Below are 144,179 nucleotides of genomic sequence, written 5' to 3' on the forward strand. Positions count from 1 at the left end.
CTACATTTGGGGAGAACATTTTATCTTTCTTGAAGTCGGTGATCGACTCCTTCTTCCCATAATTGGTGATACTCAGCTCCATGTCGTGGGATCGAGTTGCCAGCTCCTCAAATGTTCTCGGTTTTATACCTTGGAGGATGTAATGTAACCCCCAGTGCATACCTTGAATGCACATCGCAATGGCAGATGTTTCAGAAAGCCGAGCTTTGCAATCCAGACTTAATGAGCACCATCTATTGATGTAGTCGACGACAGGTTCATCCTTCCACTGTTTCGTACAGGTTAGCTCCAACATGATTACGGTGCGGCGAGTGCTGTAGAAGCAGTTAAGGAATTCCCTTTCTAACTGATCTCAACTGTTGACAGACTCGGGCTCAAGGTTGGTGTACCAGTCAAAGGCATTGCCTTTCAACGAGCGTACGAACTGCTTGATGAGGTAGCCTCCCTCCATTCCAGCATTGTTGCAGGTTTCAATGAAATGGGCAACATGTTGCTTTGGGTTTCCCTTTCCATCGAACTGCATGAAATTTGGCGGCTGATAACCTCTTGGCATCTTCAAAGCGTCAATCTTCTTGGAGTAGGGTTTTAAGTATAGTACGAAATCATGCGAGCTTCTTTCATACTGCGCCTTGATGGTGCTGGCGATCATCTCCTACAACTGCTGGATAGAAAGAGATCCCATGAATGGCATTGCTTGGTCTGGCTCCGGCTTCTCTTCGACTTTTTTCGCTAGAGGCTCCTCTTCTTCATCAACTTCTTTCTTTAATGGATTAACCATTGGGTCGACTTTCACGTCAAGCTTTGCATCTAGTTGGTTGACAAATGCTGTGATTTGCAAGTCTTTTTCCTCCACAGTCCGTGTAAGTTTTGCGATCACTTCATTCATTTGAGCCAGCTGCTCATCAATTGAAGTTGCTCCAGTAGCCATGACTTGCATGGTTGTGCTGTCACTCAAGTTGGCGTTGGAAAGTAAGGACTCGGAGTACTTCCTCAGGCTTTCCTCCCTTAGCACCTTTAGCAAGGCCAAGGTGATCACGGGCTCGTGCCTCGGGTGTTTTTGTTCCTTCGGCAGAGTTGATGCAGGGGTGGAAGAGACGGCAGAAAGAGCTCTTGCCTTGCTTCGAGTTATGATGCCCGAAGTGACACCGTCTGGGCAAGGACGCCCTTATTCTTCGCATTGGTTACGGGAACAGCTTGAGCCTTCCTTGATGCCATTCATGCTTTTTATGGATTTGCAGATAGAGATGAGAGGTACAGATAGTCCCACCGGGCGTGCCAAATCTGTAAACACTGAAATTCCTGCAATGAATGAGACAAGAACACGTGTACAAAATAATATTTTTATTAATGATTTAGGGGTTACAATCTCTTCTACAAATTTAGCCTCTGATTTGATCTTCGTAATGTGTAGATTTATGGATTGTGTTGCTGATCCAAGGGCCATTGGGGCTTGATCTTGAAGGTTGACGAACGGATTTTCAAGGGGCTTTTGGGCTTGATCTTGAAGAAACGGTTGTGCGGATTTCTTCAAGGGGCTTTTGGGCTTAATCCTGAAGGTTGATGGGTGAATAGATCTTCAAGGGTTTTTGGGCTTGATCTTGAAGAACGGTTGGATGGGTGGATTTGTTGATGTTGTTGATCCAAAGGGCCGTTGGGGCTTGATCTTAGGATGAACGGACGATGAACGATGAACACTTTCTTCAAGGGGCCGTCAGGGCTTGATCTTGAATTGGTGGAAGTTCTTTAAGGGGCGTCGGGGCTTGATCTTGAAAGAGGATTTGACGAAAAACGAAGAGAGCTTTCTTGATCCTTCGGGATTCGTTTGGGAGCTTTAGAGTTTCAAAGCTTCAAGGTTTTGGAGTAATGTGAATTGGTTATCAATTGGTCCCCCTAAAATGAATGAAATGGCCTTGTATTTATAGAAATTTTCAAGGCCTAATTTTGAATATAATATTCAGATTAAATAAATCATTTATGCTAGGTGTTGACATGTGTCCTTATTTGATGACTTTTCTGATTTATTTTGATTTTTTCGTTTAGTCACACGCTACGTGTAAAATTTATGTGACACGTGAGCGTTGAAATTGTAATTATTGGTCAACATTTATTTCACCGAAATTTCGATGTCTACAGGGTTACCTAGCTTTTCTAGTTGACCGATACTTGGTGGGTTCAAGATCAGTATAATATGATACAAACAATGTTCTAAAAGGCTCTGCATAAGCGGTAGGCGGGTGACCATCACCACAATTAATCCCTAGGGATTTAAAAACCAATAAGAAAATGCGTCTAGACCTGCTTAGACGCAGATCTAAACCCACATAGTCGTGACTCTCACTGAAACAGAAAATAGATAACTTCCATATTACATCTCTTTTAAATAAATTGTAAGAGACTTATTCCCCATGTGTTCAATATGTTCTAGTACTTTATGATTTACGTGTCATTCTATTTTACAATTTTAGGTATCCAGCATAATTTTTTTTTTTTTTTAAGTATAAGTTGCCATTTATTTATATGTTCTATAACAGATTCAATTAAAATTAGAAAAACCGCCTAGGCCCCACCTAGATCTCACCTTGATGCCTTATCCCAAAGTACCTACTCATACCTCAATTAGCACTTAAAGCCTTTTGAAACCTTGGGTACAAACAATCCCACCATGTATCGCTATGCTTCAAAACTTGAAGTTTCGTTATTAGTTTTCACTCGGGTTTTCCAAGTCCCCAACAAAGAAGTTCTTCTTCACTCGGAAACTTATTCACTCTCGTTCTACTCGCGATTCTCTTCAAAAACGACATATTATACGCCCAATTCTGACACTAGAATATTTCTTGTTATCTTATGTCGCCATGTCGATTGAATCCAATATTTTGCAACTTTAATTCGTCTTTTTCAGAATTTGAAATATTTTATTTTCTTTATACTTCGTCGTCGGAATTGACCAATATCTTGTCCTACATCAATCTGTAATCATTCATGTATCCTACTGAGGCACGAACAACAAACACAATTTGTAGCAGCAATATCAACATATGAAGACTAGTTAAGAAAGTAATAACACGTATGATTTGTGCCCGGAAAAACCCCTAATTGTGTTAAAAAAACCCTGGAGTCCCCCGGTCCACTATTGAAAATAAAGGTTCATACAAAGTATACTACACAAGCTCAAATTCCTATAACTAATCTAAGGAACAGTTTCTACCTTTGTACAACCTTCAATCACATTAAATGCATATATGAGTTCAGTCTACACAATATTAGCAGCTTCAATCGTTCAACTCATCATCTTGTCGAACCAAAATCAATCAATGAACTACGCGTGGCACCGAAATAAATCAATGAACTAAGCATATGATATGAAGATATGAAATGCAAGTTTTGGATTCAAAATAGCAAAGCCAATTTCTTCAAATAAACATTTAGAGTGAAGAAACTAGATGAGAATCCACTCTTAAAAATCTATATGAAGATTTAAAGTGTGTTTGCGACCTAGAGTTTATGCAAGCTTTTTCATGAAAATTTTGTGCAAGTTTTAGAATTAAAAAAATGTTTGCATGCCAAAACATAAGCAGCCTGGGGTTTCCAAGAGTAAAACCAGATAGGAGGCCAAGCCAAAAAATACTGTAGATTTTTTTTTTTTATAATGTTTCAACCCTAAGGGTGCGTAAGTTGCACTAGACTAAGCTGGACTGAACTAGTTTTAGGGACTAAGCTGGACTGGCTTGCACTACTAAGCTAGACTGAATTAGCATTAGGGACTAAGCTGGACTGGCTTGCACTAGACTAAGCTAAACTATCTTAGTGAAGCGTTTGATGCAGTGTCAGACTAACAAACTGAATAATATTGTTCTTTTCTTTTTTTTCCTTTTTCTTTTTCTTTTTCTTCTTCTTTTTCCTTTTCCTTTTCCTTTTTCTGGAACACTCTTCCCTCTCCTTTCTCTTAGTTTTTATCGCATGAACACTCTCTTCCTCTATTGAAAATAGGCTAGTTTTTCATAAATCTCTCTCTCTAGGATTTGCAATTAGCGATTCGAATCTAGGTTTCACGATTCGAAGATTACTTTTGCACTTCCACCAAATCTGGGTTTTTTATTCCATCGAATTTGTGCAGATGTGCAAATGACTAAGATGAAGTTGTGGTTGCAGATGGAAGTGGACGTCGGCCATGGCAGAGAGAGCGTGACGTGATTCGGGGTTCTTCGAGTTTCAAAACGAGCAGACGAAGAGTTGGAGATTCTGGGTTCTCTGCAATTTGAAAAGAACAGACAAAGAGGTGGTGATTTTGGGTTCTCCGCGATTCAAAACGAGTGGACGAAGAGTTGGCAATTCTAGGTTCTCCACAATTCGAAATGAGATGACTTGATTCTGGATTCTAGGTTCTTTGCGGTTCTGGGTTGGCTAGTGTAGGTGATGTTGGCGAAGCAAGCAGACGAGGTCTTAGCAATCGCATGGTGTTCGGGTGGTCTCTAAGACCTCCTAGTGAAGGAGATAGTCCGCACAAGTCCTGCTTTATCCCATTAAACTTAGTCCGTGTAAGTAACAAACACAGAAAATCAAGGGTGAGAAACTCACTTTCGTATGAAAGGAATCAGACAAGGTCAAATCAATTTTCTTAAAATGTGCTAGACTCACGTGCAAACCAGACGCATATAAGCTAGTCAGAATGCATATAAACTAGTCAATGCATAGGAATTGACTAGGCAAATACATATCAACTTTAATCGTGAAATGCAAATGCGTGAATCAAATCTGCCAATTAAGCTACAACTTGAGATCATCACACTTCAATTTGAACTTCTCAGATTGCAAGATCACTAAGCACTAAATCAACCTTATTGAGATCTGAGCTTGAGTGATTTAGAAATACATGAAGATTACAATTTTTGATAAGGAAAGCCAAACAAGTTCTAAGTCTAGACTTTACAAGGAGACTTGTTCCCCCGTATGGACATGATAACATCAGTTTAGTAGTTTCCTTAAAATACTAAATATGCAGTAATGTGGTGACAACATATCTCTATGTAAAAAGATAATAAAAAGATGAAATTTTTTGTGAAAAGTTAAATTAATTTGGTTCCAATTTGTTGGAAGGGAGAAAAAATTAAACATTAGATGCAAATTGTAACAATGAACTGATAATGGCAGCAGGAAAAACTTAAAATATTAGATGCAACAATGATGTAAATTCGTTGACAGTATGATTATAAGGTCTAAACAACTCACAATCAAATGGATGCTTGAAGCTCTCCCAAATGGTTCTCGAGCTTGTATCAATAATCACATCGTCATGACGCACTCTGCCGAAATCAGGCACAACTGCAACAATACTCATTCCCCTAGCTCTGCGCTTCCTTTTCCTCATCGACTCATGATACTGCCCAGAAGTACTACTCCAGAGAGCGGAGCATCTGCATCAACAAGAACATTAACATTCCTCTTCCAGCCTCTATTCTTTTCCGCCTTGTTTGTTTCAGTAGCCACTTCGTCACCAAGAACAATATTCGCAAGAGAGAATATTGCTCCTAGTAATGAAGAGATTGCTGAAACAAGCAAGGCGAGGAAGAAGAGAGGGTGGAAATGGAAGCGGCAAAACAAGTCTTAGACTCAATTATATGCACTATGAGAATTGAGCGAGCACACAAGGTAAATGACTTGAATAGTTGATATTTTTATTCAAGTTAGCTTTCGCCTTATTGTGTTATATAGGTAGGTTGGGATTCATTATCTTTCCGCAGCGTACGATGGTATTTCACTAGTCTTACCACGGTGAATAAGGATCGGACTAACGAAATTTTCAAAAGATGGGAGGGCCGCATTATGTTTCGATAAGACTGAATCAGTGCACTTTGATTCATAAGAAAAAAGAAAAAAAAAGTAACTGAAAAATTAAAATTTAACGCCATTATGCTTTAATATGACCCAATATGTGCGTTTTGAGTTCATAAGAAAACAGAGTAATTGAAAAACTGAAGCCCGATAAAAAAAAAAATTTGATAAGATTGAATGTGTGTTTTGAGTTCATAAGGAAACAAAATAACTGAGAAGGTGGGAGAACATTATGTTTCAATAAGACCGAATATATGGGTTTTGAGTTCATTAGGAAAAAACAGAAATTGAAAAATTAAAATTCAAGATCATTATGTTTCAATAAGACTGAATATGTGTGTTTTGAGTTCTTAAGAAAAAAAAGTAACTGAAAAATAAAGTCTCAGACTTATATTTTAATAAGACCAAATATGTGTGTTTAACAAAAAATAGTAATTGAAAAATTCAAGTCTGAGGCTATTATGTTTCAATAATATCGAATCTGTCTGTTTTAAGTTCATAAGAAAACAAAGTAGCTGAAAAGTTCAAGTCCGAGGCTATTATGTTTTGATGAGACTGATTATGTGTGTATTGGGTTTATAAGAAAACAAAGTAACCGAAAAACTAAAGTCCAAGGTGATTATGTAGGACAATGTTTTATAATGTTGGTATGCAATTAACGTTAAATTGTGAGATGAGTCTTCCTAGCATTTCTCTTTGATAGGATATGTTTGATAGGATATGTGTGTTATGAGATATGAAAGTTTGACACTTTGAATTGAGGTATGAGATTAGTTTTATAATGTTTGATACGCAATTAACGTTAAACTATAAGGTGATAGAAAAACCATAAAGAGTCTTACTTTAAGAGAGTCTCCCTAACATTTCTTTTTGATAGGATATGTGTGTTATGAGATATGAAAGTTTGACACTTTGAATTGAGGTATGAGATTAAATTTTATTTATATATTTATTTTAAGTATTTTATCTAAACTTTAATGAAAAATTTTAATACAATTTCCATATTTTTATGGGGAGTGAAAAGCTCAGTTATGAGATGTTTTAGGAGACTTTGGATCATGTTCCGAGTCACTAACATTATTTGATTAAAACCTTAATGGTATTTAATTTTTGTTCAAAGTCCCTTAACTTTGTATATCTCATTATTGCTATTAATATGTATTTTCAATGTTTGATATTAATTAATTGACATGTTATGGAGATTTAAAATCTCATATTAAATGACATATAAATTAAAAACAATTACAATAAAAAAGAAGGCACTCAAAAATTTTGATTGAATAAATAGATAAAAAGGTAACAATACAACTTTGAAATAATAAATGTTAAACGAATGTGCCCATAGTGTTGAAAAAAATTGAAAAAGGAGTATATTTTTTTTGATAAATTAAAAAATATATATTTTACATTAAAAGTTGGGTACATTTTACAAAAAAAAAAAAGGTACATTTATATAGAAAAATGGTACATTATAAATAAATTATGAGTATAAATAAAAATTTTAAAAATATGGGCACAAAATGAAATTAATATATGGGTACAAAATTAAAATTAAAAAGAAAATTGGTACAAATTAAAAAACGATTGCAAATTAAAAACAGTACAAACCTATAATAGAAATATATAAAGTTTAACCATAAATATAAATATACCAAATGTAACGTTTCCAATATTAAATGAATATATTTTAGAAATTTAATTATATTGATATGTAAATACTTTATAACTGAAATAATGACGTTCATTAAAAACTAGGGATCTTGATAAAAAAAATTAAAAAGAAATAAGGTTTTAATCGCCACTCAGTACTACAGTCTGGTGGTATTCCTTTTCACTTGGAAGTGAGAGGTCTTACACTTGAATATCATGGATGGCGAATTTGATACCAAATTAGGTTGGCCATTGTGTGGCTTAGCCGAACTTCCCCTCCCCTCAGTATAAAAATATCGATGTACTCAAAATAAGGTCTTAATCAATGCAATAGAAGAAATAGGGATGGGAACCTAATTTCTCCTTATAATTTAAATCCTCAATTTAAGAGTCTGATGCTGAATAGTTACTTAAGGAAACTTTTATTTGAACCCATATAAACTTGTCCCCAAAATTACAATCTCAAATAAATAAGTACGGATAATGACTCCTTATCAATTCTTCCGTTTCCCACGTCACTTCCTCGGCTGCATGGTTCCTCCACAACACCTTTACTAACGGAATGACTTTGTTCCTCAGAGTTTTATCCTGTCGGTCAATGATCACCACTGGTTCCTCAACATAACTCGCGCCCTAACTCACCCTTAACGGTTCCGACTGAATAACGTGAGAAGGATCCGATACATACTTCCGAAGCATGAAAACATGAAATACGTCATGAATCTGCAACAACTTTAGTGGTAGTTCCAATCTATAAGCAACCGCAGCAATTCTCTCTGTGATTTGGTAGAGGCCGACATATCAAGGACTTAACTTTCCCTGCTTACCAAAACGAACTACACCTTTCCAGGGCGAAAACTTCAGAAAGACAAAGTCACCAATCCTATACTCACGATCCCTGGAATGTCGGTCCGCAATGCTCTTCTGCTGATCTTGCATCGACTTCAAATTCCTCTTAATCAACTAGATGTTAGTATTAGTGGTGTCAACAATTTATATCCTTACTAACACTCGTTCACCGACCTTAGTCCAACACAAAGGTGTCTGGTTTGTCTTCCCATACAATGCCTCAAACGATGCCATGCCAATACTGAAGTGGTAGCTATTGTTGTAGGCAAACTCAATCAAAGGCAAATAGTTATCCCAACTACCCTTCCACTGGAGAACAAACACTCTCAACATGTCCTTCAAAGTTTGAATCGTCCTCTCAAATTGACCATTGGTCTTTGGATGATAGGTAGTGATGTACAACAGCTGAGTATTCATGGCGTCATGGAATGCTCTCCTAAACAATGGTGATTTGTACACCGTGAAGTTTAACAATATTATCAATGAACAACTATGCCAACTTCTCCAGTGTGTAGGTCTGTCGAACAGGTAAGAAATAAGCAGTCTTGGTGACTCGATCCACAATCACCCAAATGCCATTAAACCTCGACCGTGTGCTTGGCAAACCATACACGAAATCCATGGTGATGTCTTCCCACTTCCACGCTGGTATAGGGAGATTCTGCATTAGCCCTTCAAGTCTCTGTTAGTCCGCCTTCACTTGTTGGCAAATAATACATCTCTTCACATACTTTGCCACATCCTATTTCATCCCATACCAGTAGTATAACGTACAGATAGTGTGATACAATTTGGTACTCCCCGAATGCATGGCATACGTCGAAATATGGGCTTCATCAAGAATTTCCTTATTCACCACTTCATTGTCCTTAGGCACAAACAACCCATTTCCCATCACCAAGACTTCATCTCTTTGGATTTTCAAATCTCACCTAGAACCATTGCACACCTGTTCCGTTAGATCTGCACACTGTTGGTCGAGCTCCTGAGCTTCCCTAACCAAATCCACCAAAATAGGCCTAATTTGGAAGTGTGCCAACAATGCTTCTTACGAATCTGGTGTCATGGCTACGCAGGTTTCTCAAAGAGAAAACAATAGCGAAACATGGATAGCTCAAAGGGAGGCAAGATGTTCATAGGATTTCTAGCTAAGTGTGTCCACTAAAACATTCACGTGACCTGGATGATACTCAATAATGCAATCATAGTCACTAATGAGTTCCATCCACCTTCTCTACCTCAAATTCAACTCTTTCTGGGTCAAGACATACTTCAAACTCTTATGATCGGTAAAGATGCAACATTTCTCGCCGTACAAGTAATGTTACCAAACTTTTAGAGCAAAGACTACTGCTTCGAGTTCCAGATCATGAATGAGGTAGTTTCTCTCGTGAGTTTTAAGTTGCCTAGAAGCATAGGCAATGACTTTCACATGTTGCATCATAACATAACCCAATCCCGACAAGGATGCATCACTGTAGATCTTAAACTCACCGCCATCATCTGAAAATGCAAAGACAGGGGCATGAGTAAGACGTTGTTTAAGTTCCTTAAATCTCCGTTGACAATTCTCATCCCATTCGAATTTGACCCCCTTCCGGGTCAACGTAATGAAAGGCAGGGCAATCATCGAGAAGTTTGACACAAAACATCAGTAATAACCAGTCAGTCCCAGAAAACTCCTCACTTCGGTAACATTCCTCGATTGTTCTCACATAGACACTGCAGAAATCTTTTGTGTGTCCACACTAATTCCCTCAACGGAAACCACATCCCCGAGGAAACTGATCTGATATAGCCAAAACTAACACTTACTAAACTTCACATATAGCTGATTCTTCCTCAATATCTCCAACACCAACTTTAAATGTTTCATGTGCTCAACATTACTCTTGGAGTAGATCAAGATGTCATCAATGTATACAATCACGAACCGATCAAGATATGATTTGAAAACTCTATTCATCAAATTCATGAAGGCTGCAAGTGCATTCGTCAACCCAAAAGGCATGACACGGAACTCATAGTGTCCATACCTAGTGTGGAAGGCAGTCTTCAGTACATCTTCATTCCAGATCAACAGCTAATGGTAACCCGAATGAAGATCGATCTTAGAGAACACATGAGCACCCCTTAGTTGGTCAAACAGATCATCAATCTAAGGCAGGGGATAACGATTCTTCATTGTCACCCGATTCAGTTAGTCGATGCAAAGTCTCATCGACCCATCATTCTTTCTGACAAACAGTACAGAAGCGCCCCAATGAGACATGCTGGGCTGAATATAACCTTTATCCACAAGCTCCTGAAGTTGAATTTTCAATTCTCTCAACTCAGCTGGTACTATTCGATATGGTGCTAAGGAAATGAGGTTGGTACCTGGAAGTAAATCAATGGTGAATCGATTTCCCTCGCAGGTGGTAACCCCGCGCAAATCCTCAGGAAATACATCAGTGAATTCATTCACCACTAGCACATATCTAGCACACAGGGAAGGTTCATCGTCCTGATGGTGGAAATAATACTATTCTGGAGGATCTGTCGCTTGCCTTGAAACGTGATCACTGGTCGTCTAGGCCGATCAAAAGTCACCAGTTTCTCTCTACATCCGACATAAGCATTATGCTTAGATAGCCAATCCATTCCCAGAATGATATCGAACTCCACAAGTTTGAAGGGAATCAAATTGGCCTCCATGATTCCCTATTCAACAATAGCCGGGCAATCCTTAAACTCCCACTATGCACAGAATAGATCTTAGGTGGCAATTGTATGAACATATCAAAACAGAGCGATGTCGGTTGCGGGTTAACAACCCGTGCAAATTGTGGAGATATGAAACAATAAGTGGCACCTAGATCAATTAGAACATGAGCCCAATTACCAAAAACAAGTAACGTACCAGTAATAACTCTAGGATCTTGCTCTGCCTCCTGCTGAGTCATGGAGTTGATACGCCCATGGGCCTGATACCCTGAACCATTGTTACGGCCGTCTCGAGTTCTAGCACCATGTCTATTGCGGCCGCCTTGATTTCTAGCCTACCGTCAATCTGATTGTCGCCTACTCTTTTTATCTAACTCATGTGAAAATTCTAGATTATGGAAGCATCCTTGAAGAGATGAATCCATCTCTCGAGAATCGTGAGATTTCGGTCCATTATGCTAGCTTGGATGATGTTTGGTGTAGAAATGAGATGATCGTCGACAATGCATTAGCATATGCAGTAGCTATTGAGATCATGTTAAGCAATGACATTGAACCCTGTTCCGTTGATGAATGTCGACGTAAAACTGATTGGTTAAACTGGAAACAAGCAATCCAAGTTGAACTCGATTCGCTTGCGAAACGTAAGGTGTTTGGACTTGTAGCTCATACTTCTCCACATGTGAAGCCTGTTGGCTACAAGTGGGTTTTCGTTCGGAAGCATAATGAGAAGAACGAAATTGTGTGTTACAAAGCTCGTCTTGTTGCGTAAGGCTTCTCACAACGCTCCGGGGATTGACTACGACAAAACTTATTCACCCATTATGGATGTGATTACTTTTCGCTACCTTATCAGTTTGATAGTTTTTGAAAAACTGAGTATGCACCTAATGGACATAGTAACTGCGTATCTTTATAGGGATCTTGGTACGAAAATTTATATGAAAGTTCTCAAATGACTTACATTGACTGGATCAAATATTTCCAAACCTCGGAATATGTTCTTAATTCAGCTTTCGTGTGAAAGTTCTCGAATGACTTACTAGTCAAGGATATGTGAACAAAGAACTATGCCTTTGTGTGTTCATTAAAAAGTCACATTTCGGTTTTACGATTGTTGCAGTATATGTCGATAACATGAACCTCATCGGAATTCTTAAACAGCTCGAAAGAACTGATGCGCATCTTAAGTTGGAATTTGAGATGAAAGATCTAGGAAAGATTCGATACTGTCTCGGTCCCGAGATAGAGCATTGTTCAGATGGAATCTTAGTACATCAATTGAACTACACCTAGAAAATGTTGCTCTGCTTTAGCCAGGATAAATCGAACCCTTCGAATACCCCTATGGTCGTTCGATCACTAGATGCAAAACGAGATCTTTTCCATCTGAAGGAGGATGATGAAAAGATTTTGGAGCCTAAAGTTCTTTATCTAAGTGCGATAGGCACTTTATTATGCTTAGCTCAATGCACTAGACCCGACATCTCCTTCGTTGTTAATCTTTTGGCAAGATACAGTAATGCACCAACACATAGACATTGGACTGATGTTAAAGACATTTTTTGTTATCTTAAAGGTACCATGGATTTATGCTTGTTCTATCCCTACGGATCCTCGAGTGATGTTGCACTCCCCTTATCTCGAGTCAATTCTTGCATTGTTGGTTATGCCAACGCAGAATACTTATCTAATCTGCACAAGGCGCGTTCTCAGACAGGTTATGTTTTTACCATTGGAGGCACCGCAATCTCTTGGAGGTCAACTAAATAGACCTTAGTTGCCACTTCGTCTAACCATGTTGAAATTCTCGCCCTACACGAAGTAACTTAAGAATGCTTCTGGCTGAGAGCAGTTATGGGCCATATTCGAAACTCTTACGATCTTTACCCCGTCATTGATGTCCCAACGACAATCTATGAAGACAACGCAACATGCATCGAACAACTCAAGAAAGGCTACATCAAAGGAGACAACACCAAACACATTGCGTCAAAACTTTTCTTCTCACATCAACAACAAAAGCATAAGAAGATTGAAGTCACGTAAATCTGTTCACAAGACAATTTGGCCGACCTTTTCACCAAATCACTATTGAAGGCGACATTTCAGAAGCTTGTTCAAGGAATAGGTATGCATAAACTTTCTAAGTTGTAACATTGCTAGTTCTCTTTGGAATTATGTCAAACTCAAGGGGTGTATCCTGAAGTATACTTTCTTGATCTTAATGTACTCTTTTTCCCTACGATTAGGAGCATTTTTCTCATTGGGTTTTTGCTACCTAACGAGGTTTTGACTAGGCACCCACCTTGGTTGATCATATCCCTGATGATGTCCCGTAGACGTTTCATTTGACCTTGCATTTCTCACGCATTTTTCCTTGGACTATGGATTTTGTCCCTACTCAGGTTTTTACCATAACCATAGGTTTTTGTGAGACTTAGTTCCATATGAAAGTTCCTACCTTAGTTGAGAATAGCTTGTTCCTAGAATCAGTGCCGACGAGTCAACTTCGTCAACTCTACATGATGCCGAATCTACTTGAGTATTTACACACTCAAGAGGGAGTGTTATAAACTTCTTATTTAAGAGTGACTGTGTAAATTCTAGAGTAGATTTAATTCTAGTTATTCTTCCCTATTATGACTTGTATTCCTTAGAGGGAAAAGATTTCTCCCTTCCCTTAGTACTATAAATAAAGGCACTGCGTAGGAGGAATAACACATCCTCTACACAACCCTACAAACACATATTTCTCTATATTTTCTTTGTGATGCCGGTCCCCTCTCCCTATCAGTTAAATATAGACCACAACATAAATTTTATTTGGGTTTTTATCACAAATTGTCCCTGACATTGATCAAACACATCATTTTGGTCCCTGACATTCAAAATCAATAGAAATGGTCCCTGACATTGATCAAACACATAACAAATGGTTTTTCCGTTAAAAACTCTTTGGGCAATTTTCAAAGCTTCGTAACTCAATCGTTTCTTAACCAAATTTGACCCAGGATATATCAAAATGAAGATAGGAAAGTGTAGAACAAGATTATACCTATTTGGAAGCCCAATGGTTACCGAAGATGCCAGAAAATAGCCTCAAATGTGACTGGTTTGCGGAAAAATTGGAAAACTCGCCGGAAATTGGGTAAACTTTAAACATTCATAACTTCTTCAATACTCAACAAAATTGAGTGATTAAAAAATGAAAATCATAGTTATCAACGAGACAAAGAGAATGGTGCCTTTATTGACTGCTAATTCACCGTAGTTTGACCGGAAAATGGCTAGAAATTGGATAACCATTTTCGAGTTAGTCAATTCCGAGCCATTTTTCGGCCAAACTACGGCGAGTTAGCCATCAAGAAAGATATCATTCTCTTCCTCTCGTCGAGAAGTATGATTTTCATTTTTGAATCACTCGATTTTGTTAATTATTAAAGAAGTTATGAACGTTTAAAGTTTACCCAGTTTCCAGCGAGTTTTCTAGTTTTTCTACGGATCAGTCACATTTGAGGCTATTTTCCGGCCATCTCCGGCAATCATTGGGCTTCAAAATAGATATAATCTTGTTCTACATTTTCCTATCTTCATTTTTATATATTATGGGTCGAATTTGGTTAAGAGACGATTGAGTTACGAAGCTTTGAAAATTGCTCAGAGAGTTTTTAACGGAAAGACCATTTGTGATGTGTTTGATCAATTTCAGGGACCATTTCTATTGATTTTCAATGTCAGGGACCAAAATAATGTGTTTGATCAATGTCAGGGACCATTTGTGATAAAAACCCATTTTATTTTCTAAAATTGTGAATTTTCTTATTTAGTAGGGTCCCAAGAGACATTCTTTGGAGGATTTTAGAGAAGAAAGGAGTACGAGTAGCATATATCCAAGCTATACAGGATATGTATGAAGGAGCAAAGACTGCCGTAAGAACTCATGAAGGACAAACCGAAAGCTTTCCCATAACTGTAGGATTACATCAAGGCTCATCCTTAAGTCCTTACCTCTTTGCGTTGGTAATGGATGAGTTAACAGGACATATTCAAGATGATATTCCTTGGTGTATGCTTTTCGCAGACGATATAGTGTTGATAGATGAAACTCAAGAAAGGGTAAATGCAAAGCTTAACCTTTGGAGAGAAGTGTTGGAATCTAAAGGTCTTCGCCTAAGCCGATCAAAGACAGAATATATGGAGTGCAAGTTCAGTGCAAATGGAGGCCAAAACGAGTTAGGGGTGAGGATCGGAGATCAAGAAATACCAAAGAGCGACCGTTTTCGTTACCTAGGATCTATCTTGCAAAAGAACGGAGAATTAGATGGAGATCTCAACCATAGAATACAAGCTGGATGGATGAAGTGGAAGAGTGCATCCGGCGTGTTGTGTGACCGCCGTATGCCACTGAAGCTCAAGGGAAAATTTTATAGGACGGCAATAAGGCCGGCGATGCTGTATGGCACAGAATGTTGGGCGGTGAAGCATCAACACGTACACAAAATGGGTGTAGCGGAGATGAGGATGCTTCGTTGGATGTGTGGGCACACGAGAAAGGATAAGATTAGGAATGAGGATATCCGGGGTAAAGTAGGAGTAGCCGAAATTGAAGGAAAGATGAGAGAAAATCGGTTACGGTGGTTTGGACATGTGCAAAGAAGGCCTACTGACGCTCCGATTAGAAGATGCGACTATGGGACAGAGGTTCAGGGCCGAAGGGGTAGAGGAAGACCCAGGAAAACTTTGAGAGAGACCCTAAGAAAAGACTTAGAGTACTTGGATCTAACGGAGGACATGACACAGGACAGAACACAATGGCGTTCTAAGATTCATATAGCCGATCCCACTCAGTGACTTGGATTTTCCAAGTCTCCAACCGAGAAGTTGTCCTCGTTCGGGAAATTAAGGGAACACTACCTCAACCTACATGCTCCACTCACAAAGCTCCAACATACAAGCTTCAACAAAAGAAAATTCAAAGAACTTAGCGAAGAAGGCTTTGGTGATTTAACACAATACGTTGAAATGAAGGAAAGCTTATTTATTGATATCTTGATAAATTACAAATATGTACATATACTTGAGTCAAAATAAACAAACAAGAGGGAGCCTTCACAAAGGTTGCTTAGGAGAAGTCTCGGCAGTCGGTAGAGCCCCAGAAAGAGAAAGCACCGGAGGGGGATCATTCGGAGCCTCAGTACTGGACAGAACCCTAGAAGGAGGAGGCATCAGAGGTTGATCATTTGGAGCTTCATTACGCGGTACAGCCCCAGAAGACGAAGGCAATAAATGCCTTTGGAACAAACCCACAAATCTCTGATGATCAAGTAAAACCTGACCATCAGATTCCTTCATCTGGTCAAGCTTCCTCTTCATGTTTGTAGCATAGTCATGTGCGAGCCGGTGCAACTGTTTATTCTCATGCTTGAGCCCTCTAATCTCCTGTTTGAGACTCATCACTTCAGCCGCCAATGATTCAACTTGGCGGGTTCGAGCAAATAGGCGTTGTGCCATATTAGACACAGAACCTGCACACTGAACACTAAGAGCCAGAGAATCCTTAACAGCCAACTCATCAGACCGTTTGGAAAGTAGTCTGTTATCTTTGGGAGTGAGAAGGTTCCTGGCCACTACCGCAGCGGTCATATCATTCTTCATCACGGAATCCCCAACGGTAAGAGGACCAGTAGGGGAGACGAAGGATGGGCGCCATATGTTGTCTGGAGAAGGCGGGGCTGCCTCTTCAACAAGGTTCAAGTCAAAACGACGGTCGGAGGGGCCAGACATTTTCAAAGGTGTAGAAGAGAGAAGAGGTCGGACAAATCAAGTTCTTAGAAGTACAAGAATGGAGCTTCTACAGGTGGATATTCAAGTGTGCTTTGGAACTTAATGTTAGCCTCTATAAAAATCTGCACTCGACGAAGCTTCAGAAATCGAAGAGGCGTTTGCTTTCTCAAAAGCTGGGCTGCTCAGAGACCACGAGGGTCGATCTCAGAAATCGAAGAGGCGTTTGCTTTCTCAAAAGCTGGGCTGCTCAAAGACCACGAAGGCCGATCTCAGAAATCGAAGAGGTTTGCTTTCTCAAAAGCTGGGCTGCTCAGAGACCACGAGGGCCGATCTCAGAAATCGAAGAGGTTTGCTTTCTCAAAAGCTGGGCTGCTCAGAGACCACGAGGGCCGATCTCAGAAATCGAAGAGGTTTGCTTTCTCAAAAGCTGGGCTGCTCAGAGACCACGAGGGTCGATCTCAGAAATCGAAGAGGCACCTACTTTTCCAGCCTTGTCAGCACCTGTCACACGCACACTCAGCTTTGTGGAAATTATGGGCATTCTGTCGAAGATTTCTGGCGAAGTAGAAAGCACATGAATCGTACTGTTCAATCACCCACTTCCCACACGCAACAGTAGCTCATGGGTACCACATATAACTTTGCCAAAGTTCTCTGACAAAGTTGAGACTACTTTTCCAGCCTTGTCAGCACCTGTCACACGCACACTCAGCTTTGCGGAAATTATGGGCATTCTGTCGAAGATTTCTGGCGAAGTAGAAAGCACATGAATCGTACTGTTCAATCACCCACTTCCCACACGCAACAGTAGCTCATGGGTACCACATATAACTTTGCCAAAGTTCTCTGACAAAGTCGAGACACGTGAAGCTTGCAACTCTCACTACATCGCTCTGACCAAGAAGGGTAAAAGAATAGCAAAGAAACAACACTAACAAAGTTTAGACACATAAATTTTGACGGCCTAGCTACCATATTATTACCCACAAGGGTAAAGGAACAGTACCACTGCTGGATAATTGGAAAGTCCCGGTGTGTCAACCTCTGTGCTTCATGGCAAGGTAGACTAGCAAACATGCCCAACCTTTACTCACATTCGAGAAAACACTCCCAACAAGATTGCTTGCCCCAAAATCGAAGAGGCATCGCCCTCCGAATCTCGAGAGCCAGACTCCCAACATGATTACTTTCTCAAAAATCGAATAGAGGGTAAAGGAACAGTACCACTGCTGGATAATTTGAAAGTCCCTGTGTGTCATCCTCTGTGCTTCGTGGCAAGGTAGACTAGCAAACATGCCCAACCTTTACTCATATTCGAGAAAACACCCCCAACAAGATTGCTTGCTCCAAAATCGAAGAGGCACCGCCCTCCGAATCTCGAGAGCCAGACTCCTAACATGATTACTTTCTCAAAAATCGAAGAGAGGGTAAAGGAACAGTACCACTGCTGGATAATTGGAAAGTCCCTGTGTGTCAACCTCTGTGCTTCGTGGCAAGGTAGACTAGCAAACATGCCCAACCTTTACTCATATTCGAGAAAACACTCCCAACTCCCAACATGATTACTTTCTCAAAAATCGAAGACACCGCTCTCCGAATCTCGAGAGCCAGACCCCCAGCATGATTGCTTTCTCAAAAATCGAAGACACCGCTCTCCGAATCTCGAGAGCCAGACCCCCAGCATGATTGCTTTCTCAAAAATCGAAGAGGCATCGTTCTCCGAATCTCGAGAGCCAGATCCCCGACAGGATTGCTTGTTCGAAAACCGAAGAGGCACCACTTTCCCAACTTCAAGAGCCGGATCTCCTTGGATAAAGCTTGTCTGTAATCTTCACACGCAACATCAGCTTTCCAGATACCACAGACCACTTTTTCAAAGTGCTCTGACAGAGTTAAAACTTGTGAAGCTGGCAGCTCCCACTACCGTGCTATGACCAAGCAGGGTAAAGGAATAGCATTATTACTTGATGTTAGGGAGACTCCTATATATGGCGACCTCCATCCCCAACGGACAGGCAGACCTGCAAAAATGCTCAACCCTTCCTCTTATCTGAGAGGGCACTCCCAACGAAGCCTTTCAAAATATTCAGCTTTCTTTCCCCCCGATAATACCTCTGTAAACAAGCTATACTAGAGCAAGAATATCTCATATCATCAGGGTTAAAAGCAAGAGTATCCCATATCATGCTTTTTCCCTGTCTTTTCCTTTGGCCTTGTTCTTACCTGCAAGACAAGGAGAAAGAGAGCAATCAGTCAGCACTTGGAATCAAGCTTCCAGCCAGGAACTGACTGCCTGGAACCCCTTACCCTGGCATTGCTCTCGAGTACTCATCTTCAACATCTTATGCTTCCAAGGAAGATACCGCATCTGCCTGAAGATAGGGCAAGTGAGAAGGATACAAGGAAGCATGTGGAGACAAGCGTAACAGCACACGTGCCGATATATCCACTACTCTGTCAAAAGCAAAAGTATCCCATATCAGCAGGGTCGAACGTACTCTAGATTTGATGGACTTGTTTGACCCTCAAATTCTTCAGTCGGCCTTATACTTTGGAGGAAACCAGAAAACCCTCCAGCCCAGTTCAAGAATAAGCCTGTGGAAAGTTACTTCTTCAAAAGCAAAAGTATCCCATATCATCTCTTCTCATTTTCTTCTCTTTATCCTTCATGCTGCCTGCAAGATAGGGAGAATGTGAACAATCAGCCGGAGCTCTGATTGCTTACCTTGTCTGTTACCTCTTTCAGCAGATCCCCTAGCTCGGCGACTTGGGGGACTCCTACTACATGGTTTGTATCGCGCTTGACCAAGCCTGAAACTACAAGTAAGCTTCAAGTGACATTGATACATTACCTTGTGCATCTCCACCAGTTACAGATACCACCCTTGGATGGAGGAAGAGTACTTCCAGAGAAGATTCCACATCTACCTATGAGACAGATAAGGAAAGTCAAGCCGATACCACACTCCGGGACTTAGAAGTTTCGTGGTTACGAGATCATTCTCCCACAATATTTCCTAATGTCATTTGTACTAAATCATTCACTTGTACTCCCTAAAGGAGAGCTTGAACCTATGTACTTGTGTAAACCCTTCACAATTAATGAGAACTCCTCTATTCCGTGGACGTAGCCAATCTGGGTGAATCACGTACATCTTGTGTTTGCTTTCCTATCTCTATCCATTTATATACTTATCCACACTAATGACCGGAGCAATCTAGCGAAGATCACAAAAAGTTACCGTTTTCGCTACCTAGGATCTATCTTGCAAGAGAACGAAGAATTAGATGGAGAGCTCAACCATAGAATACAAGCTGGATGGATGAAGTGTAAGAGTGTATCCGGCGTGTTGTGTGATCGTCGTAGGCCACTGAAGCTCAAGGGAAAATTTTATAGGACGGCAATAAGGCCAACGATGTTGTATGGCACAGAATGTTGGGCGGTGAAGCATCAACATGTACACAAAATGGGTGTAGCGGAGATGAGGATGCTTCGTGGGATGTATGGGCACACGAGAAAGGATAAGATTGGGAATGAGGATATCCAAGGTAAAGTAGGAATAGCCAAAATTGAAGGAAATATGAGAGAAAATTGGTTCCGGTGGTTTGGACATGTGCAAAGAAGGCCTACTGACGCTCCGGTTCGAAAATGTGACTACGGGACAGAAGTTCAGGGCCGAAGGGGTAGAGGAAGACCTAGGAAAACTTTGGAAGAGACCCTAAGAAAAGACTTGATTACTTGGATCTAACGGAGGACATGACACAAAACCGAGCGCAATGGCGTTCTAGGATTCATATAGCCGACCCCACTTAGTGGGAAAAGGCTTTGTTGTTGTTGTTGTTGTTGTAGTTATTACAAGCGCATCTTGGAATAATCCAAAGTGCTTTGGTGCTCATTCTGCACAGTTGCTCCATACTGTCGGGAACAACATCTAATAGCCCCCATCTCCCATTTTTGTTAGTTCATGTTTTATGTAGTGATGGTCTTCTTTGTCCTCATTAACCGTTTGTGGTGGGTTTGGGGTGACACTTTTACTAAGTGCAAGTGTCTGTGGTTTGTATCCCCGCTCACTGCTTTGCTTTGTGTTTAGTTTCATTGTGTTTGCCTCGGCGTAGGCTTTCTTGCTTCTGTTTGGCTTCTTAGCCTTGGGTTCTTCAAAAAAAAAAAAAAAAAAAAATAGCCCCCATCTTCTTTATCTTCTTGACTGCCCATGGCTTACCCGTCAACCAGAATTAGTGTCATGGACCATGCCATTCCCTGCAATCCCTGCATTTCCCTTTCTATCCACCTGAAACCGCCACCCTTCCGCCAAATCAGTTGGCCAAACACCGTCACCCACCACTCCAACATAACCAAATGGCGTCGCAACACGACTTCCGAGCTCCAAACTCCGGTGGCTGTCACCGACCGAACCGGTGACTGCTCTCCTTCAGTTCCCACACACAAAGTCACCGTTCACGACAGACAACGAGGAGTCTCCCACCAGTTCCTCGTCCCCGAGGTAACTGTCCGAGTCTTAACTTTCTTTTTCTTTCTTTGTTTGGTTGCTGAGAATTTCGCTTAGAAAATTCTATCTATTTTCTCCAGAAAATTAAGTGAATGTGTTGAAATTGAAATTTCAGGACCAGTACATATTGCACACAGCAGAGTCGCAGGACATCACGCTTCCATTCGCTTGCAGGCACGGTACTGTTCGTTCAATCATTTTCTAGTAATAATTTTCTTCAAGAGGATTAAAATTCGGGACTGGCTAAGGTTCATGTAATCAACACAATTACTGTATCGGTCATTTATAGTCATGTATGATATTCTCTCTTTTCCGTTGTATATCTGATTTAGGGTTAATGGTGAATGGATTAAGTAAATGCATGTAATCGTAGCCAAATTCATCCCGCGATATGTTATAAAGTGATGTGGAGATTTTCCAATTCAATCTCTAGAGCATAATTTGATGTAGGTTGGGTTTTCCTTTTTTCCTTTTTTCTTTTTCCAGTTCATTCTATGATAGAATCTCGATTGTTTTTACTTGGCAGGTTGTTGTACCAGTTGTGCAGTACGCGTAAAATCTGGAGAACTTAGACAGCCTGAGGCACTAGGAATTTCTACCGAATTGAAATCAAAGGCATGTAGTTGTGTGGCTTTTTTAGTAGTTTATTCAATGTGTTTTGCATCAAAGATTTGTTATTTGATAATCAACTTACGTTTTCGAGTTTACTTGAAGGTTGGGTTTGTTCTGTGAAGAAATTATAGAAAACAAGAAATGAATTTCAGAACTACTAGTTCATTATCGTCTTAAGTTAATGTATTGAAATTGGAAACAATAATATTGCAAAACAGCATTCCGAATTGCTGACAAAATGTGAAACTTATGGGGTCTTTGATCTTTCAAAACATTTTGGGAACTAGTCCTTTTGTGCTTGGAAGATGTTGATGCATCTGCCCCCTACAATGTCATTAAAATGAGTATTGAGTCCAGACAGCCACAAACTGATTATATTTCCCGACAATGTGGAAATTATGTTAAACTAATAATAATGAATAAAGTAGTCTTGAATTGTTGTAATTTTGTCTGAAATGCAGGGCTATGCACTTCTCTGTGTGGGTTATCCATCATCTGATCTTGAAGTAGAAACGCAAGAGGAGGATGAGGTAATCTACTGAGATCTACCTTTCTCTCTCTGGAAATGTAAAGATCCTATTTGGAAGTCAAAAAGTTCGAATCTATTTCATTGAGATGTAAATAGCATATAAAGTTTACTCTGCCTTTAATGAAAATTGTGGAGTCATTTTTCTGTCATCATATGTGATTTAGTACTAGAACTCTTGTAGCTTTATCTGTTGCAACTACTGTTTGTTCTCTTTTCTTTTTTTATGGATTTATTTGGTATATGATGGTGTTTTGCACTGTGTGATTGATCATGAAAGAAATTGTATCATCCACCTGAATTGTTCATGGATTATTTGTTCCGTCTGTCTTTCCATTCATCTGGTTATAGAAATCTGAAATATTTTCAACTACAGGTATATTGGCTTCAGTTTGGCAGATATTTTGCTCGGGGACCAATTGTGAGTTCCTCCTCATTCTCCAGAATTTTTCAAATTTCTAATAACAAGTTTAAGACTGATATCATGGGGTATTTGAAAAAAATTAAGATTGATATCATGGGGAAACCTCGGACTGAAAACAGATCTCGTGTGGGGAACAGAAGAACAATGATTAAGGCAATGCCAAGAAACAAGTGTATCTTAATAGTACAATATATTCATGATGCAGGAAAGAGATGACTATGCATTGGAGTTAGCTATGGGGGATGAATAAGCAATGTAGAGTATTGGCTTTGGAGTTGCGACCTACTGATTAATCATGGATGTCGTATTTTGTTTGCTTGCCCAGAACGGTATCTTTCCATCTTCATGGACCTTGGTTTATGTACCATCTTTTCCACTGAGTGTACATCCAATGCTAAGTATGGTCGTTGCCTAGGTAATGTTCTCTTATACTTGCTTTGCTGTTGTCATTGTTTTTTAGCTTGGATTGAACAAGGCCATGTGTGGCTTGAGTCAATTATCTAGGATGTTCTCTATGTAATCAATTGTTATGCAATACAAATTATTTCTTTGCTCGATGACAAGAATGAATGATAGGAGATCACTTGTCAATGTATCTATCAAAAATGCTATTCTGAAAATGATCACTTGCTCGATCGCTCATGCCAATAATAACCTGTGCGTGTTACTAATTTGGTTGTGAGCAATGAATATGTGTCGATGCCCCATTTGCTCCTTGTTTTGTACTTTCGTCACTTGTTACTATTTTGTCACCAGGTTAGAATACGCTTGTAGTGGGCAAAATGTATATTGGAAAGTTGTTGCCATTAATACTTTCATTACCTGTTAGAAATGACCATCTTTAGTTCGAATGAAGCAGGACTTCTTTGTTTGTCTTAGTAGTTTTCTTTTGTAGCATCTCTCTCTCTCTCTCTCTCTCTCTCTCTCTCTAGATTCCTAGTTGTATAAAAGAACTGGGAATTCTGTTTTTTCTTTACATTCTAAACATAATCTGTGGCGCGTCTTAAGTTTATAGTCATTTATCTTGTATTGTTTGGATAAGAACCAGATATCAGTTAGTCGGATCTCTTTTTGGACGCCATGAGAGGTAATACTGCTAACCAAGGGAGGAGTAGATCCCTGTCGTCCCCTTGAGGACTGCCATCTGATCATATCCATCACTTAAATAGGAACAAAACGAAATCGGTCATTAAATTTGATCGATAGTGATAATGGGTTTGGTTCGCAAAGTTAGTGCGTCAGCAAGCACTGGCTCACTCTCCTCTCCCATCCTTATTTCGTTGGCCGAATTCTGTGTCTTCAAATTGATAATCAAATGCCGGTTGACAGCACACTGATAAACCTCAAAGGCCAGAAAATCTTTCCAGATTGTCGCTGCTGTCTGTAAAAGGCGCTAACTCCGGTCTTCAAGATACTTATGAGGTTCAATGGTTTGAAAGACGAGCTGGTTGTGGTAGGGATGCATAATGACCTAGTTTTGTGCTGTGCGAGCCATCGATAAATTAAGGACGGCACCGGGCGGGATTATGATCATCCATGTTGTATTTGAGGGTATTTCCGGGCTTAAAAGGAACTCTTGGTTCAGATATATCGCCCTCTCAGTTCCCCTCCACCAAGAGAACGTCCTTATACCAATCCTTGTCCTAACCAGGACAGTCGGTGATGTAAGCAAGCCACCGAAAAGTAGATCGAGACTGAAACAAGTAACGAGTATTAATGCTTTTTCGGATGTGTAGAGAAGGTGAAATTCGGATAAGCCCACTCTGGCATGATACCACTCCTTTAAGCATTCGAAGCAGAAGATAATACGGACGAAAGTAGGAGTAAGGTTGCAAAGACCAATTTGTAAGCTGCGACAAGGGAAATCTCAACCCCAAATCAAGGTAACGAGGATGGATCCTTGTATAAGGACCAAGGGGATCAAAGGTTGGGGAAGATTGGAGGTCACATTATTGGTGTCTTCCCACTAGACACGACACCCGTTGAAGAGATGACTACGACCCGCGAGAAAGGCTTCTTCCTCACCCTTATTACGAACCCTGACCATGTTTGGGGTTATCTAGAACAGCGGGTTGAGTAGGTAAGGAGGAACTGGCGGCCATGATTTTGTTTGAATACAAGTAGGGTAACAACGACAAATGTAAAATTGAAGTGCTTTTTGGGTGAGAGGAAGATTTGGGAATTTAGGAAGAGGAGTGAAAGCAGTGGTACGACATATCGTTAAAGAAGATATTTCAGATCATCCTATTGTTAAATACGGATTGGTTCGTCTCGAGAAATTATTAGATAGTATAGTATTACCACCTGGCACTGACAGCTGGTAGTACCCACCAATAAATGCATGACATGTGGCAAGTTACTTATTAAATAAAAATTAATGGCTGGGTTTTACAAGATCCTAACACCGTTAGGTCTCTGCCAAAAAACTGTTGTGACTGTCTGCCTCTCCTCCTTCCCGATGCCTTTCTCCTCCTTTTCCGCCAAAACTGATTCCTCGTATCCCACCTTTTGGTTTTTCGCCAAAACCAAAAGCTTTTGTTGCGCTCCCAATCGAATCCGTCCTTTTCTCAAGAAAAGGAAAGCTCTGCAACGTTCAAAAAAAAAAAAAAAAAAAAAAAAGAACCTCATCCCAGTTTACTTGAATCAAAACCCAGAAATCTCATACTACAGGTACTGGAAATTTTTGCTTGAATCTTTCTGCAATTTGGTATTTTTTGCTTGAATCTGACTACGAAAACCAAAAATATGTGTTTCTGTTATTATTTTCTTCTTAAACCTGCAACTGCAGGCAGTGATGTAAAACCCAGGCAGTGTTATATGTCATTTGGTGTTGAATTTGATAAGCTAGTATGTGTTTGTATTGATCATAAAGAAAAGTAGGACAAGAGATAACGTATACATGCAAAGGAGAGAAGGAACAGACTCCTTCAATGATTTTCAAGAAATTGTTGCTTGAATCTTAATGCAATTTGGAATTTTTTGCTTGAATCTTACTGCAATTTCTTGCTTGAATTTTGTTTTACCCTTTTCGATTCCAGCTTGTTTAAATTCTGGGACCATTCTCAAAAAGTAGGCTCCGCACCATTCACAAAAAAGCAAAGCTTCACCAAGGAAGAATATGGATACTGGTAAAATATTTAACCTATCAGCCTATTTGGTTTGTCCTTTTTATTAACAATGTATGGGGTATTTGAGTCTTTTCTTATGTATCTGTACACATCAGCTAAATGAAGGATATTAGATTACTTAGTCATTAAGTTTGGACAGCTGCTATATATAAGGCTGGATAAGGTTGTAATTGTTCAGTTTTTGTTCGGTTAATACAACAGCTTCTTTTGCAAGTTTCCTTTCTTTCTCTTTTTCTCTTCCTCTCTTTTTCTCTGCCATTTCCATATTTTCTTGCGTTTAAGCTTTTCTGAATGTTTCAATGGCTGAACATGCCATTGTTATGATGGTATCAAGAGCTTAGGTTTGGTGAATCTGTGAAGAGGATCCTGACGGGCTCATCAAGCTTTGGAGTTTGTTTTTTTTTTCGACGGATCTGAGAGGCGGTGGTTTCTGATTTTGTCGAGGCGGTGGTTTCTGATTTTGTCGACGAAGTTTTGGTTTCGGTTCGTCGGTGCTGACTCAGGTTATATCCGCTTGATTCTGGTGGTTTCTAGTCAATATTTTCTGGACTTTGTGTTTAATTTCATGGTATAGCTATGAATCTATGATTTGTTGATGTGATAAATGTTAGGGCACGAAGCCTATTGTGGTTTGCTTCCTTGATGAGTCTTTTAGCACGAAGCTCCTTACAGTTTGGGCACGAAGCCTTGATTCTTTCTGACTTGCTGATTGTTTGGGCACGAAGCCTTGATTCTTTCTGAATTGCTGATTGTTTGCACACGCAGCTACTTCTTGTGTGGGCACGAAGCCTATTGTGATTTGCTTCTGTTTGTTTTCTTTCTTGGTTCTTGTTGAAGTCTCGATATGAATACACTCAAAGTGGAAAGTCTTCTTGGTATGTTCACCATTCGGCTGCAAGATGATAATTTTGTCAAGTGGTCTTTTCAATTTCGATCGGTGCTTTAGGGATATGATTTGTTTGATCACTTTGATGGCACATCGGTTTGTCCACCGAAGTTTGTGTTCACTGAAGCTAATGGTATCACTACTGAGATTACAGCAGCATACAAGGAATGGATTAAACAAGATAGAGCTCTTGTTAGTCTTCTTCTTGCTACATTAGGTGATGAGGCTGTGGAATATGTTGTAGGTTGTAAAACTGCACATGAAGCTTGGATGAATTTGCAGGACAGATATGCTACTGTTTCCAGAGCAAGGGTGAATCATCTCAAAACTGAATTGTTGACTATCAAGAAAGGGTCTGATAGTGTTGAAAAATATATGTTGAGGCTTAAGGCTCTTAAAGATCAGCTTATGGCAGCAGGTGAAGTAGTGTCTGAGAATGACTTTATTGTTGCTGCTCTTGCGGGTTTACCGGCTGAGTTTAATATGATTCGTACTGTGATTGTGGCTCGTGAAACTCCTATTTCTTTAAAATAATTTCGAGCACAATTGTTGGCTGCTGAGCGAACAGCTGAAGACTCACAGTCTACTTTGCATTTTCCTATGTCAGCTATGTATTGTCAAGGAGAATCCTCTAATGCTCATTCCTCACAAGATCAAGGAGCTTCTCAGTACTTCTCTGGTGGCTATGGTTTTGTCACTGAAGCTACTAATTCCTCTCAAAGTACTGCTCACAGACCCACTGGTGGCATTGTTTCTCAGGCTTCTCTGCCTCATTTTCATCAACAAGGAAATGGGAATTTTCAGAATAATAGAGGATATCAGCATAATGGCGGAAACAATGGAAGATTTAACAATAGGTCCAGATACAATGGGAATAATAATGGCAGATTCTCAGGCAATTCCAATGGTTTTCCTGGAGGATCAAACAGCAATGGTTTTTTCTGGAGGATCAAACAGCAATGGTTTTCCTGGAGGATCAAACAGTAATGGTTTTTCTGGTAGTTCTAAAGGAGGTTCAAATTGGCAGAATTGGAATGGAAATAGTGGTTTTAAGCCAACATTGATTCCTGAATGTCAAATATGTCATAAAAGAGGCCACACAGCTACTAATTGCTATTCAAGGTATGATGCCAACTCAAGCTCTGTTCCTCCAATTCTGGAGTGTCAAATCTGTGGGAAGAAAGGTCATTCTGCTCTCAATTGTTATCATCGAGGAAATTATGCATATCAAGGTGCTCAACCTCCTTCTTCTTTCAATGCTTTCATTGCACAAGCTCAGCCAAACCTTTCTTCTTCTTCACAACAAAATTAGGTGCTCGACACAGGGGCTACACACCATATGACAGCTGATCTGGATCATTTGACACTTATTACTCCTTTTGAAGGCACTGACAGGATCACAGTGGGCAATGGAGAAGGTTTACCTGTAGCCAATACTGGTTCGGGTTCTCTTTTAACTTCTTCCAAACCTTTAACTCTTCAAATGGTTTTACATGTTCCTCAATTAGCAGCTAGTTTATTATTTGTGTATAGACTATGCAAAGATAATCATTGCTATGTTATACTTGATGAATTTGGTTTCTGGGTGCAGGACAAGGCAACAAAGAAAATTCTACTGAGAGGAAGGAGTAGTAGTAGTGGCTTGTATTACATTCCTCAGCAGCAGTTTTTCAACTATTCTCAGCTAGTAAATAATACACCTCAAGCTCTTTTGGGACAGCTTGTGAAGACTTCAATTTGGCATCAACGACTTGGGCATCCTACTAATGAAGTTCAGTTGAAAATGTTGAAGGAGTCTCAGATATCTGTCTCTTTAGATAAAAGTCCACAGTTATGTTCAGCTTGTATTAGGGGTAAGATGACTAGACAACCATTTCCTTCTAAATGTAATAAGTCTAGTGTTCATTTTGAGAAAGTGCATACTGATGTATGGGGACCTTCACCCACTGTATCTCTTGAAGGTTACAGATATTATGTAATTTTCGTAGATGAATGCACAAGGTTCACTTGGATCTTTCCTCTTGTTAATAAATCTGATGTCTATACTGTGCTTGTTAAGTTTCATGCATTTGTTATGAATCATTTCAAATGCAGTATTAAGACACTGCAATCTGATGACGGAGGAGAGTATATGAGTAGGTTGTTTAAACAATTTCTGGATACAAATGGGATTTTACATCTTGTCTCTTGTCCTTATACCCCTCAACAGAATGGGTTGGCAGAACGGAAACACAGGCATATTATTGAGACTACTGTGACATTATTGAGTGCTGCAGGGTTACCTCAACAGTTTTGGTTTCATGCTTGTAGTCATGCAGTGTTTTTAATCAATAGAATGCCTTGCCAAAACTTAGAAATGGTGTCTCCCTATGTTAAATTGTTTGCCCAATCTCCATCTTTGAGTTCCTTAAAGATTTTTGGTACTGCAGTCTATCCCTACTTAAGACCTTATAATGTCAATAAGTTACAAGCTAGAAGTGATGAATGTGTGTTTGTGGGCTACTCTATTGGATATAAGGGAGTGTTGTGCTATAATCGGAATACACAAAGGTTACTGTTATCAAGGCATGTCATCCATGATGAGAATGTGTTTCCTTTTAAGAAGTCTCCTTCTTCTTCTGTCAATATTTCTTCACTGGCTGTATCCTCACAGCAAGAGTTACCAAGAATGAGATATATTGTGGTTCTTAATTCATCTGCCCAAACAAGAGAAGAAATTGGTGGGAATGGTCAATCTGTGGATATACATTCTATGGCATCTCAACCTTCAAGTCTCTCTTCCAGTCCAGTTCTGCATTCTTCATCAGATATACAAGCTACTACACTACATCACTCTCCTTCTTCCTCTCAAGTGTTGCCTGTCCCTGACCTTGACCAAAATCAGGTATCTCCATCTCCTGTTATACATACTTCTTCTGAGCATAATATGGTTACACGTTTAAAAAGTGGAGTCCTGCAGCGAAAAAACTACTCTACTTATTATGCTTCTGCATCAAATACTTCAGTTTTTCCTTCTTCTCATGATGATGATGTGATGTTTTGTGGATTCACTGCGATTCTTGACATTCATGATTCACTAGAACCTTCTCATTATAAACAAGCTGTTCTTTCTGAGGATTGGAGGAATGCTATGAAGGAAGAATTTGTGTCTTTACAAAAACAAGGTACTTGGGAGCTAGTACCACCTCCGGTTGACAGAAATGTGATAGGGAGCAAATGGGTGTACAAGATCAAGAAGGATCAAGATGGCAAAGTGTCCAGATATAAGGCACGTTTAGTTGCTCAGGGTTATAGTCAGGAACAAGGATTGGACTATGATGAGACTTTTAGTCCGGTGGTAAGACATACAACCGTGAGGCTGGTTTTGTCTCTTGCTGCTATGAAAGGATGGGAATTGCGGCAGTTGGATGTAAATAACGCTTTTCTTCATGGTGAATTACAAGAAGAAGTTTTTATGAAACAACCTCAGGGTTTTCAAGATCCTCAGCATCCTAATCATGTGTGCAAGCTTCTCAAGTCATTATATGGTCTTAAACAGGCTCCAAGGGCTTGGAATGCCAAGTTTACAAGTTATTTACCCTCCTTAGACTTTCAGTCATCTCATTCAGATCCTAGTTTGTTTGTGAAAGTGTGTGGGACTGATGTAGTGATCTTGTTGTTATATGTGGATGATATCATCATCACAGGTTCTTCATCCTCCCTTATTCAACAAGTGATTGCTGAATTGAGTAGTGCTTTTGATATGAAGGACATGGGCAAGCTTACTTATTTTTTGGGACTTCAAATCACGTACAAAGACAATGGTGATATATTCATTAATCAATCCAAGTATGTGAATGATCTACTCAATAAGGCCGGCATGATAAATTGTAGACCTTGTTCCACTCCAAGTAAACCTCATACTCAATTGCTCAAAGATGAATGAGAACCATTAGCTGATCCCACAGTTTACAGAAGTTTAGTTGGTGCATTGCAATATCTCACCTTTACACGGCCTGATATTGCATATGCTGTCAACTATGCTTGCCAATTCATGACAACTCCAACTGAAGCTCATTTCTGTCTCGTTAAAAGAATCCTCCGGTATTTGAAGGGTACATGGCAATGTGGATTAACTTACTCTGCTCAAGACAATATAGATTTATTTGCTTATAGTGATGCTGATTGGGCAGCGGATATAAATACAAGGAGGTCGACTACTGGTTACATTGTTTTTCTGGGCTCAAATCCTGTGTCCTGGCAGTCTAAGAAACAAGGCAGTGTTTCTCGAAGCTCAACGGAGGCTGAATATAAAGCCTTAGCTAATGCAGCAGCGGATGTGGCTTGGATCCGATTAGTTCTTAAGGATCTCCATATGTTTCTTCCTTCAGTACCATTGGTACATTGTGATAATATTTCTACATTGGCATTGTGTTCTAATCCAGTTTTTCATACTAGGATTAAACACTTAGATACTGATTTTCATTTTTTTCGTGAACGGGTGCAAAAAGGTGATCTGCAGGTACAGTATATTCCCACTGAGGCTCAGATTGCAGATGTATTAACTAAAGGATTACATAGTCCTTTGTTTGTTCATCATTGTTCCAATCTCAGACTGGGATATCCCAGCTGAGATTGAGGGGGAGTATTAACAATGTATGGGGTATTTGAGTCTTTTCTTATGTATCTGTACACATCAGCTAAATGAAGGATATTAGATTACTTAGTCATTAAGTTTGGACAGCTGCTATATATAAGGCTGGATAAGGTTGTAATTGTTCAGTTTTTGTTCGGTTAATACAACAGCTTCTTTTGCAAGTTTCCTTTCTTTCTCTTTTTCTCTTCCTCTCTTTTCCTCTGCCATTTCCATATTTTCTTGCGTTTAAGCTTTTCTGAATGTTTCAATGGCTGAACATGCCATTGTTATGACTTTTAGCAATTTCTCTTTTCATTTTTAACTTGTTATTCGACTGCTATCATATGTCTGTTATTTTTGCATCCATTATTTAACCGTTCAATTACGAACAAATTTTTCATTCACGTACAAATTTTTCTTGTACAGTATTCATTGATACCGATAGTGATGAAGAAAGCAATTCTTGTAAACTAGAGACAAGAACAGGATGCAAATTTGGAATTCGATTTGCAGTACAAACGGATGGTACGTTGAAAGTTGCTCGATTTTTTTCTCAACACAATCACGAGCTTGCTAAACCAGAAAAGAGGCAGTTTTTGAGATCAAATAGAAAAGTTTCTGAAGCCCAGTTGGGTGTGATTAAAACCATGGCAGCTGCAGGAATAAGAACTACAAATACATATTCTTATTTAGCAGAAGAAGCTGGTGGGTCTCAGAATGTAGGTTTTACACAAAGAGATTGCTACAATGTTATGAATAAGGAAAAAATGGTCATGTTTGAAGCAGGGGATGCTCAAAGTTTGATCAACCTTTTCAAGCACAAGCAAGCAGAAGATCATATGTTCTTTTACACTATGCAAGTGGATCAAGAAAATCGAATGACAAACTTTTTTTGGAGAGATGGAAGGTCGCGACTTGACTATGAGTGCTTTGGGGATGTTGTAGTATTTGATACTACATATCGTACCAATAGGTATAACATGATTTGTGCTCCTTTTGTCGGCGTTAATCACCATTGGAAAAATGTATTGTTTGGTTGTGCATTTTTACTGGATGAGAAAACAGAAACGTTTACTTGGTTATTTGATACTTTTTTGGAATCAATGGGAGGTCAAAAGCCAAAGACAATTTTTATTGATCAGTGTCAAGCTATGGCAAATGGCATTGAAAAAGTTTTTTCTGGGGTATGTCATCGTTTATGCTCGTGGCACATTTCTCAGAATTGTGCAAAAAATATGTCAAGTCTCTATGCGAACCCTGATTTTAGACGTTTGTTCAATAAATGTCTTAAATATTGTGAGACGGAATTGGAATTCCAGTCGACTTGGGATGAGCTAGTTGCAGAAGTCAACCTTACAGGGTGCTCACGGATGTGCTCACGGATGAATATGTTGTATGCGCTTCGTGCCAAATGGTGTCCGGCATTTAGCCATGATACTTTCACATGTCGGATACAATCTTCACAAAGAAGTGAGAGCACGAATAATGTTTTCCACCAAATTTCTACCAAGACAATGAGACTTATTGAATTTGTGCATCATTATGATAAACAAGCAGCAAAAATGCGTACAAGTGAATCAGAAGAGTCTTATCGTTGCAATCAGGGTCTCCCTTCTAGAGTTGCCCAAAAGAGTGGAATTTTGAAGCATGCTGCTACTGTCTACACTAGGAAAATGTTTAAAATATTTGAAAAAGAGTTTTTGAATAGCTTAGCAGTGACAATGCATGAATATGAGAGTTGTGGTACAATACACTCTTTTGAACTTAATGAGGAGGGTCACACAAGAGTTTACCTTATCCAACTTAACTCATCAGATGGCACGGTTTCTTGTAGCTGCAAAATGTATGAGTCCATGGGTTTGTTGTGTCGTCATGCTCTAAGGGTACTAAACGTCAAATCTTGGACTGAAATACCTTCACAACATATATTGAAGCGTTGGACAAAAGATGCAAAGAAAGGATTGCATGCAAATGAGCATAGTCAATTATTGCAGGTAAAAGGTGAACCATCTGTTACATTGCGTCGAAATGCTTTGATGCGAATGGCTTATAATATAGAGTAAGGGAGCAGAGTCCGAAAGTGCTACTAGAGTTACCATGAAAAAATTGGGAGAGATGGAGGAATTGATTGAAAAGGATATGATCAAGTCAAAGGGTGAAGTTAATAAAGAGAGCAATGATAACAATGATGATGATTGTAATGCAAATGGTTGCTCAATTGATGAGCCACCAATATTGAATCCTCCGTTGGTAAGGCCGAAAGGAGTAAGCAATGCCAGATTAAAAAGTGCTATGGAGAAACGAAAAAAAAAGGCATCTAAAGATACTGTCTCATCTGGTAAGTAAAATTTTATATTTTTATTGACTATTAGATGTAATTCTAATATTCTTTTTTACTTAAAAATTTTAAATTTGTTTTGTAGGGAAAACCAAGAAGCCAAGCAATATAGGCCCTTCACATAGTTCAACACCATATGATTCAAATTTTCTTCAACAACTCAGTGTACCCACTAGTACAAATGTTACGCAGGTTTACCCAACTATGAGCTTGTTAACAACAAATAGTCATGCATTGCCTCCATCAAACCAAGTAAACTAATTTGTTAGTTTACAGTGATGTATGTTTTAAGACCTTGAATGCTCTTATCTTCTCTAAATTCGACTAATTGCATATCATCTTATAAATGTTACACAGGTCTTCCCAGCTGTGAGCTTGTTAACAACAAACAATCATGCATTGCCTCCATATAACCAAGTAATCCAACCTAGTTTTTCATTTACAACTATGCAAAAAGATAGTCAATTTATGGCGAGTCAAGTATTGATCGATTTACTTTGAGAAGGCGGAATTTATGAATACACATGGCAATTCTTGTTTGTTTTATACATTTGTTATATACATGTGGCAGAATTCATCCTCAAGTTTTATCGCACACGAACCCTTTGGACTAAATCCTCAACTCAGCCAGGTTTGATTTGTTTATCACACAAGGCATATTTGTTTTTTTAGCATTTAGTTAATGTGAAGCCATATGTAATGCAGGACTCACATCCATATGTTTATGGGCGACAACATAATCCAGAGGAGTAATTTCTACAATACATTAAGAGTAAATCACTTTTAAATGCTTTTAAGTTACCCTAAGATTTTTCTTGTTTTTCACTACTAAACTTGATTTATTATTTTTGGGTGCAGGTGGAAGATGATATGTTTTGGGTTGGAAACCTTTAAATCTTTTTTTTTTTTAATTAGAAGCCTTTACTTATTTTGATTTTGAACCGGATGTATACTGTGGTGAATATTTGTTCGACAACTTTGTTATTTTGGAGGGAAGGAAGCATTGAGATTACAGTAACTGGAAACAATAACTTTGCTCTTAATTTTTTTCCATATCTTTCTCGTTTTAAGATAGAGTGCGCATGTCATTTGAGTAATGTACTGTCATGCTATATATCATAGTGAATAAAGCATATAAGGAGCAAAGCGCCAAGGCATAAGAAATCATGGCAACCATACATTGAGTTGTATAAGATACCATTTTGTCTCATTACAATTTACAACCACATGCTCACTTGTACTTACAATAGCAAAAGCCTATTAACACTTTGTATGTCACTACAAAATTGTAGCATTTGATACAACAAATCCAATTCTATACATCTAACCCAAAATGAACGGTAGCTATAGCTGAAAGTAGTAATCTGAAGCAACCCAAAATCCAATTCAAGCTGTCTTTCATTCTTGCAATCTGAGACCTCCCCCCCCCCCCCAACAAAAAAAACAGTAGAGAGAAAAGCTTAATCAAATGAAAAAAAATCCCATAGAAGTTCTCTTTTAATCCATGGGCATTATACCCAAAGGACATAGGGCATTGCCTGGAGTTTCATCAGATCTTGATAGACATTCTTTTAATTCCTGGTACATACCAAAATCCCACTTAATCAAATACAATGAATTAGTAAGAACACAGACACTTTATGAGTTTAGTTAAACAAATTGGCAATTCATAAGATTTTGTCTCTTGTCCTTCTTTTCTTTAAGAAGAAAATAATAACAGAAACACATATTTTTGGTTTTCGCAGTCATATTCAAGAAAAAAAATACCAAATTGCAGTAAGATTCAAGCAAAAATTTCCAGTACCTGTGGCATGAGATTTCTGGGTTTTGATTCAAGTAAACATGGATAAGATTTTTTTTTTTTTTTTTTTTTGAACGGTGCAGAGCTTTCATTTCCTTGAGAAAGGAGGGATTGGATTGGGAGCGCAACAAAAGCTTTTGGTTTTGGCGAAAAAGGAGGAGGTGGGATACAAGGAATCAATTGCGGAGGAAAAGGAGGAGAAGGCGTGGGGAAGGAGAAGAGGCAGACATCAGTTTTTTGGCAGAGACCTAACGGCGTTAGGTTCTTGTAAAATCCAGCCATTAATTTTTATTTAATAATTAACTTGCCACATGTCATGCATTTATTGGTGGGTACTACCAGCTGTCAGTGCCAGGTGATAATATTGTACCATCTAATAATTTCTCCTTGTGTCTTTAGGGGTACGATATCCAAGGCAATTTCTTGTTTGTTGTGCATACGCAACAGGCGCAATACACCATCATTACGGGGTTTGAGGTATGGAGTTCAAGGCAACCCATTCAAAACTAAAAACGCCGCCGCTTCAAATCCAAAAGTTGCATCGTTTGCAAAAATTTGAAGACCAAATGGTACGTATTCTAGCTTACTCCGAAAGACGAGGTCTTCAATTAACAATCCATTGTCAAGGTATACAGGTTGCTTCTCAACCGGATCGTTAGGGGCAACTGTGGGACCATGATTTTCTAGGGCCGGAGTAAGTTTGATCCAAGTGCAATTACCTCAGAAGTCCAATGATGGACTCACCAGCTCTTAGCAAAGCTGTATCAAACAGAGTAGCGGTGCCACCATCACTCTACTCTGGGACACTAGGCAAAGTCTAGATGACCATGTTTGTCTTGCAAGACACGCGATCTAATCCAAATATGGACACATTAGATCCTATAAGTCATGGAGTTCCTACAATCTAGGGATTGGCTTGCACCGCAAGTAATCATGAGACGCCCCGACCCTGATATTCCCCGACTACCAGGATAGACATGTGTTGGCCGACACCCGAGGGTGACGAAAGCCATTAATTGATACAAAAGCTAAGAATAAGAAGTAAATAAGGGTTATGAATTTAAAATACAATGAATTAATAATTTAGGAACGTGTTCAGAGCATACAACTAACTAGAGTTCTAAAAGAATTAATGTAAAATTTAATAAATAAAAGGATGTGAGTCCTACATCGAGAGGACTCGAATATGTCAATGTGAAAGCGTTGACGTCGGGATCGTATACCTCGATTCTAAATCCTGAAAGGGGGTGCAAAACAAGGGTGAGTGGACCAGGTTTATATATATATACACATAATACGAAAACAGTTATGAACATACTAACCCCCAGGTTTATAAATAATGAAAACTACTAGCATAATAAGTGATAGGTTTTTTGAAACTCTAGCATGCCATAAAACATCTCAACAGGTATAACGCGGAAAAACATCATATAAATCATCGTGTGTATCATCTCGTAGATCGTCTCATAAGCGCGGTGTGCTGTTAGTAAAATCACTGAATAATAATACTCCCGGCCCAATGCCTGCACCTAAGTCTCTGTGCCCGTAGCCAGAGATAACTCCCTCCCGGCCCAATGCCTGTCTCTATGTCCCTTAGCCTTTCGCTAGGATTATTTCTCTCGGCCTAACTGCCAACACCAGATCCTCGCCCTAGGCAGCATAGTGTCCACTAGGTACGCACAAATAGTTACGCCTCTAAAAAATAACCACTTCATAGTATAAAGTCATCCATCGTTTATATTATAAAGAGGGGTTTCGAAAACATGTTCTAGCATCCTATCGTCATCCATCGGATAGTCTACCAGTTCATGGTTTTTATAGAAAATACTATATATTAAAAAATATAAGGAAAACTAATGAAAAGAGCTTGAAAACTTTAATTTTTAACGATAAGGACAAAATAAAGGGTAAAATAAATAGTACCAGGTTTGACTTTTTAGTGTAAAAATGTGGTTTTTCGTTAAAGTGAATAGTACCACAGTCTTTTCGTTAAAACTCCCAAAACTATAGCTCAAAATAGTCCATCAATTAATTCCTCATCAAAAACACGAGACGAAAATCAACATATTCAATAAACATGCTTAACATAAAATCGAAACATAAATTCGTAAGGCATGCTATTCATTTATGCAATTGAACTATAAAATCATGTAATTTTAGAAGGGGTCCACTCACAGTACTTCGCAATCGAAAAGGTGAGCAGCTAGCAAATATGCAAAAGCCACAATAATTGCCCCTAAGCACAAAAATGGTATATTTCGTCAAACTCTACTCAAATGATTTAATTTGAGAAAACGGACATCGAAAACGGGTCCAGGACGTCGAAATTAGCCTAGGAGAGGTCCCAGACAAAATCCCGAAAAGTCAACCCTAAAAATCAACGTTGACCGTTGACCGGTCAAAGTCAACGTTGCCCGTTGACTGAGTCAACTATCAGAGTCAACGGTCAAAGGTCAGACTGGGCTTGGATTTGGGTTGGGCCAATTAGGCCATAAGTGTTTGGATTTATATTTAAGGTTAATGGGTTTTAGGAAATTGGTTTTGGGAAAAGGGCTTTGGGTTGGATAGGTTTAGGGTTGTCTGGGCTTGGGCCCAAACCCACACATACACACACACGGCCCGAAGGCCTTATTGCAAAGGGGGTTGGGCTTTAAGCACTTTAATTGAAACCAGCCTTAAAGGCCCTTTGGGACTTAAGAACAAATAACAAAAAGAAAAATGAACGGGTTAGGTTGGGTTTGGATAGTTTAGGAACAAAGGGGGTGGTTTGGGCTTGAACCCAAACCCACACAACACACATACACACACACACTCACATGGCACAATGCACACACACGTAACACACCACACACGTGCACACACATGCGCCACACACACAAACCACACACTCACACGCACTCACCATACACGCACACACTCATACACACGCACGGCACACACACACGCACACGCACACACACAGAGCCCACGAACTCGCCGGAGTTAAACTGGTATGGGTTCCCTGGTTTCTAGAACTAATTAGAGAGAATGAACAAAGGTAAAACACCTCGGTTCCACATGACTTTGGACTAGAACTTCACTAGAAATTGAGGTAATTCATCAGAGCATCAACATAGACGAAAACGAGTCAAATCCTCTTCAGACTCGACAAGACTTCGCCAAATTTTCTTGCTGGAGTTAGGGAAATGCACAGAGAGTTTCTTAGGGTTAAAACCTTCAAATCTCAACTCAAATCTAACATGCAAAGCATAAGAACATTACCCTAGGTTTGCTGGATACCCAGACGAGCTTGCAGGACCCCAAATTCGACGATTCCATTACCGGAATTCATGATGTTCACCATTCAGTTTCTCAGATGAGAAATTCCAAAGTTTTGGATAGGTTTGATTTAGAACTTGTCGGAGTTCCACCGGAGAAGCTTGCCGAGAATTGGAGATTCGAAGAACACAAGCATGCATGGATAAAAAGTCCCAAACTCAACCCCAATTCATCATAAACCAGAAAGAGAAGTCCCGAGGCTTACCTTGATTTCTAAAAAATGGAGAATCTCGCCGGAGGGTTTTTTTGGGCTTCTTCACGCCTCACAGCGACAAGAGAAAGAGAGACGGCAGGATGATGATGACGATGATGACGCCGTTGACGTTGGGGGAGGGTGGTGTGGTGCTCTCGGGTGTGGGTCGAGGGGTGAGAGATCGGGGAGTGAGGAAGAGAGACGGGAGTGAGTGCAGAGAAATTCGGGGAGAAAGAAGGGAAAAGAGAAGAGAAAGGGAGGAGAGAGAGAGAGAGAGAGAGATGAGGTTTTTTAGAGTGCTGCCACGTGGTAGTTTGAGGGAGTTTAGGAATCTGGATAAAGGGTCTAGATTTAGTCAAGTTAGGGGACCAAAATGATAAATTCAATAAAACTTTGGGAAAATAAAATAAAATTACATATAAGTTCAGGGGTGGGCTTTAACAAATCACATCTCCTAAGAGGGTGCAATATCTACTTCGAGATTTCCTTTAGGATTCTCCCAGCTTAGAATGAGGATTCTATCCTTAAAAAGTCTCTCTCCCCACAATATGAATACACCCACCTAAGGTTCATCTATGGTAACGCAATGCTTGATTCTAAAATCATTCACTAACTTGACCGTCAAAGAGCCTTTGGCCAACACATCCACTCCCCCTCCCCCTAGTTCTTAGGCTTGCTCATGGTTGTGTACTGTTTTGCAAGTTGCTCAGATTTACTCAGATTCGTGCTCAACTACCACTCACGGAGGTGCGCAAATTTCGTTTCAACACACATCATGCTACACTTGTATAAATAGGCTTCTCACACTTAGTTGCCGTAACCATTAACCCCATAGCATAAGAAAGGCATTCCACTTCTCAGATAGCCAAAAACAATTCACAACACATACATGTCCAAGTTAAGGCATGCAACTGAGGGTTTTAACACTGAGTTCTATGAGTGGTACAAAGTGGAACCTCCTCCACTTTCGAGGTCACCCAAGGCAAATCCTACATCATCGTTTAGCTCTGTCGACTCGGAGATGCCGCAGAAAAATATAAGTAAGGTCTATGGAAGACTCGATGAGACGGTGTCATCGAGTAGTGGAAGCAAAAGCTGATGAAGGCAGAAAAAAAGCTTGTGGACCTCAACGGTAAAGCCAACGAAGCTCTCTATTGTGCAAGCAAGCAAAAAACGAAGGCTACCACATCTGGAGAAAGGATCCCATTCTTAAATTTTGAATTGTCGCAGAAGCATCGCGACCATATTGAGTGTTATAAGCATTTCGAGGAGGGAAATGCCAAAATGAAGGAAGAACGCAACAAAGGGTTTGAAGATTTTCGTCAGGTAGTGAAGGGAAATGAACCAAATCAGCCACAATTGGATTCTATGACAATGTAGAAGGTCAAATCTTTTAATAAAATTTGGTATCGGTGATCGTTTGGTGAGGGCTATGCTTAATAGCTACGGTAGAATAAATTTGAAAACGCAACCTAGCCTGTGGTTGACTTGAAATGTTTAATTATATGTTAAGCAATATAATATAGTTGTACAATGTATTTGCTTGTTATTATATGATAATAAACATGAGAACTATGTATCCTTGTTATCTTGGGCACCTACCATGTCCTAAACTACCTTAATGCGAGAACTATCAAATATGTGAATACGCACTATATACATTGTATGTAAACGATATGCATATTGTATGCATACAATATGCACATGATATGTACACTATAAGCAGATGCTAAGCACAAAACTGGAGATCGGGTAAGGAGCTACTTTTGGCATTTATAAGACAATTTAAAGGCATGTTATTGGTATAGTGCATACAATTATAACATAATCCATAACGATCACATTTATAAGGTTACGGTAACATATAGTGGATACAATTACAGCATAATCCATAACGATCACATATATAAGGTTACAGTGAGAATTTGCAAGTCTTGTTCCATATATCAACCACCACTTAACTGGGCACATGGAAAACATGAAACTTGTTGTCACTTATATTATGGACACGCATGACCCTTAACGTCCTCTAACCTTTTTCTTAATTTTGTTTTTCACAGAGGTCGGGCCACAACTAGGTTGTGGTCATACTTGATAAATTTCGAGGCAGAACATATGTGCATCATAACTAGTGAACATTCCCGCTTCTCATATTAAGTTACAGCCTTGCACACCATGCACACCATATGAACATTACGGGAAAATTTTCTCAAATTTCACAAATTTCTGCAATTGGACACTTAAAACAAAAATTGGAACATACCCAGTATTCTAGCACGTCAAAAATAAAGTCTTTTCCACAACCCATAGCCCCCAACATGAAACACAAACCTTAATTGAACTTCTAAATATAAATTCATCTTACAAACAACCTATATATTCCATAAATCATTGATATAGGAACTTGGAATTAAATACCCTACCTTACTAGCCTCCAAATCGAGCAGATGTCTGAGGTGCCCAAATATACCTGCCGAAGCTTTAGTCGTCGGAAAAAATGAAACTTTCTAGCCAAAACGGAAAATATGGTACAAACGTCCTATCCTTAAGAGAGGAAGAATTTGGTGTGTTTGGTTATGGAAGAATAACACACATAGCTCAGAGATCTGACCTCAAACCCGAAAATCCCGACCTTACTTTTCTCACCTCTCTCTCGACATCCTTGTGTTTGAGACTATAGCTCTGAGCTCAACCCAAAACCCAGGGCTCACTCTTCTCACCTCTCTCTCGACTTCCCTCTCTTCGAAATCAAAGCTGACACATCTGAGCTCAATATGTGGTGAATTGCCCTGATAAATATGGTCTTCATCTTCTATCCACTAAAATCTAAAGTTCAAACTTTCTTTCTCCTTTTAATGTAGTTTACTGTAGTAATATCGCTTGCAATAAAAAAATATTTATTATATAAAAAATCTTGAATGGATTGGAACATAATTAACTAAAAAAACTATATTTTTTACCAAATATCGGTTAAATTGTGCTCCTTGCTACAATCTTCCCCTTTTTTCTTTTTATCTTAATTTTTTAATAATAAGAGGGTATGCCGCCACACATTGATGGTAGACTCATGCAACCCCAAAACAAAATGAGGGCGGCAATACTTTTGGTCTCCACGTCAAATGGTATGCCAAAGCAGAGCCGTTTGCCCTCAAGTAATGCATCCATATAAGTTCAAACTCGAGTTAGAAGTTCTAAACCTTGCTTGCTTTTTGCTAGACCAACTCCTTAAAGAGTACAAAAAATACAGGGAGAATATATAAAACGAGCAACCAGCAGCTCTGATAGGCCGGCACCAAGACCCACAGTTGGACAAGGAAGGAAGGTGCCAAGTGGTGAAAGCTAAGCTTCATATTGAGAAGTTGAGATGCACGGGAGCACGAGTGATGTTATTTCACACAAAAGATCAAGCAAAACAGCTGTTTGAGAACAACAGCTATATATGCCCAAATGCCAAATTTCCCATGCAACAAAGTGGTTCATAATTCATGGTGTTAGGTTAACAACAAGCTTTACTTCCTTTTCTAGCAAGTTTTGATATTTCGTCCATCAAAAGTTGGCTCTGTAATAACTTGTAATCCGTGAGCCTGAAGAGAACTGCTGCTAGTTACACTTTTTAATGCCACATATTTGTTTCCACACAAGTTTTGTGGACCCTCAGTTGCATTATTTGCAATCTCCGGTCAACTCACGTTGCACCGTTGACCCAACCAAAAATTTCTTTCATTTCTTGTATGTCAACATTGGTACGGTGCTTGCGATCTTTGTACCTGTTTTTTGATGAAGACAGAAGAACTGAAATAATTTTTAGTTTTGTTCTTCGCTAATTTAGTCAAGGATTATTTTGATTAAATTCCATTTTAGTTTTAGGTTTTATTATTCGTGTTAAGGATAGAGGGAAAGCATACAGGGAAAAATAGAGATGGGGAAGAATGGAGGGAGGGTGATGGAAAGGAAGTGGGAGAAACATAGTATAATGTATGAAACAAATACCATATTTACTTAATATCCATGAGATAAGGAAGAAATTGGAGAACTTAAATAAACCAAGTAAGAAAAGAGAATATGATTACTTAATATCTATTTGATATCATACTATAAAGAGATATCCACACTTTTTCGATTTCATATGTTTTAATAGATATCACAGAAGTTAGGAATGAAAATTGTTTCTAATGTAAATCAAATGGTGGAATGAATTGAAGATCAAATTGAATGATGCAAATCGGGCAACAAGAAAAAGGGTTTGCATATTTAGGCTCCGAGTATGATTTGGGCCCATGACCCCCCGTTTAGAAGAGAACGAAGTCGCATCAAACACACTACTTTGTTGTGACATATGCGCTTTTGGGTCAAATTCCATCATTTGCAGTGTTTTAAGTCTTTAAGGTATTTTTTGTATTTTGTTAATCGTTTAATTCTAAATATAAGACTCCTAGGGCTTCAAGGGTTAAGAGACATTATAAATAAAATGTTTAGACATTATGTTTGTTATCTATTAATTATCCCTAATTAAATTTTGAAGTTTTGTACTACTTTATGGTAGATTTATTCTTTTTCGCGTTGCACTAATAATCATATTTTAGTAAACCCTTGTAACTTAAAATTCAGATTGATTTGATTTTAATTCTCATTTCTTTTGCTTTTTCTTTTCTCCTTTTATAACTCTTCCCCTTTTCCTCTAGCCTTGATATTGGATAAATCAAACATATCAAGTTTGATATTCAAGTACACAATTTTGGATTAGGATAAAGTTTCCGCTAATGGAAATTTGAGATCTCAAATATTGGCATTGTTAATCTTAACATATATGAATATGATCTTAATTTATAGTTGAGAATCTCTACATGATGGACAATTTCTTTATTTTTAAGTATTTGAGATCTGAGAACACATGGTGCAATACAAATTTTAAATTTGGCTGATGTTCAGTGGCCGGTTTGTGTGAGTCATTGACCTCCCTCCCATGCCATAAAGTGAAAATAAATACTTGTCAAATATTACTAGTAGTAAATTATGGAAACCACTAATCAAGGTTGAGTAAATAAACAAAACAGTTTTGAGTGATGAAATCAATATTGATTCTCACTACTTGTGAAAGCAACCCATATTTAATACGACACCCCACTTTTGTGCTAGGCATGTGAAATGTAGCAACAGTCACCAATCTCATTTTCTCACTCCATATAAAGTAACCCTAAGCTATGTCAGAGAGAGAGCTGGGGTTTCCTGTATACAACAAAGACTCCCAGCCAGCCAGCCAACCAAGCACATCATAATACTCAGCACTATTTTAATACTACCCCTAGTATGGCTGCATGGTGTTGTTCCTCAAACTGATTTAACTGAATATTTATATAACCACACATACATATACATGTATATACCAAACTTCTAGTGATCAGAACTCTAATGATCTGATCATCCCTCCACCAGTTTCAGTTTGTGGGTGTCCTTTTTTTCTTTTTTTTCTTTTTTTTTTCTGTGGTGGGGAGGAGGGGTGTCCCTATATGTTTCCCAAAGTTCATGCAGGTATGGAAATGGACATGGTCAAGGATTGTGGTAAAAATGAAGGGAATGCATTGAAGCGTTTGCAGATTTTTGCCGAAAGAATGAAACGATTTCCGGGTTTGGTTTGGAGCACGGTGTGGACCGTCGCACGGGATGACCCGAGAAGGGTGATCCATGCTTTGAAAGTTGGCTTGTCTTTGACACTGGTTTCCTTGTTGTATCTGATACAGCCGCTGTTTGTTGGGATTGGACAGAATGCCATTTGGGCTGTCATGACTGTGGTTGTTGTGCTTGAGTTCACTGCAGGTAATTGATTAGCCTATGATTTGTTTAAATAATAAGTACGTGTATATTATACGCATATGTGATGAACAAAAGTTGTTTCATATTTTTATTGTTGTTTGTAAATAGGGGCAACTTTGTGCAAGGGACTGAACCGTGGATTGGGGACATTGTTAGCTGGATCATTGGCCTTTTTCATAGAGTATATTGCAACTGAATCCGGTCGGACTTTCCGAGCAGTTTTCATCGGAGCGGCAGTCTTTCTGATTGGTAATCTCATCTGTGTTCACCAAACAATCTTTGATGACATTTTCTAGTGCAAGAAAAGACCAAGATTATTTTTTCATGTTAACTTAAAGTTAGTTCTTTAGCCTAATTTGTCAATTTTCTCCACTACAATTTTTACTAATATTTTGCTATGTTGTCACTTTTTGATTTGGCAGGAGCTGCAGCCACATACATGAGGTTTTTTCCTTATATTAGGAAGAACTATGACTATGGAATCGTGATATTTCTCTTGACCTTCAACCTAATAACCGTGTCAAGCTACCGCGTTGAAAATGTCTTGAAGATTGCGCATGAGAGATTCTACACCATTGCCATAGGCTGTGGTATCTGCCTAATGATGAGTCTACTGGTATTTCCTAATTGGTCAGGAGAAGAGCTCCATAATTCCACAGTGTTCAAGCTTGAAGGCCTAGCTAGAGCTATTGAAGGTATATGCAAAGTTGCTTATCATCATGATCATATTTTTGACCTCTGCATCCAAGTTTTAATCTCCCTGCCCGTATTTTAGATTAGATTAGAATATTGTTCAAATAAAAATAATAATAATATCAATAACTAAACCTGCCATGATTCAAAGTATTTTGGGATTTTTGATGTTGCAGCTTGTGTGAATGAGTACTTTAGGGAAGAAACAGAACTAAACCAAGACAAATCAACAGAGGATCCCATATATGAAGGTTATAAGGCTGTTTTGGACTCCAAGTCTCTGGATGAAACCATGGTAATTGTGTTTCTTGGAAATGTTTGGTTTCGTTTATATTTGATATTCAACTTGACGGATACGTGAAATCTTTGGTGTTGCAATTTGAGCAGGCCTTACATGCAAGTTGGGAACCAAGGCATTCAAGACACTGTCACAGATTTCCATGGCAGCGATACGTGAAATTGGGAAACGTTCTTCGACATTTTGGATACACCATTGTAGCTCTACATGGATGTCTAGGAACTGAAATTCAGGTAAAATATGTATCCTAATACAGTTGCCCTATTTGTTAATATTCATTAGAAGAGAAGAGAGAGAAAACATATAAAGTACGATGATTGTCACGAGAGTTATGATTATGTGCCAGAGAACCCTCATAATCTGCTCATAGTGAACAAGAATATAGGTCACATGTTTCGTGTTGTGATAGATCGCAGATTTGGAAAATAATTTCACAAAAGGGGATCTAATTTTGGCTTTGGTTTTTCTTAATAATTGAGGTACTTTTTTCTACTAAATTTCTGTTGCAGACCCCAAGATCTGTTAGGTTACTCTTCAAGGACCCATGCATTCGCCTTGCAGGAGAAGTATCGAAAGCACTAATGGAACTTTCCAACAGCATGAGAAATCGCCGCCATTGCTCTCCCGAAATACTATCCGATCACCTCCATGAAGCTCTCCAAGACCTAAACACAGCCATAAAATCACAACCAAGACTGTTCCTAGGCTCCAACAGCAACCAGGCTACCAACATGCTTGCCCTAGCAGCGGCACACGCCACACAACAAAAGCAAGGAGTCTCGTTATCAAGCGTGAAAACCGACAGTTCAGCGCTACTCGAGTGGAAAACAAAGAGGGCTAATGAGCAGGCAAAGGAGCCGGAGAGAAAGTTCTTGAGGCCACAGCTGAGTAAAATTGCCATCACCAGCCTCGAGTTCTCGGAAGCGCTTCCGTTTGCCGCTTTTGCATCTCTGCTGGTGGAGACGGTGGCAAAGTTGGATCATGTGATCGAGGAAGTTGAAGAGTTGGGGAGGATTGCATGCTTCAAAGAGTACGAGCATGGGGATGAGAATATTGTTGTAACTTATGAGAGGCCACCGGTGAATCCTATCCAAAACCATTTGCCTTCCCATGGGGCTGATTAATTATTAAGACTTAATCTGTACAAGGAAGGAAGGATGTCATAATCTGAATATTATTGGCAGTGGTTAGCTAATTATTGTTAATTTAAACTATTTGTCATATATCTTTAGCTTGCTTGTCTCTACAGAACAAATGTTCATTGGATTAGAGAATAATCGGCTCCGAAAGATAGAAACCGCAATAGCCATTCTTAATATTTTTGTTTCCATGAAATTTGACAAGGAATCTGTTATGGTTATTGTTAAAACATATTTTTATTTGATTATTCAGTTCAAACTCAGGTGCAGCTAAACGATTTGGAAAAATGTTAACTTCAAAAAACATGAACGATAAAAAATATAAAAGGGCCCAACCGGGTTCGAACCGGTGACCTCTTGATCTGCAGTCAAATGCTCTACCACTGAGCTATGGACCCACTTGCCGTTAACGTCTTAAATTAAATATCTATTGCCATAAAAATAAAGGGAAAAAATATAGACGGAGGAATGCATGATGATTATTATTATTTTTTTTTTCAGATTATCAATAATAACTCTCCTTTTAGTTTAAACATGTATATGTCTAAATAAAATATATAATTGGTATTTGAATTTAGGTAAAAAAAACAAAAAACATTTTATGCTTTAGTAAAAGGGTTTTTCTTTTTTTTTTAATTGAAAGGATGATAAGGAATTAGGTGAGTTGAACTACAAATAAGGTTTGCTCGTTGGATTACAATAGTAGCCTTAGTCTCTAATAAACTCACACAAGGCCGTTTGAAAGAACCAAGACTACAAATTCCTCTTCATTCTGTTGTGCTCGGTGAAGGAACTGCCTATAGCACACTTTTGCAGATCCAAACTTCTTTATTCTAAGTCTTCTTCTCCGGGATTAACCATCAACTACAAAGTATGGTACTTCTTTTCCGCTCAGAGCGATTTAACTCCCCAATAGAACGATCCCCCATCCCCTATCTCCAAAATTTATTACATAATGAAAGCGAAAGTAAAGGAATGCAAGCTGGGTTCTAGGCCTAAACTGGTGACTGGGGAAATTTTGGCGAATAGTAGTAATGTGAAGTGAAGATGAATCTTCCTTTTATTGACCTATATTAAAAAAAAAAAAAAAATCAAGCATCCATTGACCTAGGGTGAAATATGAAAATTTTCTGGACTGAAATCAAAATTTTCTTGTAGTGGAATTATAAGTCTTAACAAGCTTGAACCCTGGGCACATTAATGACAAAGCCAATAATTGCATGACACATTTCATTTTAAGGGTAGAGAATGTATATGGATAATATATTACAAGCTTTTGCCAATATTTTGTGAGGATAGTAGTGAATGAGATAGTACTGTTGGGTGTGGATTAATTAGTCCGTAATGATATGCGGCACACACACAAATGGCTTACTGCTTCTCAAACACTGTCTCTTAGTTATGGCTTGAAACTGAAAAGAAGCAGCCCATATAACCAGGGCCGGCCCAGGCCCAGTGCAGGAGGGGCGACCGTCCAGGGCCCAAAATAATTAGGGGCACCAAAATTATTAGGGCGGTATGTTTATATATGTTTTTATAAGAGTATAAATTTATAAAATTTGATTCAAAGACATAGAAATTTAACTAGAAGTGGTGGTTTGTCATTTGAAAATAATAAGGAGGTCTTGGGTTCAAAACACCATGTGTGCTTATTTACTTTCCTTTTTTTTACAAATTTCTTTTTATAAGAGTATAAATTTAGAAAATTTGGTTAAAGGATCAAGAAGTTTAATTAGAAATAATGATTTTTGTTGTTTAAAATTAACAAGAGGTCCTAAGTTCGAAATGCTATGTGCATGTTTATTCTTTTCAATTTTTACAAATTTTTGTTTGGTTGGTAATTTATTTTTAGTTACTATCTAGTAGCTATGTGGGTTGTTATTTTTAAATATTCGTTTTAATTCAAGTCTAATCTTCAACAAAGAATAATACGTAGACCAAATTTGCAAATTATATGACGTGTCATCAAAATGTTAAATTTAGTGCCCATTCATTAATAATACATATCAATTAAAGACTCGAAAACATCATTATTTTTAGTCCCATATTGACAATGTTAGTAAATAAGAAAAAAACACCTCACGATTTATTCAAAAACACATTCAAAGTTCAAATGGAAAACAAAACTCATCATCTATCTACTTGTAAGCCCGAAGTTTTTTTGTTTCCCTCTCTCAATACAAAATAAATTAGTCTTTCTGTGTTTCTAAATTATTGAGTTTGAAGTGTTTTTCTAAGTATAATTTTTTCGATATCTTATGTGTGAAAATAAATAATTTTCTTACATAAAGTTAGGGCACTTCTTTTTACGTCGCCCCGGGCCTCAAAAATCTCTGGACCGGCCTTGCATATAACCTGTTTGGCTGGAATATATAGGCAAGACCAAATATGATGAAATGCCACAGACCAAGTACTATGACACTGATCTCCTATTCCCATCTTCACTGGTTGACAAAGCATTCTTAAGTGATAATTTTACTGTTCGGATATTGTGTTTATTTTTAAAAAACTTAAGGGGAGGTGTATTCAATTGAGAATTGGAGAGATTTTAATGGATTTATAAATCCATGAATTTTAATGGAGTTTAATTGATTTGTAGAGATTCTATTTAAATTTTGATTCAATTCCCTCAAAATCTCATGATGAGAGGTGAGATTTGTGGATGCTTAAAATACACTACAAAATCTCTCCAATTCCCTCTAATTCCTCATCTTTTTGAAATTCTTTAAAATCAAATTCTAATTGAATACACCTAGAATGTTATAAACTTATTTAAAATCTTAATTGAATACAATCAGATTTCTAAGGATTTTAATAAACTATCTTAAAATCTCGATTGAATACACATTGAATTTCAAAGAATTACTTAAAATCTTGATTGAATACCCCTAGATTCATTAAAAGAATTAAAATCCTTTAAAATCCCAATTGAATACATCCCTCCAAGTTTTAATATTTTGAGTTTTGGAGGAAGATGTTGGCTTCCTATTTTTTGGGAAGCTGTTTTTGGTCAACAAAACTGAGTTTGTTTTCAAGTGAGAGACCTATTCTTCTTCAACTAGTTGATTAGTTCCTAATTTGTTGGCCTGATTCTTTGGCCACTTTTCCCTCAACTTTCTAATGTTAAACTCCAAGCTTTTGTCATAATTATTAGGGTTTTTTCATCAGTCAACAGATAAGAAAAAATTGAGAAACAAAAGCTATAAAAACTCGAGTGGGGGTCTAGACAAAGGGAATTCTGGGCTTTTTATCTTGAGGACGACATGACATTAAGACTACTTGGCGACATTGTCCGCGACTCAACCCAAGACACTTTTGCATCCATCAGTTTTTTGTTCACTGGTAACATTGTTCTTATTTTGGTTATATTAAGATGACATTATTTCTGCCATGGATATTGAAACTAACTCTTTCGTTAATGATTTGAACAAACCCACCAAGTTTGAAGGACTCCACTTCAAACGTCGGAGACAAAAGAAGCTATTTTTCTTAATCACCAAGAAATTTGCCTCTAACTATACCTATGAAATGTCGTCACTCCCTGATCAACCCACTATTGAACAATCCAAGTTATTTCAAACATGGACTGACAATTATTTCTCTGCAAAAATTATATCTTAAATGGTTTATTATGCGGTGACTTATATGACAACTATTCTTCCTACAAGACTGCTAAGGAACTTTGGGATGCACTCCATAAGAAATATGATACAGAGAAAGCAGGTGCAAAGAAGTTTGCAAGTAGCCGGTATCTATAGTTTCAAATAGTTGATGACAAGTCAGTGGAGGTGCAGTCACACGAGCTGCAGAAGAATGCTCATGAAATCATCTTTGAAGGAATGAATCTGGATGAACAATTTCAAGTTGCTGTGATCATTGACAAGCTACCACCGAGTTGGAAGGAGTTCAAGGACCTGTGACTGTTGGAAGCTAACCAGCCCCTGGAGTCGGGGAGTCGAAGGCAGCAAGATACTCCCGAGCAAAAGGATGTCATCTGCATCGAAGAAGAAGAAAGAGAATGAAGGGTTCTAGTCTCCAACGGCTAGTTTTGTTTTTAAATGTTTGTGTAAGTGTGTGAGTGACAAGTGTACACTCTAGATTAAATCACTTAACCCCAAATGAAGGGTTAGGATGTAATCTGGAGTAGTAAGGCTTAATGGTTGTTAAAGCCTATTGTCAATCACCTTTTTAGATAAGTATGGGTGATGGAAATGCACCATACTCTTGTGTAATGTTCACACTACTTATTCAATCAAGTCTGCTGCATTATTAGCACAGCAGAAATCAATCTCCAAGTTCTTTTTCAATTCTCTACTATCCTACCCAAGAAACCGATTCAAACACTCAATCAAAAACACAAAATAAACAAATTTTATCATGGCCTCAGAGCTTTGTTACTGATCTTACAACTTTCGGGGCGTAATCTGTGCAAGATAAGATCTTTGGGAGCACCAACGTAGTGTCTTCTATAACAACAATCAACAAACAATTCTGGAAATGAAAGGATCCAGCAGTAGCAGTGAGCTAAAAGCTCCAGTCTTTGATGGGGAGAATTATGATTTTTGGAGAATAAGAATGACAACCATTTTCAAATCCTATGATCTATGGGATATGGTTCAACATGGGTATGAACTACCTGAGATGGAGATCGATGCTCTAGAGGAGGATCTCACAGAAACACAACTCAAAACACTGAAGCAGAATCGGATGGATGATGCTAGAGCACTTGGAATCATTCAAGGTGCTGTCTCAGACACCATTTTTCCAAGGATAGCAAATGAAGAGACTGCAAAGGGAGCTTGGGAAGTTTTACAGCAAGAATACAGAGGAGACACCAAAGTTAGAAAGGTAAAACTTCAGTCCCTTAGAAGAGATTTTGAGTATACAAGAATGAGGGAAAATGAGCTGTTAAAAGACTACTTCACTAGGCTGTTTGATGTTGTAAACAAGATGAAAACATATGGTGAGGAACTGCCTAATGAAAGAATTGTCCAAAAACTGTTGATTAGTTTGACTAAACCCTATGATTCAATAGTGAGTGTTATAGAAGAAACCAAAGACACTGAAACTCTCAGTGTACAAGATGTGATGGCATCCTTAAGAGCTTTTGATCAAAGGCTCGAGAGGCATGCTGACTCTGCACCTGAGAAAGCCTTTCAAACACTCAATGTTGGATCTAGTAGTCAAGCCAGTGCAAGCAATCAGAAACCACAGTGGAAGGGCAAAAGCAAGAAATGGGAAGGAAAAGGGTATCACAACTCAAGACCTAACCAAGGCAGCAACACCAATGTAGGTCCAAGAACCAAGCAACAATGCAAGCACTGTGATAAATTCCACCTTGGAGAGTGTTGGTTCAAGGACAAGCCTAGATGCCACAAATGCAACAGGTTTGGGCACATTATGAAGGACTGCAGATCAAAGAATGTGCAACAAGTAAACTGTGCAAATCAAGTGGAAGAAGAAGCAAATGTGTTCTGTGCTTTCAATGCAAAAATGGAGAGAAACAATGAAGTGTGGTACATTGACAGTGGTTGCAGCAACCACATGACTGCACATGAGTCTTTACTTATTGACATTGACACAAACTTCATTGGAAAAGTGAAAATGGGAGATGGAAACATTGTCAAAGCCACTGGAAGAGGAACTCTGGTTATCAACACCAAGAAAGGAAGTATAAGGGAGGTGATGCTAGTGCCTGGATTGGATGAGAATCTACTTAGTGTGGGTCAAATGATGGAGCATGGCTATTTCCTACTCTTTGGGGGAACTGTGGTTGAGATCTATATTGACAGATCCCTATCAAACTTGGTGACCAAAGTGGAAGTGAAAAACAGAAGCTTTCCACTTGTACTGAAGTACTTAGAAGAAATGGCAAAGAAAGCAAGTGTGACAAGTTCTATGAAACTATGGCACAAGAGACTTGGTCATTTAAACATGACAAGCTTACAAAATCTACAAAAGGATGAAATGGTGCAAGGTATACCAAAAATGGATCAATGCAATGAAATCTGTGAAGGGTGTGTGTTTGGCAAGCATCACAGAGATTCATTTGAAGCTGGAAAGGCTTGGAGGGCAACAAAGCCACTCGAATTGATTCACTCAGATGTGTGTGGACCAATGAGAACAACAACAATCAGTGGAAACAGGTATTTCCTAACTTAGTTGATGGATCTGAGGAGTGGTGGATGGAATTGGAGCTGCACGCCATGTTTACTATGATCGTGGACTTTTCAAGTCCTATTCTAAGGCTAAAAACATGAGGGTTATGATGGGTTATTTTCACTCAACAATGTCACGAAAATTGGTGAAGTTAAGGTAAAAGTCACCTCAAGAAAGGCTGTGATTCTAAAGGAAGTGTTGCATGTTCCAGAGATTAGGAAGAATTTGGTATCTGGTTACCTCATCAATAAAGCTGGGTTTGGTGGAACTATTGGGGCTGATATGTATAATCTCACAAAGAATGGTGCCTTTGTGGGAAAGGGGTATGCCATTAATGGAATCTTTAAGTTGAATGTTGATGTTATGAATAAAATTTCTTCTTATGCTACATGTTGTGTTCATTTAATGTTGGCCTAATCGGATAAAATGTCCCCGTGGTCATAAGGTATTCGGATGATAGCCCCTGTTGTAAAAAAAATCGGATTTAAACCACTGTGGTCATAGTCTGTTAGGATTTAAACCCCTGTGGTCTAAGTCTGTTACGATTTATGTCATTCTGTCATTCCTCCATTAGGTTTAGGTTGTCAAAATCAGATAAATGGTCCCCGTGGTCATAAGGTATTCGGAAGATAGTCCCTGTGGTAAAAAAAATTCGGATTTAAACCCCTGTAGTCTAAATTTGTTAGGATTTATGCCCGAAACTAGAAGTTCTGTCATTTCTCTGCTAAGCTTACAGGTGGAACTAATAAATCACATAAAATGTCGTACCCAGTGCACAAGGCTCCCGCTTTACGCAGGGTCTAGGAGAGGTGAATGTCGGCTAGCCTTACCCCCATTTATGGAGAGGCTGCTCCCAAGTCTTGAACCCGAGACCTACCGCTCATGGGCGAAGGCACTTGCCATCGCACCAAGTGCGACCTCTGGAACTAATAAATCACATAATTCATTAAAATTCAAGATCTAATAAATCAAATAATTCAAAATGCCTTTATAAAATTAACGAGTTTTTGACTCCCGAATGTCCTACCAATTAATTAATTCTTTATATATATTCTATTTTTCTTTGACAAATAAGACAGTAATCCTTGGCGTTTTCCCAGAATTTTATGTAAACCTCTCTGAGATAAATAGTTTTTTTGTGTAATTGTAAATGTGAAGTAAGTCTTCGTATCCTATTGGTGAAACTAACTATTTGAAATTCAACAAATCCTTTGTTTTCGTCTTTTTCTTCTTGTGAAATAACTAAGATGAATGAATTTTTTTACCATAAACTGAAATCTTCTCTCCCCCCCCCCTTTTTATTGTAAGATATTTTTTTTTGATAGATACTCAGAGAAACTCTGCTCCACCTGTAAGCTTAACGAAGGAATGACATCACCTCTAATTTCAGGCATAAATCCTAATAGACTTAGACCACAGGGGTTTAAATCCGAATTTGTTCTACCACAGGGGCTATCTTCCGAATTCCTTATGACCATGGGGACCATTTATCTGATTTGGCCAACCTAAACCTAATGGAGGAATGACAGAAGGGCATAAATCCTAACAGACTTAGACCACAAGGGTTTAAATCCTAACAGACTGTGACCACAGGGGTTTAAATCCGAATTTTTTTACCACAAGGGCTATCATCCGAATACCTTATGATCACGGGGACCATTTATCCGATTAGGCCTTTAATGTTTGGCATGCAAGACTGTGTCATGTAAACAAAAAACCAAACAAATGAGTAGCTTAGGGGTTTTACCTGAACTATCACTAAATGATTATGTGAGTTTTGTAGTCAAGCCAAGATCACGAGATCATCTCATAAATTAGTACATAGAGAAATTGAACTACTTGATTTAATCCACTATTATATTTGTGAATTTGATGTTGTGTGAATTAAAAATGGAAAACATGACTTTATCACTTTTATAGATGATTGTTTAAATTATTGTTATGTCTACTATATGAAAAATAAAAGTGAAGCACTTGACATGTTTAAACTATTCATAACTGAAGTAGAAAATCAGTTTAATCGAAGGATTAAAAGGCTACGAAGTGATATGCGACTAGAGTATGAATATGGAGATTACAATTAAAACCTAGGTATTCTACATGATCCCATTGCACCTTACTCCCAAAAAAATGAATGGTAAAGCTGAAAGGAAAAATAGGACACTGTGAATTAACTGTGGTTGTGCTTCTCAACTTGAGTAGTGCTTCATTTTGGTGAAGTGAAATGTTGTTAATTGTTCGCTATGTACTTAATAGAGTCCCATCTTTAAAACCAAAAATACCACCCTATGAAACATGGAAAAACAAGAAGCCAAATGTTTCTTAAGAAATTGGGGTTGTTTGGCTTTTGTGCGTAAACATGACCCTAAAAGGTCAAAACTAGCTAGTAGAGCTTTTGAATGTGTTTTCATTGGCTATGCATACAATAGTAAAGCATATAGATTCTATGATTTAAAGAACCATGTTATTACTGAATCAAATGATGTTGATTTCTTTGAGAATAAGTTTCCTTTCAAGTCAAGAAATAGTGGGGCCTCAACCTCCATTGGAACCCACCTGGGACAAGTGAACCAACATTCACTGTTTTGGTCGAAATTGATTCCAAACCAAGGAAAAGTAATAGAACTAAAGCAGCCAAGGACTTTGGAACTGACTTTCATGCTTATGCACCGGAAGATCCCAAAACGCTCCAAGAAGCTTTGACTTCCTTGGATGCAGACTTATGGCAAGAAGCCATAAATGATGAGATGGATTCACTTGAATCAAACAGAACTTGACACTTGGTTGATCTTCCTCCAAGTTGCAAGACAAGTGGATGCAAATGGGTGCTTAAAAAGAAGCTAAAGTCTAACGGTACAGTTGACAAATTCAAGGCCAAGTTAGTGTAGCTAAAGGTTTTAGTTTGACACATTTTGAAAATTGCATGTGTGTTACATCTGAAAATAATTTGTGTGCCGTGACATGTTTCTACATTGATGACATGCTTATACTTGGGTCTAACATTCATGTAGTGAATAATGTCAAAAAATTTCTATGTCACAATTTTGCTATGAAAGATTTAGGAGAATCAAGTGTTATCCTTGGTATACATACTACCAAGACCGAGAAAGGGTTGTCTCTTTATCGGTACATTACATAGACAAGATTCTAAAGAAATTCAATTACTTTGATTGTAGACTAGCATGTACTCCATATGATCCTAGTGTAAAGTTGTTCAAGAACACTAGTGGCAGTGTTAGGAAAACTGAGTATTCGAGCCTTCGATAAACTACTGATTGCTCTAGGTCAGACATAGTTTACGCAGTTGGAGTACTATGCAAGTTTACAAGCATGACCATCAATTATGGTCTATTTTATAAGAAGTTTCATGTTGTCCTTGAAGGATACATTGATGTTGATTGGAATACACTTTCAGAAGACTTTAAAACCACAAGTGGTTGTATTTTTAATATAGCTGGAGCTGTAGTATCATGGAAATCTAAGAAATAGACCATACTTGCTTAATCAACAATGGAGTCTGAAATGATTGCTCTAGCAACAGCTAGTGAAGAAGCAAGATGGTTAAGAGATCAGTTGCCTAACACTCCTCTATGGGAGAAGCCTATCCTTGCTGTTCTCATCAAAGTGATTGCACAACAGCCATTGCAAAGGTTCAGAATTGGTATTACAGTGGTAAGAGACGACAAATTGTCGTAACCAGAGCACAATCAGAGGGTTTTTCTCTATTGGAGCTGGTAGAGTGAATCAGAGGGTTTTTCGCTATAGGGATATTCTTGATAGTTTCACCTCTGTGATGGTGAAGATTAGGCCGCCTCCAATGAAGTTTTTAGGGCAAACATCTACCACTGTCACTAAACTGGGATATAAGCACATGCGCAAATTGTGTTGGCTTCGAACATCACCCAAGAAGAGTTGTGTGTGCATTGTTGTCAGAGGTAGAGTTCAAAACTAAGTGTTGCTCTGGTTGATCTAAAGCAATGTCACTATGTAATGGTTCAAGTTGTAACAACACCTTTACTTATGCATAGCTTTATAATGTTTTACTCAATGACAAGTTTTTAAATAATCAAGTCGGGGATTGTTGGGTTATTGTGTTTATTTCAAAAACTTAGTTTAATATTTTGAGTTTCGGAGGAAGACGTTGGCTTCCTATTTTTAGGGAAGTCGTTTCTGTTCAACAGAAAAAATTTTGTTTTCAAGTGGGAAACCTGTTTTTCTTCAACTAGTTGATTTAGTTCCTCATTTGTTGGCCTAATTCTTTGGCCACTTTTCCCTCAACTTTCCAATGTAAACTCCAAGATTATTTTTTTATAAATATTAGGGTTTTTTCATTAGTAAATAGATAAGGGAAAGTTGAGAAACAGAAGCTACCAAAACTTGAGTTTTCTAAGTAACTAAGAGGGGTGATTGTTTTCGGATCTTTCTTTTTGCAAGTGAGGGTCTAGACAGAGGGAATTTTTGGGTTGTTTTATCCTGGGAACTGCATGGCATTGAGACTGCTTGCACAACTTGAGCGGTGCCGCGAAACGTCTTAAAGAAAGTCTCTCTCTCTCTCTCTCTCTCTCTCTCTCTCTCTCTCTCTCTCTCTCTCTCTCTCTCTCTCTCTCTCTCTCTCTCTCTCAATTGCATTTTACATGTAACACTAGTGATTAAGAAAATTACATAATTGTAAGTGGTAGGTTGCCTTGATGATTAGGGTTTTCATCTTTAACTCACTACGCCTTGAATTCAAACATTTTCCCCTCACCTTAGTGTAGACTAGTATAGAATATCGTTTGTATTAAAATATAAACAAAACTATTTAGTTAATGTATATAATTGAGTTCAAACCATATAATACAGGTCTATAATTCTTTTCCAATGCATCTCTAATGTATAATTGAGTCCAAATGGTACAATGAAATTCCATAATAATTCTCGTGCATATCTAATGTATTATGTATAATCCCTCTAGCAATTACGTCTCTCACGAAAAGATACAAACACAAACAGAACGATGGTTTAATTGTACATATCACAGTGAGAGGCATAAAATATGAAAACACATCTAGTTCAGGGTATTTAATTTGTGATTTGTGCGTATTAGCATATATTATAGTACAAATGGAATCCTAAGTCACATTAATAATAACAAGAAATCAAATTCTTACCTTCTTTGTTTCCACTGACCATTTAGTCTAACAAAATCTATCATCTACTTTGTTATAGAAATTCTAAGTTCAAATCTTATGGACAATTATGACCCAAATTTTTTTTAGTAACATTGACCCTTAAGTCATATGATGATTTTGAGCAGGGTAGGGAACTCAAGTGTTGCTATAAGGCCACAATTGACGCATTTAGTGCCATCTAATTTCCACAAACTCTGTGACTTCAAGGGGCAATCTGCCATAATTGGCTACACAAACAAGTCCTTCAAGTTTGGTGCATTCAACCCTGAAGGCCTACAGAAGCACAAACGACAACTTCCGCTTCTACTGAACAAACAATGCCATAACTGATCCAATTTTTCTGCCCAAAGTAGGAGGCAGTGGTGCAGCCCTTTTCGATTATGCTCGGGCAGGCTGCAATTTCGGTCCAATGGGCTGCTTATCGGGCCACCCTAGCGCCGCCTGCCTAGATACTAATTTAGAAAAACTAATGAAAAGAGCTTGAAAACTTTGGATTTTAACCAAAAACCATGTTACAACTTTATTTAATGGTTAGTACAAAGCCCAATACTAAAGCAGTCCAACTACAATGGCCCAACCAAAATAATATCATTACTTGTCGATTTTGCCCCTAACGTTTTAGGTTAAGTCAGTTTCGTTTTATTCCGTCAGTTTACTTTTGCCCCTGTTAGAGAGCTGAAAAAGTCACGATTCTTTATATTCACCCCCAACAACCCATAAATCCCACGAGCTCCCTCTCGCGCTCCCCAACTCTCTTTCTCACTTTCTCTCTCTAACTTTCTATCTGTAACTCCACTTCGATTTTTCAAGTTGATGATGGGAAACTGATTTAGTGCGCAAATAAAGAGAGGAGAGAGAGAAGAACACACATAAATTCTGGGTTTTATTCATCTGTCATTTGATTTTCTAATCCCGGATTGCTTCTCGTTTGCTTCCAAATCCTGAATCCTTTCTTGAGGTCAACGGGGGTGTTGAATTTGATTAGTCTGAGGTTGGTGAGTCATCACAGAAGAGGGTTTGTATTTCAATTCGGAGGGAGGGAAGTTGATTCAGTGGAACTGGATTTGTCAAAGTGGGTGACTCCGCTGATGGATTCACAATGGCAACATAAACTGATTCGCTGGCAAGCTGATGTGGAGTTAAAGGGCACTCAATGCACTAAAACTGATGTGGGTTTACAATGTCAGCATGTAAAACTCTTAACAAATTTTGCTAAAATTGTTCTTGTGACTCTCTCAAACTCGCATCTCGGTGGGTTTACAAGGGGTGGGCTAGGTTCAATTTGGTCTGGGTTGTGGGCGACCAAAACTGATGTGGGTATTTTTGTATGCGTAAATGGAGAGAGAAGCTCAGTTTGTGTGGAAAAAAAAATTGAAGGAAAGTCAAATAAATTGATTGAGAGAAACGTCAAATAACAAACACGAATATGATAGTTCTAGTTACGAAATAGTGATAGTATTAGTGTTCGGTTTTAAAAATAGTCAGTGTTTAGTTTACAAACTAGTGATAGTACTAGTGTTCCGTTTGTGAAATAATCAGTGTTTAGTTTACGAAACAGTGATAGTACTAGTGTTCCGTTTAATAAATAGTCAGTGTTTAGTTTACGGAAACAGTAATAGTACTAGTGTTCCGTTTAAGAAATAGTCAGTGTTTAGTTTACCAATAGTACTAGTGTTCCGTTTAAGAAATAGTCAGTGTTTAGTTTACCAATAGTACTAGTGTTCCGTTTAAGAAATAGTCAGTGTTTAGTTTACGAAACAGTGATAGTACTAGTGTTCGTTTGATAAATAGTTAGTGTTTAGTTTACGAAATAGTGACAGTACTTGTATTCAATTTATGAAATAGTGATAGTACTAATGTTCAGTTTAAGATATAGTCAGTGTTTAATTTGAGAAATAGTGTTCATCTTAAGAAGTAGTCAATGTTCAGTTAAGAAATAGTGATAGTACTAGTGTTCTGTTTAATAAATAATCAGTGTTTAGTTTATGAAACAGTGAAAGTACTAGTGTTCGTTTGATAAATAGTCAATGTTTAGTTTACGAAACAGTGATGGTACTAGTGTTCCGTTTAAGAAATAGTTAGTGTTTAGTTTACGAAACAGTGATAGTACTAGTGTTCGTTTGATAAATAGTCAATGTTTAGTTTACGAAACAGTGATAGTACTAGTGTTCCGTTTAAGAAATAGTTAGTGTTTAGTTTATGAAATAGTGATAGTACTAGTGTTCGTTTGATAAATAGTCAGTGTTTAGTTTTCGAAATAGTGACAATACTTGTGTTCAGTTTATGAAATATTAATAGTACTAATGTTCGGTTTAAGATATACTCAATGTTTAATTTAAGAAATAATGTTCATTTTAAGAAGTAGTCAATGTTCAGTTAAGAAATAGTGGTAGTACTCGTTTTCCGTTTGAGAAATAATCAGTGTTTAGTTTACGAAACAGTGATAGTACTAGTGTTCCATTTAATAAATAGTCAGTGTTTAGTTACGAAACAATGATAGTACTAGTGTTCGTTTGATAAATAATCAATGTTTAGTTTACGAAACAGTGATAGTACTAGTGTTCGTTTGATAAATAGTCAGTGTTTAGTTTTCGAAATAGTGACAGTACTTGTGTTCAATTTATGAAATAGTGATAGTACTAATGTTCGGTTTGAGATATAGTTAGTGTTTAATTTAAGAAATAGTGTTCATTTTAAGAAGTAGTCAATGTTCAGTTAAGAAATAATGATAGTACTAATGTTCCGTTTGAGAAATAATCATTGTTTAGTTTTCGAAACAGTGATAGTACTAATGTTCCATTTAATAAATAGTCAGTGTTTAGTTTACGAAACAGTGATAGTACTAGTGTTCGTTTGATAAATAGTCAGTGTTTAGTTTACGAAATAGTGACAGTACTTGTGTTCAGTTTATGAAATTAGAGGCCAATACAAACCTTGTATAATCTATTTATGAAACTGAACATGGGTACTATTTATGAAACTGAACACGATTACTATTTATGAAATAGGACACGAAAACTATTTATGAAACTAAACACGGGTACTATTTATGAAACTGAACACCGATACTATTTATGAAACAGGAACACGAAAACTATTTATGAAACTGAACACGGGTACTATTTATGAAACTGAACACGATTACTATTTATGAAACTAAACAAGGAAACTATTATGAAACTGAACATGAAAACTATTTATGAAACTGAACACGAGTACTATTTATGAAACTAAACACGAAAACTATTTATGAAACTGAATACATATACTATTTATAAAACTAAATACGAGTACTATTTATGAAACTTCAAATATACCAAATACAACAATGTACAATTTTTTTCCTTGGTGAGAATAAAGTAGAAACATACAACATGTTGAGTAAATCAAGAAAGCATATGCCACCACCAGACTTATATTAAAAATCGTAACTTTTAATTTGAACACATCACAATATCCAACACAATAATCCAAAATTAACTAAACTAATCAGTAAAGTAGAAATCAGGAGTGCAGATCTTCTACACCGAAAATTATATGTGGCCTCTCATTGGCTTCCCTCAAAATTTACACTTGTCCCTCAATTGATTCAATATAACACTGTTAACTATCCAAATAAAAACTCTGAAAAAAAAAGAAAGGAAAATAGCAGCCCATTACCCAGTCTTCACCTACCAACGCCACTAGCGCACAATCCACATCAACCCCACCGCGTCCAAAATTGCAAAACCAAAAAACAAGGGGATTTTTTTCGAGTGAGGAAGGTGAAAGGTATGCGACTCTCTGTTCGAGAAAAAAACAACAAGGGGCTTTGATTCCGTCTGCATCAAAGTAATTTTTTTGTCCTCATGGGAGGAAAAGAAAAAAAAAAGAAGGATAGGAAGTTTTATTTGATCGAGGGGATGGCTAAAAAGGGGAATTAGTTTCTGTTGCCATTGCGAATCCATCGGCGGAGCCCCCAATCATCCAGTTTGACAAATCCAGTTCCACCGAATCAACCTCCCTCCCTCCAAATTGAAATACAAACCCTCTCTTGTGATGACGCACCAACCTTGGACTAATCAAATTCAAGACCCCCGTTGACCTCAAGAATGATTGAGGATTGAAGTTTAATTCTAACAAATTGGCTGACAGAATGGGATTTCTGTTAGGGGCAGTGGTTGGAAAAAAAAATTATTTTGTTTTGGGCTTTTAATTCATCCCATGTGGGTTTGATGGTTGTGAGCTTGAAATAGATTAGTTTTATCCTTATAATTAAATATAAAGCCCTTTTGATTAAATAATAGTATATGGTGGTTTTTGGTTAAATTAAACTTTGTCCAAGCCCTTTTCATTAAAGCTCCCTACTAATGTAGGTATTGGTGATTTAAGGCAAGCCTAATCTCGACTAGGATTGCCACATTCAAAGAGAAAGGATGGAAAGGAGTCACTTTTTGGTGATGAGTCTAAAGCGACGGCAGCCCTTGCAGAAGTTGGAAGTATATTGTAGTCCTCAAATTGCAAGCTTGTACTAAACTTAAAGGGTACATATATATACACACACATACTGATCAAAGTTCTATATACTCTCTGCTTATATATGTATATGTAACCACGTGCATACATCCTCATTCTCTATAAATGCGGCGACGCTACTCGGTTATACATAAGAGTTTCTAGTATACGTGCGCCCTCTTCATTGACATGGCTGACTTCATGACTTTCCTGATGGAGCTACTTCCTCATTTCATTTTCAACCAAAACAAGTGGAGAATAGTCATTATTTTTCTTGGACGACAAAGGAAAAGTCGCAGGCGCGTATTCGATACTTTAGACGAAGCAGTAGGTACTGATCTACTGATAGTGAAACGAAATGTATAGTAGTAGGGGGCGGGAGAATCTGTTTTAAAAAACAATGGTGGGTCTTGGTCTCTTTGATAGGAAAGAGTAAATTATAGGCCTTTTAGGATGGTAAAGCAATAGCTTTCCTAAAGTGAAGTGACATATGCGTATAGTCTCTTATCTTTAACAAGATGCTTAACAAAGTGAACAACTGGAAAACTTGAGCTGAGGGAAATGTACATTTTTATTGGGTGTGGGTGGCACCTTTTAATTTTATGGCCTTTTCAAGGCATCATGCTCATATTTAAATCTATGAATTTTAATTGTCTCAAAAATAAAGTTACAATTTGTTTCTTTTGGTGGAATGTTCACACTACTAACTGTCCAAAAATGAAGTGGCTGCACTTTTCATAAGAAACTCTTGTGTTTGGGGTTGTCAAAAAAAGCACCTCAAAGGTTGAAGAATGAATGGAATTCTGATGGGTAACTTCAGTTCAACCCCATATGATTAAACCAGAGCAACTTCAAACTTAGGTAGAAAACTGGAAGCTCCAATTTAAACACTGCTATAACTTCTCGGAGTATCGGAGGATGAGATTCTAAGTTTGAATCCGCACGACCGCATGCATAACTCAAATTTTCAGAACAATGGTCTAACTATAAAAGTTTGAATGATCACTCAACTCCATTGTCCCACTGAACAACAAACAAAGCAATTTACTGTTATAGCTTTTGAACAGATAAGTGGTGGAAGTCTATCAAGTATCAAGGGGCCCTCAGGCTTAGAGCTTTTCCACTGTAAGCTCTCAAAGTTATATAATGTAATTTTTTGGATTCGAAGCAGCCAAAATAAAAGATCAAGTTTAACAGAAAAGTGAATCTTTAATCTTCAAAAGATGTGGGGAATCCTAGCAAGTGAAACTCTTTTAGCTAGTTACCCACCAAAACCCTAGTTAATTAACCCCACCAAATTGAGTTGATTACAAACCAACAAAAAGCATAAAAAATGTGTCTAAACTCTAACTTCCTAATGAGATTATGGGATGGCTTATCAATACATTAAAAAGTTCACCTTCTCACTAGCTTTAAATCTCAAGAGAATATTTTGCAAAAAATTCAATAATTTGAAGGAGCATGATGATTGAAGGTGGTTGAAAGTTTAAAACACAAGTACTACTGCCTTCGGTTCACATGCTCAACCTCATCTCTCTTTTTGTTACTCTCTTTAGTATTTAACTGGCATACTTACAAACTAATTATCCTTTGCCTTATAAAAAGTTGAACATAGGTCAATTGGTTAAGGTAGTGTGCCCACACTCTTCCACACGAGCTCCAGTCCCCCTCTCAATACATTAGGGTTGTACTGCCTTGTTAAAGAAATGATAAAAAGTAGAACATAGGCAGACGTGAATTAGGTTGGTTAAGGTAGTGTGCCTACCCTCTTGCACTCGAGCTCCAATTCCCCTCTCATTAGATTAGGGTTGTATTGCCTTGTTAAAGAAATGATAAAAAGTAGAAAATAGGCAGACGTGAGTTAGATCAGTTAAGATAGTGTGTCGATTCCCTTGCACTTGACCTGCAATCCCCCTTCTAGTTTATTAGGGTTGCATCGCTTTGTTAATAAAGAAAATATAAAAATTAGAAGATAGTTAAAAGAGATCAACATTAGAAGATAAGAAGTAAAAGCACCAAGTATAACAAGTTCATAAGTTCTAGTATCATATAAAAGGAATCAAATAAATAAAAGATGCTTCCACATACATGCACAAGGCATGGAAAATACACTGTATAGATAATAACCACAAGGTAGCATACATATTTAACAATCAGACTTTTTAAAACCATACAAGTAAATAGAAAAACCAACACCAAGTGCAATCGATAAAAGTGATTCACCCGGAAAAACTAACAGATTGTAAAGTAAAACAAAGTGGGAAGTTTAGAAGTGGCTTCTAAAACAACTCCAAACAACAGATGAAGGACACACTAGTCCTGAAAAGAAAACAAGCCACTCGTTATATGTAAAAGACGAGTGATCATAGTTATCTTATACTACCAAGAACCAACGTTAAAAGGTGTTGTCTTGGATATCGACTGTGGATGACACAATACATTGTACTCGGTTGATCAATCCTGCACCGGGCCGACCCCTACATCACAATGACCATATTGTCTTCCTGTAACCAAAGTCCTCCTAATTCCCCCAAACTTCCATCTGCACTTACTTGCCTGCAAATTAGAGCTTGGCTATCCCCTGTTTCAGACCCTGCATTAGAAAAAAGAGAGCGATAAAATGATCTTTCGGTTCATCTTTTCAGAAGGGGTTTTGATATCTCAGTGAACTGGTTTCGTCAAGACCTTCAAATTGCATTTCCTCATTCCCATAGTAACCCACGTAGTATGGTGACATGCCACCTATTTGATGCACATCATCGGCCATTTTAAGGTCCCCTGTGAAATTTGAGTATGATGAGCTAGGTGATTCTCTGGGTTCATATGACTGCAACGGCATCATTGTGCTTGGAAACTTGTACTGCTGAAAGTAATCAGGCATAGCTTCTTGTAACTGTGGGTAGTCCTACAGTAAACCCAACGAAAAATGTTTGAGAAAGTTGTAATAATATGAACAAATATCATTAGTCCTCCAGAATTTCATGGTTTTCTTTTTCTCTTATCAATACCTTAGAAGAATCAAGAATTAAATCAGGTGAGACCCAAAAGTCTGCAGGGTTGGTCTCTCCCAAAGCTGGCTCAAACTCTGCCATTGGATTAACTTCATATGGAGAAGTAGCGCGGCTTGAATAATGACTTTCGTTATTCAGGCAATTCGCATGTAATATATCAGCAGAGATGCTCAAGGGCTCGGTTGAGATTCTTATTGAGGTCATATCCTCCTTATTGCTCAAAGCGCTTCCAAACCTCTTGGCCTTTGGCCCTTCATGGGAATCATGCGTCTTCTGTGCATGCTCATTCTTTTTAACAACACGGCACAAAGCAAAAACTCCCTGCAGACATGATCAAATCCCCGAATTTAACTTAAGCTTTTCGAAATGTGTTGTGCTAGGATAGCACCAAACCTTTTAGAACCAACTCTTTGTAACCCACAGAAAATATATCAAATGAAATGCAAGAACAATATAGAAAAGACACCAAGATTTTAACGAGGTTCCTCCACAGTCAGTGTAACTGGAGTACGTCATCGGAGCAGTAGGAGCTCACCCAATAATCCAATATCAACCAAATGGGAGTTTACAAAGTGTTGGCAATCTCACAACCCAAATAACCCAATACATCCAATAGCTCTCACACACCACAGAAACAAATAGAGAAAGAAATATAATGAATAATTTCTTCTCTATACATGTAGCTCAAAGCTATTACAACAATAACTATGATGGATGATTGCTAACAAATTGAAGAGGAGGACTTTCTTCTTCCCTTCAAAGAGGAGATACAACACCCTTTATTTTCTGATGCTCTCTATCTCTCTCTTCAAAACCGAAATGAGCTGCTTCTCTTTCTCACAAATTACTCCCAAAGGCAACCAACCTCATGATTATGAAGAATCAAAGTCACGGGTGGTAAAAGAGAAAAGCAACCATTTTTTTCTTCCCCAAAACATGGAAGGGACATAATTATTTTGTCTTTTTTTCTTTTGAATTGTTTAATAGCCACTTGGCCACTTGGCCACTTACTCCAACAAAATGTACGTAGTAGCATCAAAAGCTCTCTAAAATGAACAACTCCAGCTATAATTAGCATTTGATGGCATTGTAGGATGGATGTACCTGATGACCTGATGGCCCCGGAGCAAGATCATCGGTGAGGCGGTACTCATGCATGATCCAGTCTGTTCTATCTCCTAGAGGAGCACGTCCACGATAGAACACAAGGGTCTTGCGATACCCAGTCACATCAGATTGACAAACAACCTTGCGGTCTTTTCCAGTGGCCTTCCAGTAGCCTGCCTTAGTAGCTCTATTTGTTCTTGAACCGTTTGGATACTTTCGATCCCGAGGACAGAAGAAGAACCATTCCATGTCACGTCTTGGGAGGAAGGATTTTTCTGCAATCAAAATTCAAAGATAAATAAAAAAGGAATTTAGGAAGAAAACAACTTTCATTGTTCTTGTACTTATAGGGGAATATATAAAGCCAATTAGCTCGGCTTTTTGGAAGTAAAGTAACCTACATGCCCTATCAAAAAAGGAAGATGATTCACAGGTTGAATTCATAAAAAATAACAAGAGAAGAAGCCAAAGTAAACAAAATTGTATAACTTTCTTTATGGTATCAATCAAAACATTGATTAATTACTTAATCCAATACAGTCACAGAAGTACAATTTTAACAATAAAATTGAAGATGCATAACTTTAGTGCCATTAAAAACAGTGACATGCATGCCTGAGCGTAGCCAAGTTGGCCAGTGTTATCCCCTTGCATTCAAGTTCAAGTTCCTCGTAGTTTAGACTAAAATATTTCACCTTCCTATTGCAGAACCAACTGGTTGCAATTCATTCAATCTCTCAGAAAGCATAACAATGGACAAGTATGTACAGAAATTGTCACTAGTAAAAGAGTTGCAAGCATTGAATTACTAATTACCTGGCAACTCCCAGGGATCGAATTTGTACAAATCGATCACCGGAATAACTTCAAGCTCAAATTCGAGCCCTTCCACCTTTCTATGAAGGTAATATCCAACTAATTCCTCATCAGTTGGGTGGAACCTGAAACCTGGTGGCAGTGATGCTCCTCCCATATCTCCAATATCCCAATTTAAATGAAAAATAATAAAAATGAAAACAGAGAGCCAGGAAGATTATTTATGTAATGTTATGATGAAGAAGGCTAGAAAGTTATAGCTAAGTGCCCAAACTGTATCTATTAAAGATGTGGAAATTCCAGAAGTAAATTTTTTTATCAAAAATTGATTTCTTTATCAAGAAGTGAGTAAAATTTCTACTGAGTGTACCCGTTGTCTAGCAGAATCATTGTCCTCGAAAACATTTATCTTATGATCGATGTGCCACCCCCACCAACCCCCTCACAGCTTATTTCTTTAAATTCCCAAAACCATATGAAAATGAACGAAACTTGATCCTTTGAAGCAATACCAGAAGCTGATATTGCTCAAATTTCACAACTAGGGTGCCAAGTCCTTGTACCGAAACCGAAAATGTCCAAGAGAGAGATTGCTCTAGAAGTAGAAACTCTAGTTACGACTTCCGAAATCGGAACGTAGAACCTATAGCAATACACAGAATTTACACTGATTCAAAATTTGTTAAAAATTGAATTTTATTTTTTGTTTTTTTGGTGAATGGGTGGCAGCGGCGGTTAGAAAAATGTGGCTAAGAAAGGGATGTTGGTAGAACAAGAGTAAGGGTCAAGGAAACAAAATGGGAGAAGAGAGGGAGGGAGGGAAGAAACGTAGAGTAAAAGGAGTGGGTGTGCTTATATATAGGTATTTTGGGGGAACCAACAGTCCAAAAATGCACACAGGAAAACACCGAAAGTTTAAAAAGATTGCTTGTTGACGCATGCATAAAATTCCAAATGGAACTGGCCCACGTCCACATAACTCGAACTCAGTTTACACCCTACAGTTACTTCTTATGTCCCTCTCAAACTGAATTTCGACCTTTTGATGACTCAAACTAATTAGGGTACATTGAACTCAATACAATTATACATTGACAGTTAGATATAGATATAGTCGTTGAATATGTCATTAGATCATATTTGACCGGTAAATCGGTGATTGTACCAAATATACGAATGTATTGTATTTGTAGCCAAGTTTGAAATTTACATGCAACCAGAACATCATGGTCATTGTATTCTAGTTTGTGTGTGTGTCAATGTTTTAAAAAGCGAAGGCGTGGGAGAGGCGTTTCATGGATAGCCTCGCCTAGGCGAATGCCTTGAGGCGTGAGGCTTCGAGACCTAAATTTTTTAATATATATATATTATATGAGTTATATTAATTGTCATTCAAAAGTGCACAAGTCACTGACAAGTTTAACTCTCAAAAACAAATTTTACCAAGCAATCAAATTAATCAACAATCAAACAAATAGTCATACAGTTAGAGCCTTAGGTAGAGTCTTAAGTAAGTCCCTATTTATATGTATATGAGAGTTTTGAGCAATATTTGGGTAGGATATGTAGTCTTAAAAAAAGAAATTAGAATAATATAATGTTTCTTTACGAAAAGAATAATATTAATGTAAAGAATAATATTAATGTAAAAAATAATAAAAACAGAACAATGTTTATCCTTTTTTCTTGGGTTGTTATGAGAATATCTAATAAAAGATACTTATCTATTTTAAAAATAAATAAAAACAAAAAAAGATGCTTATCCATCTATCTTGCACTTGAGGAAAAAATAATGTAAAAATTAAAAGAAGAACAGAAAAACATAGTGGGATAATAAATGTTAGTAAAGTGGGTCCGTTTATATTTTAAAGAGAAAAAATTATAAAAAAAAATAACCAAAAGTCACAAAGAAAACCCTCATCGTCGTCTTCTTCTTCTTCTTTGCAATTTCATCTTCGCTGGGCACCCCAGCTCTACAACTCAAAAAATTACGGATTCTTCAACTTCAAAAAGGAAAAAAAAACGCCATTAAAACGCCTAGACGCGCGCCTCAGCAGCCTAGGTGCGCCTCGACCACGTCTAGGTGTGTTTTCGCTCACTCCTACTGGGTAGAGGCGATTTCATGGCCGCCCCACCTCCAAAGCCGCCTAGGTGCACCTCAGGGCGAGTTTTTTAATACATTGGTGTGTGTGTGTGTGTGCGCTCGCGTGTGTGTATTTATATATAATTTGTTTGAATACAATTTAAGTTCCCAATGCAGATCATCATGTACTTAATTGTGACGACCCGTCCCTAATTTTCCTATGTAATTTCTTCCCTAGTATGTGTTGACGGTTGTGCCCTTAGTGGCAAGTGATGTGGACGCATTTATTTCCCTTAAATTATTTATTTCCTCGTATCACATTTAAATTGTACATGCTAATACGAGTCGGCGTAGATTTTAAAGTATAAAAATATGTACCTTGGATAGATTTTGATTTCCTTTACAGTAGAAAATCTGACACCTTATCCCTTCCACCCTTATATCTAACCCGTGCATCCCCTCCATTATTCATTCAACCAATCCCATCTATCCCTACACTCTAGTAACCAATCACATCCCATCCTCTCCCTCATTTTTGTCCACCAATCAAAATCCAAGAGAAAGAAAAAAAATGAAACTCTCTCTCTTCTCTCTCCCCCTCCTGTAGACTCCCTCTTCTCTACAACACCATGAACGAGCTTCAAAGCTCGTAGATCGAACTAACAAACTACACCATTGTGCTCATCTCAGTCCCATGATCACAACCATGTCCTTGAAATATGGTTTAGACGAGTTTTGACTCACCAACTTGGTGAGTCTCTGTTCTACGATTTTCAGGCCATTCACTGCTTAGGTAAGCCTCGACAAACCCTTAGAACCTTCATTTCAATTCTATGGGTTGATATTGATCTCTTGTTTGTGTTTTGAACGTATGGTTTTACACAAAAAACTCGAGAAGAGAAAACTGCATGTTTTTCAGTCAAGGACTGTGACCATTTGGAATGGTCACCTTCAACCCATTTGTCCGGTCAACCTCGACCACAGCTGGACTCCTATTAGGTACAAACTTGTTCTCTACATTCCTAACTTCAAAATGGCTTTTGAATCACTGAGTTTGGTTAAGAGTTAGAAATCAACTCTGGAAGTTAGGAAGAAATTTCCAGTTTTCTGGAAATCTACAACTGTGGTCATTTGACCACTTTCAGGCCAAATTCCTGAACAACTCAGACCGTATTCGAACTTTCTGTGAATTGAGATCGATCCATCACATTCCTAGCTTTAATTTGGCTTTTGTATAAGTGTTTTTGGTTGAGAATCGAGCTCGTTAAGAGATGTGAAAGTTGGCCCAAAAATCTGCAAAACTGTAGAAATTCGCGAGGAAGGCAAGTACGCTTGTACTCGCAGGCTCATGACCAATTTGTGCAGCCCTTGTGGCGGCGCGTGACAGTGCGTCCGGCCTCTGGCCAGCGTGTGGTCGACACATGTGTGTCCGTGATGTCGAGTAGATCGATTTTATATATTTAAACCCTAGGTTTGAGCTAACTATGGGGGTTTTATTTAGGTTTCCGTTATGTGCTTTAATTAATTTTATTTTAGTTATTTCACATATAGGGGAAACTTATCCCGAGGATTTACTAGGCCAAGCTAGGTTCAGGGGCTACGACCCTGCAACGTACTTGTTTAGGTTTCCGTTATGTGCTTTAATTAATTTTATTTTAGTTATTTCACATATAGGGGAAACTTATCCCGAGGATTTACGAGGCCAAGCTAGGTTCAGGGGCTACGACCCTGCAACGTACTTGTGAGTAGGCAATTTATTTTTATATCTGTACATAATTATAGTTTCCAAACTTTCATAAATGCATCACTTTGCATATATATTGCCAAATAATTGACAACTGCGATATAATTGTGATAAATGCTGCTATATGGTTGAGATATTACTGTCATGGCATTCATACATATTTGTATATGCTCATCTTGCTGCACCCCGGTGTTAGTACTCGCCCTATGGCTAGGGCCAATCCTTCACGTGTATGTTCACATCGCACCATTCGCTTGCCTTGGATCCAAGTTAGGTGCCAATCATGTCGGGTAGATTGCATTAGGCAATCCGACTGGTATGTGACCATGCTTCTGCACTAGCCTTCATGTGATCTTAGTACTAGAGCATATTGATTACACCCAATCATGTTCGTGTCAGAAATTATCTGTTCAAACTTGTGTGTGTCAGCTTAGATGGATGAGCACTTAGCTATACTTGATTATCACATGATTATATTATTGTGGCATTTGATACATCATAACTTGGCATATATTTGGTCATAACTCAGTTATAGTATTGTTGATTTATTGTTTACATACCTATGTAGTATGTTTTAAGGAAACTATACTTGTTTTACGGCGAGGGGTTAGTATATTCAAAGATAGAGGTTTTCTTATAAGCATTGTTTTGCTGACTCACTCAACTTTGTTTTTCGCCCCTCCAGGACCTAGATAGTTGTACTATTTATGGCACTCGAGGAATCTCGGCAGTTCTGACATTTCCTTCTGTTTAAATGTACGAACTTATCATTGTTATGTAATAAGTGTACTTTAGTTATTTTGACTACTTTTCTTTAATCTCACTGTCTATTACGCTCTGAATAATTGTAGTGGGTTCACCCCATGATTGCGCACTCTTTCACTGTTTAGTTCTAATTAGTTTTAATTTTATTCACTTACCCTTATGGTTATGTCACCTCTCGATGATGGTCAGCATGCTTCGACCTTTCCAGGTCGGGGTGTGTCAGTTTGGTATCAAAGCATAGGTTTAGACAGTCCTGCACTTCCTAGTGTGTTTTAACTCTTGTTTTCTTATGTCAGAACCATGCCTCCTCGTAGAGAGCTACGTTCTCCAGCTAAGAATAACTTTCCGGACTTTAGGCAGTTTGGTGAGGCTATCGCTAATGCTATTTAGTCTTCACTCCATCCTACCCCAAGGAATACTCTGGATATTGTATCTCGCCTGAAGATTAATGATTTCTTCGGTAATGAAGGATTGGAGAAGTCAGAGATATGGTTCGATCATGTGGAGAAGATCTTTCGAGTTATGCATAGGCAGGGTAATCTTCCTCTATAGAGATGGGTCGAGACAGTGACCTGGTTCTTTCTGTTAGGAGCAGAATCTTGGGGGGATCATGAAAGGAAATCATTATCTGATGAGGATTTTATAAAATGGGATGTTTTCAAGTGGATATTTCAAACTAGATTTGTTCATTCGGAGTATTTGGGTAGTAAGAAGAATGAGTTCACAGACCTGAGGCAGGGCAAAATGTCAACCACTGAGTATCATCAAAGGTTTACAGACTTATCTCATTATTGCCTCGAGATTACTGTTAATCCCCGAAAGATGCTTCGTTTGTTTAAAAGGGGAACTTGCAAGAAATGGCGTACTATAGCAACCTCTACTCCCTGTGCTACTTACTAGGAATTCTTCGAGGTCTTGCTTTGGATTGAAGATTCGGAGAATGCTCCTGACGATAAGGATGAAGATGTTGGCAGGAATGTCCAGAGGTACAGTAACATGGGGCAATCGTCACTTGGCCCGAGAATGGCTCAGAATTTTAAAAGGAGTGGAAATAGCTCTGGATCTTCAAGCGGGGGTTCTAACTCCGGTACACCTCAGAGATGAGGTAGATCCGCTGGTGGTTCTCGTTTTCAGAATCAAGGAAACTCCAGCAGTTCAGGTGTTTAGTTTTGTCGCTAGTGTCATACATGTCACTATGACGAGTGTAAGAGATGAGGTAGAGGATGTTTCACTTGCGGAAAAACAGGGCATATGGCCTATAGTTGTCCTTAGAATAAGAAGAATCAGCCTACTAGTCTACCACTTGCAATTCCCCTACAGCAGCTTCCAGCACCTGGTAACCGTCAGCAGATAGGCCACGGTGGAGCTTTCCACTACCAAGGGGGTGTAGCCCCGAGTTAGGGAGGACTATACCAGTATACACATGAGGTTCCCTACTATCAGGGAGGCTATCAACAGACTCAAGGAGGTTATCCGCAGTTTTAGGGAGACTATACGCCGTATCAAGGTGGTGGAGCACAAATGTATATAGGAGGACAATATTAAAATTTACACGTAACGTCTAGCAGTGGAGGTTCAGCAGACAAGCTAATCTACCCCAGCAGGGCCGAGGTAATAAGGGTTAAGGTAATCAAACCCAAGCAAACAGGAGTCGTGGAGATAGGCAACAAGTTCAGGGAAGAGTTAAGAACATCACCCTACAGGATGCTCAGGCTAATTCGGACTTGATCATGGGTACGTTGAATTTTCTAGGCCATTTTGCTGAAGTTTTAATTGATTCTGGTGCTACAAATTCAGTTATTTCCCATAAGTTTGCTCAAACGACTCAACCACATTCTACTTCACTCGACTACGAGTTGGAGTTCTCTATGCCTAGGGGTGAAATTTGTTATGTTAGTTGGGAATATTAAGGATGTCCTATCCTTGTTGAAGATGTAGTCAGGTAGGCTAATCTGTTTCCTTTGGATATCGTTGATTTTGACGTTATCTTAGGCATAGATTGGTTACACAATAATCGTGCCAGGTTGGACTATTATTAGAAGATTGTTACTTTTCACCGACCGGGCATGCTTACTGTGACGTTTCTTGGTGAACGTAGTGGTCTAAAGCATGGAGTTATTACTGCCATGAGGGCAAGACGACTGTTGAATAAAGGTTGTCAAGGTTACTTAGCTCATGTTGTGTTATTGAAAGAGACTACTACATCTGTAGAGGATGTTGGAGTAGTTAGGCACTTTCCCGATGTTTTTCCCGAGGAATTACCTGGTTTACCCCCAGATCGTGAAGTGGAGTTCACCATCGATCTACTTCCGGGTACTAATCCTATTTCCCTTACACCTTACCGTATGGCTCTTGCAGAGTTAAGGGAACTTAAAACTCAGTTGCAAGAGTTGGTTGATAAGGGTTTCATTTAGCCAAGCACTTCCTCGTGGGGAGCTCATGTTCTGTTTGTAAGGAAGAAAGATGGAACTTTAAGGTTATGCATCGATTACAGGCAGTTGAATCGAGTGACGATTAAAAACCGTTATCCGTTACCTCATATTGATGATCTCTTTGACCAGCTTAAAGGTGCTTATGTGTTCTCGAAGATTGATCTGAGGTCAAGTTACTACCAATTGAAGATTAGAAGTGACGACGTTTCAAAGACACCTTTTAGAACTCAATATGGTCATTACGAGTTTCTTGTGATGTCATTTGGATTGACTAATGCACCAGCAGCTTTCATGAACCTGATGAATCGAGTAATTCATCCATACCTCGGAAGTTCGTCACTGTTTTCATAGATGACAATTTGGTGTATTCGACGAATGAAACTGATCATCCCAAGCATCTGCGTTTGGTTCTAAAGACGCTAAGGGCAAATCAGTTGTATGCGAAGTTCAGCAAATGTCAGTTTTGGCTGGATCAAGTGTCATTCTTAGGGCACGTGGTATCAGCTCAGGGTGTGCTTGTGGATCCTCAGAAAGTAACAGCTATGGAAAATTGGGAACAACCTCGACAGTTACAGAAGTTCGAAGCTTTCTTGGTCTTACTGGTTATTATCGACGCTTCGTGAAACACTTTTCTACCATAACACTACCTCTGACAAAATTGATTAGAAAAGACATTTCTTTTGTGTGGAGTAATGAGTGTGAGCAGAGTTTCCATCAGTTGAAGTACCTTTTCACTCATGCACCTGTCTTAGCACTTCCCGATGATGGTGGGAACTTCGAGATCTATAGTGATGCGTCTCTGAATGGTCTTGTGTGTGTGTTAATGCAGCATGATAAGGTGATTGCTTATGCATCGTGGCAGTTAAAACCCCATAAGAGGAACTATCGTACTCACGATCTCGAGTTGGCAACGATCATTTTTGCTTTGAAAATATAGAGGCACTATCATTATAGGGAAAAATGTAAGATCTTCACTGATCACAAGAGCCTTAAGTATATCTTCAATCAGCCAAACCTCAATCTCCGGCAGCGGAGGTGGGTAGAGTTGTTCAGTGATTATAATTGCACCATTGAGTGTCACCCAGGTCGTGCCAATTCGGTAGCTGATGCTCTTAGTATGAAGTCTCATGGCCAACTTAATGTTGTTTATGCGAGTCGTATTCCTCTTTTGACTGACCTAAGATCCACTGGAGTAGCTTTGAAAGAGGGTCGTCGGGGGGGGGGGCTAATTGCTAGTTTTCAGGTCAGACCGGTTTTGTTGGATCGTGTTCTCGAAGCCCAGATGAACGATCTAGAATCTCAAGAATTGATACAGGCAGTGTCAGACGGGAAAAAGAAGGACATCTAGATTAGGGATCCTGATGGCATGCTTATGCAAGGTGATCGGATGTATGTACCGAATGTTGAGGAACTCAAGAGGGACATATTGGATGAAGCACATATTTCTGCTTATGCGATGCACTCAGGGAGCACCATGATGTATCATACCATCCGACACTTTTATTATTGGCCAGGTATGAAAAGAGAAATTGAAGAATATGTTAGTCGTTGTGCAATTTGGCAACAGGTTAAGGCAGAAAGGAAAAAGCCGTTTAGATTGCTACAACCACTTTCGATACCTCAGTGGAAATGGGAAGATATTACAATGGATTTTGTGTACAAATTACCTTGTACATGAAATGGTAACGATGGTATCTGGGTGGTAGTTGATTAATTTACCAAGTCAGCACACTTCAAACCCGTTCGTGAGAATTACTTGTTGAGTCAATTGGCCGAACGGTTCATCTCTGAAGTGGTTAGGTACCACAGAGTTCCAGTTAGTATTATTTCTGACTGGGATCCCCGATTTACTTTAAAGTTCTGGGTAGCGTTTCAGGAAACTTTGGGATCAAGATTACACTACAGCACCGCCTATCATCCTCAAACTGATGGGCAGTCAGAGAGAACTATCCAGACCTTGAAAGATATGTTGAGATCGTCAGTTCTACAGTTTGGAGACACTTGGCACAAGCGCTTACCGTTGATAGAGTTCGCGTACAACAACAACTTCCATTCTAGTATTGGTATGGCACCGTTTGAAGCATTGTATGGGAAACCATGTCGTACTCCACTTTATTGGTCCGAGGTCGGTGAGCGAGTTTTGGTGGGCCCTGAGATTGTGGATGAGACAACACAGAACATTCAGGTGATAAAGGCTAACCTGAAAGCAGCCCAGGATCGGCAGAAGAGTATTGCAGACAGACATTCTACCGACATAGTTTATGAGGTTGGTGATTGGGTATTCTTGAAATTATCGTCGTGGAAAGGTGTTGTGCCATTCGACAAGAAAGGGAAACTCAGCCCTAGGTACATCGGACCGTACCAGATCGTTGAACGAGTCGATGAAGTCGCTTATCCACTTGCTTTGCCACCAGAGTTAGCGAGAGTGCACAATGTGTTTCATGTATCGATGCTACGGAGGTACGTCTCTGATCCGTCACACGTGATTCCTCCTCAGCCGTTGGAGGTCAATCCAGATTTGACCTATGATGAGGTTCCAGTGACTATCCTTGATTGGAAGGATAAGGTTCTTAGGAACAAGACTATACAGATGGTGAAGGTTTTGTGGAGGAAGCACTCAGTTGAGGAAGCTACTTGGGAAACAGAAGAACGGATGCGAGATATGTACCCATGTCTGTTTTATGGCTTTGATTTGTAGTCAGTGTTGAAATTTCAGGGACAAAATTTGTATAAGGGGGTAGATTGTGACGACCCGTCCCTAATTTTCCTATGTAATTTCTCCCCTAGTATGTGTTAACAGTTGTGCCCTTAGTGGCAAGTGACGTGGACACGTTTATTTCCCTTAAATTATTTATTTTCTAGTATCACATTTAAATTGTACACGCTAGTACGAGTCGACGTAGATTTTAAAGTGTAAAAATATCTACCTTGGATATATTTTGATTTCCTTTACAGTAGAAAATCTGAAACCCAATCCCATCCAACCTTATATCTAACCCGTGCATCCCCTCCATTATTCATTCAACCAATCCCATCTATCCCTACACTCTAGCAACCAATCACATCCCATCCTCTCCCTCATTTCTGTCCACCAATCAGAATCCAAGAGAAAGAAAAAAAAATGAAACTTTCTCTCTCTTCTCTCCCTCTCCCGTATATTCCATCTTCTCTGTAACGCCATGAATGAGCTTCAAAGCTCGTAGATCGAACTCACAAACTACACCATTATGCTCATCTCAGTCCCACGATCACAACCATGTCCTTGAAATCAGGTTTAGATGAGTTTTGACTTACCAACTCGGAAGGTCCTACTCGGTGAGTCTCAGTTTTACGATTTTCAGGCCATTCACTGCTTAGGTAAGCCTCGAGAAACCCTTAGAACCTTCATTTCAATTCTATGGGTTGATATTGATCTCTTGTTTGTGTTTTGAACGTATGGTTTTACACAGAAAACTCGAGAAGAGAAAATTGCACTTTTTTCAGTTAAGGACCATGACTATTGGGTCACTTTCAACCCATTTTTTCGGTCAACCTCGACCACAGCTGGACTCCTATTAGGTACAAACTTGATCTCTACATTCCTAACTTCAAAATGGCTTTTGAATCACTAAGTTTGGTTAAGTAATGAGTTAGAAATCAACTCTGGAAGTTAGGAACAAATTTCCAGTTTTCTGGAAATCTGCAACCGTGGTCATTTGACCACTTTCAAGCCAAATTCCTGAACAACTCGGACCGTATTCAAACTTCCTGTGAATTGGGATCGATACATCACATTCCTATCTTTAATTTGGCTTTTGTAAAAGTATTTTTAGTTGAGAATCGAGCTCATTAGGAGTTCTGAAAGTTGGCCTAAAAATCTGCAAAACTGCAGAAATTCACGAGGAAGGCGAGTACGCTTGTACTCGCAGGAGCGTGGGGCGCACGTGACCAATTTGTACAGCCTTTGTGGCTGTGCGTGACGGCGCGTCCGGCCTCCGGCCGGCGCGTGGTCGACACGTGTGTGTCCGTGACGTCGAGTGGATCAATTTCATATATTTAAACCCTAGGTTTGAGCAAACTATTGGGGTTTTATTTAGGTTTCCGTTATGTGCTATAATTAATTTTATTTTAGTTATTTCATATATAAGGGAAACTTATCCCGAGGATTTACGAGGCCAAGCTAGGCTCGGGGGTTATGACCCAGCAACGTACTTATGAGTGGGCAGTTTTTTTTTATATCTATACATATTTATAGTTTCCAAAATTTTATAAATGCATCACTTTGCATATATATTGCCAAATAATTGACAACTACGATATAATTATGATAAATGCTGTTATATGGTTGAGATATTACTGTCATGGCATTCATACATATTTGTACATGCTCATCTTGCTACACCCCGGTGTTAGTACTCACCCTAGGGCTAGGGCCAATCCTTCACGTGTATGTTCACATCGCACCATTCGCTCGCCTTGGATCCAGGTTAGGTGCCAGTCATGTCGGGTAGATTGCATTAGGCAATCCGACTTGTATGTGACCGTGCTTCTGCACCAGCCTTCACATGATCGTAGTACTAGAGCATATTGATTACACCCAGTCATGTTCGTGTCAGAAATTATCTATTTGAACTTGTGTGTGTCAGCTTAGATGGATGAGCACTTAGCTATACTTGATTATCACATGATTATATTATTGTGGCATTTGATACATCATAACTTGGCATATATTTGGTTATAACTCTGTTATAGTATTGTTGATTTATCATTTACATACCTATGTAGTATGTTTTAAGGAAACTATACTTGTTTTACGGCGAGGGGTTAGTAACTTCAAAGATAAAGGTTTTCTTATAAGCATTGTTTTGCTGACCCATTCAACTTTGTTTTTCGCCCCTCAAGGACCTAGATAGCTGTACTCGAGGAATCTCGGCAGTTCTGACGTTTCCTTCTGTTTAGACGTACAAACTTATCACTGTTATGTAATAAGTGTACTTTAGTTATTTTGACTACTCTTTTGTAGTCTCATTGTCTATTACACTCTGAATAATTGTAGTGGGTTTACCCCACGATTGCACACTCTTTCACTGTTTAGTTCTAATTAGTAAGTTTATTCACTTACCTTTATGGTTACGTCATCTCTCGGTGATGGCCAGCATGCTTCGATCTTTCCAGGTCGGGGTGTGTCATTAATAGACATATATAGTTGTATACAACTTGTTGTGGTGAACAAGTTATACTAGTTTGTAAAAAAAAAAAAATTGTGTGTGTGATCATTCAAATACATACCAAAATCGCACATTATGGTATACCATTTTCCCCTTTCATAAATGTGTATATGGAGATATAAATTAACCACGTCTAATAGGAGAAGAACACATGGATTATATGCTTTCTATGACGATTTCACCCTTGACGTCATGAACAGACCACAAACCACTTCACTAAATGTGGCATTCATCATGCAATCACACTCTTAATTGATTTAGTACTGCAACAATGAATGTATTTTATATTGTGAAATTTCATTCTTTGATTAATGAGCACATTTTTTCTCACCACCCTCAAATGGCGGTAATGTTTATTATCTTATCTATCACCATTAGATAACTTTGAATTTGAGATTATTGTTTATCCACTGCACGAATATCGAAATTCAAACTTATCTAACAGTGATAAATAAGATGCATACATCATAGTTTATGATGGCGAGTAAAAATGCTCCCTTGATTAATGGGCATGGTTTTCTCCAAACCCATTATTTTTATACCATTGCCCATTCGTATTTTCATTGTACATTTGCACAACTTTTTTTAGTTTTTTATTTTTTTAACTCTTATCACTGGAAGAAGAAGAATATGAATTTTGAAAATCTTCGGTTAACATTGTGTAAAGGAATATCATCATTCAATTATGTCATCTATTGTGTTACCAGCTCCGTAAGTATCCACTTTTAAGTCAAATATGCATCAATATTGTTCACAACTTAACCACTTAAAAAATCAACACTATAAAAATATCAAGCCTAATGGACGTCACATATGAGATTTGATCTCAAAAGAACTCAATGCAATTAGGAGTGGACCATCTATAGTTAAACCTTAAACTGTATGCTAACATTAACAAAAAGAACATAACATTGAATTCTGTTAAATACTCTAATTATATTTTCAATTCAATCCATGTAGGTGAGATAAACAACTTACAAAAAGAGTGTGGGATCACTTTTTCTGGTATTGAGGTATAATTTACTTGACAAAAATGTAAATTAATCTTTGCTATACATATATATGTAGATGAATCTCAAATTTTATTGACATCATGTGAGAAAAACTTAAGCGTAACCGAGTTTATGTCATCTCCTGCATCTCCCTTCTTTTGTATAGAGACTTATAGGAATATGTTACGAAGAATAATTGAATTTGAAGAATTTGGGTTCACATATGGTTGCAGTAGAGGCCAAGCTCCTTCCACATCATCATGAGTAGGAGAAAAGCACTTTTTCCCTTATTATACAGAAGTGATTGTGTCGTCTTCTTTTTTGGTCCCACACGGTACAAAAAGGACTCATAGCAAAAGTGTGTGATTTGCTTCCTCAGATTTCCAGCTTTTTTGGAATTAGAAGAGAAAAACAAAGCCTTGGTGGGAGCTGAAGATTGAAGATGTAGATGAAGACTCTTTTTGAATTTACCTATGCACATATTTGTAAATGAAAATGTCACTTGACGATCTGCTTGCAGTGGGACCAACTGATGTAGTGCTTACAAATAAGTGTTTTGATTTGATTGAATTGCACTCTCTACTTTTACTTTAAAAAATGAAAACTTAAATGTAATGCTCTTCTCAAATTTTCACTTGAACTCAAATAAGTGTTTTGGTTTGATTGAATTGAACTCTCTATTTTTACTTAAAAAATGTAAAATTGAATGTAATGCTCTTCTCAAATTTTTCCTTGAACTGGGTTTTTGCTTTTTTTTTTTTTTTTAAGTTAAGTTCTTGCTTGGTGTGCTTAGCCTTTTCTTTTTTTTCTTTTTTCTTTTTTTTTTGTCAAGGATAACTTCATTATCAATAAAATAAGATTTCGAAAAAGAAGGTTGAAAAATAAAAGTAAGCACAAAACAAAGAAAAAGACCATCCATATACAAACAGATACAAACAAAGTTTGGGCCTGATACAGATTTTGCAACCATCGCTGCAAGCAACCCAAGCACCAAAGAGGAGACCTAAGTCTCGACAGGAATTCTATAGAAGATTTAATAATTTAGGAGAAGGGGAGTTTTGAACTCGGGACGCATAGGTGGAAACTTAACACCCTATTCACTAGAATATTTACACATTATTACCTATTCCCAATTTTCACAATATTCACTATGTTCACAAAAATTACAATATTCACTATTTTCACAATATTACCTATTCCCTATTTCCACTATTTTCACAATATTCAAAAAAAAAAAAAAAACCCACAATATTCACTATTTTCGCAATATTCAATATTTTCACAAAATTCATTATTTTCACATAAATCATAATATTCAAAATATTCTTAATAATTCACCAAAAAAACCACAATCCTAACAAATCTTACAAATTAATATTAAAAAAAAAAACAAAAAACAAAACAAAGCAAAAGAGAGAGAGAGAGGACTTGCAGTGAGATGCCAGTTGTGACGGTGGTGGGGGATGTGAGTTGTGGCCGAGAGAAAGAATTTAGAGGTGTTGCCAGACAAATCTGTTTATATTTACCGACGACTACCTAATTCGCTGGGCAAATGTCAAAAAAAAATCTTAATTTTTAATTTAATTTCAAACGGTTAAAAGATCATCAAATTTGATGATTTGGTCGATTCATTGCGTGGTTTTACTCTCAATTACCGTCCTTTAGAAAAAACATCAAAATCAAATGTCATATAGTTATTAAATCATGATTTTTCATTTGTAGCCGTCGAACGATTTCATCCTGATACCTACCTTTTGAACGTTTGTTTTTGGTGATTTTTGTCATTTGCGATCTCGGAGTATATGCAAACAAGCTTGATAGTTGGATCACTGAAAATAGTTTCACAGATCGAATTCGTATCACGTCAAAACAATAGATTCAACAAACACTTAGACTTTATTATATGCTTCCATTAAGTATAACGTAAGATTTTGTGGTATCCACTAGCGTAAGTATTTTAAATTGATGCTCGGGTTCGTTCATTCTATTCTTCTAGGGTCAAAGAGTGCAGTTTTGAAAAATCATCAAAATCAGAGCTCAAATGACCGTTGCGTGATGTTTTGTTTCTAACTGTCAAAAGATTTCATCTATTACCTAATCCTCGAAAGTTTATTTTTGGTAATTTTTTACGTATACAAGTCTTGGAGTATATACAAATAAGTTTGACGGTTGGATTGCTAAAATTAATTTTGAAGACAACAAAAATTATCGAACAAATTAAATATACCAACCATGTCTCTCAGTTTTCCCCGACGAAATATTGCATTTCGCTCGATGAAATTAAAACCATGAACCCTAAACCCTATACCCTAAATTACAACCTTTAGGCAACGAAAGCTGGATGTTTCATGCATAAAGGTTGCCATTTTACGCGCCAAGGTTTTCCGTTGGTTCGAAACCTTTACCCAAAGACCAAAGCTTTGCCCGTCAAATCATTTTTTTCAGGCAAAAGCTTCTGAAGAAACCAAGATGTTGACCCTTTTGCCCAACAAACATAGGTTTTCCGTCGGGTAAAAGTTGCTTGCCTGACGACATGTAGTTCGTGGGACAAAACTTCGTAGGGTAAATGGTAATTTGTAGTGATGCCAACTGCAGTACTGTAGCAACTAACACTTTCTACATGTTCAGTTGAGATAAGTAATGTGGACATGATTCAAATTCTTCAACTATATATGGTATTATTATATATACTCAACCAGACTCTTCCAGTACACTCTCTTCCCTCCAGAGCTTTATGATTAATTAACTAGTAGTTGTCAAAATTTTCCTTAAATACTTTTTTGGAAACGGTTTAAAGATAATAGTGCTTGACCAATATACATGAGCTAGGGTGAACGAATTCCCTCTTAATTTGAGTTACTGGGACAAAAGTACTCATCAAATAAACTACCAACAGTTACGAGCAATGACTGAAAGTAGGGTTTACTGTACAATAGTTGATTAACTTGAGGCTGTGTGAAATGGAGTCAAGGGAAAAGAAGGTCAGGACTCTCTCTCTCTCTCTCTCTCTCTAATTATGAACGAAGATACTAATCGAAGAAATAAGGGCAATGCAGAAGTACATTTCTATGTCTTTTTATGGGAAATTGGCGAACGAGAAGACGACCTTGTCTAGCTTATCCTGGTCCTTGTTGGTCTACTGCTTTCGGCCCTTTTGTCTGCTGGTGCCAAGAATTATGAAGGGGTCAGTATCTTGGTAAACTTGGCACTAAGTTTGCACCGGGGTAGAAAAATGTGACAATTTGCTACCCCAATTCTCAAATTAGTGGGGTAAGATTTGATTTAGCTGCATCCACCAACTCAAAGACACGCAGATGTTTATACACACTGTTTTTATAAGTACTTCAAGGTCATTAACACACTGGTTTTGGTGTCTAAGGACATTAGCCACCATGCAGCCACTAATGTATGATCAATGTCCTCTATCAAAATTTATATTGCTCCATTGCCCACTGCATGTGTTTTGGTGTCTCTCTCTCAATAGTGAACCATCACTTCAGCTTACAATGCTCACCAAAATATTATTTGTTTTTGGTATCCCTGCTTGATGCGTTCAACACCATTCTCACATGCTGCTATTGAATAGTGGCTTACAACAAACACACGTCCACGACATTTCCCGTGCGTTTCTTCATCACTTCCATGAAATCAACCATCATTCCGCACTTCATGGTTGCCACTTCCATGTCCATCTTATTTATTCTGCCTGCTACTTCCTCTATTGTTGTACCATATTTGCCTCCTTAAGCATCTGCCTTTCCTCTTTCTGTGTGACCTCCATCCTAAGCCTCTCAATTTCATTATGAGCTTGATTTTCTGCCCCTGGTTGCTCCTCACATGCCGCTTGAACTGCCTAGACAACCCTAAACATGCCCTCTCCTCAGTAACAATGCCTGGCACATTAGACCAATTAACTCCTCAACCAAAACCTCTAACTCGGTTTCTCTTCTCCGGTCCTAGAACAGAAGATTATACAAGGTGGAGTGCCTCATCATTTACTTCTTCATTCCTATCCTCATACTCTTTCAGCTTTGTGTTAAATTATTCTTCCTAGATGTACATAAATATTTGATTACCATATTATTAAACTTTTACTTGTTCAACAACAATTCCAAAGAGAGCAAATTCTCAACATTTGCTAAGGCTGTTTAGTTACTTGCAATGATTTTCGAGTGGGGTAAATCACCAAAATGGTCCCTGAGATTTGCATAACTCATCGCTTTGGTCCCTGAGATTCCAAATCGATAAAAGTGGTCTCTGAGATTGTCCACCATCCATCATTTTGGTCCTTCCGTTAAAAACTCCGTTAAGTGTCCCGGAGCTCTTGGCCGGAAGTTTGGGCAATTTTCAAAGCTTCGTAACTCAATCATTTCTTAACCAAATTTGACCCATAATATATCAAAATGAAGATAGGAAAGTGTAGAATAAGATTATACCTATTTCAAAGCCCAATGGTTGCCGGAGATGGCCGAAAAGTAGCCTCAAAGTTGACTAGTCTGAGTGAAAACTTGAAAACTCACTAGAAACTGGGTAAACTTTAAACGTTCATAACTTTTTCAATACTCAACGAAATCAAGTGATTTAAAAACAAAAATCATACTTCGTGATGAGACAAAGAGAATGGTACCTTTTTCGACCGATAAATTGACGTGGTTTGGCCGGAAAACGGCTCGAAAGTGGCTAACTCGAGACCAAGAAAGCCACTTTCGAGCCGTTTTTGGCCAAACCACGGTGATTTAGCCGTTAAAAAAGGTACCATTCTCTTTTTCTCATCAAGAATTATGATTTTAGTTTTGAATCACTTGATTTCATTGAGTATTGAAGAAGTTATGAACGTTTAAAGTTTACCCAGTTTCCGGCTAGTTTTCAAGTTATCACTCGAACCATTCAACTTTGAGGCTATTTTCCGGAAATCTCTGGCAACCATTGGGCTTTGAAATAGGTATAATCTTATTCTACACTTTCCTATCTTCATTTTGATATATTATGGGTCGAATTTGGTTAAGAAACGATTGAGTTACGAAGCTTTGAAAATTGCCCAAAGTTTCAGCCAAGAGCTCCAGGACACTTAACAGAGTTTTTAATGGAAGGACCAAAATGATGGATGGTGGACAATCTCAGGGACTACTTTTATCAATTTGGAATCTCAGGGACCAAAGTGATGATTTATGCAAATCTCAAGAAGCATTTTGGTGATTTACCCTTTTCGAGTGTGTGTTAGTGTTATCTTCCAGAAATTAATACGGTCTAGTTGGCGCCCATTTATTTGTTCCTACACATAAAAGCAAGTCCTTCATATGACATATATCTCATACTCCAGTCCAAATCCACAAACCCTTCTTCCCCTTCACGTCAAATACCAGAAGACCCCTCTCCTTTGTCAAATTTACAGACCTATATAGCAAAAGACTGTTTTTCATCAATCCTTCTGACCAAGAACGTGGTTGAGCCGGATACCAATTGTGAAGTGGAATTTGTGCCTCCTCGTCCGGAGTTGGTGGCATGGGATTGAAGATCTTGTAGGTTCTGACAAGACAGACAAAACGAATGAGACGACACGAGGTCATAGCAGTCATCTGCTTTTCAAGGGGGACTCTCTAAGACCTTCTAGCGAGGGACTTAATCGAGGCGGGTTCCTCGTAATCCCATTAAAGCTAGTCCATGTGGTAACAACCACAGGGCTACACTAACTTTTAGGGGGCGTTTGTTTGCCCTCACTAAGTGGGACTGGACTAGACTGGACTAGGTGTTAGTGTAGTCCCAAGTTTGTTAGAGGAAGGGACTAGGTGTTAGTGTAGCACCCTTAGTAGCTTAATAAAACTCTTATATATTCACTTGTGCACTCCTCTTTATCTAGTGAATAGATCCCCAAATTTGTTTTGGCTAGCAATTTTAACTTAACATCTCCAACGCCATTTGGTACTAAGATCTAGTGGTACTTCTCTACTTGTAAGTGAAGGGTCCTAGGTTTATTCTTGCCAAAGGTGAATCTGAACCACATTATTTCTAGTCCATTGTGAGGTTTAGCCCATCCCCAATCTCTTAGTGTAGATAATATCGTTTGTTCAATAACAAAAAAGAAAACTTAACATCTCCAACAACATTCTTTATTCTAAACTATTCTGACTAGCTTAATATACTCTCTTTTTTAACGAATAAACTCTTTGTTAAAAAATTGAGGATATGTGTGCAGTGAAACATAAAGTAAATAAGACACAGTATTTACGAGGTTCAGCAAGTGTGCCTACGTCCTCAGGGCAACAGCTGACACACCTCGATCCCGATATCCTCCAAACACTAGGATGGGCATGTGCTGGGCGACACCTAAGAGTGACAAAAGCCATTTTAACATGCATGTGAGTTATGAAGAAAAGAACGAACGTAAATAAAATATGTAAATTTAAATATAATGAAATATGCAAATGCAGGAACGTGTTTAGATCATACAACTAATCAAGAATACTGCGAAAGGAATATTATAAAATGTAAGATTACAGAGAAATGGGTCCTATAGCGAGATGAGGACTCAAAGCTATTGATATGAGAATGTCTCGACGCCGGGATCGTACACCTCATTTTTAAATCTTTAAGGGGGTGCAAAACAAAGGGTGAGTGGACCAAAGTTTATAATAATAATAAACAAGAACCATTTTATTTTTTTAATGTACTAACCCCCTATTTTGAAAACTCATATAGCATACATAAATAGTAGGTTTTCCCAAAAACCTAACATGCCATAAAACCTTCGTAAAAACATGTATATATATATATATATATATATATATATAATAGTAGTGCTCAGTAGCGGTATCATAATCGCCTTAAGGCATATCCATCACCTAAGGGTGAAGTTAAACGACATTGGGTTACGCCAGTGAAGAAACATGGTAGGCCCCATCACTTGAAGATGAAGTTGTACGACTCTAGGTTACGTTAGAGAAGAAAAGGTACATAACACACCGACACTAGCCGTGGCTAATGAAGCTGTTTGACACTGGTTTCGCCATTGAAGTTGAGAGTATGTCATAAATATCTCACTACTCATCAATTGTGTCATATGGCCATAGACAGATACCCACTAAATAAGCACAGAAAATATAAATCACATATCTCGTATCAAATCATCAGAGCTCAAAAGCTCAAAGCATCATATCATAAATCTATAAGAGCATTCTAGCTCAAATCATCATCATAAAACATATTCACAAATCCATAATGTCTCGAAAGGCGTAAAAGCAATAGTTTGTAAATCTTTCGTAAGATGTAAATTCAATAAATCATAAAAATTTAATAAGACATAAATTTGATAAATCATAAATATATCTAATGAAACGTAAAATCAGGAAATCATGCTTTTCATGAATGCAATCCTAGAATTTAAAATCATGCATTTAGGAAGGGGTCCACTCATAGCCATGCAGTCGAGTCATAATCAGCCATGCGAGCTCTAGAAATCTTTTATATGCATTTCACCTAGAAACGAAACCATTTACGTAAATATGTAATGTACTATCCTAAATTCACGTATTCGTACAAAATATGGTTAATAAAAGAGCTATATTAAAGCGATCGAATTTTAGAAAATGGAAGGCGAATTCGGGTTCAGCATGTTGAGGTACCTAACAAGGAACCTCAGGTTCCTCTATCTACCGCCACAATGACACGCCCCAACCCCAATATCCCCAAATATCATGGTAGGCACGTGTTGGCTGACACCCAAGGGTGACGAAGCCATTTTAAAACATGCATACCGATAAAAATATGTAATTAGAAAGAGATACACTAGTGCATAATCATGTTCAGAGCATACAACTAATCAAGAATTAAGTGAAAGAATTATGATAGAAGGTACAAACCGAGGAATGAGTCCTACAAAGAGGACACTCGAAGATACCTAATCGAAAGTGTCCTGACGCCGAGATCGCGTGGCTCGATTCTAACACCTAAAGAGGCGCAAAACCGAAAAGGTGAGTGGACCAAAGTTTATAATAATACTAATAATACGAAAACCATTTTATTTATGAACATACTAACCCCCTATTTTGAAAACATATATATAGTACTACATAATAGGTTTTCTGAAAACTCTAGCATGCCATGAAAACGTTCGTAAAACATGTATGCGTAAAACAATGCTCAGAGATGGTAGTAAAACAGCCCATAGGCAAATCCATAAATATCATCCATATTGTACTCTTTAGGGGTATCATAGTCACCCGAAGGCAGTACCTGTTCATCACCTGAAGGTCAAGCTGAATAACCTGTCCATCACCCGAAGGTGAACCTATATAACCTATCCATCACCCGAAGGTGAAGCTAAATAAAATAGCATACATACATACCGACACTAGCCGTGGCTAGTGTGTTGGAAGTATGCCCACAAAGCCACTCATTTGATGTAATAGCCTTTGGAATACTTATTGTATTAAACTATTATATGTTTAATGAAGGGCAAAGCTTATTGTTAATCACTATTTATTGTATCATGTGTTTAAGCAATAAGGGAATCCAAGGAATGTATTTGATCTAAGAGAGAAGTGATTTAAGTAAGTTAGATTAACGAGACCTTTCTCTTATGTTCATTCCTAAAACGTTCCTAGCCATAGGATTGCCAATTGGGCATTGACAATCCGCTAAGGTTAGTATGTGTTATGTCAACTCAAGCATGAGTATGACTAGTCTCAAGTCATTTAGTGTTGGACACTAAGACAAACACATAGGTGCTTGAAAGAGTAATCAAGTACACTGAACAATGATCAAAAGAGAGTTTGAACATACATGTCATGTAAGAACTCGTAAGTTGCAATATGCAAAGTAGTCATTTGACCTGAGGCATCATAGATGTCTAATGGTTAGGTCCTTGATCTTTGATCATGTCAAAGGCATTCCATCGAGAGTGTCCACGGCATTGTTGGGGTCAAGTTATCTAGTCATGTAGGCATATGAATGCACAACAAGGGATCTCTAACCTTCCATGGTGGAAGGAGAATACTCTAAGATATGATTCGGGAGTCTTTGGCCAAAGCATATGAATATGACTTAGGAAGTTTGTTCCAAATCATATTCAATTGAATCATATATAGAAGTATCACATTGGATAGTAGACATGAAACGAACTATCACTCAAACAATGTGATTAAGACTATTGTATTAGAGAAGGACCGTATTGCGTTGTAGTTGTAACTGGATAGGTTCTCCAACCACTTCTACTTAGCTTGGGTAACCATGACATGCTGCTAGGTGTCACTCATGGTTTGTGGAAGCCCTGAAGATTAGCAAACACTAATCTTAATCAAAGGGAGAATTGAAATGTAGTTTCAATTCATAATCGATCGTTAAGAGTAACAATCGCCCACTGCCTCGCTAATTGGAACCTAATGGATCGTACACCGAGTAAGGATGAAAGTGAAGAAAAATAAATGAAATGGATATGCAATTAAATGGTTTAATTGAAAATGGTCAAGATTAATTAATTAGTTAATTAATTTTACGAAAGGTTCGTATTGGGCTTTTAAGTTGGTTTTGGGTTTCGGGGCCCAAAAGTGTTTTGGTCCACAAAGCCCATTATGTTTAAGTTGTATGACAACTAAAACAAAATGGGCAATTAGCCCAATAACAAAGACAAGGCCAGCCATAAGGGAGAGTGGATGCAAACTTGAATTAATTACAAGTTTGCCACTCAAATGTGATGTAGTATAAAGTTAACTTTATAGCTATTTTCTCACAAGGGTTTTTCTTGAGGCAAAGAGGTGAAACACTTTCTCTCTTTTTCTCAACAAGGACTCATCCTTGGTGTGGAGACTTAGAGACACCAAACCTTTGGTGTTTTGGAGATCCTTTCCTCATATCCTCAAGGAGCAAAGGAGCATCAAAAGGAAGAAAATCACAAGGAAGATCCAAGGAGCTAGGAGGTGACTTGAAGGCCCTCCACTTGGGTGAATCCCTTGTGTAAACAAGGATGAGCTTCAAGGGTAATGAATCTTTAAATCCTACCTTCTCTTTAATATTGTTAAAGAGTCTCATGGTTCACCATTCACTAGGCTTTGAAAGTCATGGGTTTTAGAATTGTTTTTGAATGCATGCCTACTTTAATGTGTTAATAGTTTGCATATGTGTTCAAATATTCTCACATGTTCTTAGCTAGGACAAAATTTTTCCTTCAAGTGGTATCAGAGCCTAGGTCTAGTTTATGGTGAATCCTTTTGGGTTTTGTGATTTTCATGATTTGTGATTTAAATGTTGTAAATGTTACAAGCTTTTTTCTTGCTTTTGAATATAAATTTTGCTTGAAAATTTAGCATCTCAAATGTTGTAGATGTAGTTCATTAAAGCATGAATATTGGAACTAAAATTTGGTGCCATGTATGTTGGGAAATTCGGCCAAATCCAAAGGGTGGATTTTTGGGTTCATGTTTGTCTTGTTAAAATGGTTTTAAAGTGACTTTTGGAACCCCTAAGTACCCTAGGATATTAACCCTCTTTTGTGTTGCGAAAATTTGAGTTTTAATGAGTGAAAACATTCATGGAGCTCTTATGAGTTTTCATGTGTGTTCTTCAATGTTCTTGATATTCTTACCAAGAACAAAAAGATTTGGAATTTTGATTCAAATTGTTTGGTGTTTTTCATAAAGTTTTGGTTTATTTGTGATGGGTGATGGATTATTGGTGAGGATGATAAATGCTATTAATGTTTCACAAAACATTTTTCTTACAACTCATCCCATTCACCTTTATCCTCACCCACCTATTCCACTTGCATGCACATTTATCACCAAAACCATTTCACACTCCTTTTCACTACTAAAACCGGCCAACCCCGAGTGGGGGGTGATTTTGGGCCTTTTATGCAATTACATAAAGTTTTGATACTTTTGTGTTTTTGTATTTTGGCCCAAAAGTTTACGTTTTTACGTTAAGGCCCAAAAACTCTAAATGACAAATTGTTTTGTTCCTTTATTGATGTTTTTGTTATTGTTAAAAATTTTGGGTTCTAGTTGTAATTACATGAAGTTGTGGACTTTTGTGTTTTTACAAAGTGACCCCAAAAGTTTATGTTTATTAAATAATGGCCCAATTGTTGAGGTCATTGTTTTTGGCCCAAATAAGATGAGAACAAAATGGTTTTGTCTCTTTAATGAGAATTTGATTTTCATTTCAATTAGTTCCATTTAAATTAATTCTATGAATCCGAAAACCAATTGTTTAAGTTGCTTTCTTAGTTAATGTGATTGATTAAGAAAGGGGTGATTATGAACCAAAGGCCTCGATAATTGAGCTATGTGATTGGCCGCTTTACATTATGAATGTTTGGGTTTAGTAGTTTAGATTTGAATGTAATTTGATTAGTTCAAATTTGTTGTAAATGGACATAAGTCCATCAAATGTGTTGTAAAAGGGCATAAGCCCTTCTCTTTATTTCAAGTATTCCTTTTTGTTTATATGTATGCAAATTGGAATAGTTGGGTCCAACGCCCAATAGGAAATAACGGTTTAATTAGATTAAACGCGTAACTAAAATCAACAACTATCTACCTTAAACCCAAGGTCCAACACAAGGCTCGTGTTGGATCAAATCAAACGGTACATAATCATCCTAAGACCTAATATGACCATATAGTCCATATGAGGATGCAAAGCATTCGTTAGTAGTTCCATATAGTCTCGCTTGTTTCATCGAAATAGTGGGAGTATTATATACTACTAAATCATATTAACTTGGACCAATGGTTGTGATAGGGCCAAGTTCTTTTAATAAGATTAAAATAAATTTGATGTAGCCCAACACTACTCCCTCGACAAAACGAATATTAAGTTGATAAGCGAGAGATGTTTTGAACATCTCTTCGTAGGCCTTCCACCGTGGTGGGCTCCAATCGTTTGTGACTCATACACCGGCTTCACCCTGTAATGGGGAAGTTCAAAGTATGTGCTTACATCCAGGAGGAGTCCATAAACATATATGATGAAGTGAGTGTAGACAACGAGTATGACCAACATGATATAATTCTGAGGTTGTGCTTGAACCCCTACATCAACTAGCATGGTGGGAATGACTTAACTAAGTGCAATGGTGCCAAAATGATATAATTCTGAGGCAATCATTCTCTAGAGGCCAAAACAGATGGGTAATTACAAAAGTTGTAAATGGCTAAGAGTTATCCTCTCATCATTATTGTTGCTAGACAAAATGATATAATTCTGAGGTGGGCTTGGTAATGGTGAGCCTCCCATACCCCGCTAAGAGTTCATCATAACTCTCGAATTCCATTGAGGGATGTGGAATTTGCCAAAAATAGTGGGTGGTACTATTTGATTTAAGACCCAATCAAGTAGTTTTAAAATCAACAATCTAATACGATTTCTATTATGTTATGTAGTTAACGACATGCCTAAAATTACACCCACCATTATACTTGACAAAATGGGCCTTAGGGGCCAACGTTTCCTTGCTTGGTATCGCCATATTGAGAATATCTCAAAGGTGATAGACATATTGTATGTGCTTAAGCAATCCCCTCCTCATGTACCTCCTACGAAACTAGCTTCAAAGGAGGAGTGTCAAAATTATGATAGACACTATGAGGATGACTTACAAGCCAAATGCTTAATCCTCACTTCACTTAGTGAGGAGCTTATGAAGCTACATGAGCACATGGACACTTCTTGTGCCATGGTTGAAAGTTTGCATAAGATGCATGACATTGAGACTAGTAATGTACGATTCTCAAATGTTTGTAGTCTATTGAATGCCAAAATGGCAAAGGGGGCATCAGTTCATAAACATGGACAAAAGATGGAAAGTATCTTTCAAGATCTTGAAAGTTTAGGAACTTCCATCGATGGGAAAATGGCCCAAGACTTTTTCCTTGCATCTCTCTCGGATGATTTCACTAAGTTTATTGTAAACTATAAAGTGAATAGATTCAATCATACTTTTACTGAGATGATTGATATGTGCTGTAAGTTTGAACAAGGTTTCAAAAGGGACAGTGGGAGTGAGAATGCAATCACAAGGAAAAGGTTGCATAAGAAGAAGGCAAGAAAATCCAAAGGAACATGCTTTCATTGTGGAAAGGATGAACGTTGGAAGAAGAAATACAGGGTGCGCATTGCGAGCCTTATGACAAGAACTTTTGAAGGGACTATTTATGTCATAGAGAGTGCTTTTACAATGAGCTCCAATTCCTGGATATTTGATTCAGGCGCTAGTCAACATATCTGCAATTCGTTGCAGGGACTAACAGGGAGCAGGACATTGCGCAATGGGGAGATGATTGTGCGAGTTGGGAACGGCACTAAGATCTCTGCAAAAGCAATAGGCACCTACATGCTTCAACTACCCTCTGGGGAAGTCTTGGAACTTAAAAATTGTTTATATTTTCCTTCATGTATAAAGAATTTGATTTCTATCTTTAAGCTTTTACGAGATGGGCACTCAGTATTGTTTGACAAAATGAGTTGCACTTTATACCTGAACGGTCGTATTATCTCTTATGGTAATATGATAGAGGGACTTTTTCACCTAGAGACAAGTAGTGGGATGCACTGTATTGAAAGCGGGAATACCTCAAAACCCAAAAGGGCTAGAGAAGAAGTTAACCAAGTTAGACTTTGGCATCTTAAACTTGGACATGTAAACCAAGATAAGATTCGCAAGATGTCGAAAGAAGGATATCTTAGTCCATTAGGTAATGACCTCATGGGCACTTATGAACCTTGTCTACTTGGGAAGATGACCAAATCTCCATTCACTGGGAAAGGAGAGCGTGCCACTGAAATTCTTGGGTTAATCCACACTGACGTATGTGGACCTATGTCTACTACGTCGAGAGGAGGCTTCTCCTACTATATCACATTCACCGACGATCACTCTCGGTTTGGCTATATGTATCTTATGAAGTACAAGTCAGAATCCTTTGAAAGGTTCAAAGAATTCAAGAATGAAGTTGAGAAGCAAACTGGGAAACAGATAAAGATCCGAAGATCAAATCGAGGAGGAGAGTATCTAAGTAACGAGTTCCTAGATTATCTCAAAGAGTGTGGAATAGTATCACAGTGGACTCCACTAGGAACTCCTCAACATAACGGAGTTTCTGAGAGGAGAAACCGAACCTTGATGAACATGGTTCGTTCTATGATGAGTTCCGCTGATCTACCAATATCATTATGGGGATATGCACTACACACAGCAGCTTATTTGCTGAATGCAGTACCTTCTAAATCTGTTCCACAAACACCATATAAGATATGGTATGGGAAGAAGCCAAGTCTTAAACACGTTAAGATTTGGGGTTGTCCAGCATACGTTAAGAAACAAGATGCTGGAAAGCTTGAAGCAAGATCTGTTAAATGCTATTTTGTGGGGTATCCTAAACAAACCTATGGATACGAATTCTATCACCCTGACGACCAGAAAGTCTTTGTCGCCAGAACTGCTATATTCATGGAGGATGAATTCGTTCTTAATGGAACTAGCAAAAGAAAGATAGAATTGAAGGAAATTAATGAGATTAATGATGAACCACAAACAAGCACTCGACAAGTTGACAACCCTGTTCCTGAACCCCTAGCTCCACGTAGATCTGAACGGGTTAGCAAGCCACCTAAGTGGTATGGCTTAGATAATGACTTTGGGGAATTGCACCTTCTAGGTGACAATGACACAAAGGAAGACCCTAGAGACTACACTGAAGCAATGTCCGACATTGATTCAAAGAGATGGCAAGAGGCCATGAAATCCGAGATGGATTCCATGTATCAAAATCAGGTCTGGACTCTTGAAGACCCTCCAGAAGGTATAGTACCTGTTGGAAACAAATGGGTCTTCAAAAGGAAGATATGCGTTGATGGGAACGTGGAGACTTATAAGGCTAGACTAGTAGCCAAGGGTTACAGGCAACGAGAAGGGATTGACTATGAAGAAACCTTCTCTCCTGTAGCCATGATTAAGTCCATTCGGATTTTGCTTGCTATAGCTGCGTACCATGATTATGAGATATGGCAAATGGATGTGAAGACGGCCTTTTTGAACGGCTACCTAGAGGAAGAGCTCTATATGACTCAACCCGAAGGTTTCGTGTCCAAGTCTAAAAAGACTAAGGTATGCAAGCTTCAAAGGTCCATTTATGGACTTAAGCAAGCCTCCAGGAGCTGGAACATTCGTTTCGATACTGAAATCAAAACGTTTGGTTTTACTCAAAACGAAGACGACAATTGTGTTTATCAAAAAGTCGTTGGGGATGCAGTTGTATTCCTAGTGTTATATGTAGATGACATATTACTATTCGGGAATGACACTACAGTACTTTGTTCTGTAAAAGTGTGGTTGTCCAAAACCTTCCACATGAAAGATTTGGGAGATGCATCTTATGTACTTGGGATAAAGCTCTATTGTGATAGATCTAGAAAATTAATTGGATTATCTCAATCTATGTACATAGATAAGGTGCTAAGTAGGTTCCAGATGGAACAATCTAAGAAAGGTCTTCTTCCTGTAAGACATGGAATTCACCTTTCTAAGTCCATGGGACCTAAAACTCCTGAAGATATACGGCAGATGAGTGCTATTCCTTATGCTTCCGTCATAGGAAGTCTCATGTATGCCATGATATGCACAAGGCCTGATATCGCATATGATGTGAGCATTACTAGTCGATATCAATCTAACCCAGGATCAGAACACTGGGCAGCTGTCAAGACAGTCCTTAAGTACTTAAGAAGAACTAAGGACATGTTCCTCGTTTATGGAAGAGCGACAGAGTTGCGAGTGGAAGCCTATACAGACGCAGATTGGAAATCTGACGTCGATGATAGAAGTTCCAACTCCGGATATGTATTCACTCTGAATGGTAGGGCTGTTAGCTGGAAAAGCAATAAGCAAGATGTAATTGCTGATTCCACAACGGAGGCAGAATATGTCGCTGCAGCTGAAGCCAGCAAAGAAGCGTTCTGGATGAAGAAGTTCATTACTGAACTTGGAGTGGTTCCAACCATTACATCACCAGTAACTTTGTACTGTGATAATAGTGGGGCGATAGCTCAAGCCAAGGAACCCAGGGCTCATCAAAAGAACAAGCATTTTGACAGGCGCTTTAATATCATTAGAAGATATGCTGCCGAGGGGAAAGTCAACATCCTCAAAGTTGCCTCAGTAGATAACATAGCAAATCCACTGACAAAGCCAATGTCTCAAATCCAACTTGACCGTCATATGGAAAAGATGGGTATTAGATACATGGGAAGGTGGCTTTGAGTGCAAGTGGGAGATTGTTGGAAGTATGCCCACAAAGCCACTCATTTGATGTAATAGCTTTTGGAATACTTATTGTATTAAACTATTATATGTTTAATGAAGGGCAAAGCTTATTGTTAATCGCTATTTATTGTATCATGTGTTTAAGCAATAAGGGAATCCAATGAATGTATTTGATCTAAGAGAGAAGTGATTTAAGTAAGTTAGATTAACGAGACCTTTCTTTTATGTTCATTCCTAAAACGTTCCTAGCCATAGGATTGCCAATTGGGCATTGACAATCCGCTAAGGTTAGTATGTGTTATGTCAACTCAAGCATGAGTATGACTAGTCTCAAGTCATTTAGTGTTGGACACTAAGACAAACACATAGATGCTTGAAAGAGTAATCAAGTACACTGAACAACGATCAAAAGAAAGCTTAAACATACATGTCATGTAAGAACTCGTAAGTTGCAATATGCAAAGTAGTCATTTGACCTGAGGCATCATAGATGTCTAATGGTTAGGTCCTTGATCTTTGATCATGTCAAAGGCATTCCATCGAGAGTGTCCACGGTATTGTTGGGGTCAAGCTATCTAGTCATGTAGGCATATGAATGCACAACAAGGGATCTCTAACCTTCCATGGTGGAAGGAGAATACTCCAAGATATGATTCGAGAGTCTTTGGCCAAAGCATATGAATATGACTTAGGAAGTTTGTTCCAAATCATATTCAATTGAATCATATAGAGAAGTATCACATTGGATAGTAGACATGAAACGAACTATCACTCAAACAATGTGATTAAGACTATTGTATTAGAGAATGACCGTATTGCGTTGTAGTTGTAACTGGATAGGTTCTCCAACCACTTCTACTTAGCTTGGGTAACCATGACATGCTGCTAGGTGTCACTCATGGTTTGTGGAAGCCCTGAAGATTAGCAAACACTAATCTTAATCAAAGGGAGAATTGAAATGTAGTTTCAATTCATAATCGATCGTTAAGAGTAACAATCTCCCACTGCCTTGCTAATTAGAACCTAATGGATCGTACACCGAGTAAGGATGAAAGTGAAGAAAAATAAATGAAATGGTTATGCAATTAAATGGTTTAATTGAAAATGATCAAGATTAATTAATTAGTTAATTAATTTTACGAAAGGTTCGTATTGGGCTTTTAAGTTGGTTTTGGGTTTCGGGGCCCAAAAGTGTTTTGGTCCACAAAGCCCATTATGTTTAAGTTGTATGACAACTAAAACAAAATGGGCAATTAGCCCAATAACAAAGACAAGGCCAGCCATAAGGGAGAGTGGATGCAAACTTGAATTAATTACAAGTTTGCCACTCAAATGTGATGTAGTATAAAGTTAACTTTATAGCTATTTTCTCACAAGGGTTTTTCTTGAGGCAAAGAGGTGAAACATTTTCTCTCTTTTTCTCAACAAGGAGGCCGGCCACTTAGAGAGGATTTAGCTAGCAATCTTTTCTTCTCTAAGTCATCCATTTCATCTTCACACCTCATCCTTGGTGTGGAGACTTAGAGACACCAAACCTTTGGTTTTTGGAGATCCTTTCCTCACATCCTCAAGGAGCAAAGGAGCATCAAAAGGAAGAAAATCACAAGGAAGATCCAAGGAGCTAGGAGGTTACTTGAAGGCCCTCCACTTGGGTGAATCCCTTGTGTAAACAAGGATGAGCTTCAAGGGTAATCAATCTTTAAATCCTACCTTCTCTTTAATATTGTTAAAGAGTCTCATGGTTCACCATTCACTAGGCTTTGAAAGTCATGGGTTTTAGAATTGTTTTTGAATGCATGCCTACTTTAATGTGTTAATATTTTGCATATGTGTTCAAATATTCTCACATGTTCTTAGCTAGGACAAAATTTTTCCTTCATAGTGAAGCTGTCCGACACCACTTTCGACGATGAAGCTAGGGGTATATATATCTCACTACTCCTCCACTGTGTCTTATGGTCATAGACGTCATACCCATGGTGTGTGTATATGCCGTATGATAACCCACTAGATAAGCATCGAAAAAATTTCTAAAACGTCATACCCGTGATGTGTGTATGGCTATAGACGTCATATAGTATAGTACCCAAGCTCAAAGGCTTAAAAATCCATCTCATAAATCATGATAATTCACATATTCATAAATCCGTAAAATAAAGCATATTTGAAAGCCATAAACTTGTATATACGAGAATCCAATAATTCATAACTTTTAATAAAATGTAAATTCGATAAATCATAAATATTTCGTAAACCATAATTATAGAAATCTATAAAACATATGTTTGTACCATACTTAGAGCCTCCGTATTTAGATCTCGTATAAATACTCGAGGACTCAAGTGTAATTATATAATAAATGGAGGGGCAAATATGTAATAAGTGAGGAGCCCTTATTCTATAAAAGGATTCCTCACCCTCTTTATTAGGAGAGGCCAATTCCTAGGCCATGAGGATCCTCACACTCTCTCCCTCACAATCCTCTCAGAAATACAATATCAATGTGGACGTAGCCCAAATATTGGGGTGAACCACGATACATCTTATTTTATTTACATTTCTTGCAGATTCACGGTCGGATTTACATTGTTCTAAGACCTCCGGTTTTGTGCATCAACATTTGGCGCCATCTGTGGGAATCGACACGAAAAACTATGTCGGTTCTCTTTCATTTTTTCACGTCCACAGTGAATCTGCCAAATCTGAAAAATCAAACATTGCAAAATCTGCAAAAACCCAAGAAACCAGATCTCTCTCTTTCTCCTCTCTCGGTCAATCATACACAGAAACCAAAACAAAAAGAAAACCTCAAAAAGTCTCTCAAACTCTCTCAATTAGTCCCCCAGACGGCAAGAGATAGTTGGTTCAGCCATAGCTTACAACAAGTTGACATCCGATGCTACACTTGATCTTGCTGGGGTAGTGGCCGTTGCCATTACCCATGGCTTTGCTCTCTTTGTTGCAGTCTCCAATGGGTGAATCAACCACAACTGCACTCGATGGCAACTAGCTGATCGCCAAGGCCCTTGCTCGGTTCGGCATCGACCGCATGTTCGGAATCCCATTTTTGCCCACTTCAATGGGGAAGGGGCCGTTGCTGGACACTCATGAGCTAGCGGCGACCGTAGCAAGGTCTCTGGCGATCGGGAAATATGACGTGGCGCTTGTCGTTGGCGCAAGGCTTAACTGGCTTTTGCACTTTGGTGAGCCGCCTAAGTGGTCCAAGGATGTGAAGTTCATTTTGGTTAATGTTAGTAAGGAAGAGATTGAGCTTCGAAAACCATATTTGGGTTTGGTTTGAGATGCAAAGTTGGTGCTGGAGAAGATCAATTTGGGGATCAAGGATGACCCTTTTTGTTTGGGGAAGTCTCATCTGTGGGTTGCAGCGATTTCAAGTAAGGTGAAGGACAATGTTTCGAAAATCGAGGCTCAGTTGGCTAAGGAAGTTGTGCCATTTAATTTCTTGACGCCAATGAAGATTATTAGAGATGCAATTGCAGGGTTGGGGAGCCCTGTTCCTATATTGGTTTCCAAAAGGGCTAACACTATAGATGTGGGTCGGTATGTGTTGGTTCAGACCGAGCCGAGGACCAGGTTGGATGCAAGGACTTGGGGAACAACGGGGGTTGGATTGGGTTACTGCATTACGGGTGCGGTAGCTTCTCCTGACCTGCTTGTTGTTGTAGTGGAAAGGGACTCAGGATTTAGGTTCAGTGCAATGGAAGTTAAGGATCGTATGAGCTTAGGGCGTCATAAAGGGCGAGCACCACTCTAAAAATTACTAGACTCAGTGTCTTCCAGAGCTTCCAGAGAGTTAGCCAGTTCTTTCCTAGGCCTCTGCGGCGGGTTTAGAGCGAGAAAATAGTGAGAAAAAGAAAGTAGTCGTGGCTTTCTTGGCCATCGGAGTGATATTCTCCCCGAAGACCTTTGGGTCAAAATCGGATGGTCTGAAATCGCCCACCCTCTCCACCTACCTAAAGTTGGCACATCTGCTCTGTTTCTCCACCACATTCGGCGCCGCTCTCTGGGCCACCTTCATAGGCGGCATCATCATGTTCAAGAATCTTCCGCGGCATCAGTTCGGGAATCTTCAGAAGCAAGATGTTTCCAGCGTACTTCACGATAGTGGGGATATGCCTTGCAGTATCAGCTGGGTCGTTTGGGTATTTGCATCCGTGAAGCTCTTCCTCTGTTGCCGACAAGTACCAGCTCGGCTTTTTGCTCTCTGCCTCTACTTTCAATCTTACCAATCTCTTCGTCTTCACTCCCATGACCATCGAGACTCACCCCGTCGAGGACTAGGTGCGGGTCGCGTCGGATGCCCTGCGGAATGCCCATCCTCTTCACCGACAGACTAAAAGGTTTATACTTTGGCTGAGGTGACTGCTCACAGTTGCACTGCTAAGGCAATGATGAACAAACATGAAGAAGATAAGATTCTTTTCTTATTATTAACTCTATTATCAATCCTTGTCTGCCATATGCAAAAGGGAAAAGAGAAAAGGAATACAGAAAGCAAAAGCAAGGAGCAGGGAGATCAAGAAAAGCAGAAAAACAAAAGCAAAAGCAGAAAGCAAAAGAAGATAAAAAATTTAAAAAAAATTAAAAAAATTAAAAAATTAAAAAAAAAATGCAAACATAATTGCGGTGGTGATGACATTATGGGCGTGACCCATTGAGCAGAGGGTCGGATTTATTTTTGAATGATGTAATTTATTTTTCTTATCTTTCGGAGACATCTGTATAAACCTCATCAGAGGGTAATAAAAAAATAAAAAAAATCATAAAAAAAGGGCAAAGCCCAAAATAAATGGGCTGGAATGTTGTGTGAAGGGCGAAGGCCCATATGCCCAAAAGAGCCAGGCCCTCTATTATCACCAACCAGGTGATTAAAAGTACGCCTAGTACTCCAAAATTATTCGGCAGCCTGCCGCTATTACCACCAACCAGGTGATCAAAAATACGCCCAGTACTCCAAAATTACACTATTACCACCATACCCATAACCGTATACCCATTTAACCATAACCGTTTACCCATTTAACCATAACCATTACCCGTTTACCCGTTTTTGAACCCATTTACCCTTTTTTTTTAACAACTTGAAAATTACAAAAGAAAAATTTGTCATAATTTGCGTTTTCTGCCAATTAAACACCATTATAGGTATATTTTAGCATGTATTTCCCTATTTTAATCATTTAAGTCCTCATACAATTCCAATAATTGAAATAATAGTTTACGAACGATATTTTTTGCTACACCCAAGCAAGTTTTTAATTATAATCCATATGATTACAAAGTAAAGCTTCTAAAAACAAAAAGTAGTCATTATCTTGAATACTAGATGATTCAAAGCTCCAAAATATTCCAATGGATACCCATTATAACCGCCACCTTCAGGCTCTGGAAGATCAGTTAGTACTCCCTTATAAGCATTTTCAGAAGCTAAAACATGATTTGTAAACACACAATAACCATTTCATTCCCCGTTTCTAATAGCATCAATGGCAATTGAAACATGATTTAAGAAAACCATTTCATTTCATTAGTCCAAACACACAATAATCATGTGTGCACCGATTATTTTGTAAATGGATACCCGTTATAATCGCAGAAAATTCAAAGCTCCAAAATTTTACATTATTAAATTAAATGGGTAAATGAATACCCATTATAATTGCAAGTAATACCCATAATCGATGGATACCCGTTATAACCGCAAGTAATAACCATAACCGCCCATTTAAATTTCATGGATAAACGGTTATACCCATTGTTTATACCATACTTAGGGCCTCCGTATTTAGACCTCGTATAAATACTCAGGGGACTTAAATGTAATTATGTAATAAATGAAGGGGCAAATATGTAATAAGTGAGGAGCCCTTATTCTATAAAAGGACTCCTCACTCTCCTCATTAAGGGAGGCCAACTCTTATGCCTGACTCCTACCCTCAGAAGCCTCACTCTCCTATTCAGAGGCTCTCTCTCCCTCACAATCCACTAAGAGAAATACAATATCAGTGTGGACGTAGCCCAAACATTGGGGTGAACCACGATACATCTTGTGTTATTTACATTTCTTGCATATTCACGGTCGGATTTACGTTGTTCCAAGACCTCCGGTTTTGTGCATCAACATTTGGCGCCGTCTGTGGGAAACGACACAAAAAGCTATGTCGGTTCTCTCTTAATTTTTCATCTCACCACCGTGAAAACCTCACCACACTCCACGGTGAATCTGCAAAATCCACACAAAAACCCAGAAACAGAAAAGCTCCAAATCTCTTTCATAACTCTCTCTCTCAAAGATCCCACTACTCTACTGCTTGTCTTAATTCCCCAATTAAGCTCATTTAATCAACCATGAGCAAGCCTCAGCGGCCTCAGCGGCCCAAACTGCCGCTATCCGGTCGTACGAACCTCGCCATCCTACAGCCCACACACCCGACGTTGTCCGAAGACGTTGACTTTTCAATGGAATCGCCGTCCTCGGCAGCAAACTGGAAATACCAGACGCTGTCAGAAGATGTTGACTCTTCAGTGGAATCGTCGTCCTCGGCAGCAAACTGGAAACACTCGGTCCTGTATTTATCTTTCCTCTGCTCAGTCATCTACTTTTTTCACACCCAAATATCTCACAATTTGCTAATCGGCCATCAGCCTGTCAGAGTAAGAAAAACCAGCCCAGATCTTCCCCTTCGTTTCTGGTCCGACGGAACCTTCAAAATCCTGCAAGTGGCTGATATGCATTACGGGAATGGAAGGTTGACTTGCTGCCGAGATATGTTGGACTTCGAGTTTGACTGGTGTTCTGATCTCAACACCTCCCACTGATAGGATTAAATGCACACCACAAAGTAGCACACAAATATCCTATTAATTTTCCTTATTAACACTAGGATTTGTCAATTGTAGCATATGAAAATAAGGGTCTTTCCCGTAGAAGATTGTTTTATCTAACTACTTAAAATGTCACAAAAACTAGTTGATGTCCCTACTGACCAGCCACCAAAAAATAATTATTAGACTGACTTACACTGGTCTAAAGTCTATGAAATTTTATATCCAAATACTAGACACACAATACGACAGTCTCACAAATTTTTGGGATTTTTGGAGTTGATTTTCTATTTAAATTAAATCGTACAAAAACAGTACAGAAACAGATTTTGAGTAGATCACAAGTTTGAGAAAAACGAGTTAGGGGAATTGTTATCCACCACCAAATAATCATGCAAACATGTTATGCTTCATTCAAATTTCTTTTATTTCCGGATGAAGATGCTCAAGTTGGCTCAATGTTAGAACACAACCTATTACTCTTTCTTACGTAGTATGTTAAGAGAATGGCGTTTTCAACTTAACGTAGTCCCTAGCATGCAATCTAGAATGGCGTGTTCATAGATTTAACAAGTAGAAATCATTAAGAACGAAAAGAGTTTGAGTCATCACAAGGCATGGTAAGTACTGGCATTGTCTTACTTATCCTAGAAATTGGTTCACATGTTAATTGCAATTAACAAGTACTACTCTAGAACATATGTAGGTCCTCATTCAACAAGGGTAGGCATACATATATTCATAGCATTTGAATCCTAAATATGCTTACTAAGTATGCATCCATAGAAAACATATAAAGAATTCATCACTGACATAAGTAGTAAACCAATTTTCATCCATTCATAAAAGCAATTCAATGAAATGTCATAACAAACTTGCAATCATATTCGGGACTTCAAAACAGCCCCTAACTACTTAAAATTTAGTTACACATAATTCTCAAATTAAACCAAAAGTAAAACATGGGTTTGAGAAGATAAAACCAAGAAAAACAGAGTGAAGCTTCTTCTTCTTTCCTTCCTTGCTCTCTGCCGTGCCTCTTGCTCTCTTCTGTTTTTCTGGGATTTTTCTTTCTCCGCACAGTACCGCTCTGCCTTCCGTCTCTTCTTCTTTTATTCTTTTTGTCAGTGTGCACTCCACTTCCTTCCCACTGCTTCTCTTCTTTTCTTATTTTATTTCTGTTTTCTTTTCTTTCTGCCATCCCCGTCAGTCTCTCCACTCCCTGCCTATTTTATTTCAGTTTGTCCTCCACTCTCTTTGTTTTCTGCTCAGTGTCTTCCTTTCTGTCCCATTTATTTTTTGTTGCTCAGTGTCTCCCCCACTGCTTTTGCGCACTCCACTTCCTTTCTTTTCTTTTATTTTCTTTTCAGTTTTTTTTTATTTCTTTTCTCCATTTTGCTTGACATTGATCCTAAAACAAAATTAACTGCACATTAACACAAGGTAAGGTAAAATGCCACAATTTTAACACAAAAACATCACAAAGACTTTAGAAATTGATGGTATAAATGCATGAAATATATGAGTGATCACCCACTTCCTGAGAAAGATGATTGAAGCTGAGAGGCCCCATTTCATTGTTTTTACAGCTGGAGTACACCAGCTAGTGTTCGGTCAGCAAAAAAAGAAAAAGGGAAGAAAATGAATACATAAAGGAAAAAGCCAGGATTATACCTTTGCTTTTGTCGACCACCAAAGCAGAAGATGCCATCAACTTTTGAGAAAGAAAACTTTCATCATGCATGTTCCCACTTTTCTGAAGAAGCCACTGGAATACGCATATGGAAAAAGATCTGCAACAACCCAGTACGCACCACCGACTGCTTTATTTATTTTTTAATGATGTAATTTATTTTTCTTATCTTTCGGAGACATCTATATAACCCCATCAGAGGGTAATAAAAAAACGGCAAGCCTAAAATAATGGGCTGGAATACTATGTGGAGGGAGAAGGCCCGTATACCCAAAAGAGCCAGGCTCTCTATTATCACCAACCAGGTGATCAAAAGTACGTCCAGTACTACAAAAAATTATTCAGCAGTCAGGCCCTCTATTATCACCAACCAGGTGATCAAAAGTACGTTCAGTACTACAAAAAATTATTCAGCAGCCTGCCACTATTACCACCAACCAGGTGATCAAAAGTACGCCCAGTACTCCAAAATTATTCGGCAGCCTGCCGCTATTATCACCAACCAGGTGATCAAAAGTACGCCCAGTACTTCAAAATTATTCGACACCCTACCGCTATTATCACCAACCAGGTGATCAAAAGTACGCCCAGTACTCCTAAAATTATTCGGCACCCTGCCGCTATTATCACCAACCAGGTGATCAAGAGTACGTCCAGTACTCCAAAATTATACATGAGCATCACTCATGTCAATAATACATAAACATTCATGAGCATCACTCATGTCAATCATACATAAACATTCATGACCATCATTCATGTCAACATTCATGAGCATAACTCATGTCAACATTCATGAGCTTCACTCATGTCAACATCCATAAGCTTCACTCATGTCAACATCCATGAGCGTCACTCATGTCAATCAACATAAACATTCATGAGCATCAGTCATGTCAATCAGCTTCGAAAGCTTCATTTACAGAACTCCAGCTTCAAAAGCTTCATTTACAGAACTCCAGCTTCAAAAGCTTCATTTACAAAGCTTCACCTACAAAGCTTCAATGCAGGGTATACAAATACTGCCTCCGAACAACCGCCACTTCGGCCCATACATGGATTCAATTTGAAGTCTCCAGCTAACAGACTCTATTGACTAAAGACATAGGGGACTACATTATGTACCATATATTGGGTCTCCACCGGGCCTCATGAAAAATACTTGGGGGACTTAGCCCATCACTTATGTATTGAGGAGCGAGCCCTTATTCTATAAAAGGGACTCCCTCACTTTCATTAGAGAGCACCCATTATTTATGTATTGAGGAGCGAGCCCTTATTTTGTAAAAGGGACTCCCTCACCATCATTAGAGAGCATTGCCGCCTGCTGAGCAACCACTTCGCCACGAGCATCACTCCTAACCCATTATTCAGGTACTGATGAGCGAGCCCTTATTTTATAAAAGGGACTCCCTCACCTTCATTAGAGAGCATCGCTGCCTGCTGAGCAACCGCCTCGCCGCGAGCATCACTCCTAACCCATCACTTATGTATTGAGGAGCGAGCCCTTATTCCATAAAAGGGACTCCCTCACCTTCATTAGAGAGCATCGCCGCCAGCTAAGCAACCACCTCGCCCGAACACCAACTCTAGCCCATAATTTATGTATTGAGTTGCGAGCCCTTATTCTATAAAATGGACTCCCTCACCTTCAACGCCACAAGCCGACCCAACCAAGGCAACATAAGCCACAAGCAGAGCAGCCTCGCAACATGTGCTACTTCTAGTTGAGCATCATTTCAGATTGAGCCCCACCTCATATTGAGTAGCAGTCCTAGATGACATCTAGTTACTTCGGCCCACACATGGACTGAATTTCAAGTCTCCAGCTAAAAGACTCTCTTGACTGAAGACTTGGGGGACTACTGTTTATACCATACTTAGGGCCTCCGTATTTAGACCTCGTATAAATACTCGGGGGACTCAAATGTAATTATGTAATAAATGAAGGGGCAAATATGTAATAAGTGAGGAGCCCTTATTTTATAAAAGGACTCCTCACTCTCCTCATTAAGGGAGACCAATTCTTTGGCCTGACTCCCACCCTCAGAAGCCTCACTCTCCTATTCAGAGGCTCTCTCTCCCTCACAATCCTTTCAGAGAAATACAATATCAGTGTGGACGTAACCCAAACATTGGGGTGAACCACGATACATCTTGTGTTATTTACATTTCTTGCATATTCATAATCGGATTTACGTTGTTTCAAGACCTCTGGTTTTGTGCATCAACACCCATAACCATTCCTTCGTCTAAACGGTTACTTATAACCGTAACTGTGAACTTTAAATGGGCGGGTAACTGTGGTTACCTAAACCCATGGGTATTTTGTCCATCCATACACCCTCCACCTATCTCTCTTATTGGTCTGCACCCATCTTTTTCTCTCCTTTTCTTTCCATCACAGAGGGGTGCAACTCGGGCCAGGTTAATCCAACCCTAACCCAACTTTTACAATTCGGGTCCTGGTTCAAGTTTGATTTTAATCAGGTTCATTCAAGTTTGGGTTTAATCAGGTTCGGGTTAAACTTGGGCGGGTTTGGGTTGCCCAACTTTTTCAAGTTTTAATCGGGTTGATGCAAAGTTTGAATTAAAATACAAGAAATACCAAAGCTTAGTACCAAAAGAAAAGAAAAAAAAAAAAAAGGGAACACTTCATTGTCTAAAGCTAGTACCCAACTCAAGTCTTGTCCTTCGAAGCTCCTGCAGAAAAAATCAAAGTGTGGCTACCAAAAAAACAATTACTTTCCACAACTCCATGCACTGTTCTATCATAATCCATCAAAAGTCACCAGTGATTCATGTTGCACAACTCAACCCAATCGAGTTTGGTTAATCGGGTTGGGTCAAGTTGGGTTGGGTTGGACAAATGATCAACCCAACCCAACCCAATCAATGAACAGGTTGAAATTGGGTTGGGTTTAGGCGGGTTATAACTAAAAAAAACCCACTTGTTCAGGTTTAAAGTCGGGTTGAACATAGGCTGGTTTGGGTTGGCCCAACCCAAGTTGCACCCATCACAGCCACACATGTGGCTTCATAGATCTTTGCTCCAGCAATCTGGAGCCTTCCAGATGATGGTCAAATGACCATTATGCCCTCAACTTTGTTCGTTTATAATATCTTCGTTATAACTCCAAATTTGATTCCACTTGCACCCACACATTTGTAATGACAAGTACTTCAAGAATACACCAAGGAAATGAATCTTACGTGACACGACAAGGTGGTCAACAAAAGTCAACATTTTTGCCTTGAAGGGCATTTTAGTAAGTTCATGTTTAAAAATTATAAAAATCGTAATATTTAGGGACGAGTCGTTACAACAAGGTGGCTGTGCAGGCAGCCACGTGCTGCACACGCTGAGCTCAGGAGCACCCCCACGCTCCCGCTAGTACGCTAGTACTCACCTTCCTCGCGAGTTACTACAATTTTGCAAGTTTTTCTCTCAACTTTCAGAGCTTATTTCGAGCTCGATTTTCAACCAAATTCAATGATTCAAAAGCCAAAGTGAAGTTAGGAATGTAAGGAACATGTCTATACCAAAATTGAGGCTCAACGAAGGCCGAAGATGGTTGGAAAAGAAGTCTAAAAATGGCCTAACAACTACGGTTTCAAATTCCAGAAAAATGCACAATGCCCTCCCTTGGGATTTCTCTGCATCCACATGTGATCAACACTTAAAACTACCCTAATCCAATACCAAAACACAATCTAAGGGGTTCTAGGGGGTTTACCTTTGCCCGAGATGGTGAGAACTCGCTTGAGAAACACAAGCACAGTGGCTGTTATTGTGCAACACGGGGAAAGATATTTGAGGGGTTTTCTCCATTGTTCCTAGTTTGTGGGGCTCCCAGATGTCATGAGGAGGCTATTGTAGTCGTTGTTGTTGTTGTTGGATGTGTGTGTAAGTAGTGCTCGGAGTGAAAGAGAGAACAGAGAGAAATGAGAGAAAGAATGAGAGTTATAAGAGTTATGAGAGAGAGAGAGAGAGAGAGAGAGAGAGAGAGAGAGAGAAAGAAAGACGAGTGAGGGAAGAAAATAGGGTCACGAGGGAAAAAGAAGAAGCCAGGGACAAGGGGAAATAAGTGGGCCCCAGTGGCTCACATAATAAGGTCCACAAAGGACGAAAATAGAAATATCTTCCTGAAATATAAAATTACCAAAATAACCCCAACATTTAAAATTTCGTAAAAACCTCGTTCAAACTCCAAATTTAATCTGCACACACCCATAAGTTCGTGGCGACGTTACGATAAGAATATGCTAAAAACATAGGTCATATGTCTCAAGATACAAGGGACAATGAAAGTCAACGTTTTTTCTCCAGGGGGCATTTTTCGTAAAATCACACCTTTAAAATTAATAAAACTGTAAAATCAGGGATAGGTTATTACAATCTACCCACCTTAAAAAAATTTCATCTCTGAAATTTGAAATAAGTTGCTATACATAAAATACTCGAATATATATAGTGGTTGTATAAATGAGAATGTCATTCAGTGGCAATCGGATTGCAAGAATTCATCTTTCATGCCTCCAAGCTCATACTTTCCTTCTCCTTTAGTATAATAGTATAATATAATATCTACGTAACAACATAAAGTCGAAAACATATATATATATATATACATATATATATATAATAACATAAAATCAAGAATACATATATAATAATATAAGTTAAACTACTAGCACTAAAATTAGACCGAAAATGAAAATGACTCTCACCCAAACATTCATAACGTCGTGTACTCCGAAAATATGTGTATGTGTGTGTCTTTGGGTCAAGCCCATATAATAACTAGTTAGGTACAAAACCTAATTAATTGAGATACTAACATATACGGCCTACTTGCCCGCTTGCTTAACGAACCCAAAGAATAAGTCATCGATATTACAGTCTGCAGCCCGCAATACTAACAACTCAATGTTGTCTTGATAAGCAAGTAATTACATCCTGAGAATGCAAAATTACCACTTTGCCCCTCACTAAAAGAATATGCATAAATCGTCCGATTTATGCCTCAATCACACTCACGCACTACCTTCCAGGGTGACATCGACAGAAATACATAGTTTCCCACATCATAACTTTGGTCCCTCAAATACATGATTGCAATACTCTTTTGTTTATCAAGCGTTGTCCATAGAATTCCTTATACAACGTAACGCCCCCTGTGGTGCCATACCCAAACCAGAATGATAAATGTCGTTATAGAAAAACTCAAATGGAGATAGGTGTCCGTCCCAACCATGCTGAAATTGTAGAACATATGAATGCAATATGTCTTTTAAGGCCTGGATAGTTCGTTCAAACTGGCTATTAGTCTAAGGGTGAGTTGTGGTACAAGTTAACAACTTAGTACCCATGGCCTTCAAAAAAGCTTCGCAAGACTTGGAAATGAAATGTGTATCACGATATGTGATAGCACACCACGTAATCGAACAATGTAGTTCACACATGCCTTAGCGAGCTGCCCTATCGTGAATTTCCTCCCGAATTTAGCGAGAAACCATGCCAAAAAAGCTAAAATAACATTCAAGAATTTAAGGGTTGAAACAAGTTCATCAAATCTAAAGTACAAGATACCTAGATTGAATACATAACTCTGATGCATGAACACATGTAAGTGCTTAACTTGATTCTGTGGTAGCAATTTGAAATGGTTAAACATTGACTCGACTTGATCAGTAGTTTGATGAAAACTAATGAATGAGAACTTAGATTTCCCCTAAACCAATATTCACAACATCTCGCTACAACAGTAACTTCAGAGATATTCAATCACCGATGGTAAGGATTTGTTCAATATGGTGTTAATGGGTGCTTGCAGGATTGATGATCTCAACTAAAAACTTCAATGTCTGAGTGGTTCTCCTAGACAGTCTGTCTACTTAAAAAATGACACAAAGTGCAATAGATAACCCAAGATTGACTAAAATATCTTTTAGTACCAGGAGGTGAATCTAGGATTACAAATAGAGCCGATGCATACCAAAACGTCAAAGAGTCTGACAAATTCGAGAATGAGGAATTTTGCCAAACAGTTCTAAGTATAGTCCTCACGAACTAATAGATAAAGCGTTGAGTGAGTTAGTCGACAAACACCAAAACATGTCCATAGTCTCCATGTATACCAGATAGTTTATGCAAGAAATGGGAATCACTCTCAACAACTCGAATGGTTCTTTTCTTCCTGTTTTGACCTTCAGGTAGTAAGGTATTTGCCTAACGACTAAGCAATTCCTTTTTCATCTCACATCAAAAGTAGAAAGTTAGAACTTAATAGGCTAACAAGGCTTCTTGATGATCTAAAGAAAAAAAATGTCACATCAGTATTCATGAGTTCTACATAAGGTGGAAATAGAAAAGGTTGAAGAGCGTTAAAGTATCTATGTGTTTTTCTACTAAAGTCATCAACAACCACATTTGCACGATCAGGGTGGTATACGATGGTGCAATCGTAGACATTGATATCCTAGCCATCATCACTATCTAAGATTTAGCTCCTTTCGAGTGAATATATACTTGAGAAGTTTACGAAGTTGATAAAGATTTGACGTGTTTCTCTATGGAGAAGGTGTCAATAGGTTTTCAAGTAAAGACGGCAATCATTAACTATAGGTCGCAGATAGGATGGTTCACATCATGTGGTCCCAACCGTCAAAAGGCATAAGCGTTACTTGACCTTGATGCATCAGCACGCAGCTAAACATTTAATAACACATCACCGTAGCATTCGAAATTGATCGACATCATCAAAGAGTGTAAGAACAATGGTCAGGTGAGACAACACTCCAATTGTTAGAAACATTGTTCAAATTCAACATCTCAAACAAAACTAACTTGTTTCCTAGCCAAAAATGGGAATATGGCTATGCTCGAAGAATCATTGACAACTACCGATAGAAATCAACAAGACTGATGATCACAACACTTTGTGAGGATTTTCGATTTTTTGTAACCGCAACCTTTTTGGAAATTGTAAGAATATCGTCTACTACGCTAGCGTCTCCCAAGAAAGATATCTACTCTAAACAAAGTTAACATTAGAGGAATGTGGTATAAAGCTGACTATCGATGTTTAGTAAATTTGACCTCGTTGTTGGAGTAAACAAGAAAGTTGTCGTTAAGGCAATCACGAATCCGTCAGAAAATGCATGGATTACCCGGTTAGTTAGGTTTATACACGTCGTTGGAGCATTCGTCAACTTGTTAAGAGGAAATGCAATCACCAAGAAATATTATGAGGTCCACACGAATTTCCTCGGCGAAAACAACAAGCCCGAGAAAATTGATTTGGTCTAACCAAACTGACATTTGCTAAACTTCGCTTACAGTTGGTGCTTCCTTAGTGTCTCCAACACGAACTTCGGATGTTTCAAGTAATCTCCATATAGGTATGACTCTGCCAACCATTCCTAGGGAACGCAAGTGGCAGAGCATCATCATCGTTTCAGATCTTCAGTTGGTCTTAACCAAATTTCATCCCACTATGATTTTTCTATTTCGCGTCACTTCTATGTAAATCTGATTTTGCTCGCCATTCATAAGGAACACATGTCACAGAGTATGGTCCGTTGTTGAAAATCGTCCATCATTCCATTATGTCACCGATAAGGCACAATCCTGACATGAATTTTCATACTTCAAATAAGGATGTGACAGTTCAAACTGAATAAGAATTGAACAACTGTGCCGTAAGACATCTATAAACGAAAGTCGTGACATCCAAATGATATCAAGGCCAACACAATACTAGAGTAGAAGAAGATCCAAAGTATGCTCTGAACAAACCATGCTTTGATACCAATCTGACATGCACCGATCCCGGTGTCAAGGCATTCCCATATCAGTAGCTTCGAGTCCTCATCTCGGTGTAGGACCCCTTTCTCTATAATCTTACCTTTTTATAATATTCCTTTTGCAGTATTTTTTATTAGTTGTCTACTTTGAAGACGTTCCCGCATTTCCATATTTCTTTATATTTAAATTACATATTTTATTTACGTTCGTTCTTTTCTTCATAACTCGCATGCATATTAAATTGGTTTTCATCACCCTCAAGTGTCGACCTACACGTGCCCATCCTGGAGTTTGGAGGATATCGGGATCAGGGCGTGTCAATAGCAATAGTTTCTCTCATTATCAAACTGAAATTACAAAGCAATGGAAACAAGAGATTGTATCTTCTCTATCCTTTCTACATATTTGTGAGCTAATAGGCCTTTATATAGGAAAACTATATCTTCTCTGTTAAGGCCAAGAGATGTGAAAATAGGTAGCACACCTTCAACATTTGTTGGCTGACAAGAACTTCAACATTTGTTGGCTAATAGGACGTAGTCGATGGTGCATATTTCTTCATGTGGGTCATCCACTTTTATAACACTCTTAGATATTTACCAATTTACATGAGGATTGAGGAGAGAGAGAAACTTCAATAATAGGAGAGTTTTAACATTTTTTAATGTTTAGCTTTTTTAAAAAATAAAAAAAAAGGTTTATTATTATTAAGGAAAGGGAGAAGAGTTTGAAATTATTACAATAATTAGGAGAGGGTGGAGTTTTAACTCAAGAAGCAGGGTAGAAATCAACACTCTATCCACTAGGATACCTTGTCAAATCTATAGAGTACTGCTTCATTAAGTTAAACTAGCAAGTCTTTTTAAAGATTCTTAGGGCAATGTTTTGTTGATTTCTTACTAAAATATTTAGCATAGTGTGGTTTTAGTGTCTCTTGGAGTGTCACTTAGTATTACAGTATAATGATATTCCTATTCACGCATAAGTGAGATGTCTTAAGTTTGAATCTCGTAAATAAAGAGTTTAAAACCAATTTATTCCTCTCACCCCTTAATATAAATATGTCGTTATTTTAAAAAAAATCTCTTGAAGATGCTCAACTTCATAATAGTGCTAGGTTTTTTAGAGGAAAGAAAACAACTAGAGAGAAAGAAAAAAAAAAGGGCTTTGTGGAGAAGTTCAAGATTGAGAGTGAAAAATCCGCTCCTCCTCTGTCAACAAATCGGCATTTCCTATTAGATAAATAGTAGGCTGGCTTTTATCTTTCATTTGTTCATCACCATCAATATCAAATTTATGAACAACCATGTGTTCCTTGGTTCCAAGTCACAAGGAGAACATTTTTGTGTAAAACTATGATATCTTGTGTTATAAAAGTTGTGGGAATTGAATGCCCACATAGTTTAGTCAAAGGTGAAACAATAAGGACTAAAAATAATGGTATTGTCAGATTTTGCTGTTGTGGTATGGCATGGTTTTCAACTTGTATGACACGGTTTTTTAATATGCATTAATTTCCTTTGTAGATATATGCACGTAAATAACTCTATATAAAGAGCACGCAATGTATGATCGAACAACCCAAAGATCAAGAATGAAAGCAATAATACAAATATCTCTCCCCTCTCTTTACCTGCATCATTTGTGTGATACATTTACAAAAATAAACAATATGATACTTTTGTCTATTTATAACATCTTGCTATTTGTTTTAGACTTCTTTGAATGCTCTGGTGTCAACTTTATCCCACATCGACCAAACACAAAATCTTGTCTAGTTTATATAGTTCCAACTCCCACATTAGTCTGTGTTCGTAGAAAGGAGAGATGGTTGGCATCTCCCCTGACAGGGACGGGAACAGCTTACGAGCTTACCTGTTACACATCCGGTTAAGGCTACCCACCCTTGTGGTGGATCTATAACCATTTTTTTTTTCTTTTTTTTTTTGCATTTTTCCAAAATAATTCAACCGTTAAATTCATTTAGGGTTCGTCGTAAAGCCAGAATTTTGCTTCCATTTTAGATAAGGTGCCAAAATATCCACAACATCTTCGTTTACCGAACAACTCTCAATCTTTAATGGCTACCAGTGCTGTCCACTGGACTGTGAATTCCTCAGATACAAGGCGACCCATCTTCTTCTCTTCACCTTTTCGACAAATCCCAACCAAAAATTTCAACATTTCTTGCCGCTCCGCCAAGTCTCCTCCCAAATCCCCGCCGGATTTAGCGGAACCCACCACCAACAAGAAGAAGAACAAAAACCCATCTTTATCTTTGTCCGAGCAGCTCCAGCCTCTGACCACAACCACTCTCTCCGACCCTCCTCCGCCCCAAGACCAATCCCAGTTGATATCCAAGCCCAAATCCATCTGGGTCAACCCGGCCAAGCCGAAACGCTCCGTGCTCTCTCTGCAGCGGCAGAAGCGGTCTCTCTACTCTTACAATCCTCAGGTGAGAGATCTGAGGGGGTTTGCCCACAAACTCAACGACTGTGATGCCACCAAAGTTGCCTTCTTGGCTGCCCTTGAAGAAATCCCCCACCCGCCCACACGAGAAAATGCGCTTTTGATTCTGAATAGCTTGAAGCCATGGCAGAAAACCCACATGTTCTTCAATTGGGTGAAGTCCCAGAATTTGTTTCCAGTGGAAACCATATTCTACAATGTCACTATGAAGTCTCTGAGGTTCGGGAGGCAGTTTCAGCTCATCGAAGAGCTCGCGGAGGAGATGATAAGGGACGAGATTGAGCTCGATAACATTACGTATTCTACTATAATCACTTGTGCCAAGAGGTCCAAGCTTTTCGACAAGTCGGTCGAGTGGTTTGAGAGGATGTATAAGACCGGTTTGATGCCGGATGAGGTGACTTACTCTGCCATTTTAGATGTTTATGCTAAATTGGGCAAGGTTGAGGAGGTTCTTAGTTTGTATGAGAGGGGAAGAGCTAGTGGGTGGAAACCGGACCCAATTGCATTTTCGGTTTTGGGTAAGATGTTTGGGGAGGCTGGGGATTATGATGGTATTAGGTATGTATTGCAAGAAATGGCTGCTCTTGGTGTAGAACCTAATTTGGTTGTGTACAATACTTTGTTAGAGGCAATGGGGAAGGCCGGAAAGCCTGGTTTGGCAAGGAGCTTATTTGAAGAAATGGTGGAATCAGGGCTAACCCCGAATGAGAAAACATTGACGGCGCTTGTTAAGATCTATGGCAAGGCAAGGTGGGCTCGAGATGCCTTGGAATTGTGGGAGCGAATGAGGTCGAATAAGTGGCCTATGGACTTCATTTTGTATAACACATTGTTGAATATGTGTGCGGATCTTGGTTTGGAGGAGGAAGCTAAGATGCTTTTTGAGGATATGAAGCAGTCGGAGCATTGTAGGCCGGACAGTTGGAGTTACACTGCAATGCTGAACATCTATGGGAGCGGAGGGAATGTTGACGAGGCAATGAAATTGTTTGAAGAAATGTCCGAGTTGGGTATCGAGCTCAATGTCATGGGGTGCACTTGTTTGATTCAGGGCTTGGGGAAAGCTAGAAGATTCGGTGATATGGTTCGAGTCTTTGACGTTGCAGTTGAAAAAGGGGTTAAACCAGATGATAGGCTTTGTGGGTGCTTACTCTCTGTTGTATCGTTGTGCAAAGAAACTGGGGATGAGGATAGGGTGCTTTCTTGTTTGCAGCAGGCAAATCCAAAGTTGGTGACTCATGTCCAAGTGCTGCAAGATAAGAAAATCGGGTTTGAGACTATTAAAGATGAGTTCAGGGACGTTATTGGTAGGACTGCGGTTGAATCCCGGAGACCCTTCTGTAATTGCTTGATTGATATATGCCGAAACAAAAACAACCATGAGAGAGCTCATGAGCTGCTCTATTTGGGAACCCTATACGGGTTGTATCCGGGTCTACACAACAAGACTGCAAGGGAGTGGTGTTTGGACGTTAGGTCACTATCCATAGGTGCAGCTCACACTGCACTTGAAGAGTGGATGGGAACGCTCTACAAAATAGTAGAGCGGGAAGAGGCATTGCCGGAGATGTTCTCCGCTCAAACTGGTAGCGGAAGTCACAAATTCTCGCAAGGGCTGTCGCATTCCTTTGGTTCTCATGTGAAGAAATTGGCTGCGCCGTTTAGACAGAGTGAAGAGAAAGCTGGTTGTTTTGTGGCAACCAGGGAGGATCTAGTGTCGTGGGCGCAGTCACAGGCTCCGTCGCCGGCCGTCACAACAGCTTAAGTGGCTTTATATGTTTATACTACGTAATGTCAAATGTGAAATGGATGATCTCATCTGGATCGTTGCATGTTTCACGATAACTTTTTGTACCAGAGTAGTTGGACAGTTTTCGGGCAACCTAAAAGTTTAGGGAGTTGTTTGGTATCCTAGTTGTTTTTCGTCCAATTTTTCGTTTTTGAAACTAACTAGAACCAAGTAATTTAGCTACTTATATCATTTTGAAAATAAAAGGTTGGGTCTTGGTGAATAACCTTGTGAAAGACATAACAACCAAACTCCCTACTTGGGACACGGTTCACTTTATGTCCACTTTCCTGCTGCGCTGTTAGACTAAGAGCTAGTTTGGAGTTGAAGCTCCTTTTGTTGTACTGTTAGAATAAACACATGTGATTTGCGAGCGAGGTTAAGCGTCGTTGGATCAATAGTGCTAATCAGATTTGGAAGGGTTAAAAGATTTGCCGGAAAGAGTCCTTAAAAGTACTTCTACATCAAACAGTGCTTTCTAAAGCAGCACTTGTGAAAAAAGCGTCTTAATAGATCGATGCTTAAACTTGTATTACCTTAATTTTCTTTTCCCTCTTGTTTCGTGCTATCCAAACATAGTCTACAGGTACCGGTAACATAAGTCGACTGTGACTTGTTGATGCTACAAAGAATTGAAACGCCAACACAATTTCTAGACAAAATCTGGGTAGAATTTCCAACTCTTGCTATCCGCAACGGTGGAAAACCCACCTTCCAAAATTAGAGATGCTCAGTTTTGACATGGGAATGCTCAAAGTCCAGTAAGTAAATGTGTACCCCCACCAATTTACAAACACCATTTCCGCTCCGGGAAAGAAGAAACGAGAGGAAGAAGGCACAGATGAAATCGAAAGAGCCTCCGCCTATGCAATTTTTTCTATTTTTGTTTTTCTTTAAACAAAAATGTAAGTCTAAAAGAAAAGCGAAACAAAACGAAACGAAAGGAAAAGATTTTTCTTCCCCCCCCCCCCCCCCCCCCCCTCCCTAAAAGAGCAGTTCCCAACAACTCCATCTGCAAAATTCTCACTTTCCCCCCTATTAAGTATTTGACGATATCTAACATCATCAGCCTTTTCCCATCCCTAACTAGTTGTATGCTTATGCTGTGAGCGAATAGAAAACCCTAATGGACCCATGCACCTGTCAGCAGCAAAGCTTTTCCCTACTGCTTGCACAACATCCCTACCCGAAAACCGAAATTGCAATATCACCTGTTTTAGAGAGGATATTGCTTGTGTATAAAGTTTCAAAGGTACATTCCTGATGACTTCCAGATTCTTCCTTCAAGTGATATAATCATAACAGTCACGTCGTCATGATACTTCCTGCGAGCTCCTTGCGGGATGTCCAGTAATTCATGGAAATCCATTCCTGCAAACCAAAACAGTTCAGGTTCAAAGCTGTAAAACCCTAACAAAACATGTAGACTAATAATAAAGCTTTTTGTCCAAACTAGAAAGACAAGTATCAGATTAAGGGATTAAAGTCTATGCTTTCGGGAGGCCAAAAACCTAAAACATTAGATGGGTAAACTTAAAAGCATCTTAAACGAACTCCTTTCTCCACCAAAAACTGATGCTTCAGCTGTATACACACTCGATGAAATGCCCTGGAAAAGGACTAACAACTACTGAAATCTACACCCAAAATGCCCCAAATACGGACGTATAACCTATATGCATATATCAGGAAGCACTACTTATATCTAGACCCAAAATGCACCTAGATCCCATCAAAACTTATCATTTTGGAACTATAAATAGCACTGTAAACTACAGTCCATCGATGGAACGATAAAGAATTCAGTTCAAACTTCACCAACTTATCCTTGACAAGTCTTACTCTTACAAATTAGAACTATATTTTATTTTCTTCAAATGAAAATGAATGTAACTTTCTGTTAAGGGAAAAGAACTGTATGCCTTATTCCATTAACCTCTGGAAGGGGAGGGAGAATCACTCTGTGCCCCCGCACTCCTGGGCAGGAATGATAATAGTCATTGTGGCAGTGTTATTAACATTCTTGCAGAATAGTGCTTAGAGCCTTATGGGGAGCATATATTATTGCCTTCCACAACAGAATGAAATATGACCTTAACTAATCAATTGAATCCAAGTATAGGAAATAGGTTGTCACAAGCACAAAGCATAGCCCTAGCTAAGTCTGATGCCTACCAGGAGTGTAAATGGGCCGAGCCAAGTACCAAGGTGCTCAAGCTCAACTTAGTTGATATTATGCATGCTCAAGCATGGCCCAATTGATATTGTCACGTAAACATATGCTCAAGCTTGGCTCTGGAAGGGGAGGGAGAATGCACATATGCTCATAGTAGTAGATAGTAGTAGATAGTAGTAGATAGTAGTAGAATGCACATATGAAACCGATCAAATTAATAAGGTCAAGGTAATATATTTTATAGAAATTGCCAACAATTAAGTCAAAATTACAGTCACTCAGAGTACCGACACTTGATAGGAAGGAAGGTGTTTATTTCCACCCTTTATCCGATATTTCGAAAGAATCACAGAAGTTTTTGTAACATCAATAGTTTGATAGTAATTATCTGATCAATTTCATCTGTTGTTTTCTTGTGGGAAATCTGGTCAAATGTCAGTGAAATTCTGGTTTGGGTACTGAAATTTCTATGCAACTTTCTACATGTGATCTGAAAAGTTTCAAGTAGAAGTTGAAGATGAACAAGAAGAACAAAGAAGAAGGCCCCTTCTCTATTTCGAAAACACTTTTTAATCATAACCTGTTAAAGGTTTGACTGGAGATGGCTCTAGAACCCACATGCTAGACAGTTACTGCACTTTGATCAATTAGATGAATGCTTGGGCAAAGAAATTAGCTAGAAGGGATTTGGTTAATACTGAAAACCATGTTACAAATGTAGCCCCTTATCACTTAAAATTCCCCATATTTAAAGGTAGACTTTGCTCTTTCTTTTTTTTCATTGATATTTCAGTAAATCTGGACTACCAAAATATCTACAATTGTTGATAATTTTATCCTTGAATTAGACAAGGCTTAAAACCTATGAAGCCAGTGCCGTTATTTTTGCAAATTATCTAATCAATTTGATACGTAACTTTTTTTTTTTTTTCTTTTGTCAAACAATAAATTTTGTTAGATTAGCTAACGACGGGGTTTGAACCCACGCCATCATGCAAAAGCTCCACACCTTTCCACCACTGTGGTAAAGTCACTTGCATACGTAACTATTTCCAATCCTAAAATGTAGTGCCTGCACCCACCATTCTAACACCGTCCTACTAAGCCTTGCATTGTTCTTCCAATGAACACTTCAAATTACAACGAAAAAAGAACACCAAAAGTACATATATACAATTTGCACAATATAAGAGGCGATAGAAATGGAGGAATTTACCAGCTTTTTTTGCAGCACGGAAAAGAAGCTCCTCTATTAGGTGTTGTGCAGGGTCTCCATCTGGAAACTTCTCCATAAAATTCTCAACATAGGAAACTACTTCCTGATTGCTAAAATACTGATACAAACCGTCTGATGACAGGATTAAAAACTGATCACTAGGGCAGAGTCTATGGTGGCGAAGAGAAGGCAAACATGATATGTATGGTGCAGTGCCAATGTACTCATTTCGAAACATTTCCAATAACGTGTCATTCCACTTGGGCTGCACAACAAAAACAAATCACATTGTTACCTACTGAGGACACTAGACTGTGTCCAATGCAATTGTACATGGTGAGTTCATGCAGCAACAAAAACACAAAATCATAATTAACTTTTAACAAATTTGCTGAGGATTCTGGTTTTGTTTGATTAGAGTGAAAAAAGTAATAATCTTGAAACATACAGACACGATTATACATACAGAGGTAATAAACATATGTACATGATTTCTTGTAACAAAAAAGAAAAAAAATATGTACAGATTGAAATTGACCATTCACAACTTGGGACTGTTGAAACTCTATGTCAATAATTACGAAACCTCGTTAGGTGTTCCCTTATTATGCAAGTAATGTCAAGCTGTAACTTTTCAATAGATGTGTAAAAAGCAATTTTACTTCAGATTCTAAAATAGTATATGAAATAAGTATCTCCACGCCAAACCATGCAAAAAGTGAACTTCAACAGGATAGTTAACAATAATGTACTTAAACCTGTTTCAGAAATCCAGCCCCAAACGCTCTGGTAACTTTAAGACGACCTTTCACTCTATCATTGACAATACAATGTTTGTCATCTGGATGTTCATTTTTTATTCTTGTTACTTCCTGCAGAACGAAAAGAAAAATTGTTGAAAAACAAAACACAAACGAATACGAGCTAAGATGCATCAAACAACATAACTCAGAAACTAAACAAGGAAATGCCTATAATTGTTACCAGACGACACTATGGATGGGAAAGAGAGGGAATAGTACAAAGAACAACAACCAAAGATCCTCACCAATAAGAAGATAAAAATGAGTGTCTGAGCGCATTATTATGGTGAGAAGTAACTTTTTGGAATGGAGGTGATAAGATCCACCAAGGCATTGACAGAAAACACTTCATACTTATCAACACGCGCACATCAGCAGCACAGCCACAAGGTTATTAAACATTGAAGGACTGGCACAAGAAAAGATACATGCACGGAAGCTTCCACATATTGTCCCCATCCATAAAGGAATTGAACATAAAGGCAAATGAGACGACCAAAAAAGCCAGGACAGGAAAAGGAAGCTTCTTCAACTCTTTAAGTCTGCTGTCCCCGTCCCCAGAAAGGACACATTGCTTAGGGCAATTGTTCAAAATCAGGTTCAGTTCAACCAATGGATGATACTTTAGTAGGCTTATTTAAACAGTTGAAACATGATTTGATAATTGCAATTCCTAGATAGCTTTTCTTTAGAGTCTAGACCACGTCATAAATAGTGACAAAAAGCAAATTTAGAACGCACCTCCACTACAATTAACTTCATTTAATTTAAGTTCATAATAAATTTCTTTCAAAGAATTACTGATGATATTTTACACATTGGTTAGATTTCTTATAGATTAATACCTCAAGTTTGCCAGTACATTTTCCCAACACTTAAAGAAACACCAGAAGTTTAAGAAACAACAAGAACCTTAAGCTTGCCTTGATAGGAAGCATCAGAGCCGGCTTGGCATTTTCTAAAAGAAAAACTCGAACACATATTTAGCAAAGTATCACACAATCTAAGGGAAAAATCTAGCTCCAGCTGTCAGAAGACCATATATCTAGCATGAATTACATGAATGAGAAGTGTGCTTCAACTAGTACTGATTTCTCTCACCAACATTTCATAAAAATTAAAATAAAAAAGAGAAATTCTATGACCAAGATGCATTACCAGGAGATAAAATTGTGAAGCATGCTGCTTCAAAATTGTTAAAGATAGCAACTCAAGAACCAAAAGACCATGGAAAACAACCAAGTTATTTGGCGTTTGTGCATAAAAAAGTTTTTGATTTAGGATTCTTTAGTAAAATGAAAACTTAAACACACCAAACTCATCCATCCAGGAAAATACACAACAATCAAGTAGGAATTCATTAATGACTGGTCAAACAATATTTGCATGAGAACTAAGGCTACAGATACATACATGAGAAGTAGAGAACTTACTTCTTCAATGCTCGTGCTGTGATCAGTGGACAGTTGCAATGCAGTCAATCGCATTGCATGAGTAGGAGCCTCATTGGCCACAGCTGAGGACGACTCAGTTATATCCTCAGTGTTCAACCCATTGTCCTTGTGCCCTGTCAAAGCACTGCTTGAATCACCTTCCTCCAGCTCATAATGTGCTACAATGGCCCGACTATCCCCCAAATTCATCACATACACATCCTCATCCCTCATTAGCACAACCAACAAGCACGACCCCATCAATGCAAGTTCCGGATTCGTATCATGAACCTTATCGGTCATCTCCAAATACGCTTCCTCCGTCGCATGTAAAGCCCTTGACAATACACTCAACACCAACTCGTGATCCACCGGTCCCTCCTTCCTCTTCCTGCCAGTTGGAGCAGACCTCTCCTCCACTCTATTCTCAACCTCAACCTTCTCTTTATCCTCCAAACCAAACCGCCATGGAAACAATGCCCTACTATGACCCTGACCCTCCTTGTGCTTAGTCAAGCCTTGTTTCAATTTTGACAGCAAAAGCCACCGCCTACTAACAGCAGAACCCGAACCCTCATTGCTCACTGTAACTGCGTCATCAACAGAAAATGCAAACCTCTCGGAACCCGAAAGGTCAAGCCCCTCTTCAGCCTCAGCCTCAGCCAGCAATTCCCAAAGCCGCCGCCTTCTAACACCGTCGGATTGAAAGGTCACTCTCTTTTCCTGATCAGCTTCCGGCATGGGGTTCGAATCTGAATTCGACTCGTTTTCAGTTTTGCCCTCTAAAACTACTTCAGTCTCTGAAGCTACATTTGGTGGTGGGTTACTGTTATTGGCTTCTTCGGCGGCTGCTGGGGCTTGATCATCGTCACCAACCTCCCAAAACAAACCCTGAAGCTCATTGTAAAATGCACGGTAAAGATTACCCATCAGAAATTCCGGAGCATCAGGGCCATTAAACCCATCGTAAATCCCAACAAACAGCCACCCCTGCTCTTCCGATACAACCACATGTACACGATCCTCCCCGGCTTTGCCAAGAGCCCACTGGACATTGCTCTCGCTCTTGGGCTCAGGCTCCTCTCCGATCGACGGTGGACCCTCCTTCCGACCAACGAAATTGAGCACCGGAACAACCCAGGGGCGCTGCTTCTTCTCCGAGAAATTCCGATACAGCGCCTTCCCAATCCCCGAAATGCCCTTCTTCCGCCTCTTCTTCACGTAAGGGCCACCGAGTGGCGCCGAGAAGTGAACCCGCCCGTCTGGCCCGGCCGGGTTGGCGTTCGGGTTTGGGTCGAGGGGACCGGAGAGGGCGCCGCGCTCTATCGGGCCAGAGAGGAAGAAGCCCGCCCGCTCCATTGGACCCGAGGGATCTCGCTCACCGCCACGTGGCACGGGCTGAAGAGGCAAGGCGCTAAACGACGACGTGCTCTCGAAACCATTGACTATACTCCCCCGGACGCCGCCGCCGCATCCGCCGAGAACACTCTCAGTGGCATCGTCGTAAATATTGTCAAGCTGGAGGACAGTCCTAGGAGTGGCGCTATTGGCACTGACGGAAGCCCCGGAGATGGCTTTGAACCCGGTTTCGTGCAATCCGGGTCGGGTTCTGGAGCCGGATTCGTGAGGGGGCGAGAAGCGGAGGGAGTTGGAAGGGGAAATGAAGCGATCCGACTGACTAGGAGAGAGAAAGCGAGCTGAGGAGCGGACGTAGCAGAAAGAGTGGCCTAGGGTTTCGTCCAGGGGCTCGGACGCGGCGAAGACAACGTCGTTGTGGTCCGGGTGGTGGTGGTTGGTCCGGTGAACCGGCCGGAAGCAGGCGGAGAGGGTGGAGACTCCACTTCCCATCACATTTGAGTGGCGTCCGCTGTTTGGCTACCGAGAAAATTGTCCCCTATACGATTTTCCGGCAAAGCTCAACAACCCAAATAACACCATTAAAAAAAACGAAAATAAACAAAAAAGAAAGAAGCGGAGAGAGAGAGAGAGAGAGAGAGAGAGAGTGGCAGTGGTTTTATATAGTAGTTGAGTCGAGTGACTGGCCTCGATTTTGTAGAGAGAGGAAGACTTTGTCTCTCTAAAATAATTTTATATTTTTTTAAATATTTTTAAATTGGTGATATTTGAATTTTAATTTTTTGTTGGTGGGTCTTGGTTGACGGTTACACCTGGCGCCTAGCAAAGCAAAAATGGCAAGTGAGTACCTGCCACGTCGGAAGACACGTGGAAGTACTGTGATTGGCAATAGCGATTGGGATGCAATTTGTGGTCGGACCATTTTGTCCCTCCCTTTTCCTTCTTTCTTTTTAGGGAAAGGAAGCGGTGGTGGGAGTAGGAGTGTAGGAGTGTAGGAGTGTAGGAGTGTAGGAGTGTAGGACTGTTCACTCACTGCAGGGTCAATGTGGAAAACCGAGGTTGGATTAAAAAGGGTTATCTTATGGGGCTGCTTTTGTCCTTTTCTCTGTTTGGATTTTCGGACACCCCCAGCCCAAGGCCCAATCTCGGTTGACCATTACTTTTCCGTTTTATCTTAAATTACCATTATGCCCCTGGTATTCTCCTTAGTTGCATTCGAAGTACAGACGAGCATATCCTTTTTATGTTGTTGGGGAATTGCGACGCAATTAATGCTGTGATAAACATTTTCAGTTTCAGAAAGGGTATGTTCGTGTATAGCTGGAATTAATGAGCCTATTAAATTATTAATTACGGAGGACTAAGCATTCTTAATTAAATTGATATGGTTCTGGAATTTCAGTCCTTTGTATGTACTTTGTGCAGGTTTTTTAGGAAATGTGCATGTGACTCATTGGTTAGTGGGGTTTTGCAATTCTATATTTCCATGGTCCGAGGCTTTGCTATGTTAACATCATTTATATTTAGACTTTGTTTAAATTGAAATAATAACACTACCCATATAAATTGTCTTAGTTTTTTTTTTGAGTTTTAACGAAACGCTCCCGGTACTGTTTACTTTTAACGAAAAATCACATTTTTACCTTTTTCTTGTACAATTCACTACACCTTTATTTGTCCTTTTTCATTAAAACTAAAGTTTTTTTTTACTTTTCATTAGTTTTTCTTAGTTTTTTATACCATCATAAAACTAAGCTCTTTTATTGTTCAAAAAAAAAGAGAAACTAAGCTCTCTTTTTTTTCCCTATAATTAGCCTTATGTTTTAACATATAAAATCATACACTCCTTTTTTAGCCAGTTGATATAAAACAAAGGCTCATACAATCTAGAGCATGATCTTATTTTAAACAACGACCTTAAATTTTTGTTCGAATCTATTGTGTTAAACTTTTTTAATCAAAGCTCGTAAACAAGTTTTGATTTATGATATAATCATTTCAATACTCGGTTTTCATCAATTTAAAGCTCCACCCTTCTTGTTTGATTAAAATTTTCCATGCCAATACAAAAAAAAAAAAAAAATTTCCCCCATTAATGATATTGCAATCTTTCGTATGGCTTAAGGGCCCTTCGTAATCTAGTTTTCTAGCTCCACCACTGGTACTATTGACACGCCCGACCCTAATATTCTCCAAACACCAGGGTATGCATGTGCTAGCCTACACCCAAAGGTGACAAAGTCATATTATGATGCATGAGAACTAATGAATATGCATTTATGGAACGTGTTCAGAGCATATAACTAAACCAAGACACTAAAAAGGAATAATATAAATTGAATGAACAAGAAGATGGGTCCTACACCAAGAGGACTCAAAGATGTCGATGCAGGAGTGCCTTGACTCCTGAGGGGTGCAAAACAAAACATGAGTGGACCAAGTTTATATATAAGTAATACTGAAATAGTTATTCATCAAGGTACTAACCCCCAAAGTTTAGGAAAGCTTAATAGTATAATATGTAATAAGTTTCCGAAAACCCTAGCATGTCATAAAACCCTTGCGTAAAACATATATCATATATAATATGCATAGTAATGTTATCATAATTGTCACATCCCGGCCCAGGCCCCCACCCCATCCCGGGCTCGACTCCGCCATATCACGATATTTTCTGTTTTGGACTCGACCATGCCCTCACTGTTTTGTTTCTAGGAACTCACACAAGAACTTCCCAGTGGGTCACCCATCCTAGGATTGCTCTCGCGCGAACTGGCTTAACTTCAGAGTTCCGATGGAACCCGAAGCTAATAAGCTCCCAAAAGACCTCGTGTTAGGTAAAGATGAGAATATACATATAAGGCTTAGAGGATCCACTCCTTTGGGCGATGTGGGATCTTACAATCCACCCCCCTTAGGGGCCCGATAAAAAAAAATACTAATCGAAACCCCGTGGTATTTAACAATCCTCGAAATAAACAACTCAGTTAGTCGGCTTAAAGAATAGTTCTCCCGAACTAGTATGAAATGTGTTGACTTAGTAAGCCTATCCACTATTCACCCAGAAAGATCTTAACCTTCGACAATGGAGATGGATATTATTACTTAGTGATTATGATTGCACAATTGAGTATCACCCTAGTCATGCAAATGTGGTGGCAGACACGCTTAGTAGGTAATCGCAAAGCCGACTTAATGCCCTATATGCTTGTTGTGTCCCTCTTCTCGTAGAGTTGAGATCTATGGGAGTTGATTTGGGAGTAACGGATAGAGATGAAGCTTTACTTACTAGTTTCCAGGTCAAGCCAATTTTGATAGATCGTGTGTTAGAAACTCAAGCGGAGGATGAAGAGTCTCAGGAGTTAATAGAGTCAGTGTCACGAGGGAAGAAAAAAGATCTCAGAATTCGAGAATCTGATGGCATGCTTATGCAAGGAAGCCGGATGTACGTGCCGAATATTGCAGAATTAAAGAAAGATATTCTTGATGAGGCTCACATATTGGCTTATGCGATGCATCCTGGGAGTACCAAGATGTATCACACTATTAAACCTTTCTACTATTGGTCAGGCATGAAAAGGGAGATTGTTGAATATGTGAGTAGGTGTGCGATTTGTTAGCAAGTTAAAGCTGAAAGGAAGAAACCCTTTGGATTGATGCAGCCACTTCTCGCTCCCCAGTGGAAATGGGAAAATATTACTATGGATTTCGTGTACAAGCTTCCTCGTATGCGAAATGTTTACGATGGCATCTGGGTGATAGTGGATCGGCTTACTAAGTCAGCACATTTCATACCAATTCGGGAGAACTATTCTTTAAGCCGACTAGCTGAGTTGTTTATTTTGAGGATTGTTAAATACCACGGGGTTCTGATTAGTATTATTTCTAATCGGGATCCTAGGTTCACTTCTAAGTTCTGGGTGGCAATTCAAGAGGCACTTGGTTCGAGATTGCTTTATAGTACGACCTATCACCCCCAAACTAACAGACAATCCAGGAGGACTATCCAGACATTAAAGGATATGCTAAGATCGTCGGTACTATAGTTTGGTGACGTTTGGCATAATCGTTTAGATTTGATGGAGTTTGCTTATAATAATAGCTACCATTCTAGCATCGGGATGTCACCTTTCGAGGCATTATACAATAAATCTTGTCGTACTTCTCTTTGTTGGTAAGAAGTTGGTGAGAGGGAATTAGTAAGCCCAGAGATTGACACACCCCGATCCTAGAATCAAGGCGTGCTGGCCGTCACGTGGGCGTGACGTAACTAAAAGTGCGACGCGGAAGCAATAGATAAGAGAAATACGAATAAACAAAACCAAATACTAGCAATAATAACCAAGTAACGTGCTAGAGTAAGTTAAAGTGTGAAACACACATATTCAGAGCCTAAGTACAAGGTGCAGTCAAGTAGGAACATTACTAAATTACAACACCTGCAGGTGAGTCCTACATGAGTAGTCTGTCAAAATGTCGTGGGAATCCTCGTGGGGTACCAACGCTGCTAACTAGAACCTAGAAGGGCGCAAAATAAAATTGAGTGGGTCAGTAAAACAAAGCTTTTTGAAAAATCATTTCATTTAAAACATTTCTAACCCCTCGCTGTAAAACCTGTATACTTTCCCAGAAAATAACATATTATGCATATAATCTTCATATATCTCAAATCACAATTCTTTATTAAAACCCAGAAAATATGCCATGTCATAAATGTCAATAACAGATTAAATGCATCAATATAACAGGTGACATAATGAATCAACCGGAGACCCTGCAGTTGGTCCTGTACGGTTAATTCCATAGCTCAATATCCAAACCAACCGGAGTCACCACGGTGACCTGTACGGCACTACTCTGCACATAAGTCGGAACTACCTCAAGTAGTCTGTACGACAAGAATGGTGTAATAATACGTTCTAGTGCTTCACTCATCAATCATCTGTGCACATAATCTAAGGTCACCTACCAGTCGGAACCACCTCTAGTAATCTGTACGACTAGCATGTCGAAACCCTCTCATGGTCTGTACGACATGCACCTACTTGGATCTAAGGTGAGCCTGCGGTGCGGTGAATATTATAAGCACTAACACCAAGGGTGCAGGTTATGAGCTCTCAACACAATTCACATTACAATAAATCATATGAACAATCTAAACTCACTTAATACTCACATGTGCATCCACAGCACCATTTCACATATATATGCATCAATTACTAATTCATATAATTCATAATATGCATGCATGGCATTTGAAAAACATACTTTTATTTAAATTCAATTTCTGGGAAATTCAGTAGTATATAGGTAATAACAAAAAATAACTGCCCACTCACTGGTAAGTCGAAGGGTCATAACCCCCGTGACGTCCCTGGATGCGCTCGTCCTCGGGATAGGTATCACCTATATGCGAAACAACTATAAAAACATTAATTAAAGCACATAACCGACAATTCGTAATAACTTCTCATACGATTCTCAATTTGGGTATATGAATATACCACAGTGACCTACTCGACATCATGGACGTCGAGGTATTTTTAAAATAATTTTTGGACTTGTCACGCGCCCCCACGCGCCGGGACAGGCACGGGTCCACGCGACCCTCACGCGCATCATCCCCTACCTCCAGTCGCCGGAAAAACTCGCCAGCGTCGGAAACTGGGTAAACCTACAATCGCCCTTTTCTCGCTCGATTCTCAACCATTTTCCATGAAATTTTCACCAAAACTTCACAAATTACGAGAGGAAGAAGGCTATACCTTTAAAACTTCCAAAACCTTCGAAATCACGTCAGGAAATTTCACCCAAAACCGGCCACCTTCGAACCTTGTGATCCCAACGTCCAAAACCTTCCAATGAACGTCCCCGATCTGCGTGAGAACCTCCTAAAGCTCACTATGAACTTGGATTGTCCTAAAAACCAACCATTACAAAGTTCATGAATAGTACCCAAACCGGACCTCGAGTTTTCAATGTGAAATCGAAAGATTTCTTATCTAAAATGGGTATAGATGAGTTCGTATGGTCCTCACAAGTACAATGGTGCCCTTGGCACCTTCGATCCGTGCTTGGATGGTCGTGGGTGAAGGCGTCCGTACAGTTCGACAGGGAAGAGGAGAGAGAGAAACTGAGAGTGAGAGAAGGTACGGGACAGTGAGACACGGGAGAGAAAAGAGAGGGATGGTTTTGTGTGTGGGTGGTCCATCTAAGTCCCTAACCACACAAAATACAACTAAATTTTTAATCTAACTCAATTGCTCCCAAAAATTTAGGAATGTACGTAATATTCAAATTAACATGTCACACATTCCTTAGTAACCATCAAGGGTACTTTCGTCATTTCACAGTCTCGATAAAAAAAATCACGGGACGGGCTGTGACAGAGATTGTGGATGAAACTACTCAGAATATTCAAGTAATTAAATATAACCTGAAAGCAGCCTAAGATCGACAGAAGAGTCTAGCTGATAGGCATGCTACTGATACGGTGTATAATGTGGGAGATTGGGTATTTTTGAAAAGTCTAGCGGACCTTACCAGATCACCGAGTGAGTCAGTGAAGTTGCTTACAGACTTGACTTACCTCAAGAACTGGCGAAAGTGCACGATGTCTTTCATGTTTCTATGCTTCGCCATTATGTCTCCAATCCATCAAAGGTGATACCTCCTCAGCCACTAGAAATTAATCCGGATTTGACATATGATGAGGAACCAGTGATGATCTTGGACTGGAAAGATAAGGTTCTCAGGAATAAAACTGTTCGCTTGGTGAAAGTTTTGTGGATGAACCACTTAGTGGAAGAATCTACTTGGGAGACGAAAGATCGTATGCGAGATTTATATCCACGTTTGTTCTATGAATATTGATATGTTGTATGATGGTGTACAGAAATTTCGGGGACGAAATTATATTAAAGGGGTAGATTGTGATAGCCAATTCCGAACTAAAATATATTTTATCCTCGAATGCGTTGAAATGACTATTTTGCCCTCGTGGGCCTTGTGGCATGGATGTACGTAGATAATTTTAAATTATTTTTTGTTGACATAATTAAATTATATGCGTGGTCATGGGAACGTTGATGTGATTTAGGGCCGAGTTGGGTTCGTAGTGGAAATGCTACGAATGATTAAAGGAAATTGGATTGGACCTAATTGTATAAACCCAAAATATTTCAGCCCAATTAGGATTTAAGGCAATTTAAAATTGCCCAATCCCGTGACACACACACATACACCACACGTGCACACCTTCTTTCTCCCCCCTCTCTCGAACCCTCTTCTCCGTTAGTACAACAGAAAGCATTCATCCTCAAACTAAACCAAAACTCTATGGATTAAGCTTGATGTTTCCAGATTTCTACTCATCTCAAGCTCTAGAGTCTGGTGATACCTTTGTTTAGGTGATTTGACTTAAAAAATCTGAGATTTCATAAACTCCGGCGAGGAGCAAAACTACTTCGACGTGATCGTGGGGTTTATCTAAAGATTTAAGACTCGTGCTAGTCCTCATACAACTCATCTAGCATTTTAGGATGATTTTGGAATGGTTTAAACATCGGGACACTCAGGGTTATCGAGTTGCAGACTTAGCCGGATTATCAATGGATTTCCAGACTATTTTCCGTCGGTTTTAGGACTTAAAATTGGTAAGAACATGTTCTACTCATTCAGGGCTTCAAATCCATGTAAAATTTGTGAGATTTGGTTGAGATTTGAGTGAGATATTAAGATTTGAAATTTTTCCAATTTCCTGCGACGCAATGGCAGCTGGCGACGGAATCCAACGAACCACCGGATTAGAAAGAAGAATATTCTGTCAACTTTGACGAAATATGTCTAACGGCATTAGGTATCTTTAACGGTATATTCTATTATTTAGCGGAATATCCTTTAACGGCGTTAAATATTCCGTCCGTGTGCCAGGCACATGCCTGCGTGTGGCCATGCCTTGGCTGGCGCGAGGGACGTCGAAATTTTTTTCTAAAAATATGGGGATGCTCGTGGTGTTGAGTAGGCCACGATGGTATATTCAAATTCAAACACCCAAATTGAACAACGTATGAGAAATTATTACACGGTTTAGTTATGTGCTTAAAATTGACGTTAAAATAGTTGTTTCACATATAGGTGACACGTTTCCGGAGGATGAGCGCAGTTAGGCGAGACTCGGGGGTTACGACCCAGCTACATACCAGTAAGTGGGCTTTTGTTTTCTATATATATGTATATATGCTTTACGATTTCCAGAAACTGTTTTTAAATGAATTTACGATTTAAATGCCATGTCAAGGATGTATTATATTTTATTAATTGCATTAGTATGGTTTTGCATAATATCGAATGATGCTACGAAGGCCCAGGTAAGCTTCAGGTGAGTACATTATGATGATAGTGGTTGCATTGTGTATGGTTATGCGTAGATGCATTTAGTGCTCATTATCCTGCACCCCAGTGTTAGTGCTCCGCCCGAGGCCAGGGCCTAGCCATCACGTGATCGTTCACCTCCCGCATCACACGCTCACCTTGGATCCAAGGCAGGTGCCAGCCTGTCATACAGACCACATAAGGTGGTTCTAACTCGTAGGTAACCTGCGATTCGTCACACAGCCTTCAAGTGATCGTAGCACTTGAGTGTACTTATATACACTCAGCCTGTCATACATACCACATTACTCATGTGCAGGTTTAGAGCCATACATGTCACATTAGGTGACTCGTGCTGGATTGATAAGTAATAGGTTCAGCCGTACAGTTCACACTAGGTGACTCCGGCTGGCATATCATTTTTACATTGATTTATATCACCTGGCTTACATATTTATTGTTGAGATACTTGACATGGCATATACTTTGTTTTACACTACTTTGAACAAGATTTTTATATACGTAGTATTATTTTCTGTAAACTATACAGGTTTTACAGTGAGGGGTTATTATTTTTAGAAAAGAGAAATGCGTTTTCAAAAGCTTTGTTTTTGCCCACTCACACTTTCTGTTTTGCGCCCCTCCAGGTTCTAGATAGAAGTTCTTGTTGGTGGCTCACGAGGACTCCACAACGGTTCTGACAAACATCCATCAGTGTAAGGTTTCTTTTATGATCTGTATAATTAGTAATTAGACTTCTGGACTGCATTCTGATACCTACGCTCTAATTATGTGTAACTACACTCTAAACACTTTCACTCACACTGATATGCTAGTCTAGTGTAAATTAGTTAGTTAGTTTTTTTTTATCCGTATTTTTATATCACGTTCACTTCCACACAGTGCACATGGCTACATCACCTTTACGTGATGGCTAGTGTAACATCCCACATTGCCTAGGGGAATGGATCCTATAAGCCTTATATGTATATTCCCATCTATTCCTAGCACGAGACCTTTTGGGAGTTCACTGGCTTCGGATTCCGTAGGAACTCCAAAGTTAAGCGAGAAAGGGGCCAGAGCATTCTAAGGATGGGTGAACCACAGGAAGTTCTGCTCGCATGAGATCCCACAAACAAAACCGTGAAGGCATGGTCGGGGCTCAAAGTGGACAATATCATGCTACGGCGGAGTCGAGCCTGGGATGTGGTGGAGGCTCGAGCGGGGATGTGACAATTTGGTATCATAGCCAATCCCTGGGCGGAAGTGTGCCGACGAGGACGTCGAGCCCTTAAGATGGTGGATTGTAACATCCCACATTGTCCAGGGGAATGGATCATGTAAGCCTTATATATTCCCATCTCTTCCTAGCATGAGGCCTTTTGGGAGCTCACTGGCTTCGGGTTCTGTAGGAACTCCGAAGCTAAGCGAGAAAGGGGCCAGAAACTTACGGATCAGGAATCCGACGTACGGATCTTCCCGAATAGGATATGTAAGTTACATGTTCTATTGATATAAATTCTAAAACATGATTTGATAAATGTTCTAGGCGTCGATCGTTCGTGACGCCTTGATGTTTGTGCTAGGGAGTTGTAGTGTGAACTCTAGGTGAGTGGGCTTTTGGTTTTATATATATATATATATATATATATGTTTTCCATTTTCCCAGAAGTTGTTTTAAATGGATTTACGTTTTTAAATGCCATGTCAATTGCATTACATTTTAGTATATGCATTAGTATAGATATGCATATTATCGCATGACGCTATGAACGCCCAGGTAAGGTACAGGTGAATGCATATTGATGATGGCGATTGCAGTGTGTATGGTTATGTTTAAATGCATTTAGTGCACATTATCCTCCACCCAGGTGTTAGTGCTCCGCCCGAGGCCAGGGCCAGCCTTCACGTGATCGTTCATCTCCAGCACTGCACACTCACCTTGGATCCAAGACAGGTGCCAGCTTGTCGTACAGACCACATTGGTGATTCTGACTCGTAAGTGGCTTGCGATATTTCGCACAGCCTTCACGAGATCGTAACACTTGAGCATACTTATTTACACCCAGCTTGTCGTACAGACCACATTAGGTGGTTCTGACTCGTGTGCATGAATTGGTTAATGGGCTATAGGTTCAGCCATACAGGTCACGTTAGGTGACTTCGACTGGCATATCATTTTACATTGATTTATTTCACCTGGCTTACTTATTTCATTGCTGAGACACTTGACATGGCATATATTTTGTTTTCATTACTTTCAAGCATGATTTCTATATACATATGTAATACTATTTTCTGGGAAATTATACGGGTTTTACGGCTAGGGGTTATAATGTTTTCAAAAGGTTTTTATTAAAAACTTTATTTTCAGGCTCACTTACCCTTGTTTTTGCGCCCCTCCAGGTTTAGCTGCTGAAAGTTCGTATCGACAAGGATTCTTAGCAAATCTCAGTATAGGTGGCTACTTCCGAGGGTATGATCTTTACCCACACTACTGTATTTTACTTATGCTTTGACTTCGCGTGTGAAATGGGCTCATCCCCACTCACAACACACTCTTATCTTTAGGTACTTTTAGATTTAAATTTATTCACATTTTCCGGATATTATACTTTATGGCTTTGTCACCTTCCAGGTGTCGGCCATCACAACTCGATTCGGAGTCCTAGTGGACATTCCTGGTTGGGGTGTGTCAATAATCGACCAAAACCAGTACATCACCCGACCACAGCTAAATCTAAATATCTTTCGACCAAAGCCATATATAAGTATCTTCCGGCCGAAGCCATGTACAAACGCCTAACCGAAGCCAAACATAAATATCTTCTGGCCGAAGCCATATACAAACGCCCGACCAAAGCCAAATATAAATATCTTCTGACTGAAGCCACCAACCTACGCCTGACCGAAGCCATATATATATATATATATATCATTCACCTATAGGCAGTATCATTGAATAACCACTAAGTAAGCATATAAAAACATTAACATAATATTTCTAATATATATATTGTTTGTACCATACTTAACCAATCCTGAAACTACCGAGCACCGGTCAACGTTATACCGTCAAGGATCCAAAAGAGTTTCCCTCTAACCAGGAGGCCAATCACAGCGCGACACGTGTCGACATCAGAAGCTAATCATAGCGCAACACGTGTCAACATCAGAAGTCAATCACAACACGACACGTGTCAATGTCAGAACAAATCTAGAAACTCTCTTCTATAAAAGGAGATCATTCTCCCATAATATTTCCTAATGTCATTTGTATTAAATCATAGGAGAGCTTGAATTTATGTACTTGTGTAAACCCTTCACAATTAATGAGAACTCCTCTACTCCGTGGACTTAGCCAATCTGGGTGAACCACGTACATCTTGTGTTTGCTTCCCTGTCTCTATCCATTTACATACTTATCCACACTAGTGACCGGAGCAATCTAGCGAAGGTCACAAACTTGACATTTTCTGTTGTACCAAAGTCTTCACTGATTTTGTGCATCAACATTTGGCGCTGTCTGTGGGAACGACACTTATTCCCACTCTCTTTAGCTTTGTTAAGTTGGTTTCCACCATTCGTACACTCTCTTTTGACCAGGCATCCCTTTCCAACATGGGGAGCGAAGGAAGCCATAACACACAAAATGACACCCCTCTTGCACCTGGTGCGAAGCAACAAAAGAAAGAACAAAAGAAGTTTACTCTTCAGGCTAAAGTCAATGAGCTGGAGGCTTAAAACAACAAGATAGCAATGAAGAACGAGATCCTCCAAGAGCAGTATAAGAAGGTCTTCGAGATGCTCCACAAGGCTAGGTATACTAAAACACACGAGCTTATCACCCCTGTGGAAGTCAACCATTAACTGGGTGCCCCCCAACACGAAGGGTCATTTACCCTCTACATGGGTATTCTTGTTGAGGAGCGAGCTACTTATCGAAATGGCGACCAACTTGAGACTTCTCTCAACCCAGCTACTTCGACCCGAAGCAGAAGAAGTGGAGGAAGGCACCTCCTTACAGAAGGAGTGGAAGGATCGAAAGCCATCTTTCACGACTGTCGAGACTTCCTAAAGCAACGTCAAGACAATCCCATCCATGTAAGCTCGAAAATCAATGACCCAAGGGTCTTTGAAAGACTCGGTCCCCTCCCATGTCCCAGACCGGCTACCAATTTGGGGAATGGGCAACAAGTCCTAGAGAAACATGAAGGTATAGAGGACTCAGAGATGTTCCGACAGACATACATTGGAAGTCAGTACGACGAGTCCAGGGAAAAATCACATGCTCTTGATCAAACTTTCCTACTTCCAAGAGGAGATGGAGATTTGCGAAAGAAAGCTTTAATGGCACATGAATCCACTCAAGATCCTCTTGTCCTACTCCTTAAAGAAGTAAACAAGTTGAAGGCCAAACGACAAGCTAAGATACCTGATTGGAACCAACCTAGGCCTAGCCCTCTTACTAGGAGGATCCTCGACATGCCCCTCTAAGCAAAGACAAAGCAGAAGCTTGGCTTGCAACTCTACACTGGAAAGGAGGGCCCGATTGAACCCTTTAACCTATTTGAGTCCACCATGGCATACCAGATGCACACCGACGAAAAACGATGTCTTCTCTTCCCTTTATGGCAAAGCTCTAAACTGGTATTGTCGTCTTCCACCTGAGACGGTAGACTCATTTGAGGAATTGAGGAAACTGTTTGTTTCTCAACATATTTTCCAGATCGATCGCTTGCATTCTGCGGATGACTTGTACACTATTCACCAGAAGCCAAACGAGTCATTACATATGTATGCTAGCCGCTTCAGCCATGAGTATTCTCGTTGTGCCGAGGCAGACAGCAAGACTGCCCTCAAAGCCTTCACGACAGGCCTAAGTGATTGTTTCTTCAAGTACATGATCAATGCCAACACTTGAAGACTTACTCTAAGGTGATGACACAGGCTTACAACCATGCCTCTGCTAAGGTAAGGACATACCAAGGGAAACCCCCCACAGCCACCCCTTATCAACAAGTAAGGAGTGAAAGCCAGATCCAACCAAATGAGAAGACCTCGACCTTCCAAACGGTAGCGGTGCCTCCCCCTGCTTACTTAATACTTCGCCAAGTCAACAGACATATCAATCTCAGGGCAAAAGGAAAGATTTACATCCTCACCAGTCTTATTTTAGTAAAAGGAGTAAGGGACACTATCGCGATAACCAAGGGTATCGCCACGATAATGTCCACCCCCAGACAGTCAACACAATGGGCCAAGCAAGTGTCAGGACAGACCCTACCCCGAGGTATGAGACATACACACCTTTGAAAGCCACATGCGTGGCCATTTACCCCAGCATAGCACACTTGATACTGAAGCCAATGCCGAGGCAGTCAGGTTACAAGCCCACGAAGAACACGGGCACATTTTGCTGCTACCACGAGCATAATGGCCATGACGGCGAGAAGTGTATTACCCTTCATAATCATATTAAAGTTTTGGTACGTGAAGGAAAAATTAATCAATTTCTCATTCACCCTCCTAGGGGTAACCGTAACCAACGCCAAGTGAATGTGATATATTCCATAAGTGGTGGCACACCCATATCTAAATCTTCCAACAGGGCCATGAAAAATAGTGAACGAGCTTTAAGGTCTAGCCACCAAGTGTTTCACGTGGAAGACATCAGGGGAGGCAAGTATCAAAGGCTTAACTGGGATCTAATATGTTTCTACCCTGAGGAAGAAAGAAGTATCATCTACCCTCACAACGACCCACTGATCGTGGAAGCTCACATAGCCAACTTTGAAGTACAACGAATTTTGGTATACACAGAGGCTTGGTCAATATCATGTTTGCTGAAGCTTTCAAGGCACTTAATGTAGCTGAACACTTGCTTGATCGCTCGATTTCTCCTCTGATAAGCTTCTCCGGTGATTCGAAAGGGTTCAACATACTTTGTGTCATTCGACAATTGCTACAATGTGCCTCGACAGCTTGCCCTTATTCTCACTAACCAGGTGATGAAATGTGAAGAAAGAACTCATCTTCATGCCACCAACCAGGTGATGAAATGTACAACTTATACTCTCCTTCATGCCACCAACCAGGTAATGAAATGTACAACCTGTACTCTAATATCATTTGGCAACTTGTCACCCATGCCACCAACCAGGTGAAGAAGGAACTTATCTTCATGTCATCAACCAAGTGATGAAATGTACAACCCGTACTCTCCTTCATGCCACCAACCAGGTGATGAAATGTACAACCAATACTATAATATCATTTGGCAACTTGCCATTCATGCCACCAATCAGGTGAAGAAGGAACTCATCTTCGTGCCACCAACCAGGTGATGAAATGTGATGAAAGATGATCAAGGAACTCACCTTCGTACCACCAACCAAGTGATGAAAGCAACTTACCATTCATTCCACCTACCAGAAGACAAGTGATACAACTTGTACATGTAAACTCCTAGCATTCACAAATAATCAAAAACCCTCAAGCTTGACAACTCAACTATGGGAGCACTTATGCCCAACAAGAGTTATAGTCACCAACAAAATCTTATTGCAAGCCAACAACAACTTCAGTGCATGGCATACGAAGATCAATCTATTCAGCCATCTTGCATCTGCTTCAGACATTTCTCCTTTGTAACAATGCAAACACTACAACTCGTAGAAAGCTTCACACACTCTTGATCAAGACAGTGTGAAGCAAAACCAATTTATGGTGCCACCAAGAGCTTCATCAAAGGAGTTCAACCACAATTCTCAAAAGCTTCACACACTCTTGATCAAGACAGTGTGAAGCAAAACCAATTTATGGTGCCAACAAAGCTTCATCAATGGAGGGCAACCACAATTCTCAAAAACTTCACACACTCTTGATCAAGACAGTGTGAAGCAAAATCAATTTATGGTGCCAATAAGAGCTTCATCAATGGAGGACAACTACAAATTCTCAAAAGCTTCACACTATCTTGATCAAGATAGTGTGAAGCAAAATTAATTCGTGGTACCCAACAAAGCTTCACCACAAAAGCTTCACTAACAAAAGCTTCATAAATGGAGGACAACTATAAATTGTCAAAAGCTTCACACTATCTTCATCAAGATAGTGTGAAGCAAAATCAATTCATGGTACCCAACAAAAGCTTCAACTCCAAAGCTTCACCTACAAATCTTCAACTCCAAAGCTTCACTTACAAAAGCTTCAACTCCAAAGCTTCACCTACAAAGCTTCAACACAAAAGCTTCACCCACAATAGCTTCACCTACAAAAGCTTCACCCACAAAAGCTTCACACACTCTTGATCAAGAGAGTGAAGCAAAACCAATTTATGGTGCCAAGAAAAGCTTCATCAATGAAGGGCAACTACTACTCGTAGAAAGCTTCACACACTCTTGATCAAGACTGTTCGAAGCGAATTCAATTTATATGGTTCATCCAAACCTTCGACTACTACAAGGTATGGCTTGCATCACAATCTCTTGCTCAACAATGTGGAAGAAAAATTTATATATGTTGTCTCTCCCACATTTTCAAATTTCTAGTTTCCCCAAAAAAAAAAATAATAATTGGGAAATTTAACAAAGCTTCATCAATGGAGGACAACTACAAATTCTCAAAAGCTTCACACTATCTTGATGAAGATAGTGTGAAGCAAAATCAATTCGTGGTACCCAACAAAGCTTCACCACAAAAGCTTCACCAACAAAAGCTTCATCAATGGAAGACAACTACAAATTCTCAAAAGCTTCACACTATCTTCATCAAGATAATGTAAAGCAAAATCAATTCATGGTACCCAACAAAAGCTTCAACTCTAAAGCTTCACCTACAAATCTTCAATTCCAAAGCTTCACTTACAAAAGCTTCAACACAAAAGCTTCACCTACAAAGCTTCAACTCCAAAGCTTCACCTACAAAGCTTCAACACAAAAGCTTCACCTACAAAGCTTCAACTCTAAAGCTTCACCTACAAAGCTTCAACACAAAAGCTTCACCCACAAAAGCTTGACCCACAATAGCTTCACCCACAAAAGCTTCACCCACCACAAAAGCTTGACCCACAAAAGCTTCACCCACCACAAAAGCTTCACCTACAAAAGCTTCACCCACAAAAGCTTCACCTACAAAAGTTTCACCCACAAAAGCTTCACCCACAAAAGCTTCACCTACAAAACTTCAACACAAAAGCTTCACACACTCTTGATCAAGATAGTGTGAAGCAAAATCAATTCATGGTACCTAACAAAGCTTCAACCTCAAAGCTTCACCTACAAAGCTTCAACTCCAAAACTTCACCTACAAAGCTTAATATATATATATATATATATATATATATATATATATTCGGAAATTCTAAAATTCTAAAATTCAAAAAAAAAAATTGAAAAAAAAAATTGCCTAGGCCTCCCTTTCTTTGGGCCTAACAACTTTCATAACAAATATACATAAAAGAAGAGTTTTTGGCTACCACTTAGAAAGGAAATGCCTCATTCGCCAACTCCCTCGACCAGAGACTTGGGGGACTCCTACCATATGCTACTGCACCTTGATACTCGGAAGTCCCACGACCACTCAGTGACTTGGATTTTTCAAGTCTCCAACCGAGAAGTTTTCCTCACTCGAGAAATTAAGGGAGCACTACCTCAACATACATGCTTCACTCACAAAGCTTCAGCATACAAGCTTCAACAAAAGAAAAAATTTAAAGAACTTAGTGAAGAAAGCCTTGGTGTATTTAACACAATACGTTGAAATAAAGCATATCCTGTTTATTGATATCTCCGATAAGTTACAAATATGTACATATACATGAATCAAAATAAACAAACAAGAGGGAGCTTTCACAAAGGTTTCTCAAGAGAAATCTCAGCAGTCGGCAGAGCCCCAGAAAGAGGAGGCACCGGAGGGTGATCATTCGGAGCCTCAGTACTGGACAGAACCCTAGAAGGAGAAGGCATCGGAGGTTGATCATTTGGAGCTTCATTATGCGGTACAACCTCAGAAGACGAAGGCAATAAATGCCTTTGGAACAAACCCACAAACTTCTGATGATCAAGTAAAATCTGACCATCAGATTCCTGCATCTGGTCAAGCTTCCTCTTCATGTTTGTAGCATAGTCATGTGCGAGCATGTGCAACTGTTTATTCTCATGCTTGAGCCCTCTAATCTCCTATTTGAGACTTATCACTTCAGTCGCCAATGATTCAACTTGGCGGGTTCGAGCAAATAGGCGTTGGGCCATATTAGACACAGAACCTGCACACTGAACACTGAAAGCCAAAGAATCCTTAACAACCAACTCATCAGACCGTTTGGAAAGTAGTTTGTTATCTTTGGGAGTGAGAAGGTTCTTGGCCACCACCGCAGCGGTCATATCATTCTTCATCACAAAGTCCCCAACGGTAAAAGAACCAATAGGGGATAAGAAGGATGGGCACCATATGTTGTCTTGAGAAGGCATGACTGCCTCTTCACCAAAGTTCAAGTCAAAACGACGGTCAGATGGGCTTCAGAAATGATGAAGGAAAAATAAGGTCCAATAAATTTCTGAAGCACAAAAATAAACGGAAAATTCCTATAAGCAATAACTCTCTGAATATACTTCTTACACACAATTGGTGCCCCTATAAAAAAAAAGGGTAACAGGGCTGTTGGTTCAAAAATCGAAGAGGCACCACTCTCCAGATTTCAAGAAGCAGATTTTCCTAAGTAAAATATGTCGACAATCCCCACACGCAACATCAGCTCCTCGGGTACCACAGATAACTTTGCCAAAGATCTTTGACAAAGTTTGGACACATAAATTTTGAAGGTCCAGCTACCCTACTATTTCCCATAAGGGTAAAAGAACAGCACCACTACTTGATAACTGGAAAGTCCCTATGTGTGTCAACCTCCATGCTCCGTGGCAAGGCAGACTGGCAAAAATGCCCAACCTTTACGACATTCGAGAAAACACTCCTAACAAGATTGCTTGCTCAAAAATCGAAAAGGCACCGCTCTCCGAATATCAAGAGCTAAACTCCTAACATGATTACTTGCTCAAAAATCGAAAAGGCACCGCCCTCCGAATCTCGAGAGCTAAACTCCCAACAGGATTACTTGCTCAAAAATCGAAGAGGCACCTGATAGGAGCATATTTATGCGACTTAGTTAGCTTGTTTTCTTGCATTTTCGTAGTTAGTTTGTGTTTATTATAGTGTTTTAAGCTATTTTCGTGTGTTTGTAGGTCCTAATGACAAAGTTGGCAAGAAAGTGCATTTTGGAGCATTTTGGAGCAGTTTTGGGCACTAAATGGATAGCACATGTATGGGCCAAGTTGGATGGACGAATTTGGAGTTCAAAAGGCTAGGAATCTGATAAGGAGATGAAGAAATTAAATTCAAGACAAAGAAGATAAGGAATCAGCTCAAAAGAAGAGAAATTATCCAAAACCTTATCCAACCTTATCTTATCCAAACTAACCTTATCTTATCCTATCTTATCCTAATCTTTTCTTAACTTAATTCCTGCTGCAAGGGGGAGTTAATTTCTGATTTAAATCACCTAGAAGCCTTTCTAGAAGGCCTTATCTGTTCCTACATTGGTGTTGCATGTTTTTAGGCTTTGTTCTTCTAGAAATCAGCCACATAACATTGTTTCTAGAATTCCCTACAAAAATGGCGCCCCAAACCCTTCTAGAAACCCTAAAATCTGCACAAACCCTAGTTCTTTTCCCCCCTTGGATTGAGGCCCAAGCCTTGGCCGAAAATCCTAAGCCTTTTCCCATCAGAATTTGTGAAAACCCTAGCCTATAAATAGATGTTTTCAGCCACAAATTCGACCACCACCCCCTTACTACTCAAAAACCCTT

At 39.0% G+C, this 144,179-nt stretch overlaps 7 protein-coding genes, 2 long non-coding RNA genes and 2 other non-coding genes across 12 annotated transcripts; 6 read left to right on the forward strand and 5 right to left on the reverse strand.

Annotated features, from left to right (window-relative positions):
• Positions 1-5,111: 5,111 nt before the first annotated feature.
• On the reverse strand, positions 5,112-11,273 carry LOC139193134 (uncharacterized). Its single transcript, XM_070816110.1, has 6 exons — positions 11,231-11,273; positions 10,144-10,392; positions 9,657-9,831; positions 8,489-8,764; positions 5,300-5,411; positions 5,112-5,135 (listed from the first exon to the last, which is right to left on the reverse strand). Exons 1-6 carry the CDS (start codon positions 11,271-11,273, stop codon positions 5,112-5,114), a joined length of 879 nt encoding a protein of 292 aa, XP_070672211.1.
• Positions 11,274-20,849: 9,576 nt separating this feature from the next.
• LOC103403993 (ferredoxin C 2, chloroplastic-like) lies at positions 20,850-23,448 on the forward strand. Its single transcript, XM_008342849.4, has 6 exons — positions 20,850-21,323; positions 21,445-21,508; positions 21,856-21,944; positions 22,403-22,471; positions 22,844-22,888; positions 23,097-23,448. Exons 1-6 carry the CDS (start codon positions 21,033-21,035, stop codon positions 23,139-23,141), a joined length of 603 nt encoding a protein of 200 aa, XP_008341071.1. The 5' UTR covers positions 20,850-21,032; the 3' UTR covers positions 23,142-23,448.
• A 10,904-nt stretch (positions 23,449-34,352) lies between these two features.
• LOC139192839 (uncharacterized) lies at positions 34,353-34,923 on the forward strand. The gene is made up of 3 exons (XR_011577285.1): positions 34,353-34,489; positions 34,564-34,630; positions 34,717-34,923. It is a non-coding gene; the product is annotated as an uncharacterized lncRNA (long non-coding RNA).
• A 115-nt stretch (positions 34,924-35,038) lies between these two features.
• LOC114822089 (uncharacterized) lies at positions 35,039-35,877 on the reverse strand. The gene is made up of 2 exons (XR_003770181.2): positions 35,663-35,877; positions 35,039-35,436 (listed from the first exon to the last, which is right to left on the reverse strand). It is a non-coding gene; the product is annotated as an uncharacterized lncRNA (long non-coding RNA).
• Positions 35,878-44,342: 8,465 nt separating this feature from the next.
• LOC103404035 (aluminum-activated malate transporter 12-like) lies at positions 44,343-47,195 on the forward strand. The gene is made up of 6 exons (XM_008342892.4): positions 44,343-44,984; positions 45,090-45,230; positions 45,404-45,676; positions 45,851-45,969; positions 46,062-46,205; positions 46,482-47,195. The coding sequence occupies exons 1-6, from the start codon at positions 44,678-44,680 to the stop codon at positions 47,094-47,096; spliced, it is 1,599 nt and encodes a 532-aa protein (XP_008341114.2). The 5' UTR covers positions 44,343-44,677; the 3' UTR covers positions 47,097-47,195.
• Positions 47,196-47,437: 242 nt separating this feature from the next.
• On the reverse strand, positions 47,438-47,509 carry TRNAC-GCA (transfer RNA cysteine (anticodon GCA)). Its single transcript has one exon. It is a non-coding gene; the product is annotated as a tRNA-Cys (tRNA).
• A 17,448-nt stretch (positions 47,510-64,957) lies between these two features.
• LOC103403992 (NAC domain-containing protein 71-like) lies at positions 64,958-68,696 on the reverse strand. The gene is made up of 5 exons (XM_008342848.4): positions 67,870-68,696; positions 67,051-67,328; positions 65,944-66,267; positions 65,621-65,840; positions 64,958-65,528 (listed from the first exon to the last, which is right to left on the reverse strand). The coding sequence occupies exons 1-5, from the start codon at positions 68,024-68,026 to the stop codon at positions 65,413-65,415; spliced, it is 1,095 nt and encodes a 364-aa protein (XP_008341070.1). The 5' UTR covers positions 68,027-68,696; the 3' UTR covers positions 64,958-65,412.
• Positions 68,697-100,426: 31,730 nt separating this feature from the next.
• Positions 100,427-101,122, forward strand: LOC108171289 (2-hydroxyacyl-CoA lyase-like). Its single transcript, XM_029096659.1, has 2 exons — positions 100,427-100,637; positions 100,734-101,122. Exons 1-2 carry the CDS (start codon positions 100,427-100,429, stop codon positions 101,120-101,122), a joined length of 600 nt encoding a protein of 199 aa, XP_028952492.1.
• A 14,382-nt stretch (positions 101,123-115,504) lies between these two features.
• On the forward strand, positions 115,505-115,631 carry LOC114822390 (U6atac minor spliceosomal RNA). The gene has a single exon (XR_003770467.1). It is a non-coding gene; the product is annotated as a U6atac minor spliceosomal RNA (small nuclear RNA).
• On the forward strand, positions 115,512-118,077 carry LOC103403991 (pentatricopeptide repeat-containing protein At5g46580, chloroplastic-like). Its single transcript, XM_008342846.4, has one exon. The coding sequence runs from the start codon at positions 115,777-115,779 to the stop codon at positions 117,931-117,933; it is 2,157 nt and encodes a 718-aa protein (XP_008341068.3). The 5' UTR covers positions 115,512-115,776; the 3' UTR covers positions 117,934-118,077.
• A 529-nt stretch (positions 118,078-118,606) lies between these two features.
• On the reverse strand, positions 118,607-125,617 carry LOC103416868 (protein phosphatase 2C 29-like). 2 transcript variants are annotated; one of them, XR_011577038.1, is made up of 5 exons: positions 123,586-125,574; positions 122,398-122,726; positions 122,108-122,221; positions 121,350-121,614; positions 118,607-119,328 (listed from the first exon to the last, which is right to left on the reverse strand). XR_011577038.1 is itself a non-coding variant. In XM_008355080.4 (4 exons), the coding sequence occupies exons 1-4, from the start codon at positions 125,431-125,433 to the stop codon at positions 119,204-119,206; spliced, it is 2,352 nt and encodes a 783-aa protein (XP_008353302.1). In that variant the 5' UTR covers positions 125,434-125,617; the 3' UTR covers positions 118,607-119,203. The 2 variants fall into 2 exon arrangements, 1 of the variants encoding a protein (XP_008353302.1); XM_008355080.4 differs by lacking the exon at positions 122,398-122,726 and having other exon boundaries at positions 123,586-125,617.
• Between the last annotated feature and the right edge of the window lie 18,562 nt (positions 125,618-144,179).

This window comes from Malus domestica, chromosome 16 (genome assembly GCF_042453785.1).
Source record: "Malus domestica chromosome 16, GDT2T_hap1".
Classification (NCBI taxonomy): Eukaryota; Viridiplantae; Streptophyta; class Magnoliopsida; order Rosales; family Rosaceae; genus Malus; species Malus domestica.

Coding starts and splice junctions, on each gene's coding strand:
- LOC139193134 (XM_070816110.1), bottom strand. CDS start 11,273: ATGACTCAGCAGGAGGCAGAGCAAGATCCTAGAGTTATTACTG. Junction 5,412..8,488: donor ACTAAGGTCGGTGAACGAGT/GTTAGTAAGGAT, acceptor TTGTTGATGCAG/ATGCTCCGCTCTCTGGAGTA. Junction 5,136..5,299: donor TTGTGCCTGATTTCGGCAGA/GTGCGTCATGAC, acceptor TGCCATTATCAG/TTCATTGTTACAATTTGCAT.
- LOC103403992 (XM_008342848.4), bottom strand. CDS start 68,026: ATGGGAGGAGCATCACTGCCACCAGGTTTCAGGTTCCACCCAACTGAT. Junction 67,329..67,869: donor CGATCCCTGGGAGTTGCCAG/GTAATTAGTAAT, acceptor TTTTGATTGCAG/AAAAATCCTTCCTCCCAAGA. Junction 65,529..65,620: donor TGAGGAAATGCAATTTGAAG/GTCTTGACGAAA, acceptor TTTCTAATGCAG/GGTCTGAAACAGGGGATAGC.
- LOC103403991 (XM_008342846.4), top strand. CDS start 115,777: ATGGCTACCAGTGCTGTCCACTGGACTGTGAATTCCTCAGATACAAGG.
- LOC103403993 (XM_008342849.4), top strand. CDS start 21,033: ATGGCTTACCCGTCAACCAGAATTAGTGTCATGGACCATGCCATTCCC. Junction 22,472..22,843: donor AAACGCAAGAGGAGGATGAG/GTAATCTACTGA, acceptor TTTCAACTACAG/GTATATTGGCTTCAGTTTGG. Junction 22,889..23,096: donor ATTTTGCTCGGGGACCAATT/GTGAGTTCCTCC, acceptor TTCATGATGCAG/GAAAGAGATGACTATGCATT.
- LOC103404035 (XM_008342892.4), top strand. CDS start 44,678: ATGTTTCCCAAAGTTCATGCAGGTATGGAAATGGACATGGTCAAGGAT. Junction 45,231..45,403: donor AGCGGCAGTCTTTCTGATTG/GTAATCTCATCT, acceptor TTGATTTGGCAG/GAGCTGCAGCCACATACATG. Junction 46,206..46,481: donor GTCTAGGAACTGAAATTCAG/GTAAAATATGTA, acceptor TTTCTGTTGCAG/ACCCCAAGATCTGTTAGGTT.
- LOC108171289 (XM_029096659.1), top strand. CDS start 100,427: ATGGGGAAGGGGCCGTTGCTGGACACTCATGAGCTAGCGGCGACCGTA. Junction 100,638..100,733: donor GCTTCGAAAACCATATTTGG/GTTTGGTTTGAG, acceptor TGTGGGTTGCAG/CGATTTCAAGTAAGGTGAAG.
- LOC103416868 (XM_008355080.4), bottom strand. CDS start 125,433: ATGGGAAGTGGAGTCTCCACCCTCTCCGCCTGCTTCCGGCCGGTTCAC. Junction 122,222..123,585: donor ACAGCACGAGCATTGAAGAA/GTAAGTTCTCTA, acceptor TTCGTTCTGCAG/GAAGTAACAAGAATAAAAAA. Junction 121,615..122,107: donor GGGCTGGATTTCTGAAACAG/GTTTAAGTACAT, acceptor TTTGTTGTGCAG/CCCAAGTGGAATGACACGTT.